The sequence below is a fragment of the Zingiber officinale genome, chromosome 6B (assembly GCF_018446385.1).
Source record: "Zingiber officinale cultivar Zhangliang chromosome 6B, Zo_v1.1, whole genome shotgun sequence".
In the NCBI taxonomy this organism is placed as follows: Eukaryota; Viridiplantae; Streptophyta; class Magnoliopsida; order Zingiberales; family Zingiberaceae; genus Zingiber; species Zingiber officinale.
Window position 1 is genome coordinate 13,019,982 of NC_055996.1, and position 144,179 is coordinate 13,164,160.

General features: G+C 38.8%; 6 protein-coding genes, 1 long non-coding RNA gene and 2 pseudogenes across 8 annotated transcripts; 3 read left to right on the forward strand and 6 right to left on the reverse strand.

Annotated features, from left to right (window-relative positions):
* Window positions 1–7,708: 7,708 nt before the first annotated feature.
* LOC121989949 (E3 ubiquitin-protein ligase Os04g0590900-like) lies at window positions 7,709–9,177 on the reverse strand. The gene has a single exon (XM_042544248.1). It carries the CDS (start codon window positions 8,884–8,886, stop codon window positions 7,855–7,857), a length of 1,032 nt encoding a protein of 343 aa, XP_042400182.1. The 5' UTR covers window positions 8,887–9,177; the 3' UTR covers window positions 7,709–7,854.
* Window positions 9,178–12,166: 2,989 nt separating this feature from the next.
* On the reverse strand, window positions 12,167–13,619 carry LOC121992017. Of its 2 annotated transcripts, XM_042546129.1 has the most exons (4): window positions 13,262–13,616; window positions 12,966–13,166; window positions 12,653–12,868; window positions 12,167–12,567 (listed from the first exon to the last, which is right to left on the reverse strand). In XM_042546129.1, the coding sequence occupies exons 1-4, from the start codon at window positions 13,511–13,513 to the stop codon at window positions 12,358–12,360; spliced, it is 879 nt and encodes a 292-aa protein (XP_042402063.1). In that variant the 5' UTR covers window positions 13,514–13,616; the 3' UTR covers window positions 12,167–12,357. The 2 variants fall into 2 exon arrangements, with proteins under 2 accessions (XP_042402063.1, XP_042402062.1); XM_042546128.1 differs by having other exon boundaries at window positions 12,653–13,619.
* A 3,583-nt stretch (window positions 13,620–17,202) lies between these two features.
* On the reverse strand, window positions 17,203–21,683 carry LOC121992018 (probable ADP-ribosylation factor GTPase-activating protein AGD8). The gene is made up of 7 exons (XM_042546130.1): window positions 21,508–21,683; window positions 21,232–21,350; window positions 19,562–20,000; window positions 19,023–19,283; window positions 18,476–18,598; window positions 17,875–17,973; window positions 17,203–17,621 (listed from the first exon to the last, which is right to left on the reverse strand). Exons 1-7 carry the CDS (start codon window positions 21,574–21,576, stop codon window positions 17,514–17,516), a joined length of 1,218 nt encoding a protein of 405 aa, XP_042402064.1. The 5' UTR covers window positions 21,577–21,683; the 3' UTR covers window positions 17,203–17,513.
* Window positions 21,684–35,233: 13,550 nt separating this feature from the next.
* On the forward strand, window positions 35,234–39,928 carry LOC121992020 (GTP-binding protein YPTM2-like). The gene is made up of 8 exons (XM_042546131.1): window positions 35,234–36,024; window positions 37,558–37,630; window positions 38,611–38,658; window positions 38,736–38,783; window positions 39,025–39,096; window positions 39,179–39,334; window positions 39,503–39,606; window positions 39,695–39,928. Exons 1-8 carry the CDS (start codon window positions 35,771–35,773, stop codon window positions 39,789–39,791), a joined length of 852 nt encoding a protein of 283 aa, XP_042402065.1. The 5' UTR covers window positions 35,234–35,770; the 3' UTR covers window positions 39,792–39,928.
* A 1,675-nt stretch (window positions 39,929–41,603) lies between these two features.
* Window positions 41,604–43,629, reverse strand: LOC121990775 (annotated as a pseudogene).
* Window positions 43,630–47,279: 3,650 nt separating this feature from the next.
* On the reverse strand, window positions 47,280–53,190 carry LOC121992021. Its single transcript, XR_006114800.1, has 6 exons — window positions 52,707–53,190; window positions 52,387–52,490; window positions 49,881–49,972; window positions 49,669–49,727; window positions 49,509–49,583; window positions 47,280–49,410 (listed from the first exon to the last, which is right to left on the reverse strand). It is a non-coding gene; the product is annotated as an uncharacterized LOC121992021 (long non-coding RNA).
* Window positions 53,191–56,594: 3,404 nt separating this feature from the next.
* On the reverse strand, window positions 56,595–58,489 carry LOC121992022 (60S ribosomal export protein NMD3-like). The gene has a single exon (XM_042546132.1). The coding sequence runs from the start codon at window positions 58,326–58,328 to the stop codon at window positions 56,781–56,783; it is 1,548 nt and encodes a 515-aa protein (XP_042402066.1). The 5' UTR covers window positions 58,329–58,489; the 3' UTR covers window positions 56,595–56,780.
* Window positions 58,490–63,579: 5,090 nt separating this feature from the next.
* On the forward strand, window positions 63,580–64,113 carry LOC121990776 (protein HAIKU1-like). Its single transcript, XM_042544846.1, has 2 exons — window positions 63,580–63,989; window positions 64,098–64,113. The coding sequence occupies exons 1-2, from the start codon at window positions 63,580–63,582 to the stop codon at window positions 64,111–64,113; spliced, it is 426 nt and encodes a 141-aa protein (XP_042400780.1).
* An 11,615-nt stretch (window positions 64,114–75,728) lies between these two features.
* LOC121992023 lies at window positions 75,729–104,652 on the forward strand (annotated as a pseudogene).
* The last annotated feature ends 39,527 nt before the right edge of the window (window positions 104,653–144,179 follow it).

Genomic DNA, 144,179 nt, shown 5'->3' on the forward strand with positions numbered 1-144,179 from the left:
CCTCTGCTCCGGTTCAGCTCGCCTCAGTCCAGGTCTTCCGCTCTGGCTCCGCTTGCTTGGGTGATCTCGGCCATCCGGAATAGGGCTCACCCGAACTCAACTTCCGGTCTTCTCGAGCAACCTTTCGCTTCAGCTTCTCGTCCCTTAAAAATATCGTGCGCTTCCTTCTCGCCCGCCCGCATACTCTTCCGCAACATCTCGTCCCTCGAACGCATCGAGCCCGTCGACTCTCTCCCGTGCTGTCCTTCTCGCTAGCTACTTCTTTTGCTTGACTCCCTGTGCTCCTAAACTCCTACACACTTAGACACAAGGTTAAAACACCACATGACCTAACTTAACTTGTTGATCACATCAAAACAACCTTGGGGTTCTAACAATCTCTCCATTTTTGAAGTGAGCAACATAAGTTATGCTAGGGTAGATAGACATAAAAGTAAAACAAATAATATTACAATAAAGTGCAAGAAAATAAAAAAAAAATTGAAATCTACCTCCCCCTAGACTTAACATTTTCCTTCTCCCCCTTTGATCATATAAAAAAATGGGGTACCAAGAGAAACTCTAATGGTAATAATTTTGAAAAACTTAAAAAAAAAATTCCTTTCTCCCCCTTTATAATAATTTTCAAAGAAAAATTTCTAAGTAAAAATGTTTAACAAATATTTTTGAGAAATTTTTCTAAGTTTTTGCAAGAAAAATTATTTTTGAGAAAAAAATTTAAGCAAAAAAATTTTCTAAAAATAAAATTCTAACTTAGGCAACTTTTAGACAATTTTGAGAATTTTTTTTCAAAAATATGTTTGAAAAACTTTTTAAAGTATTATTTAAATTTAATTATAATACTTTATCGGTAAGTTAATTAAATATTTTATTTTAATATTTTGGCTTCCAGACAATGGCAAGGCACTAGGCCTTCTTGGTTATTGGAGCAACAACCACTTTCTTAGACAAAGCCTCATAAAGAAATTTAACGTTTAATTTTCTCACTGAAAGCGCTAAGTCTAATTTAGAGTTTAGATTAAACAAGACCTTGAAACCAAATATAGGTTCCAATCAACTGGATTAACTAAGAATTTCTTAGGTACATACTTTTTTGAAATTTTCCTGATTTGTCCCTTATGATATCTAAAATACCAATTTAGACTGTTGTATTTTTAAAAATTTATATTATGTGAACATGCATGATTTTTTAAGTTATCTATTTGTATTTTTAAATCATTATTTTCTAATTTTAATTTGTCTAATTCTTCTAATGGGCAAGATTTAGTTAGAATTACTTTTAAATTTTTAATCTCTTTTTCTAACTTACAGCAATACTTAGTTAATAATTTAACAAACTTAAATAATTTATCGGGAGGAAGATATTGTACCTAACTTACCTTGTCGATCTCGTTATCCGTGTCTCCCCCTGAACTGTTGTTTTCTTCCGGCGTAGCTCCCCCTTCATCGATGCTCTCGATGCTCATTTTGGACGAGCTTAAATCGTAGTCCTCGTCTTGATGACTTGCCATTAATGCAAGTCTGGAGAAGGCCTCGACTTTCGATTCGGATGGCGTATCGTCCCACGTCGCTTTTAGTATCTTAAATTTGTTCTGTTGGACAGGCTTCTTTCCTTTGTCCTTGTTTCTTAACTTGGAGTAGTTGTCCTTGACATGTCCTTCTTCATTATAGTGGTAGCATCAGATCGTCCTTTTCTTTCTACCCTGCGGATGATTAGTTTTTCTAGATTTACATAATTTCTTAAATCGTCTTACCATCATTACCATTTCTTCATCATCGAGAGAAAATTCTGACTCTTGTTCGTCTCTCGATGCTTTTAGGGTGATATTGTGCTTCGGCTCCTTCGTACCTACACATCTCGATTCATGCACTTCAAATGTGGGAAATAATTCTTCTAAAGAAATAGTTTCTAAGTCCTTAGATATATAAAAAGCATCTACTAGTGATGCCCATTTAGTATTTCTAGGAAATGAATTGAGTGCGTACCTTAGCGAATCTTGATTACTTACCTTTTCTCTGAGATTCAAAAGTTCGGTGATAACCTCCTTAATTCTCGAGTGCAGATGCACAACTGTTTCGTCTTCTTCAAGTCTCAAGCTGGTGAGCTGGTTGCGAAGTAAATCTCATCTTGCGTGCTTGGCTTCAGACGTCCCTTCGTGCAACTCAAGGAATTTTTCCTATAGTTCTTTTCTGAGTCGTAGTTGCTGATCCGGTTGACTTCTTGTGACGGAAGGACGCTGAGCAGATGGAATTCTGCTTTATCGTTTGACACGTAGTCGGCCTGCTCCTTTTTCATCCACTGGTATTTTTCTTTGTCCTCCGGTACTACAAAACCGAATTCCATTATTAAAAGTAAATCAAAGTTAGTTTTGAAAAATACCTGCATTCGCTTTTTCCATCTGGCGAACGAACTCCCCCTCGAACTTTGGTGGGTATATGCTTGGTCCGACCATTTGTTCGGTGATTCGATCGGAGGTTAGTCCTCCTGAAGTGGCATGACTCTGATACCACTTATTTGACCACGTCGAACCACTTGTTTGAGATTCTTGAGTATCCCGGGTTCACGGTCATCTATTCATCGACGCTGGCCCGCTTATTATGACATGGGTTTAAGGTCGCTGCTCGACCGTTGAGGAAGATTAGGCTAACACTGGGGTTTAAGATCGTCGCTCGACCGTTGACGCAGTCCAGGGTTTAAGGTCACCGCTCGACCGTTGATGGAAACAAGAGTTTAAGGTCGCCGCTCGACCATTGATGGAGCCAAGAGTTTAAGGTCGCCGCTCGACTGTTGATGGAGATAAGAGTTTAAGGTCGCCACTCGACCGTTGGCGTAAACCCGAGTTTAAGGTCGCTGCTCGACCGTCGATGGAGAAAAGAGTTTAAGGTCACCGCTCGATTGTTGGCGTAAACCCGGGTTTAAGGTCGCCACTCGACATTGAGGGGGGACACATTTTAAGAGGCCTTCGTTTTTTATTCACATTTTGCCCTACGTTCAGGAATCGTACAAAAATACATGGTATTCACTCGCGCATCTCTCATCCAGACCTGTAGGGTTGGAGATGATTCGCGCTCCATGGTCTCTCGAGTTGTCTTCCCTGTTCATCCTCCAGATAGTAGGCGCCCGAACGGAACTTTTGGACGATCTTGAAAGGTCCTGCCTATGGGGCTTGAAGCTTGGAGACGTTGCCGACCAGCTTCACTTTCTTCCAGACGAGATCACCGACCTGGAAGGACCTCGGGATCACCCTTTGGTTGTAGTTCTGTTTCATCCATTGTTGGTACGCCGTTAGCCAAACTGCTGCTTTCGCCTATGTTTCGTCCACCAAGTCGAGCTCCATGAGCCTCGGTTCGACGTTTCCTTCATCGTAGTGCTGCACCCGATTGGATTATACCCCGACCTCCACGAGGACCACTACTTCGCCGCCATATACCAAATGGAAGGGGTTACGCCGGTCCCCTCCTTCGGGGTCATGCGAAGGGCCCATAACACACTGGGGAGATCGTCGACCCAGCTGCCTCCAACGTAGTCGAGTCGAGCGCATAAAAGTCTGAGGATCTCCCGATTGGCGACTTCGGCTTGTCCGTTGCCCTAGGGGTAGGCCATTGATGTGAAGGCCTGTTGGATGTCATAGCTCTCGCACCACTCTCTAAGCCTCTGACTGGCAAACTACCTCCCATTGTCTGATACGAGTCATCATGGGATGCCAAACCGGCAAATGATGTTCCAAACAAATTTGATGACCATCTGCTCGATTATTATTGCAAGCGGCTTGGCTTGTACCAACTTCAAAAAGTAGTCCACTGCGACGAGCAAAAATTTTCGCTGACCCGTCGCCATGGGGAATGATCCAACAATATCCATGCCCCATTAATCGAATGGGCAAGATACTGTGGACGCCTTCATTTCCTCGGTCGGTCGGTGCGGAATGTTGTGGTACTTTTGGCAAGACAAGCAGGTGGCCACTATCTGAGCAGCATCTTCTTGGAGGGTCGGCCAAAAATATCCGGCCAGGAGTATCTTTCGAGCTAACGAACAACTGCTCGGATGGCTTCTACAGGAGCCTTGGTGCACGTCCCATAGAATGTACTCGACATCTTCCAATCCGACGCATTTAAGTAGGGGCCTGGAAAAAACTCTTTTATAAAGTTGGTCCCTAATCAAGGTGAACTGTCCGACCCTCTTCTTCAGCAAGTGAGCTTCTTCCGGATTGGCAGGTGTTACTCCCGAACGAAGAAACTCTGTCAAAGTTGTCCTCCAGTCGTTCAGGAAGATCATTCCTTCCATTCGGTCGATATACCCCACAAGTGAGACATGTTCGACCGACTGTCCTATGACAATCGGTGACAGCGAACTGGCTGATTTTGCCAACTCATCTGCCGCCTGGTTCTTTGATCGAGGGATCTTTTATATAATGACCTCTTGAAAGTTGGTCTTCAGCTTCTTGAAGGCCTCCGCATAGAGCCTGAGTCGGGCATTGCTTATCTCGAACGTCTCAGATAACTTCTGAGCGGCCAACTGAGAGTCCGAGTGGATGAGAACTTTAACGTCTCTCACATGTCGGGCAACTTGTAGACCAGCTATCAACGCCTCATATTCTGCTTCATCATTGGTGGCGCGATAGTCAAGCCGAACGGAGAGCTGCATACGATCCTCCCGAGGTGAGATAAGTAATATACCGATTCCGCTACCTTGCCGAGTAGACGAGCCGTCAACATATATCTTCTATGTTGCCTCCGGCTCGACATTCTGGACTTCTATGATGAAATCTGCCAAGGCCTGAGCCTTGATTATCGCTCGAGGTTGATATTGTTGTTAGAGTGTATACTAAAAGCCTAGCTTTTGGTATAAACATTTATCTAGACATAAGAATCACATTGGTCAAATGTCTACATTTATGATAAATCTAGTTGTTCAATTAATTTATATTGTAGATAACATGGTGTGTGGTGTCACACACAGAGGATCATATTATCAGCATCTTATAAATTATAAACAGTAGCTCACGACCAAGATGGAAAGGAACAAACCATTGGAGGTCGTAGTGTAATTAGGTATTAGTTTATCTTAACTATATAATTATACTAGTACACTTAGAGTGTATTGAGTAGGACCATTAGAGGTCGTTTCTTTTATACTGACTTTATAAAGGAACAAAGACCTCAGTTATTATGGAAGTGTGTGCTCTTAATCCTAATATAATAACAAGCACATATATTTGATATTTATTTCTTTAATTTATCAATGAGTGAGATTTAGTTCGATAAATCAATAAGCCCGATAAGTTGGAAAATGATATCACTTATAGTGTGTGTTGTTGATTATAGAAGGAAACTGTGTCCTAGTGATCTAGGTTGATAATGTCCCCAAGAGGAGCTCATAAGGATTGTCATGTTAAACCCTGCAGGTGGACTTAGTCCGACATGACGATAAGGTTGAGTGATACTACTCTTGGAACTCATTTAATTAATGGACATATGATATCTTAAACACAGGGAGACTAAAACACTCATAATAAAAATGAGCTCAAAATGTAATTTGAGATTGGTGCGGTAGTTCAATAATAATTCTTTAGTGGTATGAATTATTATTGATGAAGTTAAGTTATGTATTCGGGGCGAACACGGGAAGCTTAATTTCATTGGGAGACCAAAACTAATTTCTCCTCTCGGTCCCTATCGTAGCCTCTTGTATATAGAGATTTATACCCATCACATACTCACCTTCTTACCCACTCTTTGGTGGCCGGTCAAGCTAGCTTGGAACCCAAGCTAGGGCCGGCCAAGACCCAAAGGTTGAGCCAAGTTGGTGGCCGACCAATGCTTGGAGTCCAAGCATGATGTGGCCGGCCACATCATATTAAAAAGGATTTTATTTATAAATTTTTTCTTATGTGGATTCCATGGTTTTAAAAGTGAGTTTAAAATTTAAATTTTTCCTTTTATAGCTTTCTACAAAGGATTAAGAAAAGATTTGAAATCTTTCCTTATTTGTAGATTAAAAGGTGGATTTTAATTTTAAGAAAACTTTTCTTTTTTAACCATGATCATGATTTAAAAGAGAGTTTAAAAATTAAATATTTCTTTTATAAGTTTCTACAAAAGATTAAGAAAAGATTTGAAATCTTTCCTTATTTGTAGATTAAAAGGTGGATTTTAATTTTAAGAAAACTTTTCTTTTTTAACCATGATCATGATTTAAAAGAGAGTTTAAAAATTAAATATTTCTTTTATAAGTTTCTACAAAAGATTAAGAAAAGATTTGGTATCTTTCCTTATTATAGATTGAAAGAGATTTTAATTTTTAGAGATAACTTTCCTTTTTGGAAATCATCCACATGTTTAAAAGAAATATTTTAATTTATAAAATTTTCTTTTTACAAACCACCATGAAGGGAAAAATTATTGGAGAAATTTTTTAAATTTCCGAAAACAAATTAGGAAGTTTTAATTAATTAAAACTTTCCCTGTTTATATAGCTTTAATGTGACCGGCCATGTAATGTGAGAAGAGAAAATTATTTTTAATTAAATAAATTTTCCTTTTCATGGCTAAAGAATTAAGGAAGTTTTTTTTATTTAAATTTCCTTATTTGCCAAGACAAAGGATTATAAAAGAGGGGGTAGAGGTGCCTTCATAGCTAACAACTCTATTTTTTTCTTACTCTCTTTTTCTCCTTGGTGGCCGGCCCTAGCTTCTCCCTTTTCTCTTCTTCTTGTGGCCGGCGACAACCTCTCTAGGAGCTTGGTTGGTGGCCGGATTTTACTTGAGGAAGAAGAAGGAGGAGGAGGCTTGGTTTCCTAGCATCCCTTGGAGCTTGGTGGTGGCCGAACCTCATCCTTTCATGGAATCTTTGTGGTGGCCGAATCTTACTTGGAGAAGAAGGTGGCTTAGGTGGATTCTCATCTCGGTAGATCGTTGCACACACAACATCCGGGATAAGAAGAGGAATACGATAGAAGATCAAGAGGTTATTTGCTTACAAAGAAATGTATAACTGGTAATTGTTTTCCGCATCATACTATTTTTCTTTGTATAGTTATTTTTGGAAATACCAAACACAAGAGACATATGATTCTAGAGTTTTCGGATTTGTTTCGAAGTTATGTTTCTTTTCTTTTATTTGTCGAATTTGTGATTCGATTGTTCTTTTTGGTTAACCTAGAGTTATTTAAGGAAATTAAATATTAGCTTTCCTTAAAAGGCTTTGTCTAGGCGGTGGTGGTTGCTCTCATATCCAAGAAGGTCATGTGCCTCGCCATGCAGTCCTGGAAGTCAATTTTGGAAATTAATATTTAATGGAATTAATAACATAGGTGGATTTGGATCAATAGTGTTAAGTTCCGCTTGCGATCCAAATCTAAACCATTAAGAACAGATAAGTTAAATTTGAAATCAATGATGTTAAGTTCCGTCTGCGATTCTTAATTTAACTTCTAAAGAACACAATATGTTATTTAAGGAAAGGTTCGACACTCGTATAAAATTTTTGTACAGTGGAGCCGGTACGATTTTCCTAGGACTAACCAACAATTGTATGTCGAATTCGCTTAACTCGGTCGTTCATTTAATTAGTCTTTTTAATGTTTCGGGATTGAGAGGGACTTGTCCCAAGACATTGTTTGTTAGGACAATGATTATATATGCTAGGAAATACAGGCGACCAGGCTAATCTATCTGGTTCAATTTTTCATTGGCAAGTAAATCGATGGATAATCGAAGTCCAGCATCCAGCATCTTTAGTTGCAGAGTCCCTCGCTGACAATCGAAAGAACTGATAAAGTTCATGATAAATGATCAAAATTTTCTTTTGGATTCGAGTGTTCAGCAAGTAATTCAAGAACAGTAAGCTGGAGTTTAGCAGAATCCGCCATTGGAGTGCGATCTGTTCACGGCGGTCAGGCTTACGGCGCCATGATATCCTCTGATTCGGCCGCTGGCCTTTCCGGGTGCGGACGAACTGGTGCCGGCCGCCTCGTCTGCCGTTCTCGTCTGCAAGACGTCGGCGATCGAAATCCTGTCTTGGTTCGACGCATTTCCGGTTGAGAACGATCGTCGACCATCTTCCTTTTCGCAGCCGGCATCGTCTCTCGTATCGACTTTGCTGTGCTGACTCTGCTCCGCCGCGAGTTGGGGTGGGTTCTTCTTTCCATGCTCCTGGCATGCTTCTTCTTCTTCTTCTTCCATTCTCTCCTCCACCACTATGACCATCTCGTCTCTTCCCGGCGATTCCAGGATCACCGATTCGGCAGCCTCCGCCGGAAGCGACTGCGGCGGATGCGGCCGATCCAGAGGAATATTAATACTGGCCCGGCAGAGCGGGCAATTGGAGTGAGACCTCAACCACGTATCGATGCACTGGAGATGGAAGCCGTGGCCGCACTTGGGCAACAGCCGGAGGCTGTCCTCCTCCTGGAACTCGCTGAGGCAAACGGAGCAATCCGCTCCCTTCACCACCCCGTCGCCTTTCCGGTACTTATACACCGCAATCTTACTTATCAGCGCCTCATCGATGCCTTTCTCCGGCGAGTCCTGCTGCCACCGTGCCTCATGGTGGCGGGAGCGACCGCCGTGGAGCTCGAGGCTGTCGCCGGCGGCCCTCGGGCCGTTTAGCCGCCTCTGCAACGACCGGAATCCGCAGCAATACTTTGGGACGACGGTGTAGTAGCAGATGAGGAGGAGCGTGCCTGCGATAACGCCGACGATGGCGATGACGAGGGGGGAGAAGGCTACTCCGCCGGATCTGTCGTCTGAGAATTCAGCAGGCGGAGGCGGCGGGAAGATGACGAAGCACCACTGCGGGCAGTAGATGCCGCAGAAGCCCAAGGAGCAGTCCCCCGTCGGCACGTACGGCACCCATGTCTGCTGGCTATCGCCGGCGGCGGCCATGAACCGGAATCGCACAGAAGCTCTTCCGCCCTCAGATTGCAGCAAATATCACTCACAGAGTAGGAAAAAAAGCACTTTTTTGGGGAAATTTAGAGCAATTATCAAGATCTTGTTGTTGTTTTGGAAGAATGGAGGAATCAAATTGGCTTGGTAGCAAAGCAAACTCGGAATGAAGGCTTAGGTCAGCAACTTTGTCAACATTTACTCCTTTCTCTCCTTTGCCAATACTTGCAGTAAATCGTGATTGGTTTGACCAAGGTGTAGCCTGTTTTTCTAAGAACAGCATTATAAATTATCGAGAAGGTTATTTCTCCTAATTATATATTTATTTATAACAAAGAACAATATATTTTTTATTTGTCAACTCATTGAAGTGGTTTGACAATAATAATTGATAGTGCTAGTCACTATTTCATAGGTCAGTAATCGTTCATAATTTATTTTTTTCGTGTTGATTCTGAGACGAATTGACAGGGACACTAGGAACGAACATATTCATCTTTTATCACCTTGAAAGCAATAATTAATGCATATGTGATTATCCTAAAACTCTCCCTGAAATGAATGAAGCTTCACATCAACTTTATATTCTTGACAGACACTGTCCCTGATAATGCTTGCTTTATCAGTAACTTTGGTAGCTTAATTAGCAGATCAAGCAACAGCTAAATTGCTTAGAATTCAGTCTCTCTAATCCTTTGGCTTCCCAATTCACTCCACCATTGTTTGCTTTCTCATCCATCTCTCTCTTTCTTTCTCTTGCACTGTCGACCACTTTCTTTCAGCTCCAAATACAATGAACGAGAAGATGAATTTTGTTTATTTAAATCACATCTCGGGTTTTCGGGTTTTGTTTCTTGCTGTTGGATGATCAGCTACTGATTCCGTGATTTAGGTGTGAGATTCCTGGATTAATTATATTGTTTTATTAAGATTTTGGACGTCGAACGGATGGATTCTATTGAGTTCAATGTTAGGCCGTTGATGGGCCAGCGGGCTCATGTGGCCCCAATAACAGCTAAGAAGCTTAGGAATTATATCACGTGTTTAGCGCGGTAAACAGAGATTTGATATATATAGATAAATATGTATATATAATGAAATTTTCTGTAAACCCATTAGGTGCACACATTTAGATGACTCTTACAATTCCGAGCGATGCACTGAGAGGAACTCGGATTTTCAAAAGTAAATCAGGATATTCGAGAGTACATTCAGGTACCACTCGATGTACTTCTGAGCGACTCTTATAAGTCCAAGCTTTCAGAAATATTCCTGAATACTCCGATTCAATTTTAGTGAATCAAGACTTCTAAATTATATTTTGGGTCAGTAGGATCCTCTGATCTATAATTTGTGAAATAGGAGATAGTTCTTTGCATGAGGATCTTTAATTTCGATGAACTCCATCTTTAAATAAATAAAATTTATCCAAATTAAAAATCTAAAAAAAATAAAATATCCTTTAATCCGTAATTTACGGATAAAAAAATCCGTCCTCCTTTTGGGTGTCCGGACGTACGTCCAGGATTTACTATAAATCTGTATTTTTAAAATTCTGCCATTATGGATAAGCATAAAGGTGAGTCCTTTCGTGGGATGCTTCCACTGCAATAATGTTTATTTTATAAGCTCAATGCAAAGGTCCATGTCCCACATGATTTTTTTTTTTCTTTTAATATTTTTTTTTTAATATTGTTTCCTACTCTCTCTCTCTGTATATCATATTCCTCCGAATCTAATCTATCCAATGAGATCATATTCCTCTTTTTTATTAAAAAAAAACAAGTAAAACTTATCTTAATATACATTTTGATGCTAAATAAATTGTAATTTAAGTACTATCAAAATAGAAATAAAAAAAAAAAAAAAGAAATGGTCTTTAAAATTCAATGGTTCCCCTTTAGCGAAAATTTTACGGTAACTCCATGAGTGCTCATCGTTAGGATTGATTCGCACATAAAAAAACATATTCTTTTCATGGACACTATTCTTATTTGTCTCATTATTTTTGGAGGTTTCCTAGCAATTATATGCGTGGAAATGAAGAACTCATCCCTTCTGGTCACCCTATCACTCAACGGTATCGAAAGAAATCGGAAGGTCATTCCTCTATAAAATTTATCTATCTTTCTCGATGTAGGCCATTTTCTTAAAGACTAAATAGACTTCTTTAGGGCCATGTCCCTCTCTGGGGAACAGTGCTTATGAAGGGCTCCTACAAAGCAATTAAATCAAATAGTTTAACTAATAATTCACATATTGATCCAAAAAATGTGAAGAATTCATTCAAATATAAGTCGTGTTTTTCTTTGGCATTTCCACGTTAAATCTATCAGCCGCTCGATCGGAGCAAGTTTAAATCCATCCGCTAGAAAATGAACGACTGAGATTTAATCTACCCGCCTCCGTGGCACAAGGGTCGCAGTTGACAATGACGTGGAGCAGAATCTATCCATGGCGTTTTACGTGGCGCGTCAACAACCGCCCATCGCAAGCGTCAGCCGCCGCCGATCGACACGCACATCATAGCCGCCCTGGCAGAACAGATGGCTCGACGGCGATGGTCGGCCGCCAATGCCAAGCGCAGGCAATGTGTTCGACGCATTGCCGCAGTGGGAAATAAAAGGAAAATAACAGTTGTAACTGTTCTGTAAAAAAGTAAAATCTGTCACTCTAATAATCACCTATGGCGACGGAGCTCATGATTATACCATAGCAATCGAAGAGAGTAAATCAAAAAATCAATCCTATAAATAAACTCGGCAGGATAAAATAGTAGTCTAACTTGTATGGCAAAAAGTGAAATCGTTCGTCCCAACACTTCCATCGCACCCGATTCAAAGTCATCACAAAAGAGATAAATAACAGCTTCCTGAGAACGAGCATGTGAAAATAGTATTCTAGCACGTGGCAAAAAGATGAAATCACTCGCCCCCAGTGCTCCCGCCGCATCCGACCCAAGACCATCACGAGGGAGGTAAATCACAACATCCTGAGCTAGCATGTGGTAGGTGGAAAAATAGTATTCTAGCACGTGACAAAAAGGCGAAATCGCTCGCCCCCAGCACCCCCGCCGCACCCGACCGAAGGCCATCATGAGGAAGGTAAATCATAACATCCTGAGCGAGCATATGACAGGTGGGGTGAGTTGCACAGGGATCGAGGATTTACACCCTGACTACCCCGAGTTTCGATCCCGCGATCTCATGTGACAAACATCCCATCACATACTAACTCGGATTACCTATTGGGTCAAAATAGTATTCTAGCACGCACGTTGAGGAGGAGGAAGAAGGGGAGCAATTTATTACAGATCGTTCATCACAAGCTGTAGCAATCATCATGCCCAGTAAATGGCAGGCCTCGGTTTCTTCTCCATCTTGATCGAGTTTCTAGCTCCGCGACGAAGATGAAATGAGCTTAGTCGGTAATTGTCGTTTTCTATAAACAATATGTAATTAAGCAGTGTCATTGAGTGCTAAAGGGGGCTCTTTGGGGGATGCCCTTCCTCCTCCGTGCGCCGGTGGCCGGCGGCGACGCGGAAGGGGTGGATCTCTGCATCCTCACGCTCCCACGGCTGGAGCTCGCGAAAGAGTCCTCTGATTCCGACACCGGCGCGGTGGTTTGCCGTCTGAGTGGTGAATTCTTCTTGCTGGTGCGGGTGCCGGTGCTGGCGATCTGAAACAAGCATTTCGTCGAACAGTTGGTGGGGGGTGCGGAGGAGATAATTAGAGTTTGGAATTAGGGGGGAGGGGGATGGGACCTTGCAGCCGAGGGAGCAGAAGCGGAAGGAGTCGAGGAGGCTCCGGTCGCAGACCTCGCAGGTGTTGTTGACGCCCTTGCCGGGCCTCGGCTGTGGGCGCTCGTTGAGGAACACGATCCGGGCGCTGTTGATGATGTAGGTCTGGACGCCGGAGATGTCGAGCACCTTCTGGATCTCCGACACTCGGATCACGTCGTGGTACGACGACCGCCGTATCTGCATCATCGCAATCTCAGGCGGCGGCGGAACACTAAATCGAAGCTCTACTAAACCAAAAAAGGAAGGAAAAAATGAGCGGGATCCCTCTCCGAACCTGGATCGTGAGGTGGTCGCGGTGACGGTGCGCGAGGCAGAGCGAGCAGAGGGCGCCGCCGGCGCAGTCGAGACAGTACATGTTGCACTCGCTCCGTTGCACTTCGGCGTGGAGCTCGCATTGCGCGAAGAACCGGGTCGCCAGCAGCGGCCGCAGCCACGGCGGCCACCGCCCTGCTCCTTCCTCCGACCATCCTCCTCCCTATTCCCAATCAAAAAACCATTTTTTCCGACTTTGAATCCACACAAAAGAATCTTCAAAAAAAAAAAAAGATCAATCTTTGGTAGAAACCTCACCATGACTCGTTTGTTCTTCAGATTGAGCTCTTTCAGAGAGGATTCGTGATCGAACACCATTTCCGATTCAGCAAAAGCTTCCTCCTCTAATTCTCCTCCGATCGCAATGAAGTTCGCGAGAAAGGACTCGGAATCAAAAAGGCCTTGGCTTTGTGGAAGAAGAAGAGGCGGAGGGGGTTTGAAGTCTTTTGATATGGCAGGGTTCCGCCATTTGTATCCCTCTCTAGCCTGTCTCTTCTCTGTTGTTTGCATAATTAATTACGGTTATGTATTGCTAATGCGTGTCAATTTACTCTCTTTATTTTCCTTTTTACTTGTCGATGGAGGTTAGTGGACATAACATCATTATGATTGATTAGTGAATCTTTTTTATTAACAATAATTGTGTTGATGGATGTCTTTAACACTTATTATCCTGTAAATTTGCATTGATAATCCTTCTTTTATCTCACATAGACAAGTGAAGAGTGATTAGATCTCAATATCAAAACTTCCACTATTCTCTTTGGATGTGAAATCTTTTTGAACTTTCTTTTTCATTAGATTTAGATTTATGTGCTTCATATCACCATTAAAAATCCATCGATTTCCTTATAATTATTTAATCATTAAGTGTATGAATGTGGAGTTAGCTACTATTCACTGGGATGCTATCGGATTACATAATGCTCTTTTAGACCTTGGACCACTTTCTGATTTTGTGATATTTTATCCTTAATAATTAATTTTATAAGTACTTTTAATTCACCTTGTCTAGTTAGTTAATGAAGGTTAAGGAGATTTCCCACTCTATGCTCCTCCTCCTATTATTATTATTATTATTATTATTATTATTAATTGACATCTAATATCTAACTAACCTTAACTAATTCTGAGGATGACCGATCTGATTTCATAAAAAAAATTTATCAATCATCAGAGTAAATTGGAAGATACTTATAGTGAACGATCAATTGACTCAGCTGATACGGGTTATGATAAGCAGACTCAGGGGATGACATGGAAGTCAGAGTTAAGATGACATAACGGGCAAATCTTCGAAAGGAGGATATCCCTCATCTAGTTTTGATTGGTCGCCTAGCGCTAAAGTTCTTAGATCCAATCCGACCGAGTTACAAGTCGGCCAGGAAGAGGCGGACAACCCTTAAGCCGATCGAAATTGATGAGTTTAGAGCCCCAAGGGTGACCAACTCCTATAGTGCCTTAAGGACGGTCACCTCTTAAAGTCGACCGAGATAAAGGACAGCTGGCATTGCGTGCCGGCCAGAGTGACTGACTCACTCCACAATAGACCAATAGTAGGTATGGTCAGGAGGAAGGCTAAACTTCTTACTTCGTGCGAGTCTCCTTGTACACACACCCAGACAACCCTAATTGTCGGTTAACTTAATCGGTTTCCATGCGATAGTATATTTGTGTATCCATCCAGTTGTAAAGTCGAATAAGTTCATACTCCCTGACTGTACAGAAAGTCGGTCATGCATAACGCAACTCAACTTAATACATTGACCGAACCGCTCAAAACGTAGCTTCATTTCTCGGGGCAGCCCATTATAGGCTTGGTCGGCTAAAAAAATGACCAAACCTACAACACTTGGCCTCATATTACTGCTCAGACGTATTTCCAGCAAAGCATAGGTTGTCAGAGGGATTTCTCGGAAGCATGGGACGTCATATTATTTCTCAAATGCACTTCCAATATGCCCAAGGTATATCTATATTATTCTCCAAACAAATGTCTCAATACTGCGCAAAATATATATAACAGAGCAACTTAATGTTGAGACAAATATAAAGGTGGCCGATCTTACCAGCCAACCAAGATACATGCAATATAATATACAACAGAGCAGATTATACAAAATATAACTGAGCGGCTTAATGCCGAGATAGATATAAACGCGATCGGTCTTACTAGCCGACCAAGATGTATTCGGCAGACAACATCCTAACAATCTGTTAGAATAACAACTATGTGTCAAAGAATATTCTTCTGAAAACTTTTTTGAGGATCATCGTGTCTCCCATCAGTAGATCATTTATAACAACATATTTTTCTCATTAATCCCGACAGTAATAGAAGCTATGAACGACAAAAAGAGGTATGCATGTGGGTAAAAAAAAGATTCCTCGAATAATTATGGCGCATTGCCTAACAAACTCTGACACACATTACCACCTCATGATCGCGGAGGTTCTGAGATGTGGTATATAAAGGAGGTCCTCTCGATGGCAAAGGCACACTCTCTCTGACATCTGCAACTCTACTCTCAAGCACAAGTTCTTTACTATTCTTCATTCATCCGTCCGAACTTATACTGACTTGAGTACCGGAGGACCTTCGTTAGAGACTCCCCCTAATTTCTGGGTGCTGACGTTTTGTTGGCTAATCTTCGTATGTGCAGGAGCAGAATGAAGCTTTCCCATGAAGTAAAAAAGGTTTTTTTACCAGTCAACCACCGATTCATCATATCCAGTATATATCTCTATAATTTTCAGACAGAATCATCAGCGTTCTTATTCCAACTATCTATTAAAAAAATTATTAATTAATTTATCAATGATAGATCTTAAGTCTCTGAAAAATTAAAAACCCAGCACCGTTAGATGAGACAAGTAAATTAACAATAGCACTCATAAAATAATAATAAAACCACAGGCAATCATACTTTAAAGAAATAATCAACATTTAAAGCATGAAACAAAATTTTCTTTTAAAATAACATATGTGGGCATCCAATTACACACGCGAGCCATAATTATTAAAACCAAACTTGATTGTTTTCTAATCCAATCAACTAGAATAAAAAAGACAACATATCCATCCATTCATCTATCTTTCTAAACCTAACTCGACCACCACCATGAAAAGGACAAAATGGAAGCATTAGATCCATCACCATGGACTTTCAATAAAGTAATAGGATCATTTGTTTTAGAAAAAAAAGAAAAGAAAAGAAAAATTAATTCAAGTGATGGAAAGAGGGATGGATGATCATGCAATGATGCAAGTATAGTTACAACCACTGTGTAATACCACATTAGGTTGATGTAAGTGGCCAGGGAAGTTTGCTTCAATCTAATCTCTGAAGTTGTTGGTCTAATGTAGGCATGTGTGCAATATTTTATGGATTTTTTTTTGATAAACAAGGGAGAAATGTTTTATTAAAATGATTAAAAACATGCCTATAATATATATTTTTAATCAGAAAAACTCCTTGTTAGTTAAGGTATGTTATATTTTAGTAAAATGCTTCCAAAAAAAATTCAACTCCATTATTAGGAGATGCAAAGGCTCAGTTTACAGTACAAGTCATGTAATATATTATATCATTAGTTAGTTGTACTAGGTGTCATTATTGTTAATAATATAAAGGTTATACAGTACTAAATCAACAATTAGTTGTTTTGGGTATCAGTGTGGTGAATAACTAGCTCATATTACCTAAACTTAAGTTGCTCATATTCCTTGCTGTCTTAAGCTATCAAGAGCCTGGAAACAGAGCAAGAAGAGATCGAACTGACCAACCTAATTTTCATTATGAATAATTTAGGGGAAGTTTGGAGCTGGCACTAGTACTATTGGCCAACCATTCATCAGCCAAGAAGCTTGTGCTTGAAGAAAAGAATACAAGACTGCAGGAATAGCAGAGCCCACCTAATAAGATAAAGCTAAATTATTGTTGTTATTGTTTAGGTTAACATAAGTGAAGCAGCTTGTGTTGTTGGATAGGGACAAATACCTACATTCGATGGCTCCTGATGTACAAGTTTGGAATAGTCTCTTTGTTAGAAACCTTGTATGGTTGGCAAGTCCATTAGGGATCTGGATGAGTTATTTGTTCATATATTCGCAAATTCAGATTCTTTTTCAAAATATCTGGAGTATCGACTTTCTTCCCAATCAAGACAACAACATTCCTGAATCATTGTACAAGTACTTGAAACAAACCTACAACTTCAGGATTTTGCTTTGGCAAGGTTCACGAGTACAAAAGAAAATGAAAGAAAACTTTCAGGGATCTCTAGATACATAGTTTTGATCAAGGCAGACCTGCTATATGTTACGCAGCTCAGCGTACATAATGCAGGCGGATTTGAGAAACTATCCAAGTTTATTTATCCAACTCTGACAAGAACAAAAAAGCGAGGATAAGGAAGAAAATTTGAGGCTTTTGATGACTGGAGTGATTTGTACTATGATCATCGCGAATTGGCTAACTGTTGAACTTTTTATGTTCAATGTGTTAGCTCAAAGCATCCTGTTCTGTATGTCATTGATGAGACCCGAAGCTAGAGATGTCAACTTCCTTCCTGTCTCACCAGCCATGCTCTTGATCGAGGTTATATCTTGTGATGCCTATAAAAGCAAAGTGTATTAAAAAAACACTTATTGGGTCAAAACGCATCTATGAAAAATTTGACAATATACTGTCAACATTTTAAGTTTGATACTATTTAAATAATAATAATAATAACCATAAGAAAAATAATTTCTAGGATTGTAGAACTATAACGAGGCAACATGAAACTTGATGGTTCTTTTGCAAGTTGAATGCTTCTACTCAATCAACTTATCATACTCTTAACTTTATATACAAAAAAAAAAGTACCTGGAATGAGATTCTGTTAATGAGATCAGAAGCAGTCATGTCAATTGTAGAATCGTTTCCACGACCAAACAGATCAGCACTAGAAATGGATGTCGACCCCTACGCAAGGTAAGCATATAAACCAAATGAGAATGCTTGTAAGTTTATAATACCTAAAACCAACCATATTAGCATAATAAGTAAACAACATCAAAGATTAGCTTTTTAAGATGCACAAGGGAGACACTGCGAACATCTCAGTGTTTAGTTATTTGCAAACCAGCATACATTAAGAGAAAAGATCTCTAAATCACTTTGTTTTGCAGTCTATTCATATAGAATATGCAGAGATTACCATCAAAGGAATCTTGATTCCAAACAATCTCAGAAATATAATAGAATACAGTTCCGTGGCAAAACACAAACAAGGCGTCAAGTATCAATGATAAACAAGGCACAATTACGAGCAACTTTTGTGAATAACCATTATATCTTAAAGGGATTAGGCATTTTCAATTATATTCCAACTACATAAAATTGTACAAGTGCAGGCTATGTCAATTTTATGATCCACTTTGCATAGCTTATGATAATCACATTTTGAAATGAGGAAGTGGTATACCGAGAATTTGTCAAGGGATATTTGAGCCTCGTTGTTTGCTTTGTTTTGATCACCAAAGAATTGGGCTGATGATATTGATTTTGCATTTGAGAACTTCTGCCTTGCCGCATCACTTTCTTCAATCTGATCAGCATGATAATTAAAAGCAAGCTTCATATAAGATGTTGAGTGAATATAAACACATTTAACTAGAAATTGAGAAAAAAAATTGGTGAATATTCTGTATTTGATTTCCAATGGCCAATCACTTGAAAGAATTTGTATATCACCTCTTCAGACTCCTCATTCCATATTATAAACAAGCATATTCATTGTCTGGAATTTAACAAACTTGCTTACTTTCATATCAAGAAATAAGCGACTCTTGCATAAATAAATTCTAGAATTCACCACAAATCATTTTGGCCTACAAATCTAGTTCTGAATCTATCAAGCATATAGTTACTTTGTCTAGAATATCAAAGTTGCTATCTAGACAAGGTTGCATGGATTCAATATTTCAATTCAACCAAAGCAGGTGAATAAAATCATACTGAAACAGTGACACCTGTATTTTTGATGATGAGGAAGATTTCTTCTGAAAGCCACTGTCCATTCCAAAATCTTCAAAGAAACTAGAAGATTTTGGTGGAGCAACATGATTGAGAACTTGAGCATCGCCAGTATTGCTCTCAGCAGAAAGTGTGCTCTCAATATATTCGAACCGAGAGGGAAATGGCTGACCACTCGTTGTCCTCGAATTAGTAGAGACTGGTGCAGAAACAGGTGCAGGTTCTTCAGGCTTTTGATCATAAAGGTCTTCATTTGGCTGCAATCAACAGTTCACAACAGTTAGGCTGCAATCATTAAGCCCCCAAAACATGTTCCAATTAAACTTGAATCTTAATGCAACATGTTCCAATTAAAGTTGAATCTTGATATAATGTAAAAGATGAACTTTTCAACAATTTTTTATAAGAAAAAACAACATGTGACGGGATGAGCAAAATATTAATGCAAGTAAGAAGAAAGTCAGGATCAACAATCATGGCAAAGCGGAGCTTGGAGAAGTTATTAATCAGCCAAAGGGTTGAGGTTAGTGTTTACCTTTGTTGTAAGCTTCCGTACACCAAGACCTCCAGTCTTGCTTCCGGTCTTCTTTGCACCAAAGGGCTTCTTGGAAGAACCGATAACAGAAGAACGGATCGGAGCTTTAGGTGAACGAGGAATTTCAGGTTCAATTGTCTCATCTGTAACCTCCTTCTGTGAATCTACAAGCTTGAGTTCAGGGAGTTCATTCAATGCATTGGGTGGTTGAGATGCTGCAACAGGTGAAGATGGCAAAGAAATATCCTCTGCAGAGCTCTTCGCAACCTCTTTGGAAAGCAATTGCCGGTACAATTCAGCTGCTCTTGATGTATATTTGGCTTCAATCTTGCCATCATCTGTCCAGCCATGCTGCTTAAAGAAAATTTGGGCACGGTTGTTGCCTCCAAAAACCATCATCTTTAGTTGATCAGGAGTCCAAGAGTCCAAATTTGTAGATCTAGACATGACCAAATGAAATTCGATATAAGATTTCATGGATTCCTATTTGGAGCCATACACTTAACACCACTCTAAAGACATTGTAACATATTTCACCCATAACGAATGGATGTGCAAGCATTTATATCATGACGCCTCAAAAAAATCAGGCAGAAAATATAGGGGAACAAAAGCAAGTTCTGAGGTCCTTATAGCATACAAACACATTTCATATTGTAATAAAAACAAGATTTAAAGTATTACACATCAAAATAACGAAAGGAGAGTAAATTAAATGAATTAGGAAAAATATATCCTCCAGATGCTGGACAGTGGCTATAGTGGATTTTAGAAAGAAAAAGACAAATATTTAGTAATTACATCAATGTGACACATTATCATCCAACCCTTAATTTTACTGTCGGCCCCAATATTAGATTGGTTCTTGTCAGCCTCAATACAACTTGATTGATCTGTATCAGACCAAGTTTCACAATGTTGTTGTATGATCATTGTTTGTTGTTTACTATCTTTGGCTAAAGTGAAAACTTTATAAGACCACAATATGACATTACATTTTACAAATCAACATTCAACAATCGGAAACAATGTGTATATAACAAATATAAGAATGCTAAGATAAATAAGGTTTAGAATAGATAATATATATATATATATATATATATATATATATATATATATATATATATATATATATATATATATATATATATATATATATATATATATATCATAGTATGAGAGAGCAGCTATGTGTAGTTTCAACGAATGGAAAAATAATAATAAATTGAACATCTTCAATGACGATTCTATAGCTAGATTAGCTATATCAGTTAGAGTTGAAGGTGAAATGGATAAAGAGAGGCCAAAGAAAATTGTACTTAAGCACTTAACATAATAAAAATGATTTAAAAGGTCTAAAATTTGCTAATAATATAGGCTCAGAGTTCAATGGATGAGATCAGATCTATCGCATCCACCAAATGACCCCATGGTTTGATTATCACGTTGGGTATTGATGAATGATCATGAAAGTAAATTAGAGTGAAGAACATTGTCAGAAAATGAAGCTTCTACAGAATCAACCATTTCTAAAATATGTTCTCGGAATACACGACTGACCCTAAACAAAGCTAATCCAGCACCATTTTCAAATTCCATTAGCGTAAAGCCAACAGATCAAACCTGTTTATTCCCAAGCAAAATACAACAACAAATTCGTCAAATACCTCACGAAGCTGATGTGCACGCCGAGGCTGCGGTGAACGGCGGAGCAATCGAGGCAGAGAAAGATTCCGAAAGTCACCGACGCCCACGTCGGGTTCTTCGCATTGCAATCAAAGCAAATCTGGCGAAGCAAACAGATCCACGGATCAGAGACTACGGGATCTGGACACTTAGGTAGAGATCGCACGGATCCGACCGGTTTCAGATCATGATCGCAACGGAGCCGAGACAAAACAACATAATCGAATCCATGGCAACGAGAGAAGAGATCGGCGTACCTTGTTCTCGGACTTCGATTTGAGTTTCCTGAACACGGCGTTCCTGTCGGCGAATGCATCGGAAGCCATCGGCGAGAGAGAGAGCAGGAACGGTTTCGTTCGATTCTTCCCTAAATCAGAGGGAGGCGTGAAGGGGAAAGGAAGTGAGGCGCAGGCCAGATCGGGTTTGTATCGGGGGAAAATTTAATTTTACGCCACACATTTTCAACTCTATTTTCGACATGCTCCTAAAAGTTTTAAAGCGCGCAAAATACTTTATAAAAATTTAGATTATTGGCATTGTGCCCCTGAGAACAAATGCTTTGGCCGCAGAAAGACCATGCGGTCAGGATCAAATTCCTGGAAATTTAACGGTGATAAGGGTTTCCTTCACTCGATGGAGCCGTGGATGACGTTGGATTTTAGCAGCGAATTACTGAATCAAATATAAAAGTTTCCGAAATATCTCACGTATTTAATTTTATTTTTACCCTGCCAAATTAATTGCTACACTGTAATAATAATTTAGAAAGAATGTTCAAGATATTATGCAAAATAATGTCCTGCAATAAATAAAAGAAATTTAATTCGATTTTAAAAAATCATACTGTTTGATTTATTAAATTAATCCATTGTTGATAATCTTAGACACTAATTAAGATTATAAAAATAACTCCCAATTAAATGCACCTGACAGAAGAAGCACAGAATTGTGCCAACATGAACATGCCTGATTGCTGAACATGCCTGATTGCTCCATCTCCATGGACGGGGACCTAAATTTTTTTTTGGGGTATGGAAGAAAAATCAGAAAACATAAAAAGTTAGAGTGTGTTTAGTTTGTGTGTTTTTCAATTTTATTTTTAAAAAATATGTATTTCTAAAAAAATAGTATTTAGTTTATATTTTTTATATTTATTTTTTAAAAAAATAGATAGTATTTTATAAAGAATAGAGAATGTATAAAAATTATTTTTTATTTTTTAAAAAATATATATTTTTCAGAAAATAAAAATAAAAACACACAAATCAACGTACCCGTAGAATTTTGTTGGTGAACAAAGATAGAATATATGATCACCGAATAGGGAAATATCTCTTTTCGTATTTTTCTACTAGCCCCTTTTATTTCAAATCGGCTCATATGTTCGTGGTTTAGTTACTAAAAATATTTTTATTTATAAAAAACAATGAATGTTTATAATTCAAAGTAATTTCCAAAATAGAATTCCAAAGTATATACTAAAGGATGAGATGTTAATTTGAGGAGTCATTTTATTATCTTTTTGTCAAAAGAACATCTTAAGTAGAATGTCAATGGAAGGTTTTGACTACTATCCTTTTATAGAATGGAATGGAAGGTTTAGACTCCTATCCTTTTATAGAATGGAATGGAATGGAAGGTTTAGACTCCTCATAGGGCCATGATAACAATTGTTCGGTTGATTGTTGATGTAAAAATATGATAACGCTCATGTCAAACATCCCTCATCGCCGGTCCTATGGTAAAATGAAGAAAAGTAAATCAATTACTAAGCGGCCGCCCTCAATTGGTTGTCAAGTCCCTGAGAGGTTGCTGAGTTACTAAGAAAGGAATAGAAGTATATGTCCAATTGATCCATCTCCATCTCCATCGGTTCCTTGGATATCGAAGAAGAAGAGGAAAAGTTAGGGTTTTGTCACTAAACCCTTGGTTCTCCACCTGGAATTGCATGCAGTGCATAATACTAGTTTCTCAGACGATTCATTCCTCCTGAAAGGAGTGCCTATCAACCGTAACCTTTCGGTGAGAAAATGAATGCTCAGAAACATAGATTTCATAAATGTTAAAGACAATAGTGACTGACAAATGCAATTTCTCTACTAAAGCATAATTCTTTTTTCCCCCCTTTCACTATAAAAATTTCTTGGTTTACCGACAGGAATATCCGTCGGAATTCTGTTAGTAAATCTTTATCCCGATGGATTTCTAACGGGAAATCATCGGTTACGAGAATATACGTCAGAGCCTTATTTTTCGATGGAAATATAACTTTCATCGGTAAATCACCGACGGAATTATAATTCCGTCAGTAAACCCCGCCGAAAACACTATGCAGATGCCGCCAGCTTCTCCGACGGGAATTATTTTTCAGTCAGTGATTTACCGACAGAAGTTATATTTTCGTCGGAGTCAAGTTAGGATTCATATCGACAATTACCGACCGAATGCAGCTCTACGACAAGGGAAATGTTGATCGACGACTTATGGAACTTGACTTGATAGATGAAATTAGAGATAAGGTCGTCATCCGGCTAACGACCTACCAGTAAAGGATGAAGCAAAGCTACAACCGAACGGTGATCCCCAAATGGTTCCAAGTCAGCGACCTAGTGTGGAAGAGAGAGAAGTCGGTCGGCGATGTTACCAAATTAGAGGCATTATGGGGAGGCTCATACAAGGTCATTCGAAAGCTCATCTTGGGATCCTACTATTTGCAAGACGTGAATGGGCGAAATCTCGAGCAGCCTTAGAGAGCGAACCACCTCCAGCCCTATCGGGCTAGATGAGAGGTGTGTGGTCAAAGTCATATAAAAATGTAAAATCTCCTATTCTTTGAATGCAGGGGAATGATGAATAAAAAAAACAAGGTGCCCTAGACTTTTGCATCGATCGGCTAAGTTAAAAGTTGAGCGGCGACTATAAATCCTTATGAAATAAAAATAAAAAAGTCGAGCGGCGGCGGCTATAAACCCGAACATAGTGCAAATGTGATAGTCTAACGACGACTATAAAACCTTGAGCCGGAAAATGTAACAGCCGAGGGCGGCTATAAACCTTAGCACATGAAAATAATAGTCAAGCGATGACTTTAAACTCTTGCACAACATAAATCGAAAGTCGAGCGGCGACTATAAATCCTTGAGCAGTGATGATTAGAGCCGAGCGGCGGCTATAAACTCTCGTTACAAAATTACTGAAAGTTGAGCGGTAACTGTAAACCCAGGAGCAACGTGAAATTAATAATCAAACAGTGGCTATAAACTTTAGCCTCATAGAAACCAATAGTCGAGCAACGAATATAAATCCTGGGTCAATAGGAAATCACTAGCCGAACGACGGCTATAAAACATGGAGGCAATGAAAAGTAAAAGTCGAGCGACGACTATAAACCCTTATTCTGGATCTCAAAGTCGAGTCACGAGTATAAACCCTTATTCTACATCTTAAAGTCGGTGACTATAAACCCATGCTAAGGATTCAAAAGTCAAGTGGCGGCTATAATCCCTAGCTTACGAGAATTACAACCGAGCGACTGCTTTAAAATCGAGAATAATGGAAATCGAAAGTTGAGTGGTGACTATAAACCCTGGGTTCAAGGTTAAAGTATCGTAAGCTGAGTGGTGGCTATAAACCCTTGAATATGGATAATTAAATAATCGAGCGGCAGCTATAAACCCTTGAAAATGGATAATCAAACAGTCGAGCGACGACTATAAACTCTTAGATTGTAAATTATAAACAGCTAAGCGGTGGCTTTAAACTCAGGCACGACTGTGAATTAGCAACCAAATGGCGACTTTAGAACCGAGAGTCTTCGTAATCAACAGCCAAGTGGTGGCTATAAACTCGGACATGAGGGGGAATTAACAGTTGAACGGTGACTGTAAACCCCGGTTCAATAGTCGAGTGATGATTATAAATCCCTACTCAAAAGCCAAACATCGACTATAAAATCTAGAGGTCATGATTGAGAATTCCGAATAAAAAGCACACGTGTCAAAGACTCCCAGGCCAACCAGGCGAAACATACCTAAGCGAAAAGGATTCTTTGCATGAAAACGCCAAGTCGGGGAAATACTCGACTTGATTGAGCCAAGCGTTCATTCTTATTTTTTCTCAATGGGATATCGTTCGGCCGCAGTCGATGGAAGATCCAAATTATTGCACAAGGTGACTAAGTTATATGAAAAACATAAACAGGATGTAAAGTAGGCAAATTCTAAAGCGTCGAACGAGGGCACAAGGATCAGTACTTAGAAATATTTACAAAAGTTGTTCCCCACTACAAAATGATGATAAAGAAAAACTACACCAGATGATCAACAATGTCCTGGGCGAGCGAGGTCACAAGCTCATCCTTCCGAACGGATGGAACGGAGACATCAACGGATAGGTGACCGCCATCCTTCAGCTGCTGGATGGTGTCATCTATGTCGAGATCAAGAGTCATAGGATCCAATCGGAGAAGATCTAGTTAAAGCCTTCCAAGCGAAGATATTTAACTCAGAACTCCTCAAGCCGAGTGGGCTCGTCCTCTTGAAACTTAGTCAGTTGGGCCTTGGACACCTCCAGCTCGGCCTTCAGAGATTTTAGCTAGGCGTCTTGATCTGCAATTTTCTATTGCTCCGCCGATCTGCTCGATTGTTCTTGTGCCAAAGCTGTCTCAGTCTCCTTGAGCTTCTTTTCCAAGGCTTGAGCCTCCAGGTTTTTCTTCTCCAGGTCCTCTATGGTGCAAAGTTTCTGAGTGTTCGTCGATTTGACCTTGGAGTCAAAATCCCGGGTCTGCTTGTTGAGCCGCTCGAGTTGTTAGACCTGCTCCTGGCTCTTATTCTTTTATGCCGACAGCACCCGCTCGGATCCCACCAGTTGTTCAGAAGACTTTCTAAATCCTCCTTTAGCTGAGCGACGTCAGTAGTGAGCGCTTCAACGACAGCTCGGGACGCACTTGCCGATTTGATCGGGGCCCGCAGTAGCTTATTTTCGTGCACGAGAAAGGCCAACCTCTGACACATCGTCAAACTCGCCACCCAGTACTGCAATAAAGGAGAATCAGAACGACATAATAAAAGCAAACGAGAACTTTCGAGGAAAGTAACTTATCATAGTGGATTTCAAAGTAAAGCTATCAGCCAGCTCCCCGAGCGAATGGCCATCACCCCGTCCTTGGCATCGGCCCAGGTCTTGGTCAAAGGACCTTGGATGCGGATTGTATGTTCGAGCGCTCGGGGAATATCATCATCTGGAGAATGCCAGGCATCAGCCGACAAGTGGATTAAAGCCAAAACATGCCTACGACTGATCAAATCGGTGGGCTCCAAAGTAGCCTTGCCCTTAGATTGGGACTTCAAGGAGCGGATGGTGGAAAGTGAGGTCGCTAGATCGGTCGAAGGTGGGAGGAAGGAAATTGGCTGTGCTAGAATCTGGCTGGCCGATAGCTCTAGCACTGATAGAGTCCGGTCGGATGAAGGCGACACAACAAAGCAACCGTCCTCTCGAGGACAACAGAAGACGAACTCTCGCCTCACTTAGAGGGGGTCGGGAGGTAGGCACTTCCATAAGCACCGATGTTAAGGTTCCTAAACTGAAGGTACCCTCTGAGCAAAGTCTCTTCCTCCACTGGCACTAAAGTAGTGGCTCGCCAGAGCCTGCTGATTCGGTCAACACTGATTCAGACGGTATATTCACCAGGACCATCGTGGGATGTTCGGAAGGAAGCTCCCCAGTGGTGGCGACAGCGCTACTTCCGGCCATCAGGCTCACATCGTCAATTCGGTCAGTCGAACTGCTGACTAGCAAGAGACCGCGACCTTCCAGTTCGATCGCACCATGAGCATTAATCTCAACATCAGAGAGCTTGCACTTTCCGCTCAGCATGGACTTCAACATGACTTCTGCTGTAAAAACGAAAGTGAAATCAATTAGAGTCTAAGGTGATATAGGAAAAAAAGTTTATCTAGTGAGCCAGGCAGCCATGAGCGGAGGGTACTTAGTCCAAAAACATATAGAATACCTTCGTGCAGCAACTTGTGTATGTGGTACTTCTGACCGACCAGATGAGTGGTCATCTCAAGATAGGCCGACTCCCAACGATACTTGCCTAAGGAGGGAGGCTTCATCATCTCCATTTACCAACCGGTCATGAATGATAGCCGCTCAGGAAGATGAACAAAAAAGTAATAGTCCTTCTAATGCTTGTTGGAAGAAGACATTTTATCAAAAAATACAAAGCCCGATCAGGCTTGTAAAAGAAAAGTATCCACCTGAAAGAGTTTGGGATAGTAAAAGTAATGAAATATGCGGGAGACGAGCAGGATGCCATACAGGCGGAAGAGGATTACTACCCCACACAGAAGCTTAAAAGAGCTCGGCACTAATTGGGATAAAGGGATATGAAAGTATCTACAAACTGCTGAGAAAAATGGATGGATCGGGATGCACAAACCGATCAAGAATTGGTCTTTGAAAAAGGTAAGGAAGTCGTTCGACGACGTGTGGGGCCATGCATATGCAGTAGGGGCGGTTATTTGGTAGTCATCAGGAATATCATAAGTCATCTGCATCTAAAGGACTTTGTCGCCATTGAAGTCGGATTCTTTAGAAGTGTACCTCAGTCTAGCGATGGGCAGAGAAGGAGGAGAAGAACAAGCCATGAAAAACTGATGAAAAGCAGAGACGGAGACAGGAAGAGGAAGAAAATCTTACTAAGGAAGAGGATCGTCGGCAAGGAGCAGAGAAGATGGAAATCAGCCAAAGATAGGCCCGAGGACGAAGATACTATGGAATATCGAAAACGAAGGGGAGTAAGGGTTTAAAAACCCTGGTGACGACCGTCCTAGGGCGTCCGATCAAAGGCATCGGAAAACGAAGTCTCCATCTGACCGTTGAATTTGAAAAGGTGATCATCACATCAATCACGGGCATCCGCCTGTCACATCAAACGTGCAATGTCAGAAAGTGGGACATGTGGTGTTCTGTAACGAGGAGCATTAATAAGGTTTAATTAAAGGGCATGCGCTACGTGCTCGGTATTAATGACCGGAGATTTGCACAATCTCCAAGAAATCAGAATGACGTCAACGACCATTACGAGGCACTCACCCACCACAGGAAGTTGCGGGAAATTGAAAAATCGCTAAGTGTTGCCCATGATCATCCGAGCGGACTATGAAGATTAAGAAGTGACTGAGCGGAGACATAGTTATAGAGTGGCTCACTGAAGAGTAACCATTCCGTCTCAAAATCGAGCTGCGACTCTAACACTATGTAAAAATCTGTAATAGACTTCGCCACTGTTTACTTCAGTAATTAGTAATAACGAAGTAATATACAAAAATCAACTTCGCTAATAAATTTGATACAGTAAATATGATTTTAGACTTCGTAGGTTAAAAAATACGGACCTCACTTCTAATTCTATCTGATATTTTACTTCGTAATATATATTTAATGAAGTAGTAAGTTATTAAATAAAATTGATATGTCTAAATGATGAAGTAATAACTTTAAATTGGTTAAAATTTTTCCTATGTTGAACGGATTTATTATTTTTCCACCTATTCTCTGCTAAAACCCTAAGTCATCCTTTACTTTGTTTTATTTGTTTTTCGCCGAAAGCACTTCACAACATCCTCCCGACGCAATCCTTGGCATTTTTCCCTGATTCAAGCATTCGCATTTTACCCAACGGTCAGCCTTCTCGTTTTTCCCCGACGCACAGCTTTTGCTTTGAGACATCTTCACTTCCGTTCCTCTCTACACTCTAGGTTTCTTCCATCTCCCATCCTCGTCTTTCATTTCCTCTCTGCTACGCCATTAGGGTTCTTCATCTCTATAGTGTCGCCGGCAGATCAACCTTTGATAGGTCATCCTCTTTGAGGTTTCTTGTCCACGGGAAGAAGATGCAACATGAGCAATTTCTACAATTTTTTCCGCAAGCCCAAGGACACAAAGAATATCCGCAAGAGAAAAAAGTTGACTCCAACAAGGAAGTCTCCATCGATGATATTTTGTCTTCCGATCCAACGATGAAGAAGTTCGTTGAGCTTTCCTTCTCTTCGTCCTCCTCCAAGGTTGGCTCCCTGTTCCAGTTTGATTTGTCATGGAGATCTAGGTCAAGCATGACAGTTGCGCCTTGGCTGCGCTCAAGATGAAGATCAAGTTCTCCAAGGATGCACTCGCCATCCGCGAGTGAGTGCTAAAGAGGGCAGAGGAGGCTCTCATGGGCAAGTCCAAGCTTGGCGGAGGGGCGTCATCCATGAGTGGGTGCTGAAGAGGGCAGAGGAGGCTCTCAAGGGCAAGTTCAAGCCTAGCGAAGGGGCGATGAGAAGATATACAAAAGGATCGATAGGTACACTAATTACATTGTGCTCTAAAGGTATGTGATGTTTATGATGCATCTGTTGGCACGTGCTTTTTCTAATAATGATTTCCTTGAACATGTATACTATTCACATGCATTGTTCAATAAGGCATTATACTAAGGGTTCGATCATTTAGTTGGGCTTATTATGTGAAGATTATAGTATAGGATTTCTCATATATTTTAACCAGTTGTGTTTCATCATCTTTTCTTCTGTTTCTAAGTAAAGTACTTACATGTAGAAAGGATATTTGCTATACAAAATTCATGCATTCCAATTTATCATAAATAGACATAATGTTCTTGTATGGTGATTCCAGTGTAAGTTGCACATTTCTGGTGGCTGGATTTGTTAAAAGCAAACATAATGATCATGCTATAAAGTTAAATTATTTAAATACTGCTTTACTTTGTGTTTAGACATCCAAGCTTAGCAGTGATGGCATAATGCATGTTTGTTCATATCTCAATAACAATCTCTTTATTTCTTTCTAGTTTATATATCATCAAAAGCTAGTATGTTTAATACCAGGGGATTTGAAACCTTTCATTATAAGATCAGTCCCATAACTTTGGTTCAATAAGCTATATGTGTTCTTACACTAGCACAAGACTCTTTGTTCAACATTCTCAAGATTTATCGCATTCAAATAATTTGGAATTTGTTTTTCCCATGTCAAACTAAAGCTATGAATGTGGCTGGACCTTTTACTACTATGGAATCATTAACAGTGTCAATATGTACTGGAATCTGATTCATTAGTTTAAGATGATTATTGGTGCTTATGAGATGTCTGTCTTAGCACTATTGATGAACTCTAGTATTTTCAACATGCTTTGCTTTGTTCACATGCTTTTCTTTGGTTTACATGGGGTAAATTTAGATTTGACCTTAATTTTTCTTAAAGACGATCCTTATAGAGAAGAGTGATAATGCTTGATGTTAGATAATGCTTGATGTTAGACATTAAGGATTGTAGCAACTCTTAAAGTATAGTGTTGTTTGTTCTTTTGCATTTACAAGTTCCTGCATTTATTGATTGTGTAGTGTTATTTGTTCATTTGCATTTGCAATTCTATGGAATATAATTTGTTTGCTTATAAGTCTTTATAGTTAAGGATTGTAGCACGTAATGGTGTTAAGGATTGCAACAAGTCTTTATAGTTTGTTTGCTTACACATTTTAAAGCTTGTTTGCTTACACGTTTTAAAGTTTGCTTGCAATATTAATATTTGTTTGCTTACACCTGCAAAATACCAAAGTATTAAATTAGTTTTTGAAATGTTTGTTTGCTTACACCTGCAATATTAAGGTTTGTTTGCTTACACGTTTTCAACAAGTAAATCTTACAACAACATATGCTTACACCTCCAAGTATGCTGACACCTGCAATATTAATTTGTTTGCTTACAAGTAATTCTTTATTAAGGTCATGGTTCCAAGTATTTACAAATTGAACAGACTTTATTTGCTCGTTTACATTTGTAATTCTTTGGAATATAGTTTGTTTGCTTACAAGTCTTTATAGTTAAGGATTGTATTAATGTATATTTTTATTAATGTTCGTTTTCAATGGACATACCAATGCAGTCAATAGATTGTTAAGTTGTTACGTTTTAATATGTTAAGCTATGCATATGAGTGTTGTGTTAATTCAACAAAGCCAATGCACATGAATTTGCAAGGCATCCGAAGCTAATGGAAGAATCATTCTGCTTTAACTCTCTCAAGAGATCCCCAAGCATAAAAAACTCAGCTACTCTATCTCCCCTTGAGTTAACCATATCATCCCTACTTAAATGTTTTTGTTCCTTGAGAATATTCCTTATAACAGAATTATAAATATCTTCCTCTAATTTCTCAAGTGGTATAGAATCTTCTTGTCATCCTCCAATTTCTCAAGTGTTTGGACTTGTTTTCCATATATATTCCTACTACATGCTAGTCAATGTTATATTTTCATTTGTGCATGTACCATTGGATCTTGACTATAATTAATGAAGATAAGAATATGATATATTTATTGGACTCTTTGAGTAACAAGAACCAAGACTATGCTTGGCAAACTATTGTGACAAAGTAAGTAGTAGATTATACTGATTTGGAATGCATTCAATTCATTATAGGTTGTAAAAATAATTTTCTATTGTTTACAATGTAGTGGGGTCAAGATATACAATGCATCAAGGGGTATTTCAAAAGGACCAGGTTTTAAACAATTGACAGTATGTATTGTGACCATGCATTTAGACAACAATTAATAATTTTTATTATTTGGATTGTGACTTCTTGCATGACATTTTCAATTTCATTAGGGTAATCTTAAACAAAATAGTGGTGTTCAATGTGGATATTGTGTGATACAATACATGAAAGAGATAGTCTTGGATGAAGATCCACAATTGGAGAGAAATGTGAATTTCTTCTTTATGAAATATTTTCTTTATAAAATATTAAGTCATTTTTTATTGATCCTCAAACTTCTATTGATGTTTCAGTTTGCAGCATAAAAAAAATAAACAGTATTACAATCAATCTCAGTATGATGAAGTCAAAAGTGAATGAAGCGAATTCGTCTATTTCTATGTAGGTACCTAAGTGTAGACTATGATATAAATTTTAGACATGTATTTAGAGATTTTTGGATACAAAAGTTTTTGGGTTATAGTTAAACATGTCTTTTATGAATACACTTTTGGATTATATTTGATACATATTTGTGATATATTTATTTAATTTTGGTGGCAAAAATATTATATTGTAGTAAAATATTATAATCTAAATTTTTGTCAATTAAAATTGTATTGCATTAAAATATGGTCAATTACTTTGATACTATAAATAAATGATGAAGTAATACGACAAACAAGACTTCGCTAAATTTAAATAGTGGTGTAGTTAAAAAAACTATTTACTTCACTACTGATCAAATTTATAAAGTAGTTCGTATAAATTACTTCGCTACATTGATTTTGTTGTTGTAGTAAAATATACTCTATTATTGCTATATTACGATAAAGTAATACAATAATAAATACTTCAACTAAGATAAATTATGCAGAAGTAAAATTAAACTTTTACTGCACCAGAATTCAAAATTTGTAAAGTTGTATACCTATTTTACTTCATCAAACAACGAAACCTATGAAGTAATATAACATCAACTACTTCGATCATTTTACTTGTCAGCGAAGGTGTGAGCCGAGCGACGGGTCTAAAACCGAGAATGTCCGATCGGGCGGAAAGGTCGCTGAAGACACTGCTTGTCTAGTCAGTCAGACTTACAACCTTCTTCAAGTAGACTTGAGAGGAAGGCTTATGATGCGGTGGTAGAAGGAGCCCACCAAGGACATGTCAAAGGTGGGAAGAGCAGCCGACGTGGAGGTCAAAGTCAAAGAGGTCAAAGGCATAGAATCGTCGGGTCACCAAAGTTGGCCAAGCGGGTGACAATGGCCCGATCAAGCCTGAAGGGTCCGATTGGGCATGGCCACCCGCTCAACAAAAGAAGGGCCCAGTATCATAGTGCCGCCCAGATGCTCATTCGACCAAATCGTTCGTCCAGTCGGGCGATAGATAGCGACCTGATTGTCAAACGACTAAATAGAGAAGAACAAATGTTCGCTACTGTGACGACCCTATAAGGGTTGGTCTGACTGAATCGCCTGTCCAACTGTACGAGGAACAACCTACCATCCGAGCGAACGTGGAGAAGAACATCCTAGAGCAATCGAGCGGGGGATCCCGACCAAGCGGTTCCCCCACTCAGCCAAACAATGGGATCCTTTCTTAGCTTATCGTATCCTTCTGGAAGTTGATACTGCTAACAGTAGAACATGGTCAACAGGCAAATCGCACGATGGAAGCTTCTACTGGCATGTCGAGGATTGCACGCCCTGTTAAGGAATGATGTTAGAGACACTTTTCTGACTTGTCTTTTCATAGGAAAGATAGGGAAACGTGCATGTGCTTTGAGAAGCATGCACGTACGTTATAGGACCACTATATAAAGGGGGTCCATATATCGGAGCAGGTATGCGTTATTTATGATCACACTCTTGTTGCTACAGTTTCTATTATTCCGGTAACTAACTTGAGTATCGGAGGACCAACGCCTGAAATCTCTTCCCTGGCATGGCACTGACGTTCTTAATTTGTAAGGCAGAACGGAATCTTCACACGTTCAACCGTAGAATCATATTCTCAGCTAATTATCTTCACCGTTTTTGAACAGGATGACTACCAAAAGAGGCAGGAGACCTTACAAAAATTTTGTTGCTGGTGAGATTATGAGCAAATGCATGGCTCGATATCAGACAGGAAGAAGTCAACGTCTCCTCAGCAATCTGACCGATGAACAGACCAAGGAAACTACGTAGACGAATCAACAAGACAAAAAAGAAAACAAGATGACCCATTTGATCCGACACCAATGAACATGAAACCTCTTAGATAGCAAAATTCCTGGAAGCGAGCAAGACTTCAAAGAGAAGATTAACGGGAAGAGCAAGCAAATTGCCATCAGTCCTGAAACAATTTTTTTGAAAAGACATCAAGAAAGAAAGATTAAAATCCGATAAGGAAATAAAGAAATAAATCAGGCATGTGGAACAAAGATCCAAATTAGGTCAAACTAGGCAGAAAGCAAATGATATCCTCTAGTTGCGGAACGGTCTACTGATCATGATTGATGGATTATGATAGATCCTATCTATTTAAGTGATGAGGTCTATTAAAATAGACCAAACTATAAAATAGATTATCTTCTGATCTGTAAATTGTGAACCAAAGAATTCGTGCTCGACAGAAAGGAGCTCACTTGTAAATGTCAACTTCTCATTCAACTTATGTAACTTTTATTAAAAACTGCAAGTAAGAATTTGATTTTTTTTTTCTTTTTTGTATAGAGTCTAAAATTAAAATTAAAAGTTAACATTCTTAATATATTAATCATTTTATATAATTATCACCATATTTATAATCTTAATAAATTTATCATTTTATATAATTACCATCCTACTTCTAGATTTTTATCTTTTAAAATGATATTTTATATTTTTATATATTTTGTATTTATAGAATTTTTATACATATTTTTGTGTATTTATATATATATTTTTATTAATTTTATATTTTTTTTATAAAAAAATAATAATTTTGATAAATATTTAAAATATAATAATAATTATATAAACAAATAAGCTATTAAAATTATATTTAGATAATTAAAAAATTAATTTATATAATTTAAAGATATTATTATCATTTAATTAAAAATTAAGTTTGAAAATAATTATTCATTAAACACACTAACGACTTTTATTTTCAAATATTTTATACTTTAACTTTTCACTAATTTTTTAATATTTTTTATAAATATAATCTTTAAATAAATAAAAACTCTCCGAAACACTCTTAGGATGCGTTTGGTTTGCACCGTTTTTATTTTCATTTTTTGAAAAATACGCGTTTTTTAGAAAACAGAAAATGACTTTTTGTCATTCTCTGTTTTTCTAGAAAACGATAGTCAATTTTTTAGAAAATGTGTGCGGAAAACGTAAACCAAACACCGTTTTTTAGAAAATGCACGTTTTCCAAAAAATAAAAATGAAAAACGCGCATACCAAACACTCCCTTAATTTTCTCCCGCGTTCCTTTATATGCATAGGAAGTGGATCCTTGCATGCTAAGACTCCTCCTAATTCCTACCTTGCCTTCCTAAATGAAAAATATTCTTTTGGCGATAGATTATGATATTCTGGAAAAAGTCAAACTGATCATTTGCATATTATCTGAGAAAATTCTCAAAGGTAAAAAATTCCTTAATAATTAAAGTATTAGAAATAAAAGATAAGATTACATTTCATGGAGGACTTCATTTAATTCTTTATCACTGACTGAATCAAATAGTGATACAAATACGTAAAATATAACAAAATGAGTGAAGCTTAGAAATAGAAAACCCCAACCAAAATCATTATAAAACTGAAATATATTTATAATTTAAAGATGATCCTTAATTCCCCCTTCGCAAAACACTGAATTCTCATTGGCCAGCACAGGTGCGTGTCATTAGTCCTTGTTCAAATCTCATCCCTTGTATTCGCCCGGCGGTCCAACTCGTCCGGCTCGAGCCAGGAGGCCAGCCAGACGGGCGTCCGTGATGAGAAATCTCAACCGTCGATTCCAGAGCCGTGTCGGTCTCCCTCTCTCCACCACGTCGTCTCTATTTATAGACCTCTCGGAAATCGCTAGCCTCCTCGTTTCTCCCCGTCCTTCCTCTCTCGTTGCTATTTTTGGGGGGTTTCGCCGACCGAAGCAGAAGAGCAAGCGCCTTCAATCGCGAATTCCAGGAGAGGTATTGAGTAAGAGCAAAGCCGCCGGCCTACTGCCTGTGTCCGCCATGAATCCGGAGTAGTAAGTGACGCATCTTAGTACCCTAATCCTGCTAGTGTTTTTTTTTTTTTCGTTTTCGAATCACAGTTCTGTTTGCTGAATGCCATAGATCCTGGGGCTTAGAATTGCAAGTTGATTCTGCTGGTTATGGAGAGATGACTTCCCTTGTCTATTAGTCGGATCCCGGTTTTCTTGATAGAATTATACAATATTTCGTGATTATTGATCTTTATTGCAGACTTGGGCTTTAGATTAGACGATGTTGACATGCGTGTCTTTCGGATCTAGGGAGAGGGACTTGAGAAACGGTTATTGTGATTGTCGTCCTTCCATTTTGTGAATTGAATGCCTCATATTCTACCTTTCATCGTTGATTCATTAGCAGATTGATTCTTGCTATGATTGTTAAAAATGTATCTAAATTTGATAACAAAATGACTTATATTCCATGGTCTATAGTGTTTGAAGGTTATTGTATCAGTTGATTGCCATATCACGTATATGATGATTGGTTAGTTCTCATGGTGCAAATAGGTTAATGAGAGGTTTTTTGCTACGGTTGCTGCATGACATCTCCTGGACCTTTCTTGAAATCATACGGTACAAGTAACTTATTGGTATATTTTTGGTTAGAGATTTTAGAATTTGGTAGGTAATGTGTATCTTAACCTATCAACTTGCTTTTTACCAAGTTGATAGGTTATTGCACCAATTTGCTCAAAGATCTCAAAAGGTTTGATAAATGCGGGCCAAACAATCAACTGCCATTGCTCAGGTCATGCTTGCAGCTTCAGCCGCCCGCAAGTGCAAAGTCAAGAGGGACTTAAAGGAAAAGAGAAACAGAGGGATTAGAAGGCAGAGATGGCTAATAGTGGCATTGTTCTCTCTCTTGGCTTTTGATGACTGCGTGATAACAAAACAAGAGACGGAATGAGGTTGAGAGAAAGATTAATAGAATAAAAAGGAGAGGGAGAGATAGCTGCTGTCAACTAGCATCATCAGTGCTTGTGAGGCAATAGAGGTGCAGCCACAATGGAGGAAAAGGATAGGAATCAGGAGAGAGTAATTGGGAGAATAACAGAAAATCTCCTATAAGGAGAGACAATATATAATTCCCAACTTCTCAAAAATTTCACTAGCCTCTACCCCACATTTTTGAACCAGATTATCCTAAATATAAATATGGTTCAATTCAAAATTTGAGAACTGATTTGCATTCTAAATCGGTCTAGTTAGGTTGATTTCAGTAAAGTTGTCCTTTATGAAAGTTAGATGCAGGTCAAAAACTATAGATGCCTATTTTGGTTTGTTCAGGGATCAGGGTTAGTTTTCCAGCTGAGAAGGGAGCCTTGGTCCCTTCTTAATTTCCTAAAACTTGATAATTGAGACCAACTCTAGGCCAAATAACTACAATTTTTCAGGCAGATTGGGTTATGTGTTTTTTGAACACAGTTCGAATGGTTTCAAGTTATCCAAGCTAAAATTCTTTTTACAGCTATAATAGTTACATGCCTTTGGTGTAAAACTAACTTAAATGCATGTTCATTTTTGTAGTGACTATCTATTCAAACTTTTGCTTATTGGAGACTCAGGCGTTGGAAAGTCATGTTTGCTCCTGAGATTTGCGGTAAGATGCAACTTGCATTAGTTGTTTATTATTATATCCTACATTTCAGTTGCAATAACATATCTTGAGTTGATTGTTAAAATTTGTGACTTGTTCTGTCTTATATTCATTGGAAATGCTGTTAGAAAATGATCCTCCTATATAAGGCATCCAGTTTAAGTGCTGATCTCAATATAGTTTTGGCACCTACATACATTCTCTGTTTTATCATGGAGAATTGGAATTTGCTGGTTTTGTCTGTAAGTGTAGTTTTAGAAATCATGTCCAACTTGAGTGTTAATGGCTTGGTTTGCTATAATTTTTTTATTTTATATTGCCTAATTTTCTACAACCTTCTCTTAGGGACTTGATTTGCAATTAGCAATGTTTGCAAATACTAATTATTGGAGAAAGCAAAGCATATTTGCTGCAAATGGCATTTGTTCTTGGTCGATTGTGCAATTTCTATATACAATGTTAGTTTTTCACATCATCATAATAATACTTAAGTCATAAAGTTGTTCCATATAAAATAATAGAATATCTTGGCTGCGAATTTTATTCATAAATTAACTTTAATTTATTATAAGATTTACCTATAAAAGTTGGTAACTCTTGTGTGGTCTAAATCGTGACACAGGACAATAGTTTCGGTGCCCATAACAATTTATCTATATCATGGGACAATGAAGTTATATCATTTTGTTTTTTGCAGTATGTTTTTTTTTTCCCCAAAGTATCTTGTTTGCAATGAGAAAGTACACATTTTGTACTCCTGAGATGGAAGCCATGCTGCATGCAGTAGAGATTGCCATCCCTTTTGGCTGCTCATTTTTTCTTTCAACACATCCCCCTCTCTCTCACTCTTCCACCTAATGCGGGAATTACTGATGTGATTTCTCCACTTGCTGAGAATCACAGTAATGCAGACAGCAGAAGTAGATCTTTACTGCAAGGAGATTTTGTGTATCTTGCTAACTTCGTTTCCTCTTTTTTCGTAGGATGATTCCTACCTGGAAAGTTACATAAGTACTATCGGAGTTGATTTTGTAAGCCATCTCTTTCCTTTATACATAAAATCAGTGAAAGATTACAGAACCTGACAAGATTTATATCTTACTTACAGAAAATACGCACAGTCGAGCAGGATGGGAAGACCATTAAGCTTCAAATTGTGAGTTTTATTTCCAATTGTTTCAAGCTGTTACTCATTTTCTATTTATGCCACTAAAAATAGAACAAGCCTCTGCAAAAGAAATCTTCAAGTGCCCTATGTGGAAGTTGTTTGCTTTATTGCAAAAGGCTTGTGGATATCATATCATCATCAGATGATCGATTGCTATGCTACCAAGACTCATGAGTATCTGTTATGGGTGTCCGACAGCTATTTCTATAATTGTTTTGTCTCGTTGCAGTGGGATACTGCTGGGCAAGAGCGTTTCAGAACAATTACAAGCAGCTATTACCGAGGTGCCCATGGCATCATTGTAAGTCAAATGTGAACAAATGCTATGTTCTTTGCACGTTAATCTTATTGAAGAGCATCTTCTCATAATCTGACTTTTACAGGTGGTGTATGATGTGACAGACCAGGAGAGCTTCAATAATGTGAAGACTTGGCTAAATGAGATCGACAGATATGCAAGTGATAATGTGAACAAGCTTCTGGTGGGCAACAAAAGCGATCTTACTGCAAATAAAGTTGTATCTTACGAGATAGCCAAGGTAATTTGTCACACGATACTACTAACCTTCAATTAGATGCAGTGACTTCCTCCAAATCTGACATGTTTTGGCCTTGCTCAAGGAATTACCCACTTGTCATAATTCCTCAATTGTTTCACTAGCTTTTGCTGTGACAACGATTAATTATTTTTGTTTTTGCCAATGCAGGCGTTCGCAGATGAGATCGGCATCCCTTTCGTGGAGACTAGTGCGAAAAATGCTACCAATGTGGAGCAGGCCTTCATGGCCATGACTACTGCCATCAAGAACAGGTAACATTTCACGTTGATTTCTTTTATAATTTCCTCCATCGCGTTGTTCTAGAATGTTCTGGTAGTGTGACAAGAACACTGCTTGCAGGATGGCTAGCCAACCAGCCGGAAACAATGCCAGGCCACCGACAGTACAAATACGTGGACAACCGGTGAATCAGAAGAGCACCTGCTGCTCATCCTGAGCATTTTGATGGTTGCATGTAAAAATTATCATCTGCTGTTATTATGATTTCATGCCCCCGTTTCATGTTATTTAGTCGTTGTTTGTACAATATTGGAGATTTTCTGTTATAATTAATTATCTCGTTCCTTTAAGATATCTTCCTGAACAAATGCAGTGGACAGCCTAACAGAAACCTAGTAGCGTTGGAATCTCACTTTCATTCCCATAGGTTCTATCAAAAACACGCGCACACAAAAAAAAGGTACTTGATGAGACTTAGATTTTCTTTTCCCTTCTTCCTTGTTGGATTTAAAGTTGGTGACTTTAGAGCATCTGTAACGCTCATTTTTTCCACCTGTTAATAACACCGAATGGTGTTAATCAGCGTTACGAAGGGGTGTTATAACACCCCTCCGTTTGAACGCGTTCAATTTTTTGATCGCATTCAAGCTGCAAAGGTTGGAACCGCCAACCCAGCGGCCCCCTAAAAATGAGAATTTTTTTTTTTTTTTTTTTGATCGCATTCAAGCAACGTGGGGTGGGCGGCTGCGTGTTTTTTATTTTATTTATTAAAAAAATTAAAATTTAAAATTAATATTAAGAAATTTTATTTTATTTAATAAATATATTAAAAATTATTTTTTAAAAAAAATAGTAAATTTATTTTTTAAAAGTAAGATTATTATTAAAAAAATAATAATATTTTAAATATTTTAAAATATATTTTAAATATATTTATTTAATATAATATAATTTTAAGATAATTGAATGGACGGTGAGATCTATGAATAATAAGTATTAACGTTAAACTAAATATGAGTGAAAAAGATAGATTGTTATAACGAATATTCGACAATGGGTTCATATTTTTGTGGATGCTCTTAGATGTACTCGAATTAAAAACATTGTCAATTTCTAAAGGATCTTGTTTTTTTTTTTTTTTTTTTAATGTTTTGGTGCGGCATTTGTGATGCTCGCGTCATATATTTCACTCCAAACAAATAAAGGTGTATTCTCGTTGGACTTTTATTCGAGTTCAAGGTAAGTCAACGTTTTCCATTTTTTGCCCTTTCTATTTTTTCTAGAATATTCTCCTCCAAAACGCGGCCAGTTACTTGAATATCTATATTATATAATATAAATAAATATTCTTAAAATAAGACTTTTAAAAGGATGAATTTTTTTTATTAAATTAGTTTTTTTTAAATAATTTCATAAATTCTAGCTAGCGGTCCCAAATGATTTTATAATAAAAAAATATTTTTGTTTTGAATAATTAAAGGACTTAATTATCATACATTTTGGAATGTAAGATCATTTTCTGATAATTGCCCTCTTACGAGTAACAGAAGACGCGTATTTGCGGACTGAACTCCATAGTCCATACGCGGAGAAATAAAATTAAGGCCTAAAATTAATTTGACTCGTCAACGTGAGTGGCACGTGCTGGGTAGCTACCGAGCACACGGGCGAAAGCGGCATCTCCGTCAACGCGCGATGGCGGTCTTGACGGCAGCGTCCGATGTGCTCCCTTCCGCATCCATCACAAAGACGCAGGGTCTATTTACTTGGGAAAGTTGAAAGTAAAATTAAAGAAAAGTTTTCACGGTGAAAATTTTTCTGTCGTTTACTTCATTAAAATTTTCCGAAGGAGAAGTAACACAATCCATCAGCGGATAATTTTAGAGCCAAAATCGATCACCGCAGCCAAAATCGATCATCGCAAAATCGGACGGAAAGTAGCGGATGGAAAAAAAAAATGACGCATGTACCCCTTTTGCATTCACAAAATTACACCATATATAAAAAAAAATGACGCAGGTAGCCTTTTTAACTCACAAAATTACACTATGTACCCAAAAAATGACGCATGCACCCTTTTTTATTTACAAAATTACATCATAAGTATTCACCTTCCTCTGTCAAGGTAAACAAGTGTGCAAAGAAAAAAGTTTCTTCATCCTTTCTTTTCTCTTCCTCCAAAGTTAACTTTATATCGTTGATTCCTTTACTTTCCTCATCCACACTCTAACGTAAACATAGATAGTCCAGGTACGCCACCTTCCCTCCGGCACGGTCCACTATGCGGAGCGGCCTCTTGCGGTTCAGCCGGTGGTCGACGCGCGCCACTCACGCCGTGGCTCTCGAAGATCCACATCGCCGGGGACAGATTTGACGGTCCCCTGTGGAGCACGAAGGCTAAGGTGGTCTTGTGCTCCGCCACGGCGGAGAGTCCGAGCTTGAGGAATCGATTGAAGTCTCCGCCCAGTTGGCGGTCCTGGAAATTGGGATCCGGCACCCGCAGCCCAAACTCGCATGCGGCTATCCGGCTATCCGGCTACCGATCACCGCTGTGTCGGCGACGCGGTTCTCCGCCACGAAGCGGGCGGCGTCTGCAGCGCTGGCGACCTCGTCGACTTCGAGATTGAGCGCTTCTAAGCTCCGACGGCAGTGGGAGAGTGCCTGCGTGTGGCCGACCACGCGGCGGAGGGCGGATTTGGGGCGCCGGGGAAGTAAAAGAGGCAGTGGTTGACGGGGAGAACGAGTTCGCCTAGGATGCGGACGCCGGTGTGCGGAGGAGGAGGTCGAATTTCCGGTCGATGGGTCCGTCGAGGGAGTTCTCAGCGGGGAGAGAAGTCGAGGAGGAGGAGGAGGAGGAGGAGGAGCAGCAGCGTGCGGTGTGGTAGGTGGGTGGAGTCCTTGCGACGTGGTCTTCAAGAGCAACTGGCGTCTGGGCCCACTCCCAAAATATTTATACGTGGCAAAAATTAAAACAATAATTAACCTTAAGTATCATTAAAATGATTTTTTATGATGAAAAATAGATATAAAAAAAATTATAGCACTCGAGCGACGAGTCTGTTGTACACGAAAAAAAATAATAATAAATCCAATTAATTTCTTCCGCCAAAATTTATATACGAGATCGAACAGAAGGTATAATCAACCAACTGCGATCATGCAGGCTCTCTGATAGATATATTTTGTTCTTGGATCGACGATGAAGCCTTTCCCTCCATTTATTCCGCGGTCGTGCCTGCAAAAATATGTTCATCGATCGATCAGATTTTCTATTTGTAATTCGAAAACAAAATGGAGTCATCCAAGGCTCTCACTGGAAGACCACGTCAGGGATGGTCAACTGCTCTCAAGGAACATATATGAACAATTGAAGGAGTCGAACCACATACGCAACTTTCTTCCATACCTATTGATCCATCCCAGGGGTACATAATGTCATGATGAGATATTCAAGTTGACATCCAAATACCTAGATCAACTATGATATATTTATAAAAATTTTCTTCAAATAGAGGTCGTAATCAAAAGATATTAGACTTTTGGGCTGCCCATCACGCACGCTTCCCGATTTATCCTGATGGCCGATGAAAAACTTTCATGGAGTCGGGTTGTTACCCCAAAGATTGTCAATGAAACTAACTGGGATTATCATTTCTATACCTATTGATCCTGTCCGGAATTAAGAAGGGTGGACCATTGATGATGTGACTAAAATATTGATCGAGTCACCATGACCTGGAAGAAGAGGAGGGTGATGAGATATTTCCTGTCGACTGAGTGACCCTCAAAAAAGAGAAGGACCAAAGGTGTTCGAAAGTCTTCGGTCAACGGTACCAATAAGATTGTTAGAAAACAAAACGGGAGTTGCCTAGTCTGGCCTCCGACGCTCAAGTCAATTTCTTGTGATAGAAATGAAGAAAATAAAGAGTACTGTAATGAAGAACATAAAGACTAAAACTAAAATATACCAAGCCTACAAGAGTGGATCGAAAGCAGCACAGAGCAGGAGGCGATGACGCGAAGCTGAAGGGTGGCACAAAGCTGGAGAACGGCATGGAGCTTAAATACGACAGCGACACACATGCTGAAATATGACAACGACACACAAACTAAAATATGACAGCAGCACGTAAACCGGAATACAATAGCAGCTCAAAGGCCGAAACAGAGTAGCTGCTCGCAGGCTAGAATATAAGAATGGCTCAAAGATCGGAACATGAGAGCGACCCGTAGGCCAGGATATAACAACGGCTCGTAGGCCGGACGGCTTGAAGGCCGAACATAGTAAACCACAAGGAGCCAAACGAAGTAGGTGGCACAGGGTTGCGGAGTCAGCCGGTAGACGGTTGTACGCGTGAGAGAGATGAAGGAGCTGACCCCGCGAGGCGTGAGGGTGGCGTCGGCTGACTGTGGCACGAGGACAACGACGAAGAGGGGGGAGGAGATTGCTCCGGCAACAAAAACTATGCCGATCTGCCGGATCTGTGCTGGGGCACCGACAGCAGCACTAGCGGCTGCTGTCTGAGCCACGGGAGGTGGTTGGTGTGCAAAGGCAAATGGAGGAGAGTGGTGGCACGAGATGATCGTGGCTACTCATGGCCGGCAACGAAGGTGTGGCCGGTGTACGATGGCAGAAGGCGACAAAGCTATCGGCGTGAGGGGAGGAAGTGTGCATGATAGGCGGCTTCGGAGGGTGGGGCGTTAGAGGGAGGAAGTTGAAACTAGAAGGGACACCAGAGGCAACAACATGCGTGCTTGGCGACGGTGTCCCTTAGGCAACGCAAAAACCCCAGCCCCGACCCTCTTCATAGAAGCCTCCCAACCCCTCAAAAAGCCAAAAATAATAAAATGACCAAAATGCCCCCATTTGCCCACTTGTCTTCATCTCCATATCATCGCATCATAAACCTCCCCTTCAACTCTAATCAAAGGAGACACGAGTCCGATAGACTAGATAGTCCATCGCAAATGTTAAATCACTCCCAAGTACAAAGTCAGATCCCCGAGCTCATCGTATAACGTCAAACCATTAACTGTGGTGATATCGAACGAACGACGTAAGCAGTGTAGAGCGAGCGACGGTAGTAGTGTCGATCGAACGACGGTAGCGATGCCAAGCGAGCAATGAAAAATAGTATCGAGCAGATACCGAGCAAGCAATCGAGCGAATGTCGAGCAAATGATCGAGCGAATGTCAAGTGGGTAAATGTCCAGCGAGCAATCAAGCGAGTGTCGAGTGGGTAAATGCCGAGCAAACATCCTAGCAGAGGCCTAGCGGATGCTCAGAAGCACAATCAGGTGAATGCCAGGCGGGCAATCGAGCGAATGCCAAGCGGGCGATTGGGCGAATGTCGAGCGATGGATCAAGCGAATGCCGAGTGAATGTCGAGCAAATGCCAAGCGGGCGATCGGGTGATTACCGAGCAGACAGCCTTGCAACGGCCTAGCGGATGAGACGGCCTAGCGGATGCTGAGAAGAGCGATCAGGCGAATGTCGGGCGAGCAATCGAACAAATGCCAAGCGGCGATCAGGCGAATGTCGAGCGGGCGATTGAGCGAATGCCGAGCAAACGATCAAGCAAATGCCAAGCAGGTGATCAGGTGATTACCGAGCAAACGCCCTTGCAGCGGCCTAGCGGATGACAAGTAGAGCAGCGAGTAAAGCATGAGCTGACCAGACGACAAGTGAGACGAGTATCAACCGAGTAATGAATAAGGCGAGTGCCAATGGAATGGCGAGTACCGAAAAAGCGACCAGTTAGGCGAGCGATGTGGAGGTCCGACAGAATCGAGAAGTGGGCTCGTCGAGGGCCTGTCCGATCGACAGTAGCTGACCCGGAAAAAGTGGAGCTCAACAGATCAAAGGGCGCGGATGTCGTGAGCCGAACATAAGAATGTAAACAAGTCAAGCCACTCGTGGGCTATTCAGGTCTCGATTCAAAAAAATTCGTTCGAGTTCATTCGATTAAGTCAACAAGCTGAGCTCGAGCCTGGTTTCAAGCTCGAAAATATTATCGAGCCTAGCTCGAGCCTGATTTCAAGCTCGAAAACATTATCGAGCCTAGCTCGACCTTAACATTATTTGGTTCGTGAGCCTTAACATTATTTGGTTCGTGAGCTCACGAACATGTTCATTTAAATGCTCACGAACATGTTCATTAAGAGGCTCGCGATCATGCTCGTTAAGAGACTTGTTTATCTTATATATATAATTAAATATCACAAATAATAATTATAATAATATATTATTAATTATTATAATTAATTATCTTAAATGAGCTCGAATTAGGCTCGTTTAATTTTTAAACGAGCTTTTTTTTAGTCGAGCTGGAGCCGAACTTAAGCTATTTAATTTTATTATGAGCCGAGCTCGAGCTTAAGAACTAAACCAAGATCGAGCCTCTTATTGTTTGACTCAGCTCAGCTCATTTACAGCCCTAGCCAAATGAGAGCGAAGGTCGTAAGCTAAGCAGGCGCGAAGCTCGTGAGATCAAAAGCGAAGTAAAGCAGAGCCCGTGGATTGAGCACGAACGGGAACGATGCCCATTAGTCAAACAAAAGCAAGAGCAAAGCCCGTATATCGGACGAGCACTAAGCCCATGAAATAGAAAGCGAATAAGAGCAGAGCCCGTGAATCATGTGGGCATGGGGCCCGTGAGCGAATGGGAGCGGGAGCGGGAGCGGAGCCCGAGAGCTGAGTGGGCACGAAACCCGAGAGATCGAAAGCTAACAAGGGTGGAGCGGATTGATCGAGGGTGAACGAGAGTGAATCCCGTGAGTAAGACAAGAGCGGGAGCAGAGGCCGTGAGTCAAGCAGGTGCGGAGACCGTGTGCTGGACAGGCGTGGAGCCCATGAAATAGAAAGTGAATCGTCGTGGAGCCCATGAATCAAGTGGGTGCAAAGGTCGTGAGCGGAACGAGAGCGGGAGTAAAGCTCGAGAGTTGAGTGGGCATGGAGCCCGAGTGATCAAAAGTGAACAAGTACAAAGCCCATGGATCAAGCACAAACGGGAGCAAGGCCCGTGAGTCAAACAAGAGCGGGAATAGAACCCATATATCAAGGCGAACAAGAGCAGAGCCCGTGAACTAAACGAGAGTGAATCCCATGAACTAAGTGAGCACAGAGCCTATGAGATCAAAGGTGAACGAGAGCGAAGCTCGTAAGCTAAGCGGGCATGGAGCTCGAGAGCTAAGCGAGAGTGGATCCCATGAATCGAATGAGAGAGAGGCCCGTGGGATCGAAGGCGAACGAGAGCGGAGCCCGTGAGCTCAATGGGAACGAATCCCCAAAGATCAATGGCAAACAAGAACGAAGTCCGTGAGCCAAGCGAAAGTGGAGCCCGAGAGACAAGCGAGAGTGGATCCCATGAATCGAACGAGCACGAAGCTCGTGGGATCGAAGGCGAACGGGAGCGGAGCTCGTGAGCAATCCCGAGAGATCGAAGGCGAACGGGAGTAGAGCCCTTGGGATACTCTGGACCGAGCCCAGTGACGATACTCTAGTCCGAGACCAGTGGAGATAGATCGACCCCGAACAGGGGAGGTTGAGCCTTGAAAAGGACATATCGTTTGAGATACTCTGATTCGAGACCAATGACAATACTCCGATTCGATAACGATGTCAATACTCTGGTCTGAGACTAGTGGAGAGAGCTTGACCCCGAACGCAGGAGGTTAAGCCTTAAAGAGGGCATACCAATAGAAATACTCTAGTCTCAAACTAGTGGTAATACTTCAGTCCAAGACTGATAACGATACTCTGGTCCAAGACCAATGGAGATAGCTCAACCCTAAATAGGAGAGGTTGAGCCCTGAAGAGGATATACCGATAGAGATACTCTAGTCTAAGACCAATGACAATACACCGATTCAAAACCGATGGTGATACTCTGCCAGACCAATGGAGATACTCTGGTCCAAGACCAGTGGCGATGCTATGGTCTGATACTAGTGGAGATAACTCGACCCCGAACGAAGGAGGTTAGGCTCTGATGTAGTGAAAACAAAGCTCTTAGCAATATGAGGGAGCAAACCTCGTAGCACACTTGATCGGGGAGCTGAGCCTCTAGTCCATAATCGGAGAGTGAGATCCCTAACCAGAAATTGAAGAGTGAAGCCCCTAGCCCATAATCGGAGAGTGAGGCCCCTAGATCCTAATCGAGAAGTTGTACCGCAAGTATCTGATCGAGGAGTTGTGCCTCTAGTGTCGGATCAGAGAATTGTACCCCTAGTGTTTGATCGAGGAACTATACCTTTAGTCTCTAATCGGGGAGCTATGCCCTAGTGTCTGATCGTATAGCTGTCCCTAGTGTCTGATCATCTAGGACCCTAGTCTTTTATCATGGAGTGTGACCCTTACTCTTTGATCAAGGAGCTGTAACAAATCCTATGACCAAAAGAGAAAATATAATAGAAAAATTAACTTGTTGACTGACTGAGGATCTGTCTCGATACTTCAACTCCTGAATACCCGTGAAGTGAAGGGGGAGACTATAATATGATAAGAATCCAACACTTGTACCGCCTGAGAATATGGAGAATAAAGGTCTTGTCAGGAACCATAAGCTTCGAATGCCTCGATCGACAATGCCTAAATCCCATCTTTCCTTCTGCGTTGTGATGACCATATGTTTGTCAATATCCTCTGGGATCATGGTGATGGTAGAGAGTTTTCCGACGTCATCCATCTTAATGTTGCAAATCAAGCAGAGAGATTCTCACAGATAACACCAAATTTGATCTTGTTCGAAAGCTGAGTCAGATGTGGGGAGCTTGTGATGAGGATAAGGATGTTGACAAAAAGATGACCTAGATCTAGGACTTGCAAGAGCGTTGCAGGCTTTTCACCTTTCAACGAAGTGGGCGTGTGAATGAGGGCTGCCAATAATACCCACGAGCCTGCACACACGCAGAGAGATCCCACGGAAGTGTTAAAGCACAAATTAAAGAAGAGGTCCCTAGCACAAGTCCCCCTACGCTCAAGTCAGGAGCACCACAAAGCAAAAAGTGCAGAAAGAAGATGACAATTAGTATTGTAGTAAATGCATATGTCTGTGTACCTGGCTAACGTTGAGGACCTCCCTTTTTATACTACCTTTTATAACCTCCGCAATAATGAAGCATCAAAGAATGTTGTGTATTAAGGTACGTGAGAAGATGGATGAAGTACGATGAATTCTCATTAGGTAAAGGAAGATTCCGTGTTATACATGTGACAAAGTATCAAAATATTCGCTAACGAATAACCGTTATTGTCTAACAAGTTATTATAATTCCATTACAATGTTATCCCCTGACAATAGTTTGACCGATGTTAGGACAGATCAAGAGTAGACTGGGACGATGCCAAGGAGAAATGAGAGGATTGAGTCTTAAGGACTCGACCAGCTAAGAAGTCGACCAAGAGTAACCTGAGATGGTGCTGAGAAGAAATGAGAGGATTGACCCCTAAGCTCCAACCAGCTAAGAAGTCGATCAAGAGTAGCCTAAGACGGTACCCTAAAGAAATGAGGGGACTGAGTCCTAGGACCCGACTAGCTAAGAAGCCGATCAGAAGTAGATTGGTATGGTGTCCAAAAGAAATGAAAGGACTGAGCCCTATGGGCCCGACATCTAAGAAGCCGACTGAGAGCATATCGAGAGGCATACTTATGACTGAGATGAGAGAGCCGAGTCCCAAAGGAAATTTCCGGCTTTGATTGTTGCTTCCCTTTTTGGACCAAGTTAGCAAGAGCTTTCCAACCTTGACTACCACCTCTCCTTAACTTTTGACCACCTCATCACCTTGATTATTAGCCTCCCGTGTTACTAGGACCCTCCATTATACCTCATATCACCTACGAATCATACAAAAAATAATAATAATAAACAGAGCAAAGACCGACCCCGACGAGGTATCGTAGCTAACTACTACAATGGGAGTTAGTTTGTGCACCTCGCCGTCCACCAAAAGCTGCAGGGAGAAGATTGCTGCCCTCAATCCCAGTGTCGGATGCAAAACATATATAGCCTACAAGATGAACATGAACATATGATTGAGCAAAGGAATAAATTGTTTCGACTGGAAATCTGAATGGTTTATTCGGAATATATACGTGCAAATTTCCCTTGTGCTTCCAACCCAATATCTGTTGCAATCACTTCATCCGGTTGTCTGCGTCCATAAACAACTTCATGTTAAATGTATGTCAACAAGATCCTTTTCTGTATTGCGCATCAATTCGCTAGCAAGCATAGTTGAGATATTCAAACTTAATAAAGAAATCTCTTCGGTTTTTTGTTACAAAAATCTTGTTGCATTTTTTACCTTCAACAAATCAAATACCAATACGGTTGCAAAGAGGCTGCGGAGTGAATGTAAATAATGCTGTATGGCTTCTGAATCAAGGGTTCAAACTCCTGTTAGATAATTAAACTGTTAGCCTTAACGATATTAAGGACGATGGAAATAAGTATGGAAAGAATTCTCATGTTAGCACACAATTGGATGGACTCATAGAGTCTATTTAACAATCTTTCATTAATTTACGAAGATGTTGATAACACTAAATAATTTTTAGATGTACATCATTGAGTAAGAAAAATAAGACTAAATGTTTTAAATTACTAAAAGTAAACTTCTAGATCTCATTGCATGGATCACAAGAACTATAGTCCCCTCGGGACGGTGAGGTGGTTGAGACATAGGGTGTTACCACATGAGGTCTTGGGATTGAAACTCGACGCGTCCGAACATTCCTTGGCCACTTACATTAATGACTAGTAGTCATCCGTGATTTACCCTCTCCGTGTTGACCTAAATACGGCTTGGCGCGGGAGAGCAACTAAATAGCTTTTTGCTACATGGATCACAAGAACTATATGTTTAAAATATTAATGAAAGTGAACTTTCAAATATAATTGTGTTGATGATAAGGGATTAAGTTCATTATCATAAAAGAAAATTCTAAGTTAGTTTACATGATGAGCAGCAGAGGTTAGCAACAACAATATGGTTAACACTTCAACTTCACTCATCAAATATAGCTCCAGCAAGATGTTAGACAAAAGAATCACAAAGGCTGTGATGTAATTAGGTTTTAGACCAACGTGAGAGTTATGGTCAGTTGGGGAGGAGGTGAGGGAAGGGGAAGGAAGGGGAAATAAGGGGAAGGGAAATTTTAAACCTCGTTTGGGAAGGAGTGAGGAAAGGGAAGGAAAGGTAAGGAAGGGTAAGCTTTAACCTTTGTTACCCATGGAAAGAGAGATTTTCTTACACCCCGAATTGGGGTGTAAGGAAGGGGAAGGAAAATCAAAAAAAAAATTATTCCAATTTTATCCCTGTTCTTAATAGTTTAAGAAATGTTCTAAGTTCTAATTTTGCTATGTCGCCGGAGTTCAATTTCCTCGCCTTCTTCACAGCTCGCTTGCTGCGAGATTATTAGAGGAGGAGATCCGACACGTCTTCTAACTGAATCGAAGGGAAAAACCATTTTTGTCGTCAAAATTTAAGAGGATATCTACTATTTTTTAATTTTTTCATCAAAATTTAATAAATTTTTAAAGAATAGAAATTCTCGTTATCAGCTTTATCTTTCAAATTTTTTTATTTAAGATTTCTAAAATCATTATTTTCATTATTTCTCATTTAATTACTTGATCATCGGTAATTCATTGTTTTGAATAGTATAAGAAAATTAATTTTTATTAAAAAAATAACTAATTTAAATGATAATATAAAAAAATAATTTTATTATTTAAAATATATAATTTATATTTATAAAATAAATATTAATATTATGAAAATTTTCTAATTTAAAAAGTAAGGATATTTTTGTAACTTTATCTATTTAACCTTCATTCCCCTTCCTTTCCTTCCAAACAAAATAACACATGTTACGTTAATGAACCTTCCCTCCCTCCCAAACAAGGAGAAGTTAAATACTTTACTTTCCCTCACTTCCCCTTCCTTCCCCTCCTTTCTCCTTCCGTTAATGAACCTTCCCTCACTCCATCCAAACAGAGGGTTAAGGGGTGAAGCAAATCCAACATTTGCCGCAATTTCATCCCAGTTATGTTGCTGAATTATAAAAATTTTAACTAAAAAGCCCTTGACAACATTTTAACTAAAATGGTGAACCAGACTGAGTATACTAAGTTAATATATGTTGATTGTTTACTTTCATGAAAAATATAGGATCATTACCTAAAATTTGCATGGTCATAATATGAAATAGGGGTCTAAACGAGTCAAGCTACTCATAAGCTACTATTCAGGTCTCGGCTCGAAAAAAAGCTTATTCCAGTTTGTTCGATTAAGTTAACGAGCCGAGCTTGAGCCTGATTTCGAGGTCGAAAACATTATCGAGTTAAGCTCTAGCTTAACGATATTTGGTTCGTGAACTCGCAAATATGTTCGTTTAGAGGCTCACGAACGTGTTTATTAAGATGCTCGCAAACACGTTTGTTAAGAGACTTGTTTATCTTATTATATATATATATATATATATATAATTAATTATTATAACTAATTATCTTAAGCGAGCTCGAACTAAGCTCGTTTAATTTTTAAACGAATTTTTTTCGAGCCGAACTCGAGCCTAAGAACTAAAGCTCGAATCGAATTCGAGCTTAAGAACTAAAGCTCGAATCGAATTCGAGCTTAAGAACTAAAGCTCGAATCGAATTTGAGTCGAGCTCAAGCTTAGGGATAATGAACTGAGCCCAAGCACAAGCCTCTTACTATTCGGCTCAGCTCGGCTCGTTTACAACCCTAATATGAAGTTGGAAAACAAGCATAACAAAGAAGAAAGAATAAGATACTACTTGCATACCTTTACAACATACAGCACAAAACGCTCCAAATCAAGGCACCGCAAAAGAAAATGAGCTCCTATAACAACCATGACCGGCCTTCACTCACTGTCCACACCACTAGCTGAAATTGATGAAAGAACAAAAAATTGTTAACTGAAACATCAGTTCCACATTGTTATATAGTTGTAAAGGCCATCATACATTAAATGCTTGAGCATAGCCCACTCAGTTCAGTAATGAGTGTTGTAAACCTATATCTGGAACAATAAAAAAATTTGAAAAAAAAAACAGACACAAATGTAGTTGCATATACTTTCAATTTTAATAAGATACTCACATTATCTTCATTTCAGCGATATCTGTGAGATTAAGAGAATATGCTTTGGCAAGATATCTTGAATGGAGAGATTACTCTTCAGCAGCAGAGAATGGTGGGCCACTAAGGTCACCATCCAAGAAGCTTGGCACAATTGAAACCACTTTGTGTTTGGGCACCCTTTCCTGTTGCTCTATCCTACTCTGGTCAGGATCCTTAATTAATGACATAAATGTAGGATCGAGATAGGATTCCCAGCTGTTAGAGTTTCGGCTGAAAGAAAACAAGTTAGTGAGAAAAGATGTCATGCCGTAAGTTGTTAAGATATACATTTTCCAACAAAAACGTATAAACTTAGTGGGAAAAGGATCAAACTGAATTTGCACAGAAAAACTAATTGCAAATTACTGACACAAAAGGATGAAGAAAATCCAGAAACTTAATCTTGTTTTTACTCAAAGGAAGAAATAATATAAAAAATATGCACTTCTCGGTAACAAAGAAATAAATATCAATCGGTGCTTGTTAACTTCAACTAACCCTCTCAGAGTCAACCCAACATCAGAAACTGGAAGATCTAATGAGATTGTTGTAGGAGTTGCATCAGCTACCGAAGGTGCAGGCAAAGGTTTTATTCTGATTTTCCTTTCATCAATAACTGTCTCACCACTGCAGGCAAAGGTTAAAGAAAAGAAGACTTGAAAATGAACTATTGCAACATTGCATAAAGGAGAATCCTTTAAGGCTTGAATGCTCTTCACAATCTCTGTTATGACAAAATAAAGTGTATATGTTTCATCTAATATTTTTATATTTGGTAGCATGCTTATGATTGACATGGGCATGTTAAGCTTGTAACCTTGTAGAAGCACCTACCTTCTATATATTTCTGTATCAGCTGATGTGGAAGTACAAAAAACAACTGCAGTGATTTTATTTTTTTGTTTCTCCAAAAAACGCCTTACAGTCCCCACCCAAGTGATGGAGAAGTGAGCCAAGATAAGTAATTGAACAATATAAACACACATTTAGAGAAAACGAAATGATCAAACCACCATGTGCATTATCCTGGTGATTTATACGAATATGAATGTGAAAAAGATAATAGAAGAAAGTTAACGTCATCAACTAATTTCATCAGAATAACATATTGAAAAGAAATAGACAAATAGGATATCTCATCATTACATACTTATGGCAACATGTGCAGCAGGCTCACGAGGATAGTTTTTGGCCTCAGTATAAATACATCCAGTTGCAATACTGCATGAGAATGTCAGAAAATACTCAGTTTGGCATATTAAAAAAAGATATAAAGAAATAATGGAGATGTCAATAACAAGTATTAAAAAAACACTATAAAATATCAACAACAAAAAAACACTAACCGTTTGCATTTTCTGCGGCTGTATGGTACTTGACAGCATACTTGGGGCCAACTGTATGAATAACTTTTCTGGACAATGACATTGAATACAAGTTTTCCAAGTCAATAAAACAACTACATATTTGGAACAACTAGAGAATCACATAAACACCATATTGTTGATTAGAGGTGCATAAAAAATAATAGCCTGTTTGAAGAAAATTCTCAAATAAATTTATTTGAAGTCTATACTTTGCACATGTCTTACAATTATAAGAAAGATGTCTTTTGCAAGACATGAAAACTAGTAAAGAAAACACTAAGAACTTAGAAATATTTCAAACCTGTAATTCTCTAATCAGTGGCAGACTTCCAGTGATCGTGTATGGCTTCAAATGCCAACAACTTCCTCAGTTGCTTTGCACAAGACATGAAAAGCACGAGAATCAAGATTACAAGCAACCCCTGATGTCATAACTTCATCAAAAGTTATTGTAAGCCTAGAAAGCAAAAATTTTTTAGTAAGCAAACTCTATGACGCACCTCAAAGCTCACATATGCTTTCAGGGTATGCATTACAGCTATTATCATGAAGAACATAATGTTAGAAAATGTCTAATAGATCCATCCCCATGCACGCTAATTGAGCTAACACTGGCATAGAAACATTAACAAGAAAAGGAAATATCTGAAACTAATGGCACAAGAATAAATGCACTGATTAAAATTTAGAAATCTTCACCTTCCCCTCAAATTCTCATCTGGAAGAACATATTTAGACACTGGACTACGAGTGCCTAGCTTCTCTATATTGGCATTTATGTCATCTACATACTCGTCTAATTTCTTGATTACATTTTTAACACTACATAAAAGAGAATATTTGGCTTCATACACATATATTACAACAACAACAACAACCAAGCATTTTCCCACTAGGTGGGGTCGGCTGTATGAATCCTTTTACGCCATTGAGCTCTATCTCCTATTATATCATCATCTATATTTAAATAAATTTTATCTTGTTTTATTGTTGCTAACCAAATCTTTTTTGGTCTTCCTCTTCCTCATTTGATATGCATGTTTATCATGGTTTCACATCGCCTAACTGAAGCATTTATTGGTCGTTTAAGTACATGTCCGTACCATCTTAAACATGTGTCTCGGAGTTTGTCCTCAATAGATGCAACTCCGACTTTCTCTCTAATGCTCTCATTTCTTATTTTGTCCATCTTCATATGTCCACACATCCACCTTAACATCCTCATCTCTGCAACTCTCATATTCTGCTCATGTGCTCGAGTCATAGCCCAACATTCAGCTCCATATAACATAGCAAGTCTAACTGCAGTTTTATAGAACTTACCTTTAAATTTAAAAATTACTTTACGGTCACATACAACACCCGACGCTCCCCTCCATTTCACTCATCCTGCTTGTATTCTATGTAAAACATCTCTCAATCCCTCCATCATTTTGTAAAAATGATCCTAAATATTTAAATCTCTCGGTTCCGGGCAACTCGTCCTCTCCTATCTTAACAATTGTTTCATTACTTCTAATATTGCTAAACTTAAATTCCATATATTCTGTCTTTAATGTACTAAGCTTAAAACATTTCCCTTCTAGTGTTTCCCTCCAAGATTCTAGCTTAGCATTTACTCCTTCACGTGTCTCATCTACTAAAATAATATCATCTGGAAACAACATGCATCACGGTACTGTCTTGAATGTGCGCAGTGAGTTCGTCCATAATTAGTGTAAAAAGATAGGGACCTAGGGCTGATCCTTGATGTAACCCTATCTTTATTGGAAATGCTTCAGTTACTCCGCCTGAAGTCTTTACTCTGGTCGTTGCATCCTCATACATATCCTTAATTAGTTCAATATATGTTACGCTAACACCTCTTTTTTCTAAAATTCTCCATATAATTTCTTTTGGGACTCTATCATAAGCTTTTTCTAATTCCATAAGCTTCATACACATATATTAAGATGAGAAAAATCAAAGCATGAAAAGGAATAAAGAAAATGAACCAACATGTAGAAAGGAGTTAACCTGCATTAAGAAGGAAAAAAAACATATTAGATTATCATGTTTTGACCAAATATTGATGATGCAGGATAATGAAGTTATCAGATGAATAATAATAATAATGACAGTCATGCAACCAATATCAGTTGTCAAGTAAATACCAAGTGAAATGCTAAAGTGAAGGCATACTCATTATTTAAGAAAATAACAGTTCGTTGGTTTGGTAGGTATTTAGAGACCATTAATAAAAAAACCGTAAACTTAGGCCAGTGTTAGGTGTAGCTCCAAGAGATCGCACATCAAATAAAATATTTAAGATGGGATAGACACATTCAAAGCCAATTAATAAATCTTACAGTCAAGTAAGACGAATCAAAACATACCAGTTCACATTCTCCATGGACCAAACACACCATTGCATATCTAAGGAAAAAGAAGCTACAGATACACACATAGAGAATATGATACAAACCTCCAGTGTACTTTCAATGACATAAACCAAAGCAAATTGAGTAACTAATAGTCACATACGAGTTGTTATAACTCACTGCAAGAAAAATATGAACCACATCACAATTCGATGAACTAGAACGAAGTTACAAAACTATTAAGCATTTGTATCTGCTGAAGCATAATTTAAGATAAAAGGAAAAGGGATGATGGATGAGGAAGGATCCAACTACATATATTCAATTCACTCGTCCATGTTTTCTCCATTTTGGTTTCCTTCGTCCTCGCTGAGATCGAGATCAGCGAGCAATTCTTCCAGTGGGATCGAAGGTATATCATCGCCATCAGCTGTGGATGCCGCTTCTGATGGTTGATACTCTTTGTTACGATACAAGGATATGTTGAATCTCATCTCTGGGTTCTCCTCCAAGTCCCTCAAGAATTCCTCATACTCTGTATTCCTCTTCTCATCGTTCCTGCCCTTCGAGGTAGTATCAACCTCCATGTTGAGGTTCTTCACCTTCCAAGTTCGTGCCTTTCCACGTTTCTTAGACTGCTTCTCCTGATAGCTCTTCTTTACAAGAATAGTTTCGGGCAAAACGAGATTTTTATGCTGATCAATGTCAAAGTCGTTATTGTTGGCTGAATACAGATCGTATCCAAGGGCATAATCTCCTGGATTCAGGAGATGGCCTAGGTGAGTGCGGATTGTGAACATGGTGTCGTTCTTCCCAAAATCAGTGATGCGTGCAACCTGAGCATGTGCCATCACATACTTGGAGCCACCAATATGGACCTCTGCAGACTCCACCTCAATGTCAAGCACTATGTACTCCACAAGTTGACGGGAAGTTAAGAGGGACTTGAAGGGGGCTCTCCAGTACTGATTTGCATCAAGGAAGGCACTCCGGAGGGTGAGCGGGTCGAGCAAGGCTATTGAGTTAGTAACTCTGGTGCAGAGGACAAGCGGGCCAAGATTCCCAAGGGCATTAGCAAGCTTCGGGGGGAGGCAGATGAGATCCTCACGGCACACAGGGCTGATCTCCACCGAGAAAGTGTGTTTATAGTTGTAAATGCTGCTCTTTACATCATGGGAAACAAGTTGTTTGTCATTGCGGAAGCGGATAGGGGCAACGCCGTTGATGAAATCAACAAACTTGGTGGCATGGCTGCGCGAGCCAAAGAAGAAATCCAGACCGTGATCAGCCTCAGCTATGCGGATAGCACGGACAGCAGCACCATGGCGGAGGATGAGCTGCTCAAGGTAGAAGAAGGTGCGTCGGTGTTGGACGAGCTGGCGGAGCTGGACAACTGCAGACCACTGATCGGGATTGGCCTGAGCTCTCGTGCAGTTGTCACAGAGACGGTCATGGACGGTGAGCTCAACCATGTGGGCCTGCTCGAGGATAGCCCCGTGGAGCGCCTCGGCTTGGACACGGAGGCGGAGGCGGAGTCGCTTCGAGTGGGGCTCGGTCCAGATAAACTCCGCGTGGACAAGGCGGATGCGGCGTTGGGGAAGGCGGAGCCGGCGAAGGCAGAAGGCAAGCAGTTCTTTTGACTCGGGCTCGAGGCCACGGATCCAAGTGCGTGGTGGCTGGAGGTAGGAGTGGCACTCCGGGCAGTAGACGATGGCGGCGTGGCGGATGAGGCCCTCGGTGATGTCCACCCGGGAGCGCAGGCAGCGGACGCACATGTTGGCCGGGTTGGGCGGCATCGCCACCCCACAGATGCAGCACAGAACTGTGCCCACCGTCTGTGCCGGCATGAACATGCCCGATTGCTCCATCTCCATCGGCGGCTTGGATATCGAAGAAGAAGAGGAAATTAGGGTGGGAGGAGACGGCCGCTGGAAATCCAAGAAGAAGAGTGAAATTAGGGTTGGGGGGACGGCGGCTTGGTAAATCGAAGAAGAAGAGAAAATTGAGGACGGAAGACGGAATATATGACGGCAAATTAGGGTCTGGAGGAACCAAACTGTTTAGGCCGAAAAACGTGATTGTATTATTTACGATTGGTTATTATTTTTTTTAAGCCCGCAAAATACTTTATATAAATTTAGATTACTGATATTTTGCCCCGAGAACAAATGCTTGGGCCGCAGAAAGATCATGCGGTCAGGATCAAATTCCTGGAAATTTAACGGTGATAAAGCTTTCCTTCACTCGATGGAGCCGTGGATGACGTTGGAGTTTAGCAGCAAATTATTGAATCAAATATAAAGTTTCAGAAATATCTAAATGATGTACCATAATTTCAAAGTTATTAAATCACATATTTAATTTTATTTTTACCCTACCAAATTAATTATTACACTGTAATAATTCATCCAGAGACACTGGTCAAGAATAATAATTTACTGCAATCGATAAAAAAATATAATTCGATTTTAAAATTTTATTATTTTTAACATAATATGTCAAATCGAGGCTGAACGTATGATAAAAGGAACCAGATGATTATATAAGACTTAGTTATATATTATTCAAAGTTCTTTAAATCTATTAATTAATTTCAGATAAAATCAATGGATGATCTAAAGAGTTCGAAATGACATATAACTAAATTTATGAATTCATTCTCATAATTATATTCATATTTTTAAATATCAATTTGATATATCATATTGAGAGCATTGAATTTTGGATAATAAAAACTTTAATTTTTTTTTAAAAAAAAATTCTAATCAATTGTTATAAGTTAGCACTCGATTAAAGTTATAGTTCATGATTACATAAATATTTTGAATCTATTATTATAGTATAGTAATCGATTAAAATAATTTTATTCATATTTAAAAATTCATTATTCTCAATATGGTATATCGAATTAATGTTTGATGATATTAATATAATCAAGAGAACTAAATAAGTCCATAAGACCTTATTTCATTTTATTCCGAGCTCTCTAAGTCCATAGACAGTTTTGATCAAAACTGATAGATGAACCTAGAAAACTCAAAATGACATGAAATCAAGTTCTATATGTTCTTCTCTTTCAATTAATTTTTAATCATAGAAAACTTTTTAATATATTTTTTAAAGTTTTTAATCTACACAATCAATTAAAGTTATTACGACAATTTACCAAAGGACACATGTACATTTCTAAATTTAATAAAAGGTGCACGTTACTTTGGTATTTACCAAAGGAAGCATTTTTTAAAATGTATTTTTTATTTTATCCTTCTGATAAATTTGACTTTTTCTTCCTTTTTTATCGCCTATAAGTCTAATATGCAAATCATATTAAACTCATAACGTTTAGAGTTTAGTTAATTTTTTATAACATTTTAATATATTTGGAGAAGTCGAAATAATTAATAGATAACATATTCGAACTTTTTGTAACTACAGAAATTAACAAAAATTGATTTATTATTTATTTCGGCTAGGTGTAAAAATGTAATAAGGATGAATCAGCAAAAATCCTCATGCATAGACCTAATATGATTCATATCAGACCCAAGAGATTTTTTTTTTGTTAATTCTTCCTTATTATATTTTAACACATACTAGAAGTTAAAATAAATAATGGATAACATATTTGAACTCCGTACAACCTCAGAAATTCACAAGAACTAAAATGGGTATAATCAGAGTTTATAAGTCCATCAGTGAGTTCTGATCAGGTCAAAACTCACTGATGGACCCAGAAGCTCCGATTGTATTTATTTTAGTTCTTGTGAATTTCTGAAGTCGTAAGGAGTTCAAATATGCTGTCCATTATTTATTTTAACTTTTAGAATGTGTTAAAATATAATAAAAAATAATCGATAAAAATCCCTATATGTTGGGTCTGATATGAATTATATCAGGCCCACGTTGGGTCTGATATGGAATCATATTAAGCTCAACATTGGCCTGATAAATTTTAAAAGTGATAATCCAAAAAAAACCTGTGATTAAAGGTTTTAATTTTGAAGATGACAGGTTTATGCATGGAAATCGGGCAAAGGAACCCACAGCTAATATCATTCTTCTATTCTTCAGGATCCTTACGTTGTGTCACAGTGCAATTGCTAACCCAATTAAGAAAATTGGTGGCTTTGCTTATGAAGCAAAATCACCATATAAAGCAACATTTCTTGTTATTGCTAGGGAATTTGGCTTTGAGTTTTCTAAGAGGACTCAATCTAGTGTATTCATTAGGGAGAAATATTTTATCTTTTGAGGATCTTATTGAGAGGTAATACTTCAGTTTGCATGTTTTAATCAGCAGGTTTTCTTTTGTTATGAAGATCTTGGCGACTTGATATTTGATTATGATATAGAGAGTTCAAGATTCTAAATGTGTTGAAATTCAACAGCAAAAGGAAGAGAATATCTTTAATTGTGTGTGATGCAAGTGGGAAGTTTTTTCTTCTTTGCAAAGGTACTGATAGGTATGTCTAACTTTTATAAAAAGGAATTTTTTTTATTACTAGAGATATAATTTGTGTAAATTATATCTTTAGTCAGATCTAAAATCATTGATGTAGGTGATAAATATGATTTGACTTGTTACTAAGATTTGATTTTTGTTTAATTTTTTTTTTTTGTTGAGTAGTATCATATTTTGGCTTCTAAAATGTCTTAAAATTTAACAAGGAATAATCAATAAAAATCCCTATGTATTGGCCAGATATGAATCATATCAAATTCAATATAGACCTGATATGAAATTATATGAGACCCAACGTAGACTTGATATGATTTATATCAGACCCAACGTATAGGAATTTTTATCAATTATTTCTTATTATATTTTAACACCTTCTATATGTCAAAATAAATAATAATAGCATATTTGAATTCATTGCAATATCATAAATCTATGATAATTGAAATAGATGCAATCAAAGCTCTTTAGGTTCATCAGTGAGTTTCGATCAAAACTCGCTAATGGACCTAAAGAGCTTCGATTGCATGTATTTCAGTTCATATGGATTTCCGAGGTTACAATGAGTTCAAATATGCAATTCATTTTTTTTTTACTTATAGAATGTGTTAAAATATAATAAAAAATAATTGGTAATAATTCTCATACATTGAGCTTGATATGAGACTCAATGGAGGCCTAATAATACTATAATATAGGTATAGAGTATAGGTTTAGGGTTCAATTTAACTAATATAATTAATTCAATCTAACTGATCTAAGTCAACTAATTAATTTAATTCAACTAATATAATAATTAGAATAATTAAATGAATTAATTAGATTATTTAGATTGGTTAGTTTAATTCAGCTAATTAAATTAATTAGGCCAATTCATTTAATTAGATAGGTTAAAATGTTAAGTTTAATTTGGTTAATTTGAATTATTGAATTAGATTAATTAAATAGTTAGATTGGTTAGGTTAATTAGATTGATTATGTTAAGTTGGTTAATTAGATTGATTATATTGAATTAATTAGGTTAATTAGGTTAGGTAAGGTAATTACATGGATTAGATTAGTTAGTTTAATTTGATTAATTAGATTAAATAAATTAATTAGATTAGTTAGCATAATTTAGATAATTAAATTAATTATATCAATTACATTGAATTAATGAGTTAAATTATATCAGTTAGATTAATTAAAATAAATTAATTAGAATAGTTAGGTTAATTAGGTTAGTTTTGTTAATTAGATCAATTAGATCATTTTATTATATTAATTAATTTGACATAACCCCTTAATACTATAATTATATTAATTCCCTTAACATCATAATATCCTAAACCACCACACGTGATTCTGATATGATTCATATCTAATATAGAGGTTTTTTTGTCAACTCTTTGTTATTAAATTTTAATACCTTATAGAAATCAAAATCAATGAAACTTTTTACAATCTTAAAAATTCAGAAAAACTGAAATGAGTGCAATCATGACCCTTTATGTTCATTAGTGGATTTTGGTCAAAAAAACATGGGTCTGATATGATTTTATATTAGGCGCAATGTGACCTGATATAATTCATATAAGGCCCACGCATAAGGATTTTTACCGATTTATCATTATTACATTTTTTACATCTCCGTAGAAATTGAAATAAATAATAGATCAGTTTATATTGATTTCTGGGATTGCAAAGAGTTCAAATATATTATCTATTAATTATTTTGACTTCTCTAAATGTGTAAAAATATTATAAAAAAATTAACTAAACTCTAAATGTTGTGGGTCTAATATAATTTGAATATCAAGTCCATGTTATGCTTGCATGTAAAAAAAAAAAAGAAAAAAGGAAAAATAAGATTTGTTTCATACATAAGAAAGAGGAAATAGAAAAGAGAATGAGAAAAAATAAAATAAAACAAAAGTCAAATTCCTAGATATAATGAGAATGCACTTAAAAATATGTTTTTTTTATAAATAACAAAGTAATAGGTGCATTTTAGTAAGTTTAGAAATCAATCTATGCCTTTCATATGTTTCTCTCACATTAACTTTCTCTTTCATCTAATTTTTTTTATTTTTCTATAAGGGTAAAAAAAAAATTTAGGTTCATTTCGATTGAAAATATTTAATTAATCAAACATCATTTTTAAAAATAATATCTAAGTTCATACCCATTTTTATTCCATAATATTATAATATTCATTCCTATTTACATTCCTATTCTTAGGAGAGAATACCTCCTCTTATTTTTTGTTTTCATTTTGAATATGTGATTTGACGTGATATAAATATTTTTAATAATTTGCCATTTTAAATACTATCACTCGTCCCTACGCTGACGTGCTGCTGCAGAAGACTAAATGTTAGTCAAAGTTTTTTGGACCAATGATATGAAGACGCGTGACGAATTCTTGCTTCGTTCCCATTCACAAGTCGCAACCCGACAAATCAATGTCTATTTATAGTATGGCAACGAATTCGAGAGGCAGAAAGAGGAGAGCTGACGCTTCGGAGAAAGCGGGGGAGGCGATGAATTCGTCCAAGGGGAGGAGCGATCCAAGTCCGTATCTTGGCGTCAACAAGATCGGCAAGATCATCCAGAAGCCCTCCTCTTCCTCCTCCTCCCTGCCGCCGCCGCCGCCGCCGCCGCCACAGAACGTCTACACCATCAGCATGCGCGACTTCCGCAACGTAGTACAGCAGCTCACCGCCGGAACTCCCTCCGCCCCTCGACCGCCACGCCCTTCCTCCCCTTCCCGCCTCCGCAAGATCCGCCCTCCGCCGCTCCCCCTCGCTTCCCCCTCCCCCCGCCTCCCTCCTCCGCCGCCGCCTCCCGCGCCGGCGGAGTCCCCTGTCTCCGCCTACATGCGCTACCTCCTCACCTCCGACTCCGCCGCAGCACCCTCACCCCGCCTCCCCTTCCCCGCCCCTCTGCCCTCACCGTCCGCGTTCCTCAACCTGCTATCCCCCAAGTCGCCCTGCTCTCTGCTCTCGCCGCTGCCGCCTCTCTCCCCGGGCTTCTCTTGGCCGCCGTCCCCCTCCGCCTTCCCGCCCATCCTCAGCCCTACCTGGAATGACCTGATGTAGCCCCACTGTTTGATTAATTGCCGGAACGAACCTAAACAAAAGATCTATCTTTCATCTAGTATAGTTTGATATGCTAAATGTAATATGCTTTTTCTTGTGTGTAGGATTGAAACAGTTTGATCAGAATAATTACTTGTGCTTGTTCCTTGATATACAATTCATGTTCACGATCAAATCTTTGCAAGTTAATATGTAAATATGGTTTTGATAAACTGTACTGCTCAAAAACCTGACTGGAACAGCAGATTCAACAAGTTTAACTCAAAAACTATTCACTCTTTACAGAACCTAACTAGATCGATCGATTCGACTGATTAACTTGAGAATTATACTGAACTAGATATTTGACAAGTTCAACTAGAAAAGTCCTGGCTGCTTCAGTTGTCTAATTCTCTAGCCAGAGTGGACTGCATTCAAACTTGGGCTATTTCTTGCAGCTTAGTTAAAGCTGTGAATAGATAGGGTGATGCTAATGAACATGTAAGAGTTTTGAATTGATGTAGCATTAGCTAAGTCACCATGAAAGCTACAGGGAGAAAGAAAAAACTGAGAGGATGAAACAATTGCAGGTCTGGCTTTGCATGGGGTTGACTTTGACAATACTTTATGGGATATATATATATATATATATAATTTTTATGATATTTGATTAATTTTGAAAGGGACAATGTACCGGAATTTGAAATTGTCTAATTCTAGAGATCATCCGTCAGATCTGACCGAAATTTAATTTTTAATCGACCATCATAACAAACAAAAAATTATACATTAAAATTCATCTAAACAGTTAGTATTCTTAGATATTATCTATGAGAATTGTTATCAGGCTTGTGAAAAATATATTTAGTCTGGAGCTCGATAAATTTGCGTATAATTTAAGCTGAGGGGATCACAAGTGCTCTCACGCATGGGGATTGATCCGGTGATAAGGAGAGGTCTCGGTCAACAGGATGGTCAATAATATGGTGGAGGTCAAAGTCAAACTGGTCAGCGCCCTGGTATTTTCGTTCGATCGGGCAACCCCCTTTTCCGACCGGGAGGAAAAATCGTCGAGCCTACACGAAGCAGACGTTAGCACAGCTCGATAAGGTACCGAGCTTCCGACGCTCAGACAGACAAGGTATGCGCCGAGCGGCCAGCCCACTCGGACTCACACCGGCAAAACAGTAATGACCGAGCAGACTCCATTCAGACACAACTCCGTTCTATATAGCAACGAAGCTTGGACAGCGGATGCTGGCCGAGCGGCCATTCCGCTCAACCCGAGGACAAGATCGCCCGGACGACCGATAGTTGGCCGAGCGGCTCTTCCACTCGGTCTGTAACAGACAAAAGGAGGATCAGAAGATATCCTTCTGGGAACCTGTGCCACCGACAGACGACATGCTTGATGACATGGTCAGACAGAAGATCGTACGATGAAAGATTCCGCTGTCTTGTCAGAGATATGTTCGGATCGTTAAGGTATGGTGTCAGAGATATTTTTCTGACACGTCTTTTCAAGGTATGCTTTGAGGAGCGTGTATGCATCGGGGAGTGTGCACGCACGCCTAGGGAGTCCTATATAAAGACCCCCAAGCTTTGATGGAGGTATGCATAATCTCTACTGTAGCTATAGTTACTCTGTCATTTTGCTTCCTCGTTTCTTCTACATTGTCGGCGTTTGACTTGAGCATCGGAGGGCCATCGCCGGGGGACCCCTCCCCGGCTCGGCACTGACGTTGCTATGGTTGCAGGCTTCATTGACGAAGAGTCCACCACCGGTCATCAGGAGCGCTACGCCCCCAACATCCATTGCCTTGACTCTCAGACATGATCAAATTTGGAGTCGTCTGTGGGAACGCACATACATCCGAGCCGGGAAAATGAAAGAAACTGGACGACTTCACACCGTGACGCTCACTCAAGAAGAGCTCAATGCGCTAATACAAGCGCGAGCGGCAAAGATCGTCGAGCAAGAGCAGCAAACACTACAAGAAAATTGAGATTTTACAACACTTAAAAGATAACATTTTTTTAAAAAAGCGTTGTCTTTGTTTTGTTAACAATGCTTTTAGTGAAAAACGTTGTATATCTCTTTATTTTCTGACTAATAGATAACGTTTTTTTAAAAATCATTATCTATTAGTGATTTTTGTAGGTCAAAGACAACGCTTTTTGAAAAGCGTTGTCTATTATCAATTTTTTAATGTCTACGATAACGATTTTTAAAAAACGTTGTCTATTGTCAAGTGTCTATTATCAATTTTTTAGTGTCTATGACAACGCTTCTTGTTCCTTCACTCAGATCTAGTCATCCAGCCATCCATCAAGCTTTGAAGCTATGTGGACCATCAGATCTAAAGATAGAATCAATCTCAAGTTAATCTTAAGTGATCTGGACTGCTTATCACAAGATCTGACGGCTAGATCTTCATCTATCTTCATCACAATATGGACGACCCAAATTAAAGGAGGAGAAAACTTTGTTTCTTTTTCCCCACACGACGGCACAGTGCTGGTGATTCCTCTTCTGTTCGCGACATCTCCTCTCGCACGGCTAGGGCACGTGACCTCCCATCGCTAGTCGTCTCTTCTTTCTCACCACCGGCCGAAGACTCTTTCTTCTCTTCACTGTCGTTGGTTGGACCTCCACAACCCACCCTTCTTCTTGATTCCAGCGGCAACGACAGCAACATTCTGGGCGGGGCAGCAAGTAGCGACGACGACTCTGATCATCCACCTCGTCGGAGAGGGTTTCTCCAATGTGCCCTCCATCTTCTGGCAACCTTCCGAAGTTCCACCACTTGGGGTTCAGGTGGCAGAGCAGAGAGAGGTCCGGCTATTCATCCCATTTCGTAGTGCATTTCCATAACTTGTCAACTTCATTTAGAGAGGGTTTCTCCAAGTGAAGAGTCGTTCACCATCATCGTGTCGAAGTGTGCAGCCACCAGCAAAGTTTTGTTTGAATGCTTGTATTGAACTTAATTCTCTCTGTTTGAATTGCACTCATCTTGCTTTTGTTGGTTGGTCCTAGGAAGATCGTACCGGTTCCACTGTACAAAATTTTTGTACAAGTGTCGAACCTTTCCTAAACAACCTATTGTGTTCTTTAGAAGTTAAATTAGGAATCGCAGATGGAACTTAACATCATTGATTCCAAATTTAACTTATCTGTTCTTGATGGTTTAGATTTAGATCACAAGCAGAACTTACACTATTGATCCAAATCCACCTATGTTATTAATTCCATTAAATATAAATTTCCAAAATTGGTTTCCAAGACTGCATGGCGAGGCACATGGTCTTCTTGGATATGGGAGCAACCACCACCGCCTAGACAAAGCCTTTTAAGGAAAGCTAATATTTAATTTACTTAAATAACTCTAGGTTTAACAAAAAAGAACAATCAAATCACAAATTCTAAAAATAAAGAAAACACAAACACAAATTACTAATTCGAAAAACTAGATCTGATGTCTCTTGTATTTGGAATTCATACAAAGAAAAATAACTAGTATAATGCGGAAGAAAATTACTAGTTATACTTTCTTTTTGTATGCTAATGACCTCAAGATCTTCTGTCGTATTCCTCGCCTCGCCTTGGACGTCATGTGGGCGACGATCCTCCAAGATGAACACCACCCAAAGCTTCTTCTTCCTCCTTCTAGTATTCGGCCACCACCACCAATTTAGGAACCAAAGAGAGCAAGGGAAAAGGGATAGGGAGAGGGCCGACCACAATGAAGAACTCCACAAGAGAATAAGAGTTGTTGTCTTCCCTACTTCTCCTCTTCTTCTCCTTTTCTTGTATCCGACCACAATGAAGAACCACAAGAGGTGGCCGGGCCTTGCATGAAGAGAAGCAAGGGCCGACCCTTAGGAGAAAACTAGAGAGAAGAGAAAAAAGAATAGCATGCTTCATGAGGCCTCTCTTCCCCTTCTTTTATATTACTTGCCAAAGGCAAATAAGGAAGGACTTTTTACAAAAAATAAAATCTTCCTCTTGTTTTTCCTTTTCCCTTTTATTTTTTATTTTCTTTCCTCTTGATTGAATCAATCACCAATCCTTGATTGAGTTTAATTTGATTGAGTCTTTTTAAAGGATGATTGGTCGGCCCCTTGCTTGGGCACCAAGCAAGGTGGCCAGCCACAATTAAAAGGAAAGAAATAATCCTTGTAAAAATTTTATAAGCAAAGAAAAAAACTCTTATAAAATTTTACAAGCTCTCTTTCAATTTCCTAAAGTGAATGTTAAAAAAAATAAAGTTTCAAAAAATTAAAAACATATTTTTAAAATTTGAAACTTCTCTTCTAAAAAATTTCCTTTTTTAACATGGTGATAGAAAATTTAAATTTTAAAACTTTTCTTCATTTTTTTCTTAAACCATGAGGATGGTTAAAAAAGAAAAATTTTAAAACTTTTAAACTTTCTTTTAAAACATGTGGCCTAATTCAAATAAGGAAAGTTTTTAAATTTAAAATATCTCTTTTACAACTTGTAGTTTTCGATAAAGAGAAGATTTTAAAAATTCAAAACGCCCCTCCTTGTTTGAATTAATGTGGCCGACCCCCTCTTGCTTGGGCACCAAGCAAGGGGCCAACCCCTTAAGAGGACAATGTGGCCGACCCTTGCTTGGTCACCAGGCATTAGGCTGACCCCCTTATTGGACACAAGATGAGCTTATATTTGGATACACTTTAGGCTTTAATGAGGCTACGATAGGGACCTAGAGGACAAATTGGTTTTGACCTTTCGATGAGCTTGACTATCCCGTGTTCGCCCCGAACACACAACTCAGTTCATCGATAATAACTCATTCCACTAGAGAGTTATTATCGCACTACCGCACCAATCCCAAATTACATATGGGCTCCTTCTTATCATGAGTGTGTTAGTTTCCCTGTGTTTAAGATAATGAATGTCCACTAATTAAATGAGTTACTGACAACTCACTTAATTAATATCTTAGTCCAAGAGTAGTACCACTCAACCTCATCGTCATGTTGGACTAAGTTCACCTGCAGGGTTTAACATGACAATCCTTATGAGCTCCTCTTGGGGTCATTCTCAACTTAGATTACTAGGGCACAGTTTTATTTTATAATCAACAACACACACTATAAGTAATATTATTTCCCAACTTATCGGACTTATTGACTTATCGAGTTAAATCTCACCAATTGATAAGTCAAAGAAATAAATACTAAATATATGTGTTTGCTATTATATTAGGATTAAGAGCACACACTTCCATAATAACTAAGGTCTAGTTCTTTTATAAAGTCAATACAAAAAGAACTTACCTAAAATGATCATATTCAATACACTTGGAGTGTATCAGTGTAATTTATTAGTTAAGATAAACTAATACTTAATTACACTATGACTACTTCAACGGTTTATTCCTTTCCATCTTAGTCGTGAGCAACTGTTTATAATTTATAAAGAACCGACAACATGATCTTCTGTGTGTGACACCACACACCATGTTGTCTACAATATAAATTAATTGAACAAATTACATTTAACAAATAAATATAGATATTGACCATTGTGATTCTTTATTTCTAAATAAATGTTTATACAAAAACTAGGCTTTTAGTATACACTCTAACAATCTCCCACTTATACTAAAAGACTATGTTGCCATATATCCTGCCATACATCTGATTCCCAAACCTTCAACATGTCCATCAAAAGCTCTTGCCTTAGGGGCCTTAGTGAAAGGATCTTCCAGATTATCACTCGATGCAATCTAGGAGGCAACAACTTCTCCTCGTTTATACGATTTCTTGTATTGAGTGATACTTGTGCTCTATTGTGTTTACTTGCCTTATGGACTTATGGTTTATTCGAGTTTGCTACCGCACCACTATTATTACAATAAATTGTAATAATTTTTGGGCAAACCAGAAAACATGTCTAAGTCCATCATGAAGTATCTGAGCCATACAGCTTCTATGACTGCCTCAAAGGCTGCTACTTACTCAGCTTCTATGGTGGAGTCTGAAAAAGTACCTTTGCTTATCACTCTTCCATAGTTATGACTTCAACTCCTAAAGTAAACATAAAACCCCGAGATCGACTTACTATTGTCCCTATCCGATTGGAAGTCAAAATCCGTGCAACCCACAGGGACCAAATTATCTGCCTTGTAAGCTAGCATATAATCTCTAGTGCCTCTTGTTGGTTGCTACTCGGAAAACCTAATGGTTCCACTGTACAAAAATTTTGTACATGATCTGAACCTTTCCTAGCTACCATGTGTTCTTTTAAATTAAACTTGGATCGCCTGCGAAACTTAACACGTTTGATCCCAAGTTTAACTTATATATTCTTTTAGGTTTACATTTGGATCTCCTGCGGAACTTAACACGTTCAATCCAAATCACCTAGGTCACAAAGTTCATTAAATATTAATTTCCAAATTAGGCTTCCAGGACTGCATGACGAGGTACATGACCTTCTTGGATATGGGAGCAACCACCACCGCCTAGACAAAACCTTTTAAGGAAAGTTAATATTTAATTTCCTTAAATGACTCTAGGTTAACCAAAAAGAATAATCGAAGCACAAGTTCGAAAAGAAAACAAAAGAACACAACATCGAAAACTAATTCGAAATCTAGAATCATATGCCTCTTGTATTTGGTATTTTTTACAAAGAAATAAAACTAGAATGATGCGGAAAATAATTACTAGTTATACCTTTCTTTGTGAACTTTCAATGACCTCTTGATCTTCTATTGTAATCCTCTTCTAATCTCGGACATTGTGTGGGCAATGATCTTCCGAGATGAGAACCACCAAGGCACCTTCTTCTTTCTTCCTTCAAGTTTCGGCCAAGCAAAAACTTCCAAAGGATGAAAAACTTTTTCCACCAACCAAGCTCCAAGGGATGCAAGAAACAAGCCTCCTTTCTCTCCTTTTCTCCAAGCTAGATTCGGCCACTTCTATGTCTCCAAGAGGTGATGAAGTCTCGGCCACAAGAAGGAGAAGAGAGAAGAGGAAGGGGAAACTCTAGGGGTCGGCCACACCTAGGAAGAAAAGAGAGGAAAAAAGAATAGAGTTGTTCACCATGAAGGCACCTCTATCCCCTCTTTTATAATCCTTGGTCTTGACAAATAAGGAAATTTAAATAAAATTTTCCTTAATTCCTTTACCATGAAAAAGAAAAGTTATTTTAATTAAAACAATTTTTTTTTTTTCAATTACAATAGCCGACCACCTCTTTCCCCAAAAAAGGAGAGTTTTAATTAAAACAAAAATTAAAACTTCCTAATTTGTTTCCAGAAATTTATAAAAATTTCTCCAATAATTTTTATCCCTTCATGATTGGTTAATAAAAAGGAAATTTTATAAATTAAAATCTTTCTTTTAAACATGTGGATAATTTACAAAAAGGAAAGTTATCTCTAAAAATTAAAATCTTCTTTCGATCTACAAATAAGGAAAGATATTAAATCTTTTCTTAATCTTTTGTAGAAATTAATAAAAGAGAATTTTTAATTTTTAAACTTTCTTTTAAATCATGAACATGATTAAAAGGAAAGTTTTTACCAAAATTAAAATCAACCTTTTAATCTACAAATAAGGAAAGAGATTTAGCTCTTCTCTTAATCTTTTGTAGAATCTTATAAAATGAAAGATTTAAATTTTTAAACTCTCTTTTAAATCATGTTATCCACATACGAAAATTTTTAAAAAATTAAAATTCCTTTTTATTTTAATAGGGTCGTCCACCTAAGCTTGAGTTCAAGCTAGGGCCGGCCACATGAATTCACCCATGAACCAAGCCATGGTCGCCCCTAGCTTGGTCTCCAAGCTAGCTTGGTCGACCCCTATAGAATTGGTAAGAAGGTGGGTATAATACTCTATAATTAAGAGACTACGATAGGGGCTGAGAGGAGAAATTGGTTTTGGTCTCCCGATAAAATTAAGCATCCCGTGTTCACCCCGAACACACAACTTAATTTTATCAATAATAATTCATTCCACTAGAGAACTATTATTGAACTACCGCACCAATCCCAAATTACATTTTTTGACTCTTTCTTATTATGAGTGTGTTAGTCTCCCTGTGTTTAAGATGTCGAATGTCCACTAATTAAATGAGTTACTGACAACTCACTTAATTAATATCTTAGTCCAAGAGTAGTACCACTCAACCTCATCGTCATGTTGGACTAAGTTCACCTGCAGGGTTTAACATGACAATCCTTATGAGCTCCTCTTGGGGACATTCTCAACCTAGATTACTAGGGCACAGTTTTATTTTATAATCAACAACACACACTATAAGTGATATCATTTCCCAACTTATCGGGCTTATTGATTTATCGAACTAAATCTCACTCATTGATAAATTAAAGAAATAAATATCAAATATATGTGCTTGTTATTATATTATGATTAAGAGCACACACTTCCATAATAACTGAGGTCTTTGTTCCTTTATAAAGTCAGTATAAAAAGAAACGACCTCTAATGGTCCTACTCAATACACTCTAAGTGTACTAGTGTAATTATATAGTTAAGATAAACTAATACCTAATTACACTACGACCTTCCAATGGTTTGTTCCTTTCCATCTTGATCGTGAGCTATTGTTTATAATTTATAAGGTACTGATAACATGATCCTCTGTGTGTGACACCACACACCATGTTATCTACAGTATAAATTAATTGAACAACTACATTTATCATAAATGTAGACATTTGACCAATGTAATTCTTATTTCTAGATAAATGTTTATACCAAAAGCTAGGCTTTTAGTATACATCCTAACACCTCTAAGGTACTTCAATATATGCTTTAACATAGTCTAATGCCCTTGTCCAGGGTTACTTTGATATCTGTTAACTATGCCCTCGGCAAAACAGATTTCTGATCTCGTGCATAGCATACATTAGGCTTCCGACAATCGAAGCATAAGGAACTACCTTCATTTCCTCTATCTCCTTTGATGTCTTCGGAGACATCTCTTTAGATAAAGCTACTCCATACTGAAATTCTAATATAGTGTTTGTTTTACCAATAAATGACAAGTTTTCTTAAAAAAAACAGGAGGCGTCTAACAAACTAGAATGTTTGTGTTAATTTTGAGGAACTAATATTTTAAGTTTTTATAAACAAAATTTATTTTACTTTCTATACTGAGTAACCAAGTAGGTCATTCTCCATAGAAAGTTTTTGCTCACCACATGATGCCTTAGTCAATTTGAAATTTTAAAATTGGGAGTGTTTTTAATTTTTTTTATTGCTAGGATTCCTATACATAAAATTTAATTTATTTATATTGAGTTTTAATTTTTCTTATCAAATGAAGTATATAAGCAATGCTATTTTTTTCATAAAAAGATTTTAATTCTTAACTACTATATTGAATAAATTGTTTAAGTTGCTCAAACTCAAACTGAATATATTTGTGACAGGTCTTTCTGATGTTCTCTTCATTTTTCTAGATTCGTTAATATTGAAAATAAAGGTTATGGAGGTAAGCTGATTAGACTGCATTTCTTTATTATTTTCCATATTAGTGTCAGGATTCTGTGTTATATTACTCTACTTATCTCTTTGTATTTTTGAGTTAAATTTTTCTTCACTGTCAGTGTTCTTTTGTTAAAAATTCAAATGATTGCTCTTTGTAAATACCTCTTGCATTCTAACTGAAATTGATTACAAATAGAATGATTATTCTTAAACAATTTAATAGTGTAAGAATGGAAAAAATTATATCTATAGTTTTAGAATTGATGTTTCATTCTAATTTTTATGTTAGAATTATAGGAATTTATGCGTAAATAAAAAATAAATAACCGTCATAGAACAAAAAATCTTATTTCCTTATCCGATTTCTAGAAACAAAATTTTATAAATTAAAATAATTATTATTTAGATTGATGGAAGGATAAATTAGGGCATAGTTAATAGTCTCGTCCAAGGCCTTTAAACAACTAGGATCGACTCTGAGGACCAGTTCATTGGGTGATTGCTTTGTTCCAATTTAATCAGGGCGTGTATATTCAAAAGTCCATTATTTGTTTATATCTTTTTTTCCCTCAGGCTGATGCGATGATTTAGATATAGGGTGTTGCCATATGAGGTTTTGGGGTTGAAACTCGGTATACCCGAGTATGTCCTCCTCCATGCCTTGACCATTTGCACTAATGACTAGTAGTCAACTATGATTTACCTCCTCCGTATTGACTTAGGGATAGGTTGGCACGGACATCGGAGGCAAGTGAATTACCTTTTGCTACGTGAATAAAAAAATAAAAGGACATATATTCATTTGATTTAATTTAACATTTAACGTGACTGATTTATCTCTATAGAAAGTTGAATTGATGCTATGGATTATGATGCAGTGACAAATATAATTTTGTTTTCTTGGAATGGTTTAATGACTAGTGCATGAGGTGCTGCCATTATAAGGTCAGAGATTTAAATCTCGACATAGTCGAAATAAATGTCTCTCTCATGCGTTAATCACTATTCTAAATACTAGTAGTCATCCGTGATTTACCTCCTCCGTATTGACCCTGAGATAAATTGACGAGAGCACTAAGACGAGCATAATCATTTTTTATCATCATGATAAATATAATTTTTTTACTGGCCATATTATATAGATTATTATTTGTACTTTCAAATTTATACTGATAGAATTTTTTTTAATATCATCGATCATCTTTAAAATTAGTCTGACTTAGATTATAAACAAAAAATGAATGATTATAAATTATTTAGTTAATTTTTAGGTGAATTAAAAAACATGCCTACATTCAAAATTATTTTTAATTAAAATTATTTTATAAACTAAATTTTAGTTAAACTTATTATTATAATGATTTTGATTAATTATGTAATAATATTAGAATAAGAAATTTTAGGAATAAATTTTTTTTAAATTTTTTTATAAGGTGCCTTTATTTTATTAAAAAAACAAAAAATACTCTAGAAATTCAAAAAAAATAATCTTTAAGAATTATTTCTGATATTTTATATTTCTCTTTTATAATTTTTTAATTTTTATACACTTTTTATTCTCTTATATAATTTTATTTAAAGATAGAGCACAAGTTAATTGGGAGCTTACCAAACCCGAGCATAAGCCAATGAGACATAAGCCTAAACTGTTTGGCTTGGCACACGCCAATTAGACCAATGGTTATTAACGCCGTGTTTGATTTGACACAACACAAAAATGATGCCTAAATTGGTCGTCCATTCTTAGTGCATTCACATGAGTTCGGATCCTCTTTCCCTTTTGTCCCACTCATTAATTGGATAGACTAAATTACATTTCAAGAATAATGTATACATCAAAAGAAATATTATATATATCTTAAAAATATCATAACCATCTGATTAACAAAGAGACATAGAGACACATGAATTCCGAATTCATTCACATCAAATTCACTATATAATTTAAGATAAAAAAATTTACTAAACATTTATTTTTCAATACACTATATATATTAATTTTTTTATTTCATTTTATTTATAATATTTAGAAAATAAAATATATTTTTTAAATTTAGAAAAGTATTATTATATAATTTAAAGAAGGAATAAGATACTACATATAAAGATTTTTTTAACTATTCGATAGGCTTTTATTACTCTATATAAACCCAGTTTAATATTTTTTATTAAACAATATTTATTGGCGTGAGAAAAAAATAATAATACGAATTTAAAAATAATAAATGGAATAAGAATGATAACTGGTTCCCAATCAGTAAGACCCCGTTTACATCTCCAGCTCTCGACACACCTTCGATCACCTCCGCCGACGATTGCAACTTCCATTCCCACCGGATTCCCCAACGCCGTCGACGAGATCGCGGAGGACGAAGGTGGCGTGAAGAAGAGGTCGATCCTGTTATCTGTTTTTGTTTTTGGTTTTTATTTAAGAAGCTGATCCACCGATCCACGAGGCGGCGCAGGAGCACAAGAATATCCAAGAAGGCCTCGCCAGAGATCGGCAGCGCTGGGTGCGACTCAGTCACGCCACGGCCCGTTCCACGCGAACGCGGGCTCACGGCTCTTCCCCTTCTTGCCTAATGCGCAGCGCACCCGATACCTAGAGTCCCTCCCCCCTCCCCCTATGGATTTCGTCAGCCGCTACGCCACCACCGCCTCCCCGTCAGTAGACCACCACCACCATCCGGCGCCTCATCTGGAGACATCTCCAGCGCTGGTTGCTGCCCCCGCTGGCCCCGCCGTCCCCGAGGAGCCGGAGTACTTGGCTCGGTACATGGTGGTCAAACACTCATGGCGCGGCCGGTACAAGCGAATCTTGTGCATTTCCAGCTCCGCCATCATAACGCTGGATCCTACCACGCTGGTTGTCACCAATTCTTACGATGCCCCGGAAGATTTCGAGGGGGCGGCTCCTGTGTCGGGGCGGGGAGATGATATCGGCTCGCAGGAGTTCACCGTTAGCGTACGGACAGATGGGAAGGGGAAGTTCAAGGCTATGAAGTTCTCGTCGAGGTTTAGGGCGAGCGTCCTGACACTGTTGCACCGTCTCAGGTGGGGTAAGTTGGGACCGATCATGGAATTCCCAGTGCTTCATCTACGGAGAAGGACTTCCACATGGGTTCCATATGTAAGTTCGAATTCTTAGCTATATGATCACGGTGAATAGTTAGCTGAATGCTCTATCTTCTGTTTGTGCTTACCCAATATTCAAGGGCGTTTCTATGTTGTTTATACTGTCTGATGTAGAGTGATCTTATTACAATTTCTGTTTGACACTTTTAAGACTGCTTCTAAGATTACTCTATCTGCTGTTTGTTCTTGCCCAATACTCAAGGGCGTTACTATGTTGTTTATACTGTCTGATGTAGAGTGATCTTATTACAATTTCTGGTTGACACTTCTAAGACTGCTTCTAACTCAGAATTGTTAGACATTGTTTACATATGTAAAATCCAATGTCCGAGTACAATAATCATATGTTTCTGTTAGATTCTTGATTGGTATTGATTTTCTAAGTGATGATTGTGTTGATTGGGAGGTTACAAAGCTTTATCTTTTTTTTACAGTCTAATAAAACGCTTGCTATGAACCTGGTAAATGTTGGATAGTATTTCTCCTGGTGTCTACCACGACATAGCTTTTTATGCTAACTTGGGCTGCTTGTATCGTGTTGATTTCTAAATGAAGAAACTCAGATTTGTAAAATAATTATAGCTCAACAAAAAAACTTTGTTTCTGCACTATAGAATGTGATTATTTGTTTGGCAATCATAGTGTTTCCTTCACATCACTGCAATGTATGTCCTACAGAAATTGAAGGTTACAGCTACTGGTGTTGAACTTATTGAAGGACAGTCTGGAGATCCTCGGTGGTGTTTGGATTTTAGGGACATGGATTCTACCCCAATCATACTCCTCACAGACAGTTATGGAAATAGCAGTTCAGATTGGGGAGGGTTTGTTTTATGCCCCCTGTATGGGAGAAAAAGTAAAGCCTTTAGAGCTGCCTCTGGAACTTCTAATTCTGCAATTGTATCATACCTGGTAACACTGTTTCCTACAGAATGCTGTTTCCTCCCATTTCCTTTGGGTCTTTGGTATTGTCAAATATACGATCAATTTTTTTATGGAATTGTGTCTGATATCTTGGCAGACTAAAACTGCAAAAACTACTGTTGGGTTGTCATTGTCTGTTGACAGTTCTCAGAAGATGACTGTCGTGGATTTTTTAAACAAAAGAGGTAGACTCTTGATAATCCTCTAAACCTCTTGTTTTCTTATTAGCATGTACTTGAAGTCCTTTATATGAACCTTTGAATTTAAAATGAATCTTATCTAGATTACTCAAGGCATGCACATGTAATTAAAATAAAAAATAAAATTGGTTTGTTTTACTCACTAGGGCATGATACAATGTTCAGAGGGCTCATAGCCAGACAATCACAGACCAAGCGTCATTGATTTTGAAACAGATGCACTGTTTTGTTTTGCCATTTGTTTGTATGTTAACGTGCTGCTTTTGTTGGATTGAATAAGTGACTATTTTTTTAAAGAAAATTATAAATGAAAAGACTAATGTTGCAAATTACTTAAGTAGCTCAATTCAATTTACACTTATCTTAGTTGAAAAGGTTGTAAATGAATGGTCCATTCTGCCCTATCTAAATTTCTTACTATCTTCTTCATTAGAAGGGATGTCCAAACAACAATGATATGATAGTTTTCTTTGTTGTATGTGTTTGTATTACAGGTATTGCTTAGATTCATATGCAAAATATTTTGTAGGAAGTTAATGCATTGCTTAAAATGATTAATTTATTAGTTTACTGATAAATATAAATTTTCTTTACATTGATAATTTAATTTATTAATTTCATATATTATATTAATAGATGTAAGCTCATAGATTTTCTGACACATGCTGTTGTTCTACATCATTGTCAATGTAGCAAATATTATTTGTTGAAAAAATATGGACCACATATTGCATACAATATGCATCATGCAGGGGCTCAACCGCATATTGCCTGCACATGTCAGGATCATTGGCCAATGATTTGTTGTTGGCCAATGATTTATTGGTACATCTGTTGGAACCATGTGGGTTCTATTTTGTCTTAGTAGATGTGAGTTCATATGTTCTACATCATTGTCAATATACTACATATGCATCTGCCTACAATGTGCATTATGTAAGGGCTCAACCACATATTGCCTTCACATATCAATATATCATGATGGCTAGCAAATGAATTACTGGTTCATCTGTTTGAATCATATGTGTTCTAATTAACCATGCGGGTCTAATTCATTTTTGTTCTATTACTTGAATAAATGTACTATTCTGGAGGAGCAAATGACTTTCATGGATTTTAGGATTCCGTACTTTTTGTTTACCTTTGATGGGTTTTTGGGCATTATAATTTGATGAAGGTCCTTTTTTTTCTTCTTGCAATAATGAATAATGAAATCTATTGGAATCATTTTATGATTTGCTTCTGTATGTTGCTTTCTCTAGTCCAATAAACATTATCATTGTAGTTTAATTTTTTCAATAGTATACTTGTCTTACAGCAAAGGAGGCAGTTGGAGCAAATGACAACCCTTATGGGGAATGGTCAGTAACAAGGTTGCGTTCTGCTGCAAAGGGCACAGCTAATGTTGAGAGTCCAAATCTTGGAATTGGACCAAAAGGAGGCCTTGGAGAACATGGGGATTCTGTATCTCGGCAGTTGATTCTCACTAAACTTGCAATTATTGAAAGACGCCCAGATAACTATGAGGTACTTAGATGGCATTGAACTATTTGACATGGCCAACTTATATATCTGCAATGAAATAGTTCCTTGTTTAATTGGGAAGCTAAGTTTAAAAACATATGTATGCAGGTGTTATGCAGATCCCTGCTGCATAACACAAATGTAATATGTGTGCACATGTGTGGGAGCATATTCAATCCATATTGTAAAACAACTTATAAAATCCATAATTAACATTGTATTTGTATGTCGATTCAATCAATTGGGAAATCACCCTAAAGTCCCTTATTTTTGGTTTTTGCCTGAAAAGACTTTTTCGCCATAAATTACCCACCTAGACCCCCTTTTCTAAATTATCATCAGCCCAATCCTTCTATGGAACCAAGCTTTTAAGTGCCCAAAAGAAAAAGGAAAAGGAAAAACATGATGCATCTTATGATTATTTAGGGCCTCTGATGCGATTTCTAGAATCAAAGTTTAGATAATGATGTGTAAATTTCAGTAGGGTTGACAAATAGTCACAACATGCACTAAGGATACCAAATGTACCTCTAGCATCGCATATCAAGCTTTAGTGCCAAATATTGTTGGATGCTTATAACAGTCACCAGAAATCTGTCATTTGACTATAAATAACATTTTATCGGTCAGATTGACTACAGTTTAGCTCTATTTTGGCACTCAACCAACTTTTGGTTTAATCTTGCTTGAGTACCAAAAGATGTTATTTAATTTTAGGATGCACTACCTTTTTGTTTTCCCTTTTTTGACAGTCAATCAAGTTTTTGCTAAAAAATAATTCTGAACAAGGGTTAGGGGAGGGCATTGGGAGTATCTTAGAATAAGGGCCCTACAAGATAATTTATGCAAAAGGGTTATTCTCGGCACAAAAATGAAAATTTGATCTTTTTTAGGGCAATCAATGCTTCATTTGGCTATGGGTCTATGGTTGCTCGCCATTACATATAATATAACATGAGTAATGACAATTATCTACCTTAGTTGAATTCTATGTAAATACTAGATAGCCAACAAAAAGTCAAATCAAACAAAATAATGATTTGATTTTGTCTGGTTCTATCCAATGCAGTTTAGATGTACTGGAATTGCATTTGTTTGAGTTGCTGCATAGTGGACTACCTGCAATGCATATAGCCCACCTTCAATAGCCAAATGGATATGGATATCTCCTATTTCATACATAGTTATGGGTCTGCCTGGAATGCTTCTTAAAACCATCCCTATACCTAGTACGATACCTAGAATTCCTTGTTTGAACTATTTGTCTGGATTACAATATTAGCAAATTTGGATTTTGCAGGCTGTCATTATTCGTCCTCTTTCTGTTGTAAGTTCTCTTGTTCGGTTTTCTGAAGAACCACAGATGTTTGCAGTTGAGTTCAGTGATGGATGCCCTGTTCATGTAAGTAATCTTGTTTGAGTGTGTGTTAGAAACTGTAGTTTTACAAACATATATGTTTCTTTTGTAATTTTCTCATATGCTACTTAAATTAGGTCTATGCAAGCACTTCTCGTGACAACTTACTGGCAGCATTGCGTGATGTTCTGCAATCAGAGGTTTGCGGAGTTATTTTTCCACCCAAGTCCTAATTTTTGTCTAATGTGAAAGGATTCTGAAGCTATCAGCTTGCTTTATTTTTTTTGGTCTCTCCACCATGTATCTAGTTTGATCATCTCTTACTAGTTGCTCTTTAAATCTAAGAAAGGAGACTCTACCACATAATCTGATTGATTCTCATCATGCAGAGCCAGAGTCCAGTTCCTATATTGCCAAGATTGACCATGCCTGGTCACCGTATAGATCCTCCTTGTGCTAGTTTTAATCTTCAGACGCGGCTGCTTCCTCTTAGTCAACGGAATCCTGTTTCTGATATGGAAACTGCATCCATGCACTTGAAACATTTAGCTGCAGCTGCAAAAGATGCTGTTGGTGAAGCAGGTACAATCCCTGGCTCAAGAGCTAGGTTATGGCGCAGAATAAGGGAATTTAACGCTTGTATAGCATATAGTGGAGTGCCTCCTAATCTTGAAGTGCCTGAGGTAGTCTTAATGGCATTGATCACAATGCTTCCAGCCACACCAACCCTTCCTCCGGATGCTCCTCCACTTCCCCCTCTGTCTCCCAAAGCAGCAGCTACAATCATTGGGTTCATTGCATGCTTACGAAGGATACTTATATCCAGAGCTGCAGCATCTCATCTTATATCGTTTCCTGCTGCAGTTGCAAGAATAATGGGTTTACTAAGAAATGGCTCAGAAGGTGTGGCAGCTGAAGCAGCTGGATTGGTATCAATGCTTATAGGTGGTGGTCCTGGTGATTCCAGTATATTGGTCGACTCAAAAGGAGAGACACATGCCACTTATATGCATACTAAATCTGTCTTATTCGCACATCAAAATTCTGTGACTGTTCTTGTAAATAGATTAAAACCTGCATCTGTTTCTCCATTGTTCTCCATGTCCGTTGTGGAAGTTCTTGAAGCTATGCTTTGTGAACCACAAGGTGAAACGACTCAGCACACTACTTTTGTTGAATTGCTACGTCAGGTTGCAGGTTTACGTTGTCGCTTGTTTGCATTATTTGGGCACCCTGCAGAAAGTGTGAGAGAGACAGTAGCTGTCATCATGCGTACTATAGCAGAGGAGGATGCAATTGCAGCAGAATCTATGCGTGATGCTGCCTTAAGAGATGGTGCTCTTTTGAGGCACTTGCTGCATGCCTTTTTTATTGTTACTAGGGAGCGCCGTGATGTTAGTCGACAACTTGTAGCACTTTGGGCAGATTCTTATCAACCCGCTCTTGATTTGCTTTCAAGAGTTATTCCTCCTGGGCTTGTTGCTTATTTGCACACACGAATAGATGCTGCTTCTGAAGATCAGAACCAATTAAACGAAGAAGTACCTTTAACGAAGAGAAGACAAAGGCGCATATTTCAGCAGAGGAAATCTAATTTTGGAGGAGCTATTATGCCTCAGGAACCTGGGATGCATTCTTTTCAAAATATTCAAGATGGTGATTCAACTAATGCTTCAGTGGCGACACAAATAAATCTGAAACCTTTCCAAGAATCAAACTTGGGACAGTATTTGGTTTCTCCATTTGCTAACCCTGGCGTAAGCCATCCCAGTGAACTCACATATGGGGTTCAGCATAATGCTGCTTCGGGGATGGTTGATGTTGATCATGTTTATCAAGTACCTACAACACAAAAAATAGATCTGAATGCTTCTATTTCGGTTGATTCTGCAAACTCTGTTGGTTTCATGAATCCTGAATTTGCTGCCCCAGCACAGGTAGTCGTAGAAAACACACCTGTTGGATCAGGTAGGCTGTTATGCAATTGGTATGGATTCTGGAGAGCATTTGGTCTAGATCACAATCGTGCTGATCTAATATGGAATGAACGGACTAGACAAGAGCTTCGTGAGGCTTTGCAAGCAGAAGTTCATAAACTGGATGTTGAAAAGGAGCGAACAGAGGATATTCTTCCTGAAGGTGCTATTCTTGAAGTGAATAATGGACAGGATAATGCACCTAAGATTTCATGGAATTATGCAGAATTTTTAGTGAGCTACCCCAGCTTATCAAAAGAAGTCTGTGTGGGACAGTATTATCTGCGTTTGCTGCTTGAAAGTGGAAGCAGCTGTGGAGCACAAGACTTTCCTTTGCGCGACCCTGTTGCCTTTTTCCGAGCATTGTACCATCGTTTCTTATGTGATGCAGACACTGGGCTTATCGTTGATGGTGCTATTCCTGATGAGTTGGGATCATCAGATGATTGGTGTGATATGGGAAGATTAGATGGTTTTGGTGGAGGAGGAGGTTCTGCTGTTCGAGAGCTTTGTGCAAGGGCAATGTCCATTGTGTATGAACAAAATTACAAAACCATTGGGCATTTTGATGGTACAGCTCACATTACTGTCCTGTTGGACCGAACAGATGATCGAGCATTGAGGCACCGATTACTGTTACTTTTAAAGGTGGTTTCACTAACTCGAGAACACTGTTGCTGTACTATATTTAGTCATCAACCAATTTGCTTCCTTAGTTTTTATGAATCTATTTATTCTTTATATGATTATAGAAGAAAAAACCAAAGTTCTTTGACATCCAAGATCCATCAGTATTGCAGGTTCCATTAAAAGTGTGGCATTCATATTTGTTTGCCTTACTAGAATGATAATAGAACAGGTTTACATAGCTTAACTATCTGCTCTACTTCTCTTCTTTTGGAAAAGGATAATGTGTTTAAGTTTTTATGTAATATTCCTTCAAAACTGAATAAAAGTTGACAATGTATGTATATAGGTTCATAACAGTGGACAGACTACTATAGCATTGGGCTATAGCTGGAAAGTGTGTATTTGGTTCATAATAGTGGACAGACTATTATAGCATTGGGTTATTGCAGGAAAGTAGTATAATTGTTCTGTGGATTGCCTTCTACAGGCCGGAGCCTAAATAAACTTTAAACCTGGTTAGAAAGCGTACTCATGCACATAAACAAAGAAACACTTGCATTCTTGCAAGAATGAAACAGAAAAATCATATGTTTTTCTAGTTGCTTGACATTCATACAAATAGATACAGATAAAACAAACATAACCTGGAAAGCAAGTTGCACAACATGATAAATGCTACTTCTGAAAAGAAATGTTAACAATCTTTCACCACCCACCAGCTCCTGTCCTGTAGAACCTAAACTAAAAAAACTCAAATAGGATTCTAAGTATAAGTTCATAAACAAAACTGAGTAACCCATTGAATTCCAAAATATCTTAACATCAGATTCATATCATATAAGAAAGATGACTCCTATGTAGAATATCCACATAGGATTTTCTATAGTTGTACTGCCCAATGTGTATTTTAAATTAAAGAATAGAAACTAATTTCTCAATGAGGTCTCAACTAGGAACTACAACAGTTTATAGAGTTCAAAGGAAGTTAGATTGCAATACACTAGTAATGAAAAAAATCATTTAAATATTAAAATGAGTAATGAGAAAGTCAATAAAACGAGACTAGTGAAATTTACATCTATCACTTTTGCTATTTTGTAACCTGAAAAAATTGTTAAACAAGTACACAACCTAGAATTAATAGCACATCTATGGCTACTTGGTCTTTGGTCAAGTCATGAAAGCAATTCCAACATTTGAAGGTGGTCTAACCATGCCCAACAAACACATGATATGATGGGGTATGTTTGCTAATGATCAATCGAGTTAGAACAACCATGACATCTAATTGTCTATTGGCCCCTAGGCAAACTAATAAATTTTGACCGTATCTGCTCGTGTAATACAAAGTTTCAAATAATGGTGAAGGCATATATGGGGACAAAATTCAATGTGTTTACCAATTATTTTGATAAAATAATCAGGATATGTTTAGAAAAATATTTTTAAATTTACTTCTATAAGATTAATTAACCTAAACAATGCATATGTTTTATCATTATTTTTATTTTCCTAATTTGATATAATTTGTTTTAGTTTGCTTAAGCAAGCTACATAAATAAACTTATACATCTATCTCATACAAATTCTAATCAATCAATCTCAAAATCACTATAAAAATACTCATGTTAAAATTAAAGTGTTTAATGCTTGCAACTATATTTGACAATATATTGTTAATAAAAAATTATTACAATTTACAAGTATTGCTTTTCTTTAAGAGAGAGCTTGCTTACAAAATATTTACATTGTACTTGTACCTAAAGTGTTTAACGCTTGCAATTATATCAAACTATATATTGTTGATTAAAAAAGATTACAAATTGCTTTCGTCTAAGAGAGAATTTACTAAAAAATATTCCCATTATACTCATGCTAAATTGCTCATTGCTTGCCTCATTCTTTTTCGGTATCTCTCCTTGTATCATGGTTGGAGGCAAATTTAATCAAGCTTTTTTTGTTTGGTTGAATTTAACTCAATCAATTTGATTTGGACTCATCTGTTAACCAATTGCATATGGGTCCTCACACAAAACATTGCTGCTATTGTATATGCAATGTGCAATGTGCAATGTGGTTCTTCACTGTGGCCAAGTGTATCACTTCCATAACAATGAGTGACAATATTATTGCAGAGATAGGTATAGAATCAGACTACCTTCTGCTGGAAAGAATTCTACCAGAAGGCAATCCTTGGACCAAATATGCTGTTATCTATCTATATCCCAATGCTATACTAGTTTGCTGTTATGGACTAAGAATTCCTGTTTATATACTTATATTGTCAGCTTCTTGGGTTTTTTTTTGTATTTGTGCCACATTTTGTCCTTTCCAAGTTTCTTTTACTTGGCAAAGCAACGAAATATTGATTTTAATTCTCATTTTATTATGTTTTAATGAAATGAGACAATGAATGAAATCAACTGAAAGAGTAGCTCGCTTGTTGGTGGACGTCTCCACTGATACATGGAGATTGGCTTACATAAAAAATTCTGAAAAATGGTCCAACTCAAATCATCCTCAATGCGTTTGAGCTACCCGTGATAGTTGTACTGGTATTTCATTAGAGTTGTGCATTATATGCAGTAGTCATTAATATGATCTGTGATGCTTGTTTTTGTACTCCAATACTAGGTTTTGAAAGCTAATAGGACTGAGCTTCTAGCTCTCATGTTTGTGAAATTTGTCCTTTCTTTGAATGCTATTTTCTGAGTATGTTTGACCAACTTTTAGCTTTTCCTGCAGGTCTTAATGAAGGATCTATCAAATGTGGAAGCATGTGTTCTAGTGGGTGGTTGTGTTTTAGCTGTTGATCTCCTAACTGCAGCTCATGAGGCTTCTGAGAGGACTTCTATTCCTTTGCAATCCAATCTGATTGCTGCTACTGCTTTTATGGAACCTCTTAAGGAATGGATGTTTATCGACAAGGATGGAGCAAAAGTAGGGCCAATGGAGAAAGATGCAATCAGAAGGTTTTGGTCCAAGAAAAATATTGATTGGACTACCAAGTGTTGGGCTTCTGGCATGGCTGACTGGAAACGTTTGCGTGACATTCGAGAACTGCGTTGGGCACTTGCTGTTCGGGTTCCTGTTTTAACTCCAATTCAGGCAAGTAATTCTATTTTGCTCATGAGAATTAGTGGTTAAGATTCTTGTTTAAACTAACACATCTTGAAACTGTATAGAAGCATGGTGAGCCTTGAACTGTGATATTTTCATCTACATGTTGCAGGCAATGCCAATTTTTCTGGTTTTTTCATGTATGATTTGTGATGAATATGCTATTTGATGCTTACCAAACTAAGTAGTTTATTTGCATCTGCATCTCTTATTTCTTGATATTTATTACATGCAAATTCTGTTTATGTTGGGATATTGTGTTTGTCACCATTTAGAATTGGCATTTAATGCTTCCATTTTATCCTGATCGTCCTATTATCTATTCCAGCCCATATATGTAGTGAAGTGACTTATTGTTATATTCAAGTGGTTCTTGTTTGTTTCTTAAATACCTTAGAGTTTGGCATGCATGTTTCTAGCAAAAAGTCTGAAGGACAAATCTTCAAGCTGTAGCAATTTTACAACTTAGAGACAATTTATGGTGGGAAATAAATTCATCTTGATGACGATATATAGTTTGCTGAAATTTTCTTTATATTCAGGTGGGAGAGGCTGCTTTAGCTATATTGCACAGTATGGTATCTGCACGATCTGATCTTGATGATGCTGGAGAGATTGTGACGCCAACACCAAGGGTGAAGCGAATTTTGTCTAGTCCTCGTTGCCTTCCACATATTGCTCAGGTAATTTCTTAATGCTAGATAGCCAGGCACCACATAGACACTGGTTTTGTCCATTATCTTTTAATGGCATTCTGTGTTATTCATTCATACTTTTATTTGATTCCTTACTGAACTAATAAAATTCTAAATAAAAAAATTCAAAGTCAGAAAACCCAATAAAACAAAATCAGAAATGCTACCTGCAACTCCCATAACTTACACCAAGTACTAATTACCTTACGTAGAGATGGAGACAAAAAGCTTATGAAGGTTAGAGGGAGTAAATCCAATCTGGAAACAAATTTATGAAGAAAGGTTTGGTCATTTACAACCTCAACTTACCTTAACAATTTTCCTTTGCTTTTTTCCTACCAAAGAGTTCCATTTAATTTCTTTCTATCATCACACTAACCAAAACTCTTTTACTGTTGAGAATCTTTAATGACCAAATTCTTGATTATTGGATCATCTTTCTTCCCTTTTTGTTTCTATTCAAAGCTTCAAGTCATGCAAAGTGATTGGTGTAGGTCATCAGAATAAATGACTACATTAATATCTGCGTTCATGTCTGTTTCATCATATATATTCAGATGTTTCATAGGATAGGACATTTTGTTCTTAAGTTTGTAAAACAAATATTTCTTGGCCTTTTAAGTATAGTGTTCTTAGAGATTGAGTTACATTGAGTTTTTCTGTTTTCCTATCTGATAAATGTGTGTGTGTGTGTTGGAAGTTTAAAACTAGAGTAGCTGCGTAAATACATACATATTTAAAATATGTGATTGATTATCATATGTAGTTAAAGGGACATCTTTGTTTATCCCCATCAATAGAAGTGGTTTAATTATTTTCTTCTTTTATATCCTATAATACTTTTCTTATACAAGAATGTTTACTTGAGTCTATTAACTGTTTAAATGTAAATATTTGTTTTCTCAAATGTGCTACATAAGCTAGCTATAAGCAAAAATTCATTTGTTTGAGAAATAAATTTCAAGAACACTTTTCTTGTTCAGGTTCCATTTTTTACTACACAATTCACTCAAAAGATCATCCAAGTTTGGTAAATTACCTGACTTCAAGTGAAATGCAAGTTAGTAGATGCCTTGACTTTAAGTTGACAACTAATTTTCTTTACCAGTTGCACTTCTAGGGCATCATTTTGTTATTTTCTTTTTAGTCTGGTAGTTTTCAGGAAGCTAGCTCTAGTTTTCCAGGAGTACATAAGTTTATAGTCGCTCGACTCTTTTTAATATGTAGAAGTTTTAAAAATATGATGTTAAGGCGAACCATCAAACTTGGGCAATTAGTTCCTTATTTAATACATTGTTTTACAAAAAGCCTTATAATAAGATGTTGTGGTCATTCATGGTTGCAAAGGTTTGTACTAGCTAAACCAATTTCTAGCTTGTTGAAATACCAACTCATGTCTTGAGTTAGTATTGATATAATTAACCTAGTTTTGCTAGATAGAGAGAGAAGAAGCATGTTATATGTGCTTCTTTGGTCAACATGGAAATTTTCTTGTTTAGGGATTGGGTTAGTTGGTTTCACGCTATATGTATGTGTTTATGATTTTAATGTTTCTTAAATTCATATAGCAATTGTCTTTTATAGAATTACAAATTGCTTGTGGTACAGCTAACCTTACTTATGTACGGAGTGTTGGGTTGTTAGAAAAAACACTTACAAAAATTTAGTATAGCAGTTATGAGAATGTTAAGAATGTGCAGAGTTATTAGAAAGGATATAGTAAATCATGGAAGCTCTAGTAAATAGATAAAACAGGGCGAATTAGTTGTGATTGTATGGACATGTTTGAAGGCGATTGATTCTATAGTTAGAATAGTTTAATCTCTTAGAATGAAGGTGTAGGAGGTAGAGAAAGTTCCAATTAAAGTGTTAGACAAACTACAATACAAAATTATTTTATTGATTTAAATATTACTAGTGAGATAGCCTTGAATAGAGGACAATGGAGGGACAAGAATAATGCAGCTATCCCCAAATTGTTGGGATAAACTATTAAACACAACTTGATGTTGAATTGCTAAAGATGATTAATTTAATTTCCCGTGCTAAAGGTATGTTTTAGTTAGATTGCTTGATTACATTGATTATTTTAGTATATTATATAGTAGACACACACTCACATTTTTTTTTGACTTGTTATGTATATTATTGTTGTTATAATATTAGTTCTATCTATCTTATTTCTCTCTTTCTATATAGATACACATCACCCACATAACCATTTAAAATATCAGACTGCATAAGTTAACTTGAAACACATTTTCTCCACATGCTTTTATGGATAAAACCTTTATTTCATGGTTCTGTGTTCAGTTTGCAGATGGCTAGATATGATAGTTTGTTTTTGTTGAAGGTAGCATTGACATGCAAATAAGGATTTACAATTGAGCAAATGCTGATATTATTATTTTTTTCTGAAATCACTTAGGCTATTCTTATGGGTGAACCAAGCATTGTTGAAGCAGCTGCTTCCTTGCTTAAGGCTATTGTGACTAGAAATCCCAAGGCAATGGTTCGATTGTACAGCACTGGTGCCTTTTATTTTGCTCTAGCTTATCCTGGATCAAATCTTCATTCAATTGCACACCTCTTTTCTGTGACGCATATCCACCAAGCATTTCATGGTGGAGAAGAGGCGGCAGTATCCTCATCGTTGCCCCTAGCAAAAAGAAGTGTACTGGGTGGGCTTCTTCCAGAATCCTTGTTATATGTACTGGAGTGAAGTGGACCAGCAGCTTTTGCGGCAGCAATGATATCTGATTCTGATACTCCAGAAATTATATGGACACATAAGATGCGTGCAGAAAACCTAATCCAACAGGTCAACCATATGAACTTCATGTTTATTGTATAACTTGATTTGCTTGACATTGTTTTCTTTGCCTTTCCTCTATGTTTCCAGGTTTTACAGCATCTTGGAGATTTTCCACAGAAGTTATCACAGCATTGTCATTCTTTGTATGATTATGCCCCTATGCCCCCAGTAACTTACCCAGAATTAAAAGATGAAATGTGGTGCCATCGTTATTACCTCAAAAACTTGTGTGATGAGATTAGATTTCCCAAATGGCTCATTGTTGAGCATATTGAATTTTTGCAATCACTGCTGGTTATGTGGCGTGAGGAATTAACTCGACGTCCAATGGATCTTTCAGAAGAAGCGGCATGCAAAATATTAGAGATCTCCATGGATGACATTGTCATTGATAAGAACAGAAAATCTTTAGAGACTGCAAATGGTAATTTGGGCACATCAAGTCAGATTGAAAACATAGATGAAGAAAAGCTTAAACGGCAATATCGAAAATTAGCAATAAAGTATCATCCTGACAAAAACCCTGAAGGGAGGGAGAAATTCGTTGCTGTGCAAAAGGCTTATGAAAGGTTGCAGGTACATGAGTTTTACCAGATCCGTCTATATACTTTCTTATAGCTTGTCCATCATATTAGAAGTGCTATAGTAAGTCTATTTCAGGAAGTGTTTGTTCTGGAATATACACAAAAACAAGATTACTGAGATGTTGATGTCTCTGGCTTTGTGATGTAGTATTTTTCTATTAACAAGAAAAAAAAATTCATGTGAGAAATTTATGTTCCATAGTTTTTGAAATCTGTATAAATTGATACTAATAATTGGTATCTTGTCCTTGTAATAGTATGGAGTTTATAAATGAAATATAGGTAGTTGTATGCTTATATTAGATTATGTTAATTGAAAAGGTTAAAGCACTTGAATGGATTTCTAATGCAATTGTCCTAGAATTCTAGATGTGGAATCAATGCAAGAATGCTGAGAATCAGTGGTTTGGATTATTCTATCATAGGAAGAAGTAACAGATGTTTACTTGATGCTTGTAGGCAGCCATGCAAGGATTGCAAGGTCCACAACTTTGGAGGTTGTTACTTTTGTTGAAAGGGCAGTGTATCCTGTACAGACGATATGGTGATGTCTTGGAGCCATTTAAGTACGCTGGTTATCCTATGTTGCTCAACGCTGTTACCATTGATAAGGATGATAACAATTTTCTCTCATCAGAAAGGGCCCCTCTACTTATTGCAGCTTCTGAGCTGATTTGGCTGACGTAATTTATCTAATTCTCTGTGTCTTTTATTCTCATCTACATCTATCTTCTTCTGTTTTTTGCTCTTAAGATTATTTCAATCTGAACATCAGGTGTGCATCATCTTCACTAAATGGCGAAGAGCTTATCAGAGATGGTGGTATTCCCCTCTTAGCGACCCTTCTTTCCCGTTGCATGTGTGTTGTTCAACCCACAACACCTACAAATGAACCATCTGCCATCATTGTTACAAATATAATGCGCACCTTTTCTGTCGTGAGTCAGTTTGAAATGGCAAAGGCTGAAATGCTTAAAGTTGGAGGTGTTATACAAGATATCGTGCACAGTACTGAACTAGAATTTGCTTCAGCAGCTGTCGATGCAGCTCTCCAGACTTCAGCTCATTTATGTGGATCATCTAGATCACAGGATGCTTTACTTTCTGCTGGCCTATTGTGGTATTATTTCATTCAAAGTTCCTTCTATTCATTTCATTGAATTAGTGGAAGTAATGTTAATATTTTAAATTTGTCCAATTTCATTCTCGGAATAAGTTGATGAGTTATTGACACCCCCATGAAGTAAGATTTAGTGGTAGCGATAGATTTTTATTTTAATTCATGGAATCAATTCTTCATTTTTCAGGTATCTATTACCACTTCTTCTACAGTATGATTCTACAGCAGAAGAGAATGCTTTGAACGAGGCTCATGGTGTTGGTTCTAGTATTCAGATTGCTAAAAATATCCATGCAGTACTCGCAAGTCAGGCCTTATCGAAACTATGCGGTGTTTCTGAAGATGGAGTGCCAACCCCATGTAATGATTTAGCTGCTAATGCACTCAAGGGTTTACTTACACCTAAGCTCGCTAACATGCTTAAAAGTCAGGAACCTAGGGATCTCCTGTTAAATTTAAACGCAAATTTGGAAACTCCAGAGGTAAATTTTCATAACGCTCTAACTTTCTTTGCACCTTTAATTTAATTGAATCTGTGATCCTAATACAAGTTCGAGTATCTAGTAAACTGGTTCCACAACTTTTTACAATATTTTTTATTGAAGAATTGGTTACCTTGAAATATTTTACTCTCTTATATTGTTGAAAATGTATTCAATCTAATAATCATTGATAATGTTGTCAGTATTGAGTGAAGCTGACTTCTGCTCGTACTCTAGTTCCGCATGAGATAGTGTAGGGAGTTTTCAAGTGCTTATGCAAGGGAGCACACCCTCCAAACTGAGTTGCCAGTTTTTGGGGCAAGTCATTCTAGGCTGGATATGCTTCTCCCTCATCAACATGGTATCTTGCCTACAGTTGATTTGCTCAAGAATGAAGGGCATTTTGCACATTAGTCTAATTGACCTCTGCTCAAACTTTAATCTCACATAGGATGTTTAAGTTCAGGTCTCCTTTTGCTCCTTTCAGCAGAGTGTCTCATTCCTTTTTCTTTTCTTTCTTTTTTCCATCTACAGAAAAGCCCAGTAGGTCTAAATATTTTTATAATACAAAATGTTTCAAGTAGGACATCTTTTTCTAGATTAAAGCTTGCTTTATATATATACATATATATATATATATAGAGAGAGAGAGAGAGAGAGAGAGAGGGTTGTTAGCCTACTTACCTTATGGTGCTCACCTTGTGAGCATCATGTGTAATTTTTTTTAAAAATTTCTTTAGCTTAAATACTATAACCTAAATTATGAACCCTAAGCTCTAAAAAAAAATATACATGGTGCACATGAGGTACATCAAACATGTTCTTACTTTATATGGAAGATTATTTAGACCCAAATGATGCATCAAAGTGTTGGGTAGTCAGAAAAATTACATATACAACAAACTGTAGTGTAGCATAGATGGATTGTTTACTTGTTAGAAAAGTAAAATAAATAACATTACTATTTGCAAGTAATTTAGTTTCAATAGAGGATACATTCAGAGAACAATAATAAGTGTTGGGTTCTAACTATTTGGAATCAACCACATGGATCTTATAATGCCCATATTTTCTAATATAGTTTCACTAAGCAATATTTGCTATTTCTTCATCCCTCACATCTTTGATTCTAATTGGTTCAGCTTGGTTAACTATATAATGTATGCATCTTCAAACATGTCCATACATTGTAAGTTACACCTTTAAGTTATATATACATATATATAATGTATGTATAGAGATGTGATATGCTGGGCACCTCCTGTGAGCACCCAGCATGCGACAGAGGGGGGCAGTGGGGCCCACGTGGGGGTGCCCCCCTGTCGCATATGCTGGGCATGCATGGTAGGCGCCCAGCATATCACATCTCTGTATGTATAATATGTATAAATATATATATAGTGACTACCTTTTCAATATCCTTTCCTCTGCTATACTGACTTCTTTGTACGTTTGGTTTTATCATTGCCCAACATAAGACAATATAATCAATCATTTGAAGCACTTATAAAGATTTACTTTCCATCAACTTAATTATTATATAATGTCTTTTCATATCTTCAGTTTTAGTTCTACTTAAATTTAAATATTTAATTTCTATAGCTTCTCATGTTCAAATGATCCCATAAAAGAAATTGTTTGGATTGATTCAAGGTTATTACAGCAACATGTGTTATTTTTGCCTCATTATTGAGTTAAATGGATGGATGAAGTCTGTCTAGCTAAAATCAAATAGTTGGGGCTTATCAATTGTCATAATTTTTGCTTCCTTCGATTAGCTTGAGGCAATAGTTTGACTGGGTAGATTGTGTCTAAATGAATGGTTCAGGACAGGGAGCCACTAGTTTGCTTGGCATGCTGGGGACTACACTAATAGAAAGGTCATAGATTCTACTGTTAGATTAGCATTAGGACAGGGAGCCACTAACTGATCCGAGGAAATATTGAATGTTTGGTGAGTAAACTATCTCAGATTCACCAGACGCAACATCTCATTGTTATTGTGATCAACCAATTTTAAAAGAACCCACATCATGACTAATGCATAACAACCCTAAGAATCCAGAAAGCTATTTTGTTTCGTGATTGAGGTTATCTCTACATCTGGATATTTTGTTTTTTTGGGGAGGTAATCCAATTTCTTAGAAGAGCAAGAAATAAATTGTTGTTGCTAGATCGTGTGCAAAGTTCAGAGTATAGAGGCATGACCTTAATAACATGTGAACTTATCTGGTTAAACAATTGACGATGGAGTCATTGTATGCACCTACAAAACCAATGAAGCTTTATTTCACCAATTCTGCTCCTATGCGCGTAACTTGGAACTTAGTGTTTTATGAGAGGATAAAACAAAGATTGATTGTGATTTCATCTTAGAAAAGGTGTAGTTAGAGGAAATCACCACTTCATTTGTCAATTTTAAGAGAGCCTAAAGTAGAATACATCTATAAAAGTTGAGGTTCTACAATATTTTCGAACTACGCGCGCACACATTGATAGTTAGAAGGGTAGATTGATTGTCATTTCATCTGAGAAAAGGTGTAGTTAGAGGAAATCACCACTTCATTTGTCAATTTTAAGAGTGCCTAAAGTTGAATACATCTGTAAAAGTTGAGGTTCTACAATATTTTTAAACTACGCGCGCGAGAGAAGGGTAGAAGGAGGCTACGTAGAGCACCCTATTAGAAATAATTCCCTTTTCTTCCATAACGTTAAACAAAACCACAGCAAACTACCATCCATATATTTTCAGTAAATCAATCATAAAATAATAAATGTAGAGATTTAACTGATACCATTCACTCATTCAACTAGGTAATGCCAAATCGACTTGTTTAGGAATGTCAGAAGAATTGCTTTTATGCTATCTTCATAATTAACTAGATTAAAGGAAAAAAATATGTTTCAGACCTCTGAATTAGTTAAGTTTATTTGGTGATTTATTTTGAGTCAGATTTTTTTATTGGTATTATAACTGCTCTTAGTTCTCCTGCCATCATATAAAACACATGCTATTTGCCATTGCTATTTGTTATCATTTATTTCCTTTGAGTTTCATAACTGTCGGTATGTTTTATGGTTAATAAATATATACAACACCTCTTGCAGATTATTTGGAACTCTTCCACTCGAGCTGAATTGCTCAAGTTTGTGGATGAACAGCGGGCTAATCAAGGCCCTGATGGTTCATATGATTTGTCAGAAACACAATCTTTCACTTATGAAGCTCTATCAAATGAGCTCCATGTTGGCAATGTTTACTTGAGGATCTACAATAATCAACCGGACTATGATATAGGTGAACCGGAGCCTTTTTCTGTTTCTCTTCTGAAATTTATATCAGAACTGGTGCATAATCTCAAGGAATCAGATGTACCTGCTGATTGTAAAGTAGATAATAATTCTTCATCTCCTGAGCCATCTGAGCATCAAAATGATACAATGAATATGATAGCCAATGAAGGTAAAGCAGATGCATTGAACATTGATGAAAGGAGAGGGAAACCTGAAGTAATAATGAACCTTCAAACTGGGTTGACGTCTCTTCAGGTATGGGTACACCAAGTGACATGTTGAAGCATTTGAGCTATTCGATATAATATTAGTTACCATTTTCTTCTTGCTGCAGAATTTACTGACAAGCAAACCTGGTTTGGCTTCCATGTTTTCTACCAAAGAAAAGCTTGCACCTCTGTTTGAATGCGTCACTGTTGATATTCCACTTAAAAGCAATATTCCTCAAATATGTCTTACAGTGCTTCTGCTTTTAACAACTCATGCTCCTTGCCTGGAAGCTATGGTTGCAGAAAGGGCTAATGCAATTCTTTTATTACAGCTACTCCACAAAAGTCCTGCTTGCAGGGTAGGGGCTCTTGCTGTCCTCTATTCTTTGGCAAGCACTCCTGAGCTTGCCTGGGCTGTAGCAAAGTATGGTGGAGTTGTGTACATTCTTGAACTTATCTTGCCAAAGCGTGGTAAGATCCTATCCCCATCTCTCCTCACCACCACCACCCTACATTTTTATTACTGAGAACATTTTTTTTCTACATGACATTCATCTATTTTTTCTCTTTTTCTTATCAGCGGGAATCACAATCATCCTTGTATTACTGAGAACATTTTTTTTTTCTAAATGACACTAATCTTGATTGAAGGGGAGCCTTGGCGTAACGGTAAAGTTGTTGCCATGTGACCAAAAGGTCACGGGTTCGAATCCTGGAAACAACCTCTTGCAAAAAACAGGATAAGGCTGCGTACAATGGATCCTTCCCCGGGACCCCGCATGGTGGGAGCTTCGTGCACCGGGCTGCCCTTTTTTTTTTTTTTTTTTTTAAATGACACTAATCTTGATTATACTTGCCACTAGCATTGCATGAATTCAAAGTACAATTATTGGTGTGATGCAAAACATGTGAAATCTAAGAATTGATGTAGTGACACTCAGGTGGAAAGTTTTTCTGGATTAGTGCATGCTTCCTTTCACATTCTTCCTCATAGACACCCTCATTTTCTGACCACCATTTGTGCTATTTTTACATATTATCCTTTTAAATTTGAAATATTTTGTCTAGGAGATGACATGAAAATGTTATACGACTATAAGAAGGTGGATAAAGATACTGTTACTTCTGAAATAAATCTGTCTGCTAAAATGCTATGTTACTCAGGGTCAAGTATGAGTATTTGACATGCGTGTGGATCTAAGTGTCTGCTAAAATATAAGTGTCTGACACATCCATCTTTAAAAATTTTAAGACGTCTCAACTATTAAATGTCAACTCACGCCGTGGGCGTCAGACATGGGATGGAGAGGCTAAATGAAGAGTCCCAGTATTAGGGCTAAAATGTACTATTATTGTCAGTCCAATAATGCTTTTTGTGATGTAAGAGTATTTCATTTTTATTTTTCATCATCCACAAATATCTCAATATAGAGGAAATGCTCTATGAGCACTGTTTTTTGGATAACATTGGAGAGATAATCATATACACCCACGCTTGATACTTGGCTATTTATGGTGCAAGAGTTGCCATGTCTCTTGAGACATTTTACCTGAACTTTTCATCAATCTAGATTTCTTGCAGAGCATCAGTCTTTATCTGTTATTTGCATGGTAGGTCTTGGAATCCTCAGATGTGCAAATTTATGTTGCAATAACTTTGTATATTTCTGATGGTAGTTTCATTTTTTCCAGAAGAAATTCCTTTCCAGCAAAGAGCCGCGGCTGCATCCTTGTTGAGCAAGCTTGTTGGACAGCCAATGCATGGCCCTAGAGTAGCTATAACACTAGCAAGGTTTCTACCAGATGGCTTAGTATCATGTATCAGGGATGGACCTGGTGAAGCAATAATTTCGGCTCTTGAACAAACAACAGAAACACCTGAGCTTGTGTGGACACCAGGTATGGCGGCTTCTCTTTCTGCACAATTGTCAACTATGGCATCAGATCTCTACCAGGATCAAATGAAAGGCTGCCTTGACGATTGGGATGTTCCTGAGCAGGCATCAGGCCAACAGGCCATCAGAGAACCTCAGGTAACCATAAAGTTCGTGTATTCTATTGGTTTCCAGTTATAATTATGTTTTACGTGGATGCAGGTTGGTGGTATTTATGTAAATATATTCTTGAAAGATCCTAAGTTTCCTTTGAGAAACCCAAAGAGATTCCTGGAAGGACTATTGGATCAGTATATTTCCTCAATTGCTGCCTTCCATTATGACCCAAGATCTGTTGATCGTAAACTTCCTACAACACTGTCTGATGCAATCCTCTCATTACTACGCGTACACCCTGCCCTTGCAGACCATGTCGGTTATCTTGGATACGTTCCGAAATTAGTTGCTGCTATGGAGCATGAAGGAAGCCGAAAAAAGATGGCACCTATAGAGTTGAATAATAGCAATGATGGTTATGAAGAAACAGATAGACAAACAGACTCCAGTGGTCGGACTCTTCAAGAAAATATACGTCATGGTTGTTTATGGATACTGCACCAGTTGGCAACTAGTACAACTTGTGCAGAAGCTATGGCAACTACTAGTGTTGGGACCCCTCAGGTACAGAATGTAAATGCATGCTAATAGCTAGGCTGCTCATAAGCATTGATGAACTAACTAACTAACATGAAACACATTATTTATTATGGTTGATAGTTGTTATCTATTTTATTGTGCTTTATATTCCCTTAAATTTCCATTTTTTAATTTGTAATTCTAGCCTTCTGGGATAACTATTTCACAAAGTTTATGAAATATCAAAATTTTATTTGCAATATATACACACTTTTTGTTAGGCCTTGTATCTAGATAGGCATAGTTCCTACTTCCTACAACGTTCTTGGATCACTACTGTATATTTACAACACGTTGTCATCTTTGATATATTAAAACCCCTCCTTTAACTGAGGAAAGATATTCATTAAGATCTGGTAGACATTTAGCACTCCCATTTTTATTCTTTTCTTTGTTAGTATGTATAGCTGATTGTTTGGCAAATGTTGAGAAGCGCGGTCAATCAGTGAAACCTGTTGGTTTAAACAACTAAATATTCTTTGTTTCTACATGATTAGTGAGAGACATTTCCAGTTGGAATATACTCATGAAAAAAATTAGTTTTTTCACAAGATTTCTTGCTTTTTGCAATACTTAAGGTTTCTTTTACATTTTATTTTAAACCTTTTTTTTTGCAGAATTGCAACTTTCCTAATAGGTATATAGTGCATTTCTGCTGTTTGTTTATTGATTTTTTAATCCTTTTTTTCTTTAAGGTTGTGCCTTTGCTCATGAAAGCAATTGGATGGCAAAACTGTGGTTTAGTAGCTTTGGAAACATTAAAGCGTGTCGTTGTTGCTGGAAATCGTGCTCGAGATTCACTAGTCGCACAGGCACTGAAGTAAGTTTCAGCAAAATTAGTTACATTTTCCTCTTCTTTCTGTAAGGGTTGCATTAACATCAACCAAGATGATTCAGCTAGAGCAAGCTTTCTTCCATGATATAGAAATGAGGACTAATAAATCAGTGAATGCATTTCAATTGGGTTACTCTGTATAAACTTTGTCAGGTTTACTTCTGGAATATTTTTTTCATCTAAATGCGATGAAAAACTAGCTGATTGGTCTTTCTTTTGGCTGCACACTGGAGTTATATAATTGTTTCTTTTAGTAATTGTCGATATAGCCTTTTGAAATACCACCAACTCCAATAATATCTTCCTTAGACAATGTTACAGATGTAATCTTATACAGATAATGCATATAATGCCAAATTGTGTGCCAAGACAGACATTCAAAAGCCAAGGAATTGTAAAACTACAATATTAAGTAATCTTACTAGTACATTTCATATTTTCTATACTGTTATATAAGTCAAAAGAATGTTTTTAAATTAAAATTATAATCCTTCAGTTTGATTCTAGTGTTTTTTTCGTTGCACATTTGTTTTTCACATTAAGATCCCAAACAGTTGGGAAAAACATGGCTTGTGTTATGATAATGGCATTTGATTTTCACAAATGTTACATAATGAAGGCTCACTACTAGAGGCCAGACAATATTTTCAACAAATAACTGGACAAACTCATCCATTTGTTTGCTTGATTACTTTGTTTATCAGATTGTTCAGGAACCTGCTCAAATGACATTATCTGTTATCTGAACATAGGATGGAAGATGCCGATATGAATTACTATTATGTGATGTACCTTTAATATGCTGTCTTTTTTTTTTTTTTTAAATAATGTTATCTAATAATCTATTTATGCATGTATGCTGTAGGATTGGTCTTGTTGAGATACTTCTTGGCCTTCTTGATTGGAGAGCTGGTGGACGACATGGATTGAGTGCAGAAATGAAGTGGAGTGAAACTGATGCTTCAGTTGCTCGAGTACTTGTAGTAGAGGTTTGCTTGCTGAAAGCCCTGTGTCATTTTGTTGATATCTGAGTGTTCCTCTGCAGGAAGGGGCCATTTGGTTGCCTGCATATAGCATCTGTGCATCAAATGGCCTATTTCTGCCCTGTTATCTACAAATGGATCTGCCATTCAAAATGGTAGCAGATTCTATTTGCAATCTGCAACTAATCTAAAAATATCTTAAGGATAAAGTATCATAAAAAATAAATAGAAAAAATGTATATATATATCCTACATCCTAATTTGGTTGTAATTAAAATACAAGAAAGATATAGTATCTAATACAAATTTTGAATAAAAAGTGTGTTTAATTTTTCTAATATTAAACTAAAATAATTAAAGTACATTCCAAAAATATATATTGATTTGTATTGTCCATATAGCCGACTCCACACAGTGGATAAAGGCTTGGTTGTCGTTGTTCTAGTATTGCAAAAATTATATCATGCATCTAAAACAATTATAATGGACTTACAGTTGTGTTATTTAAAAAATTGTTTTACAAAATCGCAATGGCATTTGCAGAAAATCAGACAGCTTAACTTCATATGCCATTTGCTTATGGTTGCTGATTGCATACATAACCAGTTACAAGGCAATCAAATGCTCTGGAAGTTACACATTTTTGACCTTATAATAATTTTGGATGCAGCTGAAACCACTATAACTACTTAGGTTTGACTTTGCCCCTATAATCTTTTAACTAAGGATCGTTGAGAGTCATCAGATCCTGCTTATATTTTGTATCAGCTTCCACTGGTGGAAGTTCAAATGTTCAAAACTTCAACAAGCGTTTGAACAGAAAAAACAAATATACTGGGATGTTGTTATTGGCAAAGAATGTAGACAGAACATTCTCACGCTTTAATACTAGCCAATTTTACTCAAATCATTTCATGGTTCTATTTATATATCAGGGGAACAATATAAGTTGTACACCGATTTCACATGCCACTTGCTTCTGTAGATTCCAAGTCTTAATAACAAATATTTTAGCGATACAAGAGAACTGATCTCTAATTGAAATTTGATACTTTGATTTGTGTGATTTGATCCAGGTTTTGCATGCTTTTGCCACTGAAGGTGCCCATTGCTCTAGAATTCGAGAAATCTTAGATGGTTCTGATGTAAGTTCACTTATCTATTTGTCAATATTTCACTTTACCATTTACTCTTTTTTTATACAACATTCTACACTATCGTAATGTCCCGTAGGGCTACCAGGATAACTCTCTCTCTCTCTCTCTCTCTCTCTATATATATATATATAGTCTGTGTTACTTGGACTCTGGTACGAGTATTGACATGGGTATGTAATTGAATGTCTGACATGGCTATTTTTAGAATTTTTTACAAGTGATTGATAGAAATGTTAAGTGTCCACTTGGAGTGAATATATCCAAGTGTGTTAAGTGTCCACTTGGAGTGAATATATCCAAATGTTGGGTAGCCAATATGGGTGTATGGATGAGGTAGATGAAGAGCCCTCCATATCAAAATGTTTATAGTAATATTCTTCACTCTCATTTCCCACGGTACAACAAAATTTCTCATTCTTTCAACACCGTGTACCAAGTTTCTCATTCTTTCAATACCAGCGTATTATGAGATTTAGGAATGCAATTGTAATCTCTCAGTTGTATATAAGGCAAAATGAACCAGTCGTGGATGCTTGAGTTGATATACCATGGTGATGGTCTTGTGGTTAAGGATCTTAATTAGGTGCTGGCATGTTTCAACAACTGCAAATCATCCAATATCCATGTGTGAATTTAAGACCCTTCTATGTCAACAAAGGCATCAGTTCCGTTTTCTGATGCCTGCTAAAAGGGATTACTGTAGGTTTTATCACCAAATATTTTCAACAAATTTTGAACTACTAGAATATTTAAAATTAGTAGAGGGAAGAGACTGATCCTGAGTTGGAGCTTGATCAATAGTTTTATCAACGGTGTTGTGTAATAACCTTCAATCAAAACTTCTGTTACATTGGTCAGAAGGAGATGCTTTTTTTTGTCCAAAGCTGCATGATTTCTGTTCCTTCATGTATTGAAGCACATTAGCAGGCAAAGAAAAGAATATGTATTCTCCTATTCTAGATTGGTAGACACGTCATTCAAAATTTGAAAAAAGTTGTATGTATTGGTCACTTGGTGTGAGTAGACAGCATCTCAATGGTTGAATAGCTGTTTGAAAGCCTAGAATATGTATTAGAAGTACCTAGATACATATTCGACATTGACAGTTGGCACTTGGCAGTATATCAATGAGTGATCTTTGAAAGGTATTCCAAAGTTCATAGATACTTCCAAGATGTAAACATATTAAAAAAAATTGACTCTAGAAGTTATTTGAAGCTGCCACTATTTTCCAACCTTACAGATTGGCAGTTTTGCTTGAATACTTGTGGACGAAGGATACAAAGCCAATATTTTGACAAGGTCCAGAAGGAAGATGCTTGTGAAACATAAATCTATAAGATTAAGATGGAAACTTTCAGGTGTTAATTTATTTTTCCATCCATTGCTATCAAATCACGGAAAGCTATAGCTACACACAGTATTGATGGTTGCAAGATGAACAAGGCAGTTTCTATAGTTCGTGGGAATGTGATGGTTTCAATCTTGTGCAATGCAATTAATGTTGGTACAAGTTGATGCCATTTTACATGACTAGGAAAGGAGAGGAAGATGTGGTGATCAAAGAGGCAGTGTGGCATCATGAAAACCCATTTCATGAAAAAAGTATCATATATAGTATATTGTTGAGGTCTGCAAGAAGCCACAAGGCCCTCCCCCATACATTTTGCCTTGTTTTGTTGACTTCTTATGTTTTTTTCACCCTAGCAGAGATGGTGTCTGACCTTGCTTGTTCTCTTTGACTTGGTGCCTTGATTTGGCACTATTCACCCTCTATATGTGTGGAAGATTGTGTGAGTGTTTAAATATCTTTAATCTGTTATTCAACGACGATACATCCTCACATAAAGCAAGGAATAGGATTGGAATTTTGTGTGATGCTGGGGTGTCACAGCTGAAATTTTCTATTTTGAGAAAAAACTGTCACGAAACTGGGAAGCATATGCGATGCATACCTCAAACACTTTATCCCTCATTGTTGCTCACCATCGGCAGTCACTTGCCATTGACTCACCACTGCTAGTTTTCTTCTCTGCTGCAGGCGACAGCAGAGGAGATCAAGAGAAGACCCCAACAACAGAAAAATTAACCATAAACCTGTTAACCAGTAACTCATTATGTAATCTAGCAAAGATCAAAGGTGTGAGTTTGATCACATTGTGGACAAATATGGAGAAGTTCTAACCATGTCCATGTCCTTCACAATCGCATCAATTACTTACAAGGAATGATTGATTTTACACAGGGTAAAGCAATGTAATTTAGTTGCACAGCACTTGAGACAAAGCAATGGAATACTAGGCATATTTCCTTCAGTCATCAGCTGTGAACTCCGTGGAGAGGGTGTTAAAACCAACAAAAACCTATACCCAATTGGAATCGTCATGCTACTTCTACAAGACAAGATCATCTAGAGAACACTGATATTAAGTAGTTTATCCAGTTTTCTTTTTGAGAGCTCTGAAATAGGCTCATCCTGACAAAACTTCTTTTCACCAAAAACTTGTAAATAATCTTTTATGCTGGAATATATTTGCCAAAGAAAATTCTAGCTCACTATGCTGGAAGTGTATCATTTGTTTCTCCTGTTACAGCACTGCTTTCTTTTGCCTAGTTTAAATACCACTAGTCTCCTAGAAATGATTCAAACATATGGCTTATTTCTGTTTTGTGTTTGTATAACATGTGGCTTCTGGATTTTAGCTGATAACATCTGAACCCTACAGGAAAATTAAGTCAACTAAATAGCAGAAACTAAAAGTGTTACAGCTTTACAAGGTAGTGGCAAATGAGATCTTGTCTAGGAGAGATTGCTTGAATTGCTTCGTGTTACTTTTATTATGAAAATCAGTTTTATAAGATTTTCTGGAAACTTATTTATCAGCTATCAACATTAATTTCTGCTTCGTCAGGTATGGAGTGCTTATAAAAATCAAAAGCACGATCTTTTCCTTCCTTCAAATGCCCAGTTCGCTGCTGCTGGTGTTGCTGGGCTCATTGAAAGTTCATCATCAAGATTTACATATGCACTTACTGCTCCACCTTCCCAGTCAATCCCTTCTATTGCAGCTCCAAATTCTAATGAAAGAAACAACCACAGGTCCACATAGAGAGAGACATTTGCTATGGTAGCTAAATGACTTCCCATCAGAATTACAGTTTTTCCAGCTCCTTTTTGTTTACCCCAAATAGTAAATAGTGTACAGCATCTTGATACTTGAAGGAAAGGGTCAAATTTCATTTATTTGGTTGTACAAATTGGCTCCTATCGGTCATTATACCTTGTCTGTCTATATGTAGTCACGGAAATAATTGAGGTTTTTTTTGGTTGGGCCTTGTCAATCATTTTGAGGTGAGGCTGCATTCATGACTGGATAATTTTGAGTTTTTCCTGAGTAATAGAAAAAGATAGCGATAGAAAAACTATTGGTCTGTGTGGGGCTTTGGCGTGCAAAATTTAGTACCAAGTAGCCATCCAAATGCCTTCTTGAGCCATTGTTTAAGGTCTTTCTGTGCACTGTGATTCTGTATTTTCTCATTGAAGAAATCTGCATGATAAAGTTGTTTTTTCATCTTCGCCTTGAATGTATTTCTACTAACGCCTTAGTTTGGCCAGTTCAGTAAAATGTATACTCTAGTGTGGGTCTGTATACTCGGCCAATTATCTTTTCTACTATTTGCTCCATTTAGTTTCCAAAACATTCATTCATTCATCTATAGAGCAGTGCCATTATTTGTTTTCTTTTTCATCTTTTGCCAGAGAATAATCTGAAAGGCATACACCATCTCAACTACTGGAACCTTCTTTTTTGTACTCTTTGCTCATCTCAAATCATCATATTGAGAAAAATATTCACAAGTCTTCAAATTTTTTCAGAGATATTATCCTGTCAGTTAGGGTTTAATCTAACTTAAGATGAGCCACACACATTTGTTTATTTTTTCAACATTAATAAAAAAATTAGAACAAGATAGAAAGGAAGCTGATTATAGCAATGAGCTGAGGATTACACCATGGTGGATGACATCTAAAGGTAATTAAAGAGAGAAAGTGTGGCCCCTCCGTCTTTTGGCTCTTTTTTTGTTTTTTTTTCCTTTTTCTTTTTCAGTTCTTTTTAACTCTGTGGCCTTCATTGTGTGATGTTGGCATGCTTGTCTTCCAAAAGAAAAGACAGGAGGAATCCACGACTAACAAGGTTAACTATCTTTTGAGCATTGACTGAATCCAGTGTCCTTATCTAATCAAGAACTGGGTTGGTTCTTTATCTGTTGCTGAATGAAAATTTGATGTGAATTTTCATGAAGAGCATAAGATTTTATAGAAATAGAGACTAGATGTCCTCTTCCACAATTACTCGCCTACCGATGGTCTTGTAGTCTGTAGAAGGGAGAGGCCATTTATAAAAGCAAAGAACAACGCAAACATCACAGTTGGGCCCGACAAAGTACCCCACTAGCCCTACCCTAATCAGTCCGTAAGGGTAATCTCAGAAGCACAGCATCAAGGCATCAGCAATCGATCCCTGCAATTTTTGCCGTTTCTATAAGACTGTTCCAACGCTGAATCGGTATAAACTCATTAGCTTTTTTGTCCATGGGAACTTTGGCCCACGGCTACCCAATCCAAGTTTTCTATTAAATATTCAATGTTGACAGATTGATCAAATCACAATACTCTTCGTAATTTTTTAAAAACATTTTTATTGTATTTTTTTTTCGCCTTCCGTTCCATTATTTCTCTGTGCGCTATGTACTTCTAGTTGGCTTGATCAAGTTTTGAGAGAAGTTGCTTGTTGGATGGTGATACGGGAAAATTTGGAAGCTTTCAGTTGAATATTTCTGGAACGCTGACGGTCAAATGCTCCTCGCCTTTTCCATATCAAGTTGAAGATTTGTTGGTCAAAGTCAGAGGGTATCAGTATAATCCCGATGAATACCTGATGCTTAGTCAGACGAGAGCAGAGAATATTAGAATGGTAGAAGAAAGAGGCTCCTCTCTCTTTGGATTATCTTTTTTTTTTTTTTAAATTAATTCAACTTACGTCCATTGAGTTTAGAGATGACCTCTCCGACCCCAATAAAATTTTGGATTATTAATCCTTGTAATTAAAGGCGGTAGCTACTAAGAACAAAAAGTTAGTGAAGTTGCTCTATAATATTTGCCCCCGTAGAGAACTTCTCGGTGTAGTTCTCTTATACTCTAATGTGAGGACTGAAAATAGGATTAGGATTTAGGAACATGAAATTCTCTTCTATCAATCCGAGCTTGGATAACTAACATTAGCGCAAATTGAGATGATATTAAAGGAGAAAGGGGAACAAAACATGAGCAATCTGGGCCCTTTTTATTATTTTCAACTTTATTTATTAATTTTCACCTCTAACTAATCAACCTTTTGCCTTCCTTCCCTTTGAGCTTAGTAATTTACCCTCTCTTTTTTTTCCCCGAGTAATGGTACATCAACAATATATTGGTGCAATTTTCCCTGGGTCAAGGTTGACCAGATTGACTACATTTGAGTTAACTCAAGCTTGAATCTTGATGTTTGAATTTTGATGTTTGATAATGTATAAAGCTTATAGTTGTAATTATCTGTTTGGGAAGATTGTTGGTACAATTCTCCTCTGGTCAAGAGTTGACCAGTTTGATGTGAAGAAGAGTCAAGTAGGTCAACGTTGACTAGATACTTGACTAGGAAGTCTAACGGGAAAGTTGACAGAAGATGAATATCCAAGTGGGTCAGTGTTAATCAGACATTTGGTTGGGAAATTCTGGTGAGTGAAGTCAGGTGAAAGCCCTAGTGAGTGAAGCTAGGCAGAAAGAAAATCCTGATGAGTGACGCCAGACAGTTGTGAAAGTCCTGGTGAGTGAAGTCAGACATGTGAAAATTCAGGTGGGTCAAGGTTGACTGGAAACCTGGTGATTGGAAGTTCAAGTAGGTCAAAGGATTGACAAGATATTTGACACAAGGAGAAAATACTAAATGGGTCAAAGGATTGACCAGACACTTAGTGAAGAAGTCCTAACATGTCAAGGTTGACCATATGCTAGGCAAAGAAGAGTTCTAACAGGTCAAAGTTAACCGGATGTTGGGTAAATGAACCCTAGACTTCGGTTGGAAAGTTAGTATTTGGTAATCGACTAAGTTAGTCGATTACCATAGCTTAAGGGACTAAGGTAATCGCTTAAGCTTGGAATCACGAGAAAAGCCTCCTAATCGATTAGGATACCATAAGCAATTAGGGTAATCGCTTATGGTGCCTTCTGCGTCAAACAGAAGAATCTGTTTGAAGCTTAAGCGATCAGGGTGATCGCTTAAGTTAGATTTTGCGGAAGGCACATAGAGTTTGGTAAGCGATTAAACAAGAAGGATTAATCACTTACGGGGCTTCACGCGATTGAACAAAGGGTTGCTAAATCGATCAGGCTAATCGATTCAATAATGCATAATCGACTAGGGTAGTTGATTAAGGTTGAAAATATAGCCGTTTATATAGGTTGTTGACGTGGTAATCGATTAAGGGGTCTCTTAATTGATGAAAGTGCCAACGGTAACCCTAAAAAAGGGTTTTTTGAGCATTGTTCTCAATAGTGCTTACACGATTATTCTCCACACATTTTGCCGGATCTTAAGCTTTGGAAGATAAGTGTCGTAGCACTTTTCAACTGGTCCAGAGCCATCCACAAGCAACAAGAGATCAAGCAAGAAGAGGTCTTGAGTTATATTTTTACATTTACTTCTTGTTTAGAGTTGTATTCTTATTCTTGTGTTGTACAAGGCTTTTCCACGTCCGATTGTTCCGAGAAGGAGTTGTTTTTATAGTGGAGAGTGCGTTATGTGTGGATCTTTGGATTAGTCACCTCTTCTTGAGCTGGATACCAAGTAAATCTACTTGTTAGCATTGGAGATCTTGACTTCGATTCTATCCGTTGCAAATCAACATCTACGAAGCAAGCAAACAAGCGTAACAAGCTATTCACCCCCCTCTAGCTTCGAAGTGTCCTAACAAGTGGTATCAGAGTGAGATTGCTCTTCACCGGAATCATCGTTAAAAGAGCAACGAGTTAGAGGAATAAGTTGAAGCCAACTTTTATCAAGTCAAAGACTTCATCACAAGAGCTCAACTTCAAATGAATTTTTGAGATGGACTTGGATTCGACACAAGGGCACCTCCACCATTCACATCAACAAGCTTCGATCTTTGGAAATCAAGGATAAAAATTTCTTTATGGTGGAAATAGAGCAATAGTTTGCTCTAATAGAAGGATTCGAAGCTCCAACAAACGATAAGGGCAAGCTCATTAATAAGAGCAAATGGAGCAATGAGCAAATTCAAAGGTACGAGGCAAATGACAAGGTAACCAAATTATTAGTTAGTTTATTGCCTAGAACTATTGTGTGCAAAATCGGAGATTATAAAGATACCAAGGAGCTTTGGAGCAAGTTGGCAAAAATCCATGAAGAACCCTCCACTACACCAAATCAAGAAGAATCCAAAGAGGGTAATTCATTGGATCACCAAGAAGAAGATATTGAAGAAGGTCCATCCTCAAGAGAGGGCAATGACAAAAACAAAGGAGTGTATTGTTAGTTTTTGAGGGATGTCTTAAGACAATCGCCTTATGATTTTTACTATTTATTTGATAAATATAGAGTCACTATTTGAGTGCATATTCTTTATGTATATGATTGGATCTTAAACTCACATACTGAATGCTCGTAATACATTTCATAGCATGAGAGAACTTGTGATTGAATCATAACTTGTGAGTATCTCTACATATGCAATTATGAATATATTAGAATATTCCCTAGTCGATGAATTGATGAGTTCGTATATCATCAATTCTAATAGACTAGCACGGGTTATAATCGGTCTAACTAAGCAGCTGTTTCTCACTTGTTGGAGATATTGGAATGCCAAGAGTTAAACGTGGATGCTAGTTATGGTAACTAGTTTATTGGAGTGACCTACTGTAAGACTTCATATGATTCTCTCTCTATATATAGATATGTCAATGAAGTTCTTACTGTAACTCGAGTGCAAGTTTTTTTCAACTTGAGGTATACAAGTCACCTTGGTCATGGAGGCTTATACTTTGACATCTTAAGCAAGCATCTCCTTAGAGATGCGGACTCGGGATGATTGGGTATAAGTCAAAGTGCCCGAAGGTATTTGGATAGCCCACAGAGGATTCACCACTCCTTGCGAGGAGACGTATACCCTATGACCACTCGTTAGGATTATTACTCAAATCTTTAGCTAAAGCATCACATGTTAAGAGTATGAGACTCTTATACACATGTCAAAATAATTTGAATCCACAGAATGAGGAAGTATTACTTGGGCTAGGTGTGACGTAGTCAGCCTAGTGAGGACTGACACATAGACCATGTCCTGAATCAAGTGGGTATGAGACAAGTGAAATAAATATAGCACGACTTATTGTAGTTGCTGAAAGGTTTGGAAGTGGTCCGAGATCAACCTATGATTTTCTGGTTAATTGAGGATTATGATGTACTATTAGGTGCCACTCATAATCGTTCCATAATTGATGGTTAATTATGGACAACCAACATAACCGGAAACCTATAAGGTCACATGTACTACGAGTTTATCTAAGAGACATAAAATGAGTTTGAAAATTGGATTCTCAGATTAAGAGAGATTAAGTCTGGTTGGACTAGACGAGGGCAAATATGAAATCAAAATGGCGTAACGGAAGTGCACATGATTCATATCTTTTGAAGACGAGTTGGACAGTCTTTAGTTTAAATTAATAAACCAAATTTGTTTGATTCTTTAATTAAAAGAGTTCTTGATTTTGAACTAAATTTAAGGTTATTGGTGTGGATGGTAAGTTTTTGGATTTGATCCAAACTAATAAGAAATATATATATTTTGATATATATATATTTAAGAGGAGATATTATATATATATATATATTGTGATATTGAGAAGAGAAAAAAAAAGACGTATGATGGGCTTTTGAGAAAAGAAAAAAAGGGTTTTTCTTTTCTCTTTCCCTCTCGCGTTTTCCCTCTGCTGCTTCGTTCTCACATCACTGAATGGAAAAGGCTTTGCTCTTTTCTGCGTCGTCACCGCCGATGAGCTTCGCCGGCCAGCGTCTGACACTAGCTGGTGGCCCTCTCACCGACTAATAGCCGTCCACACCAGCGGAGATCGCCGTCGCCACCCAAACTACAAGAGGCGGTGCCTCTTGCTATCCGCCGCCGCACGCCAACGAGCAGTGGGGGTTTCCATCACCGTTGGTGAACATATTTGACCGATAGATGTCGGACCTCCTTCTGTCAGCTCACCGTCAGCCAGTGGAGGCTTTTGCTGTCGACTACAGCCACCGGCAGTGACTTTGTCATCGTCGGACAACAACTTTGTGATAGTTGCTCATCAATTGATTTGTGTCGCTTGGTTGCAATTATTACCTGGTATAAATCGGATTGTGATCCCTCTCTCGGATCTAACCGTCTCCTACCTTTGGCTAGTACTGAAGCCGAGACACAACTTAGACTTATTGAAGTCGCCTCGAAGATAGCTTGGCATGGATACTAGTAGAGGCGAGGATTCAGAATAACTAAAATCCTTAGAGTTATTGCCTAAGTTATCTATCTTCCTAGCCTTAGGTAAGGTAGTTTTCACATGATAAGCTACGTATTTTTCTTTAGCCCTATCATGCTTCTTATTTTCATGATAAATAGCATTAAAGTGATATAAATTATTCCTAACATACTTTTTATCATTACTTAAAGGAATTGCTTCAATAAATGATACCTTGGGTTTGCTCTTGAGATCTCCCCCTTGACTAATGCTTCCTCCTTTAAGCTTAGTTGATTTCTTCCCTTTTTGGGCATTGACTCTGATAATTTCCTCTTTGATTACAAGAGAAGCACATAATGTGCTTTTTGCCTTTGTGTACCACGGGACCGACCTTCTTTGGCTTCTCCTTAGCCTCGGGTACCACTTAACTCTTCTTCTTGACCAATTTGAGACACTTACTCTTATAGTGCCCTTTTTTCCTACACTCAAAACAAATGATATGATATTTATTATTAACAATTGAAATTTCTATACTTTTACTTGTAGGGGCGACACTTTCTTCATTTAATCCAGATGATGAGACTTCTTCTTGATCTGACATTGATGATCCACGCTCCCCCTCAATCCTAGAAGTGGAGGTATCTTCATCCTCATGCAGTTGAAACAAGGAGTACATGTTGGGTAACACGACGCGGGTGCATGCTAGAACACGTTTCGTAAACATGCGTAGTTAAAAATTAAAATAATAATAATTCTTAATTATTATATCACATACATCACACATATACAAAGATACAACATGTTAGATATGATCGCATAATTAAAATTTTATGAAAAGTAAATGTATGCTAGGTATACCTGACGGATGATGTGTAGAAGATTCCATCAGATGATCCGAGTGGGAAGGAAATGTCCGGAGAGAAGACCCAAGGATTCAGGGGGAGCAATTAAGGTAAAACAATTTATGTTACATGAAAAATTGTATGATTTAGATCCTTATTGTTTGAATTGTACTATGAATCTAAAAATGCATGAAAATCCCACTTTACTTAACAAAACTAATTTAATTAATAAAAAATTAAATAATTCAAATATAATTAAAATTGATCAAATCAACTCAAACCTTAATCAAGACCCCGATTCAGTTAATCAAAGTTTATTTATTCAAGATAATTTGAACTTAAATCAAAATAATAATTATCTAGAATGAAATAACAATAAACATAATTTAACAAAAAAATTTAAATAAAAATAAGAAACTAAACTATAAATCAAAGTTTAGAAAATTAGAAAAACAAAATAATGTTTTGAAAAACAAAATTAATAAATTAGAAAACATTATTAATAATTTTATCAACTCACCAAATCTAGATTTAAGTTATAAATCAAAACCAAATCTAAAACAAAATCTCCACAAACCTAATTATAATCATGTATCTTTTAATTATGAAACTAAATAATAATAATAATAATAATAATAATAATAATAACAAAAATAACAAGAACAATAATAATAATAATAATAATAATAATAATAATAATAATAATAATAATAAAACAATAATAACAAAAATAACAAAAACAATAAAATACAATTCAACAACAATAATTTAACTTATTTGAATTGTTTGACTTGCCATGATCATACATAGTTATCTGCCATGTCATGCATCTTCTCTTTATGGTTAGAATGGTTAGATTAAAAAGGTTTATCAAACCCTACAACATAGCACCAGAATGGATTGGGATGATAGTACATCAAGGAAACTTTGTCGAAGGCATGTCTAGGCTGAATATGAAATTCTACCTGGTGCACTAGACATAGTGGATCTGACTGAAGCTACCCCAGTCAAACATGAGCTAGTTAGACCAAAATTTAGTATTAAATTTTTTGGGTGGGAACATTTTGGAAAGTCTTCACCATTGATACACAAGAAGGCCATATGCCTCGCCACTGAACTGAAAGCTTATCCTTAGAACGCCTGCTTGATTAACCCAAAGCTAAGTTTGAATCTAACATGAGTTCAAAAACCTTTTTCAAAAATTCAAACTTGAATAATTTCAAACTTAATTAAATTAATTTCAAACTAAACTAAATAGTTAAATAATTTCAAACTTAATCTTTTTAAAACTTAATTAAAATTATTTTAAAACTTAATTAAAATTATTCTAAAACTTATTTTAAAACTTAATTAAAAACTTATTTTAAAAATTAATTAAAATTATTTTAAAACTTAATTAAAATTATTCTAAAACTTATTTTAAAACTTAATTAAAAACTTAATTAAAAACTTATTTTAAAAATTAATTAAAATTATTTAAAACTCTTTTTAAAACTTAATTAAAAATTATTTTAAAACTCTTTTTAAAACTTAATTAAAAATTATTTTAAAACTTATTTTAAAACTCAATTAAAAACTTAATTATTTTAAACTTAATTAAAAACTTAATTATTTTAAACTTAATTAAAAACTTAAAATTAATCAAAATTATTTTAAAACTTAATTAAAAACTTAAAATTAATAAAAAATTATTTTAAACTTAATTAAAAAAATTAAACTTAATTAAAATTATTTTAAAACTTAAAAATTATTTTTGAAACTTAATTAAAATATTTTAATGCTTAATTAAATTATTAAAAAAAACTTTAATAACTTTAAACAATAAATAAATTAATTTAACTTTAACCTTAAAAATTAATTAATTAAACTTAAATAATCATACTCAATTGAAACTAACTTTTAAATTAAGTTTAAACCAATTATTAATCTAACAATCAACCTACAACCATAGCAATTAAAATTAATTCTTAACCTAATTAATAATCATTGAATTATAAATTAATCCTTTATTAATTAGCTAATAACTTTAAAATCTCTAAACTAAACATTAATTCAAATAATGTTACCATTAATTAATCCTAATAATTCATTTTAACCCAAAATTAACTTAACATAATCAAAGTTAAACTAAAATTCAATTTAAGTTTCAACAAACTCAAAATCAATAAAGTTGATCCTGTCCGAATCAGGAGTCAAGGGACGCTGGGCACGTGGTGCTTCCTGTGGAATCCTCGAATGCTCCGGTGAACCTGCAACAGAACCGAGCCGGGAGGGGTGTCCCGGCGACGACCCTCCGACGCTCAAGTTAGGCGAGGGATAACAAAGAGGTGGTTCTCCAATTAAGATTTCGCATACCTCCGGTGAAGAAATGGAGGCCTTATATAGACCTCTGGAGGAGACCTGAATGCTCCGGTCAAATCAACCACATACCTTTGACCATGTTCAAGTATGAGTTTATCAGAAGGATCATGCCCGAATATGGATCTGTCAGGGGAACGTCCTGAGACCATACTGCTACTGCGCCCACCTCCCCCTGATGTGACGTTGATGTGACATTAAGATCCTCCATCTCGCGATTTTGTGTACGGCCTAATCATCAGACATGCTCCTGCTAATATCCCAGATCCTGGGCCGAGCGCATGAGCCGATCGGCCACCTTTTCACCCTCGCCCATATTTCTGCCGAGCGTACTCCCGCTCGGCTCTTCAATCTCCTTGCCCTGGCGTCGGAAACTTGAACCCATGAATGGGTTACCCCTAGCTTCGCTCGGACATACCCAGATGCTCGGCTCGCTTAATCAGCCTACCCTTGGTCTACTGCCGGATCACTTGCCTTCCCTTCAAGTCTAGTCGAAGGAGGCAGTAAGTCCGACTGACTGGACTGCATGTCCGAGCGGGCGTTCGTCGCCTATAATATTCTTTGAGCCATTCGGTCCTTGTGCCAGGTTAGGCCGTTCGGCTATTCAATTGAGATGCTTTGTCGTTCCAGATAAATGTCTATTCGCCTGAATCTCCCGAAAATCGCGCAAATCTTTCTCATTAAGTCACAGCATGCGCGGTATGACGCGCATTAATTGCACTTGGTGACAGAGCGCCACGTGTCGATCCTTGTGTGGCGGCGACGTCACTCACGATGGGATGCGCCCGTTTGAAATGGACGGCCCGATGGCGTCCCCGTTTCTCGTGACCTGGATCGGACGGTGGAGGCTGACTTGCCTTGGCAGTATAAAGCCTCCTTCTCCTTCCTTTGCCGCACGCTGGCTCGCGTGTTGCCTCCTGTTCCATTCCCTTGCTGCGACCTCCGGCGATCTAGTGTCCGGGTTTAGGCGGCGATCCCCTCATCGGCGATTCTTCCGACCTCTTTCCTTCCCCGTGAGTCCTCTACCTTCACTTATTAGGTTTTTCCTGCTCTTTTCGCCCCTTTCCTTCCCCTTTCTTCAATTTCTCGCCATTCTTTCGCCTTTCTGAGATGGCAAGCTCCTCCGAACCCGCTGGTAGAGTTCTGGGCCCTTGGTACTTGACCATGGAGAGCCGATTTGATGAGGAGCACGCCCGGCGCCTCGTTCGGACATATGAGCTTCCTGATGACCACGAAATAATCATAGCCGACCCGACCGATCGGCCACATGACCCGCCGACCGGCTCTATTTGTTTCTTTTTGGACCAATTCCAGGGCGGCCTCAGATTTCCCACTCATTCCTTCATTTTGGAAGTTTGCAACTACTTCCGCATCCCGCTCGACCAGCTTGTGCCGAATTCCTTTAGGTTGCTGAGCGGGATGGTCGTCCTCTTTAAGTTGCACAGCATTCCTCTCGACCCTAAGATATTCCATTTCTTCTTCTACCCCAAACAATCAGAACCGGGCACTTTTATCTTCCAAAGCAGAATAGGCTTTAAGTTTTTTGATAACATGCCGACCTCCAACAAGCATTGGAAGGAGTTTTTCTTTTATATTCGACTTCCCGAGCGGCCAGCATTCCGAACCAAATGGCAAACTGCTGTGCCGACCCAGCCAGAGCTCGGCAAATTCAGAAGCAACCCGGCCTACCTTCATGCGGCCAACTGGTTATCTGGTCAACGGTACAAAATCGACCAGCTGCTGCTCAAAGGGGTCTTGTACATTTTTGGGTTGTCTCCCGTTCGGGCCAATCTCCCATACCGCATGGGTAAGGATTCTTCATTCCCTTCGCCTTTTTTGTCTAACTGATTTTAATTTTTTCCCCTGCAGCTGAAGTCATGTGGCGCTCTAAGGCTACTGCTCATTTGAAACTGAAGTCCAATGAGATTGAAGCGGCCACCAAAAAGGAGCTCGCCGAGCGGGGTCTCATCCCTAGCCGCCCGGCAGATACTGGAGAGGGGGGGGCACAGTCTGCTCCTGAAACAGAAGCTGACCCATCCGCTTCAACGGAGGTTGAAGCGGAAATTGATCCTGTTTCCTCGGCTCCCGCCGAGCTAGGCGTTCCGCATGTCGAGGATCCCCCATTGGAGGTTCGGCGAAAACGCCGACGAGACCCGAACCCTCCGCCGACCCGAGAGGAAGAACCACAGGCGCCGATCGGCGTTACTTCGCCTGACCGGACTCCATCGCAGATCGGGACCCCTATGGCTTCGCAATCGGCACAGCTTTCCGGTTCTCCTCCCCGGACTCGTCGTCGCCTGCGACGGTTCGGCGAAACTTCCACTATAGGGGAGTCTTCGGGCCAGGCTACTGCAGCTGCAGAAGCGGCGTCCGGCCATCCAACCATCAAGACCACCCTCCGATTCCCATCGGAGGAATATTTGCTATCCGCCGATCGGCCGTCGAGCCCTGTCCACGAAATAACCTTGACGGGTCCGCTCGCCAAGCTCTTCGAGGACGCCCAGATTCAGGCGGCCCTCATGACGCCCAAGCAGCTCGGCGATAATAATATGCAGCAGGCGACTCAGGTAAACCCATCTTCATTCCCGTGTCATGCTATTGTTTGATTCCTGATATTATTATTTCCCTTACAGCGCTGGGCTGAACAAATTGCCACTAGCCGTCGGCTAGCCGAGTTAGAGGGCCTTCTGAAAAAACTTCAAGTGTCGGAAGGTTCCACGGCCGAGCGGGAGAAACAAATCCTCGAGGCCGAACAGAAAAAGGCTGCCGACCTGGCTAATGAGGTGGTCAGGCTAGAGGCCTTGGTGAAGAAGCGCGACAAAGAGGTGAAGCGCGCTGGTAGCCGGAAGAGGCAGGCGATCGCTGACCTGGACAAAATGAAAGTGGATGTCCGTGCGCTAGGTCAGCAATCCAAGGATCTGGAGGCCCAGCTGAACGCCGAACAGGAGGTCCGTTCGGCCGAACGCACAAAGGCTGAAGCAAACTTGAAGGCCCTCCAAGATTCTTTAACTGGCTCCCGGGCGGTCCTCAAAAAATATAAGGAGGAAGAACCGAGTCGCCTGGCTGCAGCGCGCCAAGAATACCTTCAGTCGGAGAGGTTCGGTGTAAAGTTTGGTGGCCACGTCTCTTCTACTTTCGCCGAGGCGGTCAAGGTCACCGTGGCGTATCTGAAGAAGAGCGGCCACCTTCCTGAAGGCATGCATATTCCCGCCTCCGACCTGACGGCCATGCTTGATGATATCCCCGATGCTTTCTTTAATTTTGAGGATCCGGAGTGATGTGCTTCATTCAAGCACTCTTTGTATTTCATCCGCTTGGCGGATGTAAAATTTTTGTAATTGCCGCTCGGCGCAACTGCCTTTGTTAAAATTGTTTACCCTTTATTGCCTTTGTATTTTTGGTGCTTGTTCGTAGAATCAGTTAAGCTCTACTCGTTTAAATCGCTTAGAGGATTCATACTGCTCGCATTCAGCGAATGCCAAGTGTTGGCAAACTGATGGCCGGTCGGAGCGGCTCTCGATGTTTTAACGACAGTTTGTCGGTCTCAAGTGAGACTACACTCCCGACGGCACGGGGTCTTCCCATCGAGCGTTTGGCTCGGTCCACATACTCCCGGTCGAGCGGCACGGGGTCTTCCCATCGTCAGCTCGGTTTTTTTTTTTTTTTTTTTTTTTTTTTTTTTTTTAGCCGGTCGGCGCGGCTCGGCGGTTTAACGTCTGGGCTAGACGATCTTCCAGCTGGAGTTTTTATTGTCGCAGGTTCGACTCTACGGTTTAACGTCTGGGCTAGACGACCCTGAGGACTAATTCAAACCCGGCCGATCGGCTCGGGGGCTTTTGGTGATTACTCGACCCCGAACGGGGGAGATAGGACATATTAGGTTGGTCCGTGCAGAGATCTTCAGCTCGGGAGGTTTATAGTCGCCGGTCCGACTGCGTCCCGACTCTTGGTCGATCGCCCGGAGGTTTATAGTCGCCGGTCCGACTGCGTCCCGACTCTTGGTCGATCGCCCGGTCCGACTGCGTCCCGACTCTTGGTCGATCGCCCGGAGGTTTATAGTCGCCGGTCCGACTGCGTCCCGACTCTTGGTCGATCGCCCGGAGGTTTATAGTCGCCGGTCCGACTGCGTCCCGACTCTTGGTCGATCGCCCGGAGGTTTATAGTCGCCGGTCCGACTGCGTCCCGACTCTTGGTCGATCGCCCGGAGGTTTATAGTCGCCGGTCCGACTGCGTCCCGACTCTTGGTCGATCGCCCGGAGGTTTATAGTCGCCGGTCCGACTGCGTCCCGACTCTTGGTCGATCGCCCGGAGGTTTATAGTCGCCGGTCCGACTGCGTCCCGACTCTTGGTCGGTCGCCCGGAGGTTTATGGTCGCCGGTCCGACTGCGTCCCGACTCTTGGTCGATCGCCCGGAGGTTTATAGTCGCCGGTCCGACTGCGTCCCGACTCTTGGTCGATCGCCCGGAGGTTTATAGTCGCCGGTCCGACTCTCGATTTTTAACGACGGTGCTCGTCGGTCTCCAAGTGAGATATATACCCGGCCGAACGGCTCGGGCCTTCACATCGAGCGTTGGGCTCGGATACCATATACCCGGCCGAACGGCTCGGGCCTTCACATCGAGCGTTGGGCTCGGATACCATATACCCGGCCGAACGGCTCGGGCCTTCACATCGAGCGTTGGGCTCGGATACCATATACCCGGCCGAACGGCTCGGGCCTTCACATCGAGCGTTGGGCTCGGATACCATATACCCGGCCGAACGGCTCGGGCCTTCACATCGAGCGTTGGGCTCGGATACCATATACCCGGCCGAACGGCTCGGGCCTTCACATCGAGCGCTGGGCTCGGATATAATCCTCCCCGAGGTAGTCTCGGCTATAATGTACCAGGCCGAGCGGCTCAGGCCTTTGCTCCTAGGCAATAACCTCCCTCTATCATCCTGAACAGCGCAGGGTTTTGGTTTCTCATCCTGCCATAATAGTATGCAGCCCGTCCGAACGGCTCGGGGTCTTCGTGATACCCTCCCCGGTCGAACGGCTCGAGGATATTTACGATAATCTTGTCCTAACCGAATGGTTGAGGTCTCAGATTTCAAGCGTGTAGCTCGTCTCCCATACGCAGCCCGGCCAAACGGCTCGGGGTCTTCGAGTCTTGATGATCTGGTCTTATTTTTGCTCTGACTTTTCATTTCTGCATTTTCAATAATCAGTCGAAAAATGTACACGTGGTGGTTTACAGTGATACCCCTTTCACCCCGCCCGGTAAGGCTGGAGGTGGTTCGCGCTCCACGGCCTATCTAGTTGTCGACCGCCTTCATCCTCCAGGTAATACGCGCCCGAGCGGAGCTTTTCGATGATTTTAAAAGGACCTGCCCATGGAGCCTCCAGCTTACCGACTTCGCCGACCGGCTTGACCTTTTTCCAGACAAGATCGCCGACTTGGAATGATCTGGGAATGACGCGTCGGTTGTAGTTTTGTTTCATCCTCTGGCGATATGCCATCAGCCGAACTGACGCCTTTGCCCTTTCCTCTTCGACCAAATCCAGCTCCATGTTTCTCAGCTCGGCGTTGCCCTCATCATAGCATTGGATTCGAGCGGATTCAACGCCGACTTCAACCGGGATGACGGCCTCACCGCCATATACCAAATGGAACGGTGTGACTCCCGTCCCTTCTTTTGGCGTCGTCCGGATGGCCCACAAGACGCTCGGCACTTCATCTGGCCAACTTCCTCCCAAATGATCGAGCCGAGCGCGCAGAATACGAAGGATTTCCCGGTTGGCGACTTCAGCTTGACCATTGCTCTGAGGATAGGCCACGGATGTGAAATGTTGCTCAATGCCGTAGCTATTGCACCAATCTTCTAACATTTTCCCTGTGAACTGCCGCCCGTTGTCAGACACTAGTCGGCGAGGGATGCCGAACCGACAAATGATGTGTTGCCAGATGAATTTTTTCACCATTTGTTCCGTAATCTTTGCGAGCGGCTCGGCCTCCACCCACTTGGAGAAGTAATCTACCGCCACTAGTAAAAATTTCCTCTGCCCGGTCGCCATCGGCAATGGACCTACAATATCCATTCCCCACTGATCGAACGGACATGAGATGGTTGATGCCTTCATCTCCTCTGCCGGTCGGTGGGAGAAGTTGTGATACTTCTGGCATGAAAGGCAGATAGATACTGTCCGAGCGGCGTCTGCTTGTAATGTTGGCCAAAAGTACCCGGCCAAGAGGATCTTCTTGGCTAACGAGCGCCCGCCCGGATGACCGCCGCATGATCCTTGGTGTACTTCCTGAAGGATGTACGCCGAGTCTTCTGAGCTCACACATTTCAACAAAGGGCGCGAGAAAGCTTTCTTGTACAGTTGATCTCCGATGAGTGTAAACCGACCGGCCCTCCTCCTGAGAAGCTGGGCTTCATCCCGATCGGCAGGTGTTTTTCCCGAACGGAGGAACTCCATGATGGATGTCCTCCAGTCGTCTGGAAATGAGAGCCCTTCCATCCGATCGACGTGCGCCACCAGCAGCGTTTTTTCAATTGGCTGTTGAATGGCGATCGGCGTTATTGAGCTCGCGAGTTTGGCTAATTCATCGGCCGCCTGGTTCTCCGTTCGGGGAATCTTCTGAATAAGCACTTCTCGAAAAGTAGCTTTGAGTTTTTCAAAGGCTTCAGCGTAGAGCTTAAGCCGAACGCTATTGATTTCAAAGGTGCCAGAAAGTTGTTGAGCGGCCAACTGTGAATCGGAATAGAGAATCACCCGACCGGCTCCCACATGCCGTGCTGCCTGTAATCCGGCTATAATAGCCTCGTACTCTGCTTCATTGTTGGTGGCCTTGTAGTCCAGCCGGACTGATAGGTGCATCTTTTCTTCTTGCGGTGAGATGAGCAATATCCCAATCCCACTTCCGAGCCGAGTGGAAGACCCATCCACATATATCCTCCATAGAGCTTCCAGTTCTGGCCTCTGTACCTCGGTCACAAAATCAGCCAAGGATTGGGCTTTAATCGCCGGGCGGGGCTGATACTGGATATCAAATTCGCTTAATTCTGTTGTCCACTTGATAAGCCGTCCGGACGCTTCTGGATTCAACAGGACTCTTCCGAGTGGACTGTTCGTCCGGACAATGATTGTGTGGGCTAAGAAATACGGTCGAAGGCGCCGAGCGGCTAGAACCAGAGCAAAGGCCAACTTCTCGAGCCCGGTGTAGCGAGATTCAGCATCTTTCAAAATATGGCTCAGAAAATACACCGGCTGCTCTTCGTCACTTGCCCTCACAAGTGCTGAACCTACAGCATGCTCAGTTGATGACAGATACATATACAGTGATTCCCCGCCTATCGGCTTGGCAAGTATAGGCAGGGAATTTAGGTATGTCTTCAACTCTTCAAATGCTTGGTCACACTCCTCATCCCACTGGAACTTAGTAGCTTTTCGCAGGATCTTGAAGAAAGGCAGGCTCCGATCGGCGGTTCTAGAGATGAATCTGGATAACGCAATTATCCGACCGGTCAACCTTTGCACTTCTCTTGTATTTCTTGGGGGCGGCATGTCTTGCAGGGCTTTCATCTTGTTGGGATTTGCTTCGATTCCCCGCTCAGTCACTATATACCCCAAGAAACGCCCTCCTTTAGCTCCGAACAGGCATTTCTGGGGATTTAGCTTGACTCCATATTTGCGCAGTGTTCGGAAGGTTTCTTCCATATCTTTGAAAAGATCAGCCGCCCGAACGGATTTGATAAGGATGTCGTCCACATAAACTTCTAGATTCCGCCCAATTTGCTCCTTGAACACCTTGTTCATCAAGCGTTGATAGGTGGCCCCGGCATTCTTCAATCCGAACGGCATCACATTGTAGCAATATGTGCCGTCAGCCGTTATAAAGCTTACTTTTTCTTGATCTTCCCGGGCGAGCGGCACTTGATGATACCCTTGGTATGCATCAAGCATGCAAATTAATTCCCGAGAGTCCACCGGTGATCTATCCGGAGGATAAAATCCTTGGGCATGCTTTGTTCGGTCTCGAAAGTCGATGCACCCTCCACTTGCCGCCCTTGAGACCAAGACTACGTTGGCCGGCCAACTGAACCTCGCGTATGTGGCCCTTAGAAGTTTTTCTACTCCGCCCGGATAATGGTATTCGCTCGCCAAGTCCTTTTTCTGCTTCATCGCCGAGCGTCCGCGGACATGCAATTCATGCAAGATCGCTGGCGAAATTCCGCAACTCATGCGTCGACTGCACAAAGACATCATGATTTTGCTAGAGGCATTGGATCGCCTCTCCTTCGCTTTTCCTCCAGATCCGAGGCGATGAAAGTGGTGGCCTCGATCGGGTTGGATGGATCTGAACTTCCTCCTTTTTCGCCATAAATTAGCGGGAGGTTTCTCGTTATGGCGTGTACCTCGATTCGGGGGGCCTTCCGAGCGGAAGAAGCTTCTGCTCGGATCATCTCTATATAGCATCGCCGAGCTGCTAGCTGATCTCCACGCACTTCTCCTACTTTGTCTTCCACGGGGAACTTTATCTTCTGGTGGAAGGTTGAAACAACCGCTCGGAATTCGCCGAGCGACATTGTAGGATGATGGAGAGTCGACCACCACGAAGTTTATTGTCCTGGTTCTCCGGAGCGGTTCCTCTCCCAGTGAGGTGGCCAGCCGGATTTGTCCGACCGGTTGAACTTCGTTGCCCGTAAACCCGTAGAGCGGGGTTATCATGGGCAGCAGCTCGGCTCGATCAATTTGCAACTGGTCGAACGCCTTCTTGAATATGATGTTGACCGAGCTCCCGGTGTCAACAAATATGCGGTGAATGGTGTAATTCGCTATTACCGCTTTAATGAGCAACGCGTCGTCATGGGGCACTTCTACTCCTTCTAAATCCCCGGGCCCGAAAGTGATTTCTGGTCCGGTCGCCCGCTCTTGGCTACAGCCGACCGCGTGGATCTGCAGCTGCCGGACGCCCGCCTTTCTTGCTCGGTTGGAGTCTCCTCCGGTCGGCCCACCAGCAATAACGTTGATTTCGCCCCGGGAAGTATTGCTCCTGTTTTCTTCCTCCCGAGTAGATGGTCGGGACCGTTCCCTGGACGCCCGACGATTCTCTTGTCTGGGTGATCGGTGTCGATCAGGCGTCTGGTGATGTTGCCTCTCCATGCGGGTCCGGTCGGCTTCCTGAGCCCTTTGCCTCCTGTCACGGGGAGGAGACCGGCGTTCAACCCTCCTGGGAACGGGATTAGTCACGAAAGGAAGATTCCGGCAATCTCTCGTGTTGTGCGTATCTGACTGGTGGAAGGAGCAGAACATAGGAGTCCACCTCTTCTTTGGCTTGGGCCGAGCGGCACCCACTTCTTGCACGTGCGATCTGGTGTGGGGAGATCGAATCGCTTCAGCCCTTGGTCCTCTAGGTGGTTGCTGAGCGGAGTGCTGCTTCCGCTCGGCATGAACAAGTGCACGCTCGGTTGGAGCTTCTTTTTTCCGAGCAGCTTGCGCTTCTTCCACGTTTATGTATTCATTGGCCCGATGTAGCATGTGATCATAGTCTCGGGGCGGCTTTCGGATGAGCGACCTGAAGAAGTCCCCATCAACAAGGCCTTGTGTGAAGGCGTTCATCATCGTTTCCGATGTGGCTGTTGGGATATCCATCGCCACTTGGTTGAATCGCTGGATGTAAGTTCGAAGCGATTCCTTTGGCTCTTGTTTGATGGCGAACAAGCTAACGCTTGTTTTCTGATAACGCCGACTGCTGGCGAAGTGGTGGAGGAAGGCCGTTCGGAAGTCCTTGAAGCTTGTGATGGACCCGTCCGGCCGTCTACGGACCCACCGCTGAGCCGATCCCGAGAGCGTGGTAAGGAAGACTCGGCACTTCACTCCATCAGTGTATTGGTGGAGCGTGGCGGTATTATCAAACTTACCCAAATGATCATCCGGGTCCGTTGTTCCATTATACTCGCCGATCGTAGGGGGCGCGTAGTGCTTGGGCAGAGGATCTCGCAGAATGGCTTCCGAAAATTGGCGGTTGGTCCGCTCGGGAGATGAGTCCGTCCGGGGGGCTTTCCCTTTTCTGTCATCCCGCCTTGGCATTTCGTCTGAAGAGGAGCCTCTATCTCTTCGAGCTGGTGCTGCTTCAGGGGTGCGAAATAGGGCCCGATGGAATGCGACGGTGGCTTGAGGTGCTTCCGCTCGGCCACCAGACGCAGATGTCGCTTGTTGTTCCGGCCGCTCGGCTGTTGCTTTTTGTCTTTGCTCCACTAGTTTGGCAGCCCTTATCTCGACCAGAGCTTCGAGTTCTTCGGTTGAAAGCGTCACCACGTGTTGTCGTCCAGCCTCATCCATTGTTTCCGATCGGATGCAGGAGCGTTCCCACAGACGGCGCCAATTTGATCCTGTCCGAATCAGGAGTCAAGGGACGCTGGGCACGTGGTGCTTCCTGCGGAATCCTCGAATGCTCCGGTGAACCTGCAACAGAACCGAGCCGGGAGGGGTGTCCCGGCGACGGCCCTCCGACGCTCAAGTTAGGCGAGGGATAACAAAGAGGTGGTTTTCCAATTAAGATTTCGCATACCTCCGGTGAAGAAATGGAGGCCTTATATAGACCTCTGGAGGAGACCTGAATGCTCCGGTCAAATCAACCACATACCTTTGACCATGTTCAAGTATGGGTTTATCAGAAGGATCATGCCCGAATATGGATCTGTCAGAGGAACGTCCTGAGACCATACTGCTACTGCGCCCACCTCCCCCTGATGTGACGTTGATGTGACATTAAGATCCTCCATCTCGCGATTTTGTGTACGGCCTAATCATCAGACATGCTCCTGCTAATATCCCAGATCCTGGGCCGAGCGCATGAGCCGATCGGCCACCTTTTCACCCTCGCCCATATTTCTGCCGAGCGTACTCCTGCTCGGCTCTTCAATCTCCTTGCCCTGGCGTCGGAAACTTGAACCCATGAATGGGTTACCCCTAGCTTCGCTCGGACATACCCAGATGCTCGGCTCGCTTAATCAGCCTACCCTTGGTCTACTGCCGGATCAAAAGTCATCTCACACAATTATAGGATTACCATATTTGAAAATTTAGAATGAGTGAGATGCTAAGAAAATTAAACTTTAAACTATTTTCTTAAAAAGGATTTTGAAAACTTATAAATATGTTTTCTTAAGAAATATTTTTTAAATTTTGATTGATTGATTGATTTGGTGTATTATATAAATTATTATTCACCATCTAAGTCCTTAGATCTTTAAGTCAACCATGACTCTTAGACACATCTAGGAATATCTTCCTTGTGGGTAACAATGATATCTAACAAGAGTGTCTAGTTAAGGGGGAGAGACTTAACTAAAGGACATATTTTTCAAAATTTTGCTTTTGAAAACATATTTTGAAAATTGTTTCAAAACACTTTTTGAAAAATGCTTGATAAAACTTCTTTTCAAATATTTTTTTTTTTTTTTTTACTTTTACGTACTTATTTAAAGAATTCTGGTGTTGAAATTAATTTAATATTTTTTTGAAAAATTGCTTACAAAACTCAAATACTATCTTTTCACCCTAGTTCATGCATTATCTTTTCAAAATCATATTCTTAAAACTCATACTTTTTGAAAAATCATAGTTAAAAATTAAAAAAAAAACTTTGAAAATCTCTTTAAAACTTTATGTTTCACACTTTGAAAAACTCTTTACAAATATTTTTGAAAAATATTGTTTGAAATATTTTTAACAAATTCTAAGAAATTTTGCAAGCATTAAGTCTTCTATATCATGGTTTTGCAAAAATAGTTTAAGTCTTGAAATACTTTTTAAAACATATTCTTGAGAGATTTTACTTAGTGCATTCTTCAAAATTATTTTAAAAAAAAATTAAAAAAATATTGCAAATTTACTCAATTTTTTCATGGATTAAGGTTTTTTTTTTCAAAATCTCTATGAATCATTTTTGAAAAGTATAAATACATCTTATTATTAGTTTCCAAAGGGGTGAGGGAATACCTTAGGAAAATCTTGAAAATATTTAAAAGTATTCCATCATTGTTGGTGCAAGACTTAGGGATCCTTAGCAATTAAAGACATTTATGAAGAGTTCTTTTTGTTGTATGACAAAAGGGGGAGAAGAAGGGTTTAAGTTAGAAATCTAAATCTTTTAAATTGACCTAACTTAAACATATTTGTCAAACATCAAAAAGGGGGAGATTGTTGGTGCAATCGACCTCCAAGGTTTCAATGTCAGGCAAATATGTTTAAGTATGTTTAAGTATGGAGCTTGATCTAGGGAAGTCCTAGTTGTAGGCTAGGCAAAGGAAGTCCTAGTTGGAGGCTAGGCAAGGGAAGTCCTAGTTGTAGGCTAGGCAAGGGAAGTCTTGGTTAGAGGCTAGGCAAGAGAAATCTCGGTATATCGTAGAAGCCAGGTGGATAGGTCTGGAGGACTTGATCCCTGGGTAGCCGAATACTGAGTCTGGGTGAGTGAAGCCAAGTGGAGAAAATCCTAAGGGGTGATAACCTTAGGTTATGGTGAGTGAAGCTAGATGAAGTAAATCCTAGGGGTGGTAACATTAGGTAACAAGAAGTCTTGGAGGAGTGAACTCCAAGCAAGGTTAATCGGATGGTTTTCGGTTGACCGCGCGCGGTCGACCGGACCAGCGAATCTCGATAAATCTAGGTTTATGTTTACCATTATATTCTGTATTACTATTATTGCTATTGGCTAATGTAGTATTGCAAAAAAAGTCTTAGTGGATCGGGTGATCAGACACTGAGATGACAAAAGTCCAAACAGGTCTGAAGGACCAATATTTGGCAGGTAAGTTGAGGTATGCAACTGGAGGAGCGACAGTGAGGTCGAGTTCCTAAAGGGAACAACCTTAGGTCGCTGATCCAACTGAAGAAACCGGGAAGATTTCCAAGTTGAAATCAAGACAGTTCTACTGTCTATATTACTCATGCATTATATTACTGTGCTAACCTTTATTTTACAGGAATATTGTTTAACTCTATTTTGCAGATTCGGCCTGATCGGTCGACCAAACAGGAGGATCGGTCGACCAAACCAGCTTGACTCAGACCAGAGATCAGTTCAGACCAAAGCGAAGCACAGTCCGATCGAAACTTGATTGGTCGACCGAACCAGGGATCGGTCGACCGATCCAATCAGTATTAATGGAGCATTAAATGAAGATCTCAGTAGATTTCGACGAACAGGGAAGGAAGCTGTTCGGTCGACCGAAAAATAGGTTCGGTCGACCGAACCCTTAATGACCAGTTAATCCAGCCAGGAAGGAAGGGAGCGGGTTCGGTCGACCGAACCCAAGGATCGGTCGACTGAACGTTGGCGATTCTTATAAAAGTGAAGCTCTAGGTCCGTGACTGGGTAATGGGTTCTGATACCATCTCTGTGAAAAAGCTGTTCGTGCTACTACTCTTCTACACATCTATCAAGCAAGTTGTTGTACCATCCAAGAAGTGCCGATCGAGCTACATCTTCTATCTAAGTAATCGGTATATTTGTTTAACTTGTATTATACTTAATTCAAGTAAGATAGTAGGCTGTTACTATCTTACTCTACTCATTTGTATGATCTGATTCTTTCCGAGGATCTCAGAAAGAAGGGTTATAGTGGATTGCCCATCTGTGCGATCAAGGATCGCGGGCCTTCGAGTAGGAGTCGAGCTAGACTCCGAACAAAGTAAAATAGACTTGTCTATTCTTTTACTTTCCGCTATGCACAACTCTATTTTTAAAAGACTAAAGAAAAGTTTTAAAAAGACGCGATATTCAACCCCCCTCTATCGCACTATTCTATCTATCATAAGTGTGCAATAACTTAGAGCACGAGAGGTCGAGTGAAAGACACAGTTAATGAGAAGGATGACACGGGAGAGAGTTGACGGGCTCGATGTGTCTGAGGGACGAGGTGCTGCGGAAGAGTACACTGGTGGATGAGAAGGAGGCATGCAGCGTTTCTAAGGGACGAGAGTCGGAGCTGAAGGTTACTTGAGAAGGTCGGAAGATGAGTTCGGATGAACCCTATTTTGGAAGGATGAAATCACCCAAGCGAGTGGAATTGGAGCGAAATACCCGGACCCAAGCGAGCCAAAGACCAGGACAAAAAAGTCAACATGATGCTGACTTTTTGGTTCCGGGTGCCCGGAACCCCTCTGGGTGCCCGGAACCCCTCTGGGTGCCTGAAGTTAGAAACTTAGTCAAACGCGACGTAGCGCGAGCCGTCACGATGGGGGTAAAATTTTATCCCCCTTCAAGCGCCTGGAACCCTTCCAGGTGCCTCCATTCCAGGCACTTTGATCAGGGCTATAAATATATCCCTGATCGTAGTAGTCTGAAATCACTTGTATACGAGTTTCTTTGAGTGTTCTACTACTTTGTGTGCTTCCAACGATTGTAAGAGGCTTCTCCACCTATGACGAAAGGAGAATTTGAGTAGTACTTCAGAGTCTTGGATTAACAACCTTCCCGGTTATAACCAAGTAAAAATCGGTAGCCTCTTTTTTTTTTTATTAGTTTATCAATTCTTTTTATACAAGTGTCTTATTATTTCAAAAGATCGAGAAAGGTTCTATTTTCATTTTTGAAGGGCAATTTGCCCCTCTTGCCTGCCACACGAGTCCTATCAGGATGAACGAAACTCAAGATGTTGATTTAGTGCATCTTTTTGAGTTTTAATTTCATCAAAACACATAGTTATGTGTCATCCAATCATTGGGAAAGCTAATATACAAGTCATGTACATTTAGCTCAAAGATTATGGTTGGAAATTTGGTTTTGAAAATGATTTCAAGGATACTTTGGAAAATCTTTGTCAAGACTATCTTTTGATAGAAATCACCATTGTATAGTTAAACATAAACTTGACAGAAACATTGAAGTTTTCAGGAGTTTCTAACTTTGTGTCAATCTTTGAAAATAAGATATATTTTCTTATAAAACTATTTTTCCATGATAGTATATGCCTTAATAATGTCTACAAGAATTTTTACAATTTTTAAAATTTTATAAAATTTTTGGGGCATTTATGAAATTCGGCTGAAAGCAATTTCAGAAATTAGAAAAGGTAATCGACTAGGATAGTCGATTACCAAATCCTAATCAATCAGGTCAATCGATTAGACGAATTTCCGTGAACACAGTGGCTCACGGAATCAATTACATCAATCGATTAAGATGTTTAATCAACTATGTCAATTGATTAACACTGGGGAATCGATTAAATCCTAACTTTAATCGATTATGGTTGGTCTTAAGTGACTAAGGACTTGGTTTAAGCGCTTAAGATTCTATTTTCAGCTTAAATAAATTTATTTAAGATGAATAGGCCGTGTTTAGTCGTGTTAACCATCCCTAACCCTAGGAAGTGCTTAGATAAGCATTTAAAGGTAGTTTTCTTGTTAAAACAAGAAAGGATTGATTATTTCAAAGTTGGATTTTGAACCTAAAAACTTCAAGTGTTGGATTTTCTAAAGGTTTAGAAATTCCAAGTCATTGTTACTGCAATGACAGAAGTTTGGAACATGTTTTGAGGGGGAGTTACTCCTTGAAAACATGGTTTACTTTTATTTGTAAATAATGAAACAATGGAAGGTGGAAACCTTCATTGTTATACATGCTCAAGGTTGAGCATAGGAACACAATGTAAGATTGGAAATCTTCATTACAATCGGTGAATACTCTAAGATGAGCATTTGAGAGCAATGAAGGGTATGAGACCTTCATTGTAGTGTTGTCAACAACAAGTGAGGTTGTGAACAACGTATGGATAACTCTTCAGGGGGAGAGTTTTTGATATGTAACAAATAGGGAGAATGTAGGGTTTAAGTTAGGTCTTCATTAACCAAAGAGAGAGTTTACCCTCTTGGAAAGGTAGAGAATGAAGGAAACCCTCATTCATGCTTTGACATGAAGAAGAAGTTAAGGCTATGGGATTAGCCTAACTTAAACATATTGCCAAACATCAAAAAGGGAGAGATTGTTGGTGTAATTTTCCCTAGGTCAAGGTTGACTAGGCTTAAGTTGACTCAAACTTAAATTTTGATGTTTGTGTTTTGATATTTAAAAATGTATGAAGATTGTAATTGTAATTGTTCATTTGGGGAAATTATTGGTGTAATTCTCCTCTGGTCAAGGGTTGACTAGTTTGATGTGAAGAAGGGTCAAGTAGGTCAACGTTGACCAGATACTTGACTAGGAAGTCCAACGAGAAAGTTGGTAGAAGATGAAAATCCAAGTGAGTCAGTATTAATCGGACACTTGGTTGAGAAATCCTGGTGAGTAAAACCAGATGAAAGCCCTAGTGAGTGAGGCTATACAGAAAAAATCCTAGTGAGTGAAGCCAAGCAGTTGTGAAAGTCTTAGTGAGTGAAGCCGGACATAAGGAAAACCAAGTGGGTCAAGGTTGACCGGACACCTGGTGATTGGAAGTCTAAGTAGGTCAATGGATTGACCGAATATTTGGTACAAGAAGAAAAGTCCAAGTGGATCAAAGGATTGACCAGTCACTTGGTGAAGAAGTCCGAGAAGGACAAGGTTGACCAGATGCTACACAAAGAGGGGTTCCAACAGGTCGAAGTTGATTAGATGTTGGGTAAAGGAACCTTAGACTTCGATTGAGAAGTTAGTGTTTGGTAATCGACTAAGTTAGTCGATTACCATAGCGTAAGCGACTATGGTAATTGCTTAAGCTTGGAATCACGAGAAAGACCTCCTAATCGATTGGTGTAATCGATTAGGATACCATAAGCGATTAGGGTAATCGCTTATGGTGCCTTCTGCGCCAAATAGAAGGATCTGTTCGAAGCTTAAGCAATCAGGGTGATCGCTTAAGTTGGATTTCGCGGAAGGCATAAAGAGTTTGGTAAGTGATTAAGTAGGAAGGCTGAATCACTTTTGGGGCTTCTCGCGATTGAACAGAGGGTTTGTAAAATATCAAAAAAAAAAAGAAGCAAATAACCATAAGGGAATTTTCAGAATTTTTCTGGAAATTTTTCGGAGGTCGTATGATGTCGGTTACGGGGATAAAAATTGGCCCCGAGAAAGCCTGTTTAAGGTACCCCATTTAAACGAGCAAAAGTTTGGTTTTCTTTTCCTTTTTATTTTTCTTTTTCTTTCCTCCCTCGTCGAACCCGCGTGTCGAGACGTTCCCCGACGCCACCCTTCCTTCATCTTCTCCATGTCGTTACCTTTTCCCAGCCGACACCGCCTCCCCCTCGTCGGTTCCTTTTCTCCTCCCCTCACGTACAAAACCGTCGACCGAGGGAAGCTTCGAGTCCTCCCTTTTCCCTTCCTCCTCTCTTCCCCGATCTCCCCTTTGCTCACACGCTCTGCCTCTCTCGCGGACGACTCGACGCCGAGGCCGGAGGAGACTCGTCACTGGAGCTCGACAGTGCTGAGGAAGACCAAGCCGAATCTGGGAGGGGATTTGTTGGTTCGGCACCACTGGATCAATTAGGTGCCATCACCCGATCACCGACGTAGATTGGGGCTCAAAGCACAGAGGTGAGGAGCTAGCTTCACCCAGATCTTGCGACGTCTAGAGCGCGAGCCAGCGACAGAGCCGATCTTTCTTCTTCCGTTGATGCTCACCATCGCTGTGCCCTAGCGCAGTGTCCGATCCTCCTTTCTGTTCGTCGACAAGAATCTCGCCATGCCCTAATGGTGATCTTGGAGGTTGTTGCTGAATTGGTGTGGAATTGTTGATCTCTTCTCTTGATCCGAAATTCTGTTCTGTGGGGTCTTCGTTTGGTTCTGACAGCGCTCCAATCAGCAGCTCCCTTTTTTTTCCAACATCAAGAGGGGCTGCGAGTTTGAGGTAAGGGTAGGAATTTGATACGTTTTGTAGTTAGATGTTTATGTGTAAAGGGAATTAGGTTTGGATTTAATCTAATGGGTTGATTAGGGATTAAGTAACTAACCATAATTAACTATTAGATTTAAATAGGTAGATTGAGGTTATGTTGATTAGGGTTTTACCCTAAAATTTATCTTAGGGATTTTATTTAGCAATTCTTATGATTTCAGCTATATAAAATATGTATAAATTGGTGACGTAGGACTCTGATTCGAGACGAGCATCTCGACGTCGGATTTGACTGGATTGAACCTTCTATTTGAGGCGGGTACCTTGACTTATCTTTTAGATAATGTATTGTTGATATGCTTAGTATATTTTAACAAATAGTAATAATTATGTTTATATCTGCATCAGTATATCACTATTTATTTCCGAGCATGTTTTGTTTGTTACCTGTTTAACATTCACGCCCTTGGTTATTATTTATGTTATAGAGGTAGTGACATACCATGCCATGTGATATACCAGACTAGTCATTTACCATATCTGACATGTGTACCTAGATCTGTTTATTTGATCCATTTATTTTTGGTACATGTTTTATGGAGGTAGATATGGTCAAGATTTATATGCTTAGTGTCATGCACCATCTCGTATGATTGCATGCTGCGCGATAGTCTGCTCCATTATTGTTGAGCACATCGCTAGTTACATGGATATGCACACACAACCACCCATGGGTTAGTGGTTTTTTATTCAGGCAGGATGTGTTGCAGTAGGTTGCCCTGTTTGGCTCCGTTGGTCCGCTCATGGGTAGTGTGACGCAGCGTGGTAGCCGGCAGGGATCCCTCCTCTGGATTGACTCAGGGAGATGAGAGCATTGCGCTCCCCCACTTATGATTTGGGGTAGGAGGATAAGTGTACTCCGACAGCATCTCATCCACTTGGTCACTCATCAGGAACAGTGACGACAGAGTGCACGGTTATCACAACCCTACCCACTTGGTCTCACCATCGTGTATGAGATGGCTGACTGGCGTCAGGGGTGACCAGGACATGTCATTGGCATCATATGCATGATGCATTTATTGCTTGTGTTTACTGCACTTATTTGCTGCATATTGGATGGATGCATATGATTGACATGCATACAAGGACATGTATTTTCGGTCTGACGACCTTGTTATCCTGATAGGAGGTCCTAGTGAGTATAGTTTCTCCCTTATCTTCAGTTGTGCATTGTTTCATTACTTCTGGAGATTGTACGCATATTTATTAATGTTGGTTATTATTTACTATACATGTTAACTAAGTATCCGCTGAGTGTTGGACTCATTCCCTGTTATTACCATTTCAGGTTGAGGTTGTCTGGAGGAGTTCCAGTCGCTAGTTCCCCCTTTAGGTTGCGAGGATTTCCATTTTGGATCTTCTTTTTGGTTTCTTATTATGTTATCGTCTACGTTTACCTTTTGGCACTTGGATCTTGTATGATTCCTTATTATCGATGAGTTTTCGTTTGGATGTTTGCTGGGATTTGAGTTTTATGGGTGTAGTTGAGTAGGATATAAGATTTGAGTTTTATGGGTGTAGTTGAGTAGGATATTCGAGATGATTTCCTTATCATTACTTATGTCTCGTCTATTATTATTAAACTGCGTGGGTGCTTGCTTATTTTCTTTATTGTATTGTTCTGGCCGTGTTGGTCGAGGTATATGTGGCCCTGAGAGCATTGTAGGAAGTTTTATATTGTCACCCGTACAAGGGAGATGCTATCAAAATTTCTTTTGGCAAGGACTACTTGGGGCGTGACACGGTTGGTGAATTGATCTGGCTAATCGATTCAGTAATGCCTAATCAACTAAGGTAGTTGATTAACATTGAAAATATAGCCAATTATACAGGTTGCTGACCTGGTAATCGATTAAGGGAACTCTTAATCGATTAATGTGCAACAGTAGAAAATGGTTTTTCTATTGGTGTAGTTTGTACTAACGGTTTAACTCAGGTTTTGATGAATGACAAGTGAGTTAAGTTATGTGGTTTGTGATCTAATTATGTTACCAAGTGTACAAGAATTGACAAGTCCAATGGACCAGACAACAGGCTGAAATCTAGCTAGGTCCGCGGGATTGGATAGCTGGTGCGAAGTCCAGATAGGTCAACGAGCAGACTTGATATCTGGCAGGAAGTCCGGTTCGGTTCGCGGGACCGGACAACCGACACAAGTCCAGTTGGGTCTATGGATCGGACAACTGACATGAAAACTTGGTGGGCCAGAAGACTAGTCAAGCCAACTGTAAGATGGTAAGTAAAGGTAAGTCACTGGAGGAGAGTGACTTTGTTAGAACGCGTCCCGGTTGAAGGGCAGTAGGCATTGGTCCAGGTTAGACCCATTTTGGATCCCAAATCTGAGATCTTGACTAGTTCCTGGTCCTGGGAGGAAAGGAACTAATTACTACTTCTTATTTTTTACTGTGCTAACTTTATTTTATAGGTTAGATGTTTTAGTTTTGGACTAACACAACTTGCAGGGCAAAAGGAGCAAAAAGCCTTCAAATGAACAATACTCGAAGGCGCCTTCGCATTGTTCATGGAAGGTGCCTTTAATGGCTTGAAGGTGCCTTTCGCAGGATAGAATTCAGATCTTGTCGTGGATAGAAGCCGGGATGTTTGAGATCAGATTTCTTGGGTTGGAGGTGCCTTCAATGGCTATGGAAGGCACCTTCGAAGTTCTTTATAAGGATGCTCACCCAAAGCTTCAAACACAACACTCATACGAGCTTCTACGCATCTAAACAGCTTTTCGACTGTATCAGGTTCCTGCTACGACTCTACCGTGAAGCTGCTGTGCCCAACTACTGTTTCGAGGATTTTTGATCGAGTTCGGCAGATCGACAGACGAGCTCTCTCACATCTAAGTGTTGGTAACAGAATTATTTCCTTGTACTTAATTATTACAAAAGAACAAGTGTAGTGTATTGCACTTGTTCTAACTTTCCTTGTACTCAATTTCCTCTTTTGGAGGTACTAGAAGAGGTATTTTAATAGATTACCCATCAATAGGTCTGCGAGACTTGGGTCTTGGAGTAGGAGTCACCGAAGGCTCCGAACAAAGTAAACCGCTTATGTTTGTATAGTTTTGTCACTTATTCTCCGCTGTATTCATACTTTGATTTGAAAACTGAAAAGATTGATTTTTAAAAACCATGTGATTCACCTCCCATCTCACGTGCGACCCGATCCAACAAGTGGTATTAGAGCATGTACCTCTCTAAATTGGTGCAACCACCAATCAGGCAAGGGGTGATTTTGTTTCTTCTCTTTCAGATTTTGAGCTTTTTCGGTATCTGATCTGGTTCCTGAGCAGATCCCATCTCATGAGTTTCATTTTCGAGGTCCCTTCGTGTAGTTCCAGGAATTTCTCTCATAGCTCCTTTGCTGACTCACAGGCTCCGATCCGGTTGACTTCTTGTGGCAGTAAAACACTTAGCAGATAGAACTTTGTTTTGTTATTTGTCACGAAGTTGCCTGCTTCTTCTTCATCCATTGGTATTCTTCTTTATCTCCTGGTGCTACAAAACTAAATTTCATTATTAAAAGCAAATCAAAATATATTTTAAAGAATACCTCCATCCTTTTTCTTCCAACTAGCGAATTCCCCTCGAACTTTGGTGGGCAGATGTTCGGTCTGGCCATCTCATGTGCTTCATTTGGCGGTTAGTTCTTCTGAAGCTGTTGGGCTCTGATACCACTCAAGAATAAAGGAACTCATCACAGAACTCATGAATCTCGGAGAAAATGTAAGCAACTGAGATTTGCTAAGGTACGCAGCTAGCGAGAAGGACGACATGAGAGAGAGCTGACGGGCTCGGTGCGTTTGAGGTATGAGGTGCTGCGAAAGAGTACACGGGTAGACGAAAAGGAAGCGCATGATGTTTTTGAGGCACGAGAAGCTAGAGCAGAAGTTTGCTTGAAGGTCAGAAAATGAGTTCAGGTGAGCCCTAATTCCGAATGGCCAAAATCACCCAAGCGAGGGGAGTCAAAGCAAAAGACCCAGACCAATGCGAGTGAAACCGGAGCGGAAGGTTGGGATATAAAGTCAAAAATGTTGACTTTCTAAATCTGGGTGCCCGAGTGATATCAGAGCAAGTTTCGATCTTGGGACCTGTGGGTTATGGGCTCACACGCTTCCGTTGCGCCACTCTGATGGACCTAACCTGGATCGATGCTTACTCTCCCTTAATCGGGACGCACCCTCATAAAATTACTCTCCTCCAGTGACTTACCTTTACTTACCATCTTGCAGTCGGTTTGACTAGTCTTCTGACCCACCAGGTCTTCATGTTCGTTGTCCGGTCCGCAGACCCAACTAAACTTCTACAGGTTGTTCGGTCCTGCGGACCCAACTTGACGTCCTACCAGATATTCGGTCGGCCCGTTGACCTATCTGGACTTCGCACTAGCTATTCGATCCCGTAGACCTAGCTGAATTTTAGCCTGGTGTCCGGTCCATTGGACTTGTTAATTCCTGCATACTTGGTAATGCAATTAGATCACAAACCACCTAACTTAATTCACTTATCATTTATCAAAACTTAAATTAGACCATTAGTACAAACTGCACCAACAATCTTCACATTTTTTATGCAATGACAACCTGAGTTAAGTTAAAAAAAATATACAACAAATATACACAAAATTATTCTAAGAGAAGCAACACAAAAAAATGAGTTAGTTTCGTTTCTCTTTATTTTTTTTGGAGTTAAGTTATTCTAATTATTTTCATTTGTTTGCTAACTTAACCGACTAACCCTCCCCGTTTGACATTCATAAAAAAACATGAGTATAGAACAGAAAAATGTTTGATGAGTAAAGTAATCAGTGGGAATAATAAAATTTTTTAACAAAAATTTTTCAGGATTATTGGGGAAAGGAGTTAAAAGAGCTTTATAAACCTTTTTTTAAAAAACTTCCATCAAAACACTTGTAAAATATCAAAATTTTGTGCAAGGAAGGTTTATAATTTTTTATACTAAGTTTTGAAAGATAACTTTTACAAAACTAACTGTAAAGTTTAAAGTTCAAATAGTTTTGAAGTAATTTTCAAAAATAGCATAATAGTGGTTTTGAAAAGTACTTTTGTTTTCAAAGACACTTTGTATTTTAAAATTATTTTGAAAATTAGTTTTAAATATACTCTCCCTGAATCTGATATTAAAAATAATCTAAACACCTAGAAAGTGTCCTTCCATGTCTAACCAATAGTTACTAACTAACTATTAGAAGATAGCAATATTCACTTGGTTAGTCAAGTTAAGTATCCGTGTCCAGTTAGTATTTAACTAAGATTGATTACTTGACCTGATCACTATAATTTGATATTTCTTACCCAGACTTGTGTTGATGCACAAATATAAGCATCTTAAGTCCAGGCAAAGGGTCTACATATCTCACGTCGTTCTAAGTTTTGGAATACACAATTAAAGGAGTCCTAGTGTGTTTATGAGATGCTCAAGTCCTAGATCTATATGAACATGCTTTCTATGGATCTGATCTAAACTAAGGCTAAAATCAATTTTGAAAGTTTAAGGAAATAGGAATTTTAAGAAAATAAAAGTAAAGATTTTCCTAGACGTTGCAAACTGTTTGGAAAATATTTTGAAAGTAGCAAGCCTAGTCTATGAAGCACATCCCTAACTTGAACAAGCAATAAAGGTGAAAGAGTGACAAATAATGTAGGTCTAAACAATCACATAATCCAATACATGTACTGTATGATGAATAAGATCAAAGCTGATCATCAGCTGGAGGTGGTGGAGGCTGCTCAGGTGTTTGCACAGTCCGTAGGATCTGCTAAAAACCAGTGGTCATCTCCTCCAAGAGAGTAGAGAAGCCGGTAGTCATCTCTCCCCAAATAGCGTTGAATCCATCCATGATTGATTGTCGAAGCTGTGCGGAGGACTCCTCGAGTCGAGTTAGTTGGTCCTTGATAGATAGTGAGGTCGATGGCCGGGTCGAGGTCGAGGGCTGAGTCAGAGTCAGGGGATGACCTAAGAGCTCCTCCTCTGTGAATGTCGACAACTCCTACCCCTCGACCAAAATGATGGGTGGAAAATCGTCCTCAACATCGCCTAGCATATCTGGTTGTGGTCCCGCTCTCTAAGCTAGTCCCCCCTGAGCAATGATGTTTATATGCACTAATGCAAATTAACACTAGCCAATCTCGTCATCTGTGCTAAGGGGAGTGGTCGTACCCTCTGCCCTGTCTACCCCTATGGCTGAGAATATGTATGTCAGAATGTGACAATATGACATGTGAACGTGTAATCTAGTGATAAGACTGGACGCATGAATGACATTGTGGAATGTATGTAATGCAATGTCAATGTCAAGGCGCTAGCATAGTGCATACAGAAAAAATGAATGAGATGGCCACATCATCGCGACATTGCGAGATGTGATCGGCATAATGCAAGTAGTCATGACTTGAAATAGGATATAGTCATGTACCCTAAGAGAGTGACCTAAAATTAGTTACTGTAGGTAGTCTCTCTTCCAAAAAAAAAATATGTAGATAGTATCTAATGTAGTATGGGAGTAGGGTTCACCAAATGACAAATCCCTACTAGGGTAGCACAAAATGGATATGCAGATCTTTTAACACCTAAGCTATCATATAATAAAGTAGGGGGAAAACTAATAGAATAGGCCAGGTCATCTATCTTAACTAAGTTGTTGTAAAACTAGGCACACAAATTTAAGTTTACTGAATGACTACAGTAAACTAATTTATCTAATTGATAGTAATCGATAATCTCTACAATAGGAGCACAGTACTGAGTGAAGAAAGTCCTATTTAGATATCTAGATTTTAATGCAACATATACATGCTTAATGAAATCTAGCCTAAGTCGCTTAGAGGGAAACCTAGCATCAACAAATGGGGCATTATTAGGGCTAGGGGTAACATATTGGTGTTTCCTAAAAGAATATAAACACATATTGGCAAGAAAAATACATACGAAACCAAATCTTGACTAGATAGATTGACTTAAAGTATACCTAGGCGACATTTTTGAAGGTTGGGAATGAAAGATTTGATAAATTATGGGAAATAGCTACTGGAAGGCACCTTGGTGCATTTGAAATCACGAATAGAGCGTCTTTCTGTTCATTGGAAAATATCAGGTTGAAGGCGCCTTCAACCTGATGGAAGGCGCCTTCCATACGATAGGGAGTGTGCCTTCAAACGGCTGATGGCGCCTTCCATCGATTAGAGAGAGATTTTTCCTGTCCTTCCGAGGGCACCTCCAATTGACATGGAGGCGCCTTTGGCAGACCCTTTTTTTTTGTAAATTTAATTTAATATTAATTTAATTTAATCTTAATTTTGATTTAATTTTAATTTAATTTGATTTAATTCTAATTTAATTTAATTTGATTCTAATTTAATTTAATTTTAATTTAATTTTGAAGTTAAATCCTTAGTCATCTCACCCGATCCATGCTTTCAATCAGGGTATCCTATAATTTTGTGAGATGAGTTAGACGGAATTTTTAGGGCTGAGTTTAACTTTGTGTTAGATTCAAGTTTAGATTTAGTTTCAGCAAATAGACATTTTTCGGATAAACTTCTGGGCTATAGTGAGTCATCTGGACATCATTAGAGTAACCATGTCTTCGAGATTTTTCAAATAGTCCCATCCATTGAACTTAGTACAAAACTTTGGTCTAATTGTTATGATTTGTAAGAGGTAGTTTCAGTTAGTTCTGTAAGACCGTTAGATTCGATAGAGGGGGGGGTGAATATAGATTCGAAAATCTCGAGTTAAAACGCAGCGGAAAAGTAAAGAAACAAAGAGATGACACTGTTGATTTTTACTTCGTTCGGAGCCTGTGACGACTCCTACTCGAAGGCCCGTACTCCTTGAGTACTTTCGTTGGGCAATTCACTAGCAATTCGGATAATTACAATTTACGTACAAATATTGCTAATGAAAAAGAAAGAAAACAAAGCTAACCGACAAACAATGAATTAAAAAAAGAGCCGGAGTGAGTCGTCGGAGCTTTGTGAACGTTGTTGGAGCGCAGAGCAGCAGAGTGATTGGACTCAGAGTTCTCAACAGACTTGTATTTTGAAGCTCCTGCCTGGGGCTTCTTTTATATGCTGCTCCGGACGCCTGGATCCCTTCCGGGCGCCTGGAATGTGACGTAACACTCCCAACCAGCATGCTCCAAGTGTCAACGTCGTCCTGGGGATAAAACTTGCCTCCGGGCGCCCGGATCCCTTCCGGGCGCCCGGACCTCCGGGCGCCCGGATCCCCTCCGGGCGCCCGGACCCCCTCCGGGCGCCCGGACCCCTCTTCTCCAGAAAGTCCTTCTCCTGCAAGAAAAGGTTAGTCCGAGGCAAATGTACCCTGCAGCAAAGATTGTTAGCACAGTTTTATAGATAAGCAAAGTATGACTTAGATTCCGTCTTTCCGAGACCGGAATCTAGTCACGATCTCGACTTAGATATCCGAAATGGATCTAAGCCGGATCGACGCCTAATGTTCCCTTCCCGGGAACGCGTCCTCGCAGTCACTCCCCTCCAGTGACTTACCTTACTTACCTGCCAGACGTCCGGTCAGCCCGTCGACCCGTCTGGACTTCTTGCCAAGCGTCCGGTCAGCCCGTCGACCCGCTTGGACTTCTCGCCAGCTATCCGGTCAGCCCGTCGACCTAGCTGGACTTCTCGCCAAGCGTCCGGTCAGCCCGTCGACCCGCTTGGACTTCTCGCCAACTATCCGGTCAGCCCGTCGACCTAGCTGGACTTTTCCTGCACACTTGATAAAAGTGTCAGACAACAACACAACTAACTTAACCCATTTGTCATTCATCAAAACCTGGGTTAGACCGTTAGTGCTACCTGCACCAACAATCTCCCCTTTTTTGATGGAATGACAACCTGGTTATGTTAGTGAAAGCATATGTACGAAACAACATGCATTTGTGTGGTTTTAAAGTTAGTTTGAGTTTTCAAATTGGTTTAGCTAATTTAACCACCTAACCCTCCTCCCCCTTTGGCATTCATCAAAAAAGAACAAGGGTAAATAAGCATAGTGTTTAAGTTACCTAATGAAAAAATAACTGAGTTTGGTTCAAAATTCAAGGATAAAAGTACACTTTTTAAATCCAAGAAAAATCAATTTGACCTTAAAGTAAACTCTTTAAGGTCTAATGTTTCAAACCAAATTTCCAAAACAAGTTTGAGAAAATATATATATATATATATATTTTTTGAAATTAATTTAAGTTAAAGTTTTGAAAATAAATTTTAAGTTAAAAGTTTAAGTTAAAATTTTGAAAATAATTTTTAAGTTTAAAAATTTTAAGTTAAAATTTTGAAAATAATTTTTAAGTTTAAAATTAAAGTTTTTAAGTTAAAATTTTGAAAATAATTTTTAAGTTTAAAAATAAAAATTTGAAATTAATTTAAAGATTAAATTTTAAGTTTAAAATTAAATTTTGAAATTAATTTAAGTTTAAAATTAAATTTTGAAATTAATTTAAGTTTTAAAATTTAAAATTTTGAAAATAATTTTTAAGTTAAAAATTAAGGTTTTTTTTAAGTTAAGATTTTGAAAATAATTTTTAAGTTTAAAATTTTAAAAATAATTTTTAAGTTTAAAAAATAAAAATTTGAAATTAATTTAAAGATTAAATTTTGAAATTAATTTAAGTTTAAAATTAAATTTTGAAATTAATTTAATTTTTAAAATTTAAAATTTTGAAAATAATTTTTAAGTTTAAAATTTTGAAGATAATTTTTAAGTTTAAAGTTAGAGTTTAAAATTTTGAAAATAATTTTTAAGTTAAAAATTTAAGTTAAAATTTTGAAAATAATTTTTAAGTTAAAAATTAAGTTAAAATTTTGAAAATAATTTTTAAGTTAAAAATTAAGGTTTTTAAGTTAAGATTTTGAAAATAATTTTTAAGTTTAAAATTTTAAAAATAATTTTTAAGTTTAAAAATAAAAATTTGAAATTAATTTAAAGATTAAATTTTGAAATTAATTTAAGTTTAAAATTAAATTTTGAAATTAATTTAAGTTTTAAAATTTAAAATTTTGAAAATAATTTTTAAGTTAAAAATTTAAAGATAATTTTTAAGTTTAAAGTTAGAGTTTAAAATTTTGAAAATAATTTTTAAGTTAAAAATTTAAGTTAAAATTTTGAAAATAATTTTTAAGTTAAAAATTAAGGTTTTTAAGTTAAGATTTTGAAGATAATTTTTAAGTTTAAAATTTTAAAAATAATTTTTAAGTTTAAAAATAAAAATTTGAAATTAATTTAAAGATTAAATTTTGAAATTAATTTAAGTTTAAAATTAAATTTTGAAATTAATTTAAGTTTAAAATTTAAAATTTTGAAATTAATTTAAAGATTAAAATTAAATTTAAATAATTTTTAAGTCTTATTCATCTCACCCGATCTATATTATCAATCAGGGAAACCTATGGTTTTGTGAGATGAAATTGATTTGATTATAGAGTTTTGGTTTAACTAGTGTTAGATTCAGACTTAGCTTTGGTTTCCACAAATTGACATTCTTCGGATAAACTTCTAAGCTTGGTGAGTCTCATGGACATCATTAGAAGTAACCAACCTTTCGAAGTTTTCCGAATAGTCCTATCCACGGAACTTAGTACTAAATCTTGGTCTAACTGGTTAGGATTCGTTTAAGGGTAGCTTTCGGTTCCACTTGGCCAAATGCACGATCGAAGCCATATCTTTCTAGACATGCGATGCCCAAGCTTCCTAACGTACTATCATCCAAAACTTCACCAAGACCATGAGTCAAGTTAAACTTGGTCTCTTTTAACTACTCCTAATTACCCTGTCGGGTTAGTTTGTTTTGGGTTACCTTGTCGGGTAGGTTAGGTGCCAGCTATTTTGGAGCCTCCTAATTATTGGCCATTAATTTAGATTTTGGGTTTGTGTCGATTCTTTTATAGTTATAATCAACTTGGTGATAATCTAAATTTTGTTGAGTTTTGAATTTTGATTTTAAGTTAAATTTATATTTTAGTTTTGATATGATTTATTCAAGTTTATATAATGTATTTTATCTTTAGGTATATAGAATTGATTAAGTCCTACTTGTGTGGTTAACGCTTTCGGACCCAAGCTTGTTTAGTTGCTTTGTGTTGGGTTAATAATGATTTAAAGGTTTTGTTTGAGTTTGACTTATATCCAAGTCCAATTTTATTATAGCATGCCTTTTGGTTATTTAGAATTAAATCTAAATTTTTAGATCTTGTTGTGAATTTTCCAACAATTCTTTTAACTTATTAATTTCATTTTTAATGATAAATTCTCCTCCTCAAGTGTTCGATCTTGAGTTGGATTCGAATTTTTAATTGTTCCTTGAGGTTTTGATTTTCCTCAAGAAGCGATTTATTTTCATTTTCCAATTTAACTACATTTTTTATTTAAACACGAGATAATTCTAAAGAATTTACGATTTAAGTTTAGGTATACCTCTTCGGAACCTTCGGAAACAAGTGCGGACTCGTGGCTCGATTCGGGTTCGGATCCGTCTTCCGATTCCTCTGATTCGTCTTCCGTTTCAGCTTCGCGAGCCATCAGCGCGAGGTGACTTTGGTGCTTTTGCCTTTCTCCTTCCGATTCGTCCGAGGAGGAATCGTCCCATGTTGCTTTGAGGGCTTTTTTCTTTGTTGACTTTGGTTTGTCAAGTTTCAATCTTGGGCATTCGTTCTTGTAGTGCCCCTTTTTGTTACATCCGAAACATGTGACATTTCTTGAGTCGGCTGGCGAACTGATCTTCTGAAGATCCTGTTTGCTGAAGCTTCTCTTTTTCCTGGTGAACATTTTCCTTACCAGGTTCACCAGATGTTCTTCGTCTTCCGAGTCTTGATCGGAATCTTCTTCGGATTCGGGCTTGTTCTTCTTTTCTTTAGAGGAACCTGCAAATAGAGCTACACCTTTCTCGACCCCGGCGTTAGTTTGCTCATGAAGTTCTAATTCACAAAAGAGTTCGTCCAATTTTAATTTAGATAAATTTTTTGAGATTTTGTAGGCATCTACAATTGATGCCCACAAATTGTTTTGCGGAAAAGCATTTAATGCGTACCTGATTAAGTCTCGGTTCTCCATTTGGTGGCCTATCGCGTGGAGACCGTTGAAGATATCTTTGACCCTCGCGTGGAGCTGACTTGCCGTTTCTCCTTCCTGCATTTTTATATTAAAAATTTTATTTAACAGCAAATCTCTTTTTGTTACCTTCGTGCAGCTCGATCAGTTTATCCCAAAGCTCCTTAGCGTTTTCATGTGGTCCGACCCGGTTCAGTTCTTCTCGTGTTAGTCCGCAGTGTAGAGTATTGATGGCTTTGTTTTCAATTGATGCTTTTTTCTTCATATCATTTGTCCATTCTTCAGGGTCTACTATTTTCCCGGAGTTGTCTACTGGAATTTTGTAAGCCTTTGTGACGCTCATCCATTGGTCGTAGTCTGTCTTCATGTAGACCTCCATTCTCCTC

Excerpts from the sequence above, each read along its gene's own strand:
- LOC121992022 (XM_042546132.1), bottom strand. The coding sequence starts at position 58,328 with ATGGAGATGGAGCAATCGGGCATGTTCATGCCGGCACAGACGGTGGGC.
- LOC121992017 (XM_042546128.1), bottom strand. The coding sequence starts at position 13,513 with ATGCAAACAACAGAGAAGAGACAGGCTAGAGAGGGATACAAATGGCGG. Across the intron at positions 12,568-12,652 it reads TCTGCTCCCTCGGCTGCAAG|ATCGCCAGCACCGGCACCCG; the intron begins GTCCCATCCCCC and ends TGCTTGTTTCAG.
- LOC121992018 (XM_042546130.1), bottom strand. The coding sequence starts at position 21,576 with ATGGCTTCCGATGCATTCGCCGACAGGAACGCCGTGTTCAGGAAACTC. Across the intron at positions 21,351-21,507 it reads AATCGAAGTCCGAGAACAAG|ATTTGCTTTGATTGCAATGC; the intron begins GTACGCCGATCT and ends TTGCTTCGCCAG. Across the intron at positions 19,284-19,561 it reads TACGGAAGCTTACAACAAAG|CCAAATGAAGACCTTTATGA; the intron begins GTAAACACTAAC and ends TGTTGATTGCAG.
- LOC121992020 (XM_042546131.1), top strand. The coding sequence starts at position 35,771 with ATGAGAAATCTCAACCGTCGATTCCAGAGCCGTGTCGGTCTCCCTCTC. Across the intron at positions 38,784-39,024 it reads AGACCATTAAGCTTCAAATT|TGGGATACTGCTGGGCAAGA; the intron begins GTGAGTTTTATT and ends GTCTCGTTGCAG. Across the intron at positions 39,335-39,502 it reads TATCTTACGAGATAGCCAAG|GCGTTCGCAGATGAGATCGG; the intron begins GTAATTTGTCAC and ends TTGCCAATGCAG.
- LOC121989949 (XM_042544248.1), bottom strand. The coding sequence starts at position 8,886 with ATGGCCGCCGCCGGCGATAGCCAGCAGACATGGGTGCCGTACGTGCCG.
- LOC121990776 (XM_042544846.1), top strand. The coding sequence starts at position 63,580 with ATGCGCGACTTCCGCAACGTAGTACAGCAGCTCACCGCCGGAACTCCC.